Source organism: Pyrus communis, chromosome 2, assembly GCF_963583255.1.
Source record: "Pyrus communis chromosome 2, drPyrComm1.1, whole genome shotgun sequence".
NCBI classification, from domain to species: domain Eukaryota; kingdom Viridiplantae; phylum Streptophyta; class Magnoliopsida; order Rosales; family Rosaceae; genus Pyrus; species Pyrus communis.
Genome location: NC_084804.1, coordinates 18160764 through 18303681, shown reverse-complemented (window position 1 = coordinate 18303681; position 142918 = coordinate 18160764). Strand labels below are relative to the sequence as shown.

General features: G+C 37.4%; 11 protein-coding genes across 19 annotated transcripts; 5 read left to right on the top strand and 6 right to left on the bottom strand.

Moving 5' to 3' along the window:
• Window positions 1–29606: 29606 nt before the first annotated feature.
• LOC137724890 (branched-chain-amino-acid aminotransferase 6-like) lies at window positions 29607–33052 on the top strand. The gene is made up of 9 exons (XM_068463542.1): window positions 29607–29613; window positions 30136–30377; window positions 30489–30665; window positions 30945–31076; window positions 31264–31359; window positions 31515–31631; window positions 32146–32241; window positions 32396–32508; window positions 32938–33052. The coding sequence occupies exons 1-9, from the start codon at window positions 29607–29609 to the stop codon at window positions 33050–33052; spliced, it is 1095 nt and encodes a 364-aa protein (XP_068319643.1).
• Window positions 33053–44683: 11631 nt separating this feature from the next.
• LOC137726157 (putative branched-chain-amino-acid aminotransferase 7) lies at window positions 44684–47390 on the top strand. 2 transcript variants are annotated; one of them, XM_068465036.1, is made up of 9 exons: window positions 44684–44829; window positions 44905–45088; window positions 45228–45404; window positions 45512–45643; window positions 45920–46015; window positions 46110–46226; window positions 46527–46622; window positions 46782–46894; window positions 47109–47390. In XM_068465036.1, the coding sequence occupies exons 1-9, from the start codon at window positions 44804–44806 to the stop codon at window positions 47221–47223; spliced, it is 1056 nt and encodes a 351-aa protein (XP_068321137.1). In that variant the 5' UTR covers window positions 44684–44803; the 3' UTR covers window positions 47224–47390. The 2 variants fall into 2 exon arrangements, with proteins under 2 accessions (XP_068321137.1, XP_068321138.1); XM_068465037.1 differs by having other exon boundaries at window positions 44704–44829; window positions 44916–45088.
• Window positions 47391–50699: 3309 nt separating this feature from the next.
• LOC137726060 (protein trichome birefringence-like 13) lies at window positions 50700–54486 on the bottom strand. The gene is made up of 6 exons (XM_068464920.1): window positions 53984–54486; window positions 53425–53602; window positions 53135–53275; window positions 52371–52491; window positions 52125–52259; window positions 50700–51929 (listed from the first exon to the last, which is right to left on the bottom strand). Exons 1-6 carry the CDS (start codon window positions 54399–54401, stop codon window positions 51666–51668), a joined length of 1257 nt encoding a protein of 418 aa, XP_068321021.1. The 5' UTR covers window positions 54402–54486; the 3' UTR covers window positions 50700–51665.
• A 1024-nt stretch (window positions 54487–55510) lies between these two features.
• On the bottom strand, window positions 55511–58837 carry LOC137725805 (probable pectin methylesterase CGR2). The gene is made up of 7 exons (XM_068464599.1): window positions 58703–58837; window positions 57934–58083; window positions 57664–57703; window positions 57377–57415; window positions 56436–56810; window positions 56118–56173; window positions 55511–55947 (listed from the first exon to the last, which is right to left on the bottom strand). The coding sequence occupies exons 2-7, from the start codon at window positions 58054–58056 to the stop codon at window positions 55795–55797; spliced, it is 786 nt and encodes a 261-aa protein (XP_068320700.1). The 5' UTR covers window positions 58057–58083; window positions 58703–58837; the 3' UTR covers window positions 55511–55794.
• Window positions 58838–75839: 17002 nt separating this feature from the next.
• Window positions 75840–79675, top strand: LOC137725323 (DUF21 domain-containing protein At2g14520-like). The gene is made up of 11 exons (XM_068463970.1): window positions 75840–76254; window positions 76955–77031; window positions 77127–77210; window positions 77544–77657; window positions 77754–77840; window positions 77989–78128; window positions 78223–78310; window positions 78670–78743; window positions 78847–78971; window positions 79129–79397; window positions 79494–79675. The coding sequence occupies exons 1-11, from the start codon at window positions 76077–76079 to the stop codon at window positions 79536–79538; spliced, it is 1281 nt and encodes a 426-aa protein (XP_068320071.1). The 5' UTR covers window positions 75840–76076; the 3' UTR covers window positions 79539–79675.
• Window positions 79676–79897: 222 nt separating this feature from the next.
• On the bottom strand, window positions 79898–83465 carry LOC137725324 (uncharacterized). 3 transcript variants are annotated; one of them, XM_068463973.1, is made up of 5 exons: window positions 83333–83462; window positions 82754–82815; window positions 81215–81400; window positions 80596–80866; window positions 79898–80482 (listed from the first exon to the last, which is right to left on the bottom strand). In XM_068463973.1, the coding sequence occupies exons 3-5, from the start codon at window positions 81381–81383 to the stop codon at window positions 80161–80163; spliced, it is 762 nt and encodes a 253-aa protein (XP_068320074.1). In that variant the 5' UTR covers window positions 81384–81400; window positions 82754–82815; window positions 83333–83462; the 3' UTR covers window positions 79898–80160. The 3 variants fall into 3 exon arrangements, with proteins under 3 accessions (XP_068320074.1, XP_068320072.1, XP_068320073.1); XM_068463971.1 differs by having other exon boundaries at window positions 81215–81404; window positions 83333–83460; XM_068463972.1 differs by lacking the exon at window positions 82754–82815 and having other exon boundaries at window positions 81215–81404; window positions 83333–83465.
• A 723-nt stretch (window positions 83466–84188) lies between these two features.
• On the top strand, window positions 84189–88544 carry LOC137726000 (LL-diaminopimelate aminotransferase, chloroplastic-like). Of its 2 annotated transcripts, XM_068464851.1 has the most exons (11): window positions 84189–84363; window positions 84447–84523; window positions 84617–84684; window positions 85011–85127; window positions 86006–86068; window positions 86191–86295; window positions 86396–86446; window positions 86682–87002; window positions 87274–87480; window positions 87586–87901; window positions 88416–88544. In XM_068464851.1, exons 1-10 carry the CDS (start codon window positions 84278–84280, stop codon window positions 87877–87879), a joined length of 1389 nt encoding a protein of 462 aa, XP_068320952.1. In that variant the 5' UTR covers window positions 84189–84277; the 3' UTR covers window positions 87880–87901; window positions 88416–88544. The 2 variants fall into 2 exon arrangements, with proteins under 2 accessions (XP_068320952.1, XP_068320953.1); XM_068464852.1 differs by lacking the exon at window positions 88416–88544 and having other exon boundaries at window positions 87586–88036.
• Window positions 88545–91688: 3144 nt separating this feature from the next.
• On the top strand, window positions 91689–94951 carry LOC137724562 (adenylosuccinate synthetase 2, chloroplastic-like). The gene is made up of 5 exons (XM_068463326.1): window positions 91689–91872; window positions 92625–92939; window positions 93008–93700; window positions 93974–94285; window positions 94425–94951. The coding sequence occupies exons 2-5, from the start codon at window positions 92634–92636 to the stop codon at window positions 94593–94595; spliced, it is 1482 nt and encodes a 493-aa protein (XP_068319427.1). The 5' UTR covers window positions 91689–91872; window positions 92625–92633; the 3' UTR covers window positions 94596–94951.
• LOC137724561 (uncharacterized) lies at window positions 94917–103388 on the bottom strand. Of its 4 annotated transcripts, none has more exons than XM_068463322.1 (23): window positions 103017–103388; window positions 102690–102900; window positions 102502–102583; window positions 101959–102247; window positions 101489–101591; window positions 101263–101399; window positions 100778–100951; window positions 100379–100578; window positions 100113–100256; window positions 99929–100017; window positions 99473–99620; window positions 99220–99266; window positions 98815–98876; window positions 98529–98692; window positions 97629–97819; window positions 97266–97323; window positions 97104–97176; window positions 96337–96438; window positions 96095–96191; window positions 95913–96008; window positions 95578–95819; window positions 95338–95478; window positions 94917–95248 (listed from the first exon to the last, which is right to left on the bottom strand). In XM_068463322.1, exons 1-23 carry the CDS (start codon window positions 103311–103313, stop codon window positions 95069–95071), a joined length of 3327 nt encoding a protein of 1108 aa, XP_068319423.1. In that variant the 5' UTR covers window positions 103314–103388; the 3' UTR covers window positions 94917–95068. The 4 variants fall into 4 exon arrangements, with proteins under 4 accessions (XP_068319423.1, XP_068319425.1, XP_068319424.1 ...); XM_068463324.1 differs by having other exon boundaries at window positions 98815–98870; XM_068463323.1 differs by having other exon boundaries at window positions 99220–99263.
• Window positions 103389–110305: 6917 nt separating this feature from the next.
• On the bottom strand, window positions 110306–116772 carry LOC137726445 (squalene monooxygenase SE2-like). 2 transcript variants are annotated; one of them, XM_068465378.1, is made up of 10 exons: window positions 116437–116772; window positions 115008–115012; window positions 113035–113098; window positions 112538–112649; window positions 112243–112417; window positions 111674–111845; window positions 111344–111562; window positions 110904–111179; window positions 110510–110788; window positions 110306–110410 (listed from the first exon to the last, which is right to left on the bottom strand). In XM_068465378.1, exons 1-10 carry the CDS (start codon window positions 116764–116766, stop codon window positions 110306–110308), a joined length of 1737 nt encoding a protein of 578 aa, XP_068321479.1. In that variant the 5' UTR covers window positions 116767–116772. The 2 variants fall into 2 exon arrangements, with proteins under 2 accessions (XP_068321479.1, XP_068321480.1); XM_068465379.1 differs by lacking the exon at window positions 115008–115012 and having other exon boundaries at window positions 113035–113225; window positions 116561–116772.
• An 11532-nt stretch (window positions 116773–128304) lies between these two features.
• On the bottom strand, window positions 128305–132235 carry LOC137725420 (squalene monooxygenase SE1-like). The gene is made up of 7 exons (XM_068464090.1): window positions 131861–132235; window positions 130825–130936; window positions 130522–130699; window positions 130039–130426; window positions 129651–129926; window positions 129161–129439; window positions 128305–129041 (listed from the first exon to the last, which is right to left on the bottom strand). The coding sequence occupies exons 1-7, from the start codon at window positions 132101–132103 to the stop codon at window positions 128937–128939; spliced, it is 1581 nt and encodes a 526-aa protein (XP_068320191.1). The 5' UTR covers window positions 132104–132235; the 3' UTR covers window positions 128305–128936.
• Between the last annotated feature and the right edge of the window lie 10683 nt (window positions 132236–142918).

Genomic DNA, 142918 nt, shown 5'->3' with positions numbered 1-142918 from the left:
CTATATTCGGTTAATTTTAGCCATGGGATTCATATTCCCAATCATCACCAACACTTGGTACCCTAGTGAATAAAATAGGGTAGGACCCTTGGACATAGGTAGATTGCACATTTCCCTACCACTTTCATAAATGCTCGGCTAATGTAGAGCTTCTATACCATTAGCTAACCCTTAACCCCAAAAAACTAACGTCTTCAAAGCGGTCGTTCTTCAAAATACTCATCGACTCTTCATCCCTAGAGTGGGCCTGCCGACTAACATATGCGGTCGGATAACATATTATATATCCCGCTTTCATATATCTTCACACTTTTTTCCTCCTTTTTGCAGTCTAAAAGACTTTTCTTAGTGCGTTAAAATCCATGTCAGGTCACTATAAACTCTTCTTTTGATATCTTCTAATAGAAACTCGCCCTTCTGCTTAGGTGTTATCGTCAGTAGATAGGCTGGGGAGAAATCTTGCAGAGTTTGGTGGACAAGTGTTACATGGTGCTCGCAGCAAGTTCTTCTGGACAGAGTCCTTCCTTTCGTACCAACGCGCCCCCTTCCCTGGTAATACTTATAGGGCGACCTTCCCCCTCAGATAAGTGGTTAGGCTGTTCAATAACTACTGGGATTTTAGCGCGAGTGACCCTCCGAGCGTCTGCACGAACCAATCGGTGGTCATTTTAGTATTCAACTTTACTGCTGAAGCATAACATACCATTGCTGACATTGATCTATTCTAACCATTCTTATCCCAGCAGAGGTAAGGAATTTCATCACCAGCGTCTTCTGGTTTATGGTCATGTCCATCTCCGTGAAGAACGGTTGTCCCAATATCACATTATTAGAGGAAAAGCAATCTACGATCGTAAACCCGGTCGTCAGGCTCATCCTCCTAAGATGTAACCCAATTGACAAAGTGAGATCCATTTCCTCGAATGGGTGTATGATATTGTCCCCGAACGGTATAAGGGGCTCCAAATTCCCATTTATCAGATCTCTGTTGACACCTAGTTGGTCAAAATCTAAGAAGAAAATCACATTTATCGAGCTGCCATTGTCGATGAAAACCAAGGTGACCTCGTAGTTGGCTATCTCAACCGAGATGATGAATGGGTCGTCTTAAGGTTGTAGAATTCCAATGCAATCCTCTTCTTTGCACATGGTTAGCTCAGCCGATTGTTTTCCCATTTTTGCAAGTCGGCCGACTATTCCAACTGAGGAAAAATGCGACACTGCCTGACTCGACACTCGGGAATATACCTTCATTACCCTGTTGGAGTCTCCAGACAAAATGTAAACTACCTTTATGCTGGTTAGATCACAATTTGTAGGGTGCCAAGCACCCAAAAAGCGCTTGGCTAGGTCGTGGACCTATCGGCTAAATACTCCGTGAGCCACACCTACCAAACGAGTGCTTTTATGTCATCTTTAAGGTCTGTGCAGTCGTCAAACTAGTGGCTCTAATGCCTTTTTTTTTCTTGGGTGGGCGGTCATACATGACTTCCTGCTTTGCTTAGTAGGCGCACCCAAGCCAATCCTCTTTGCGGTCATGGCGACAATCTACAACCTGGTCTTGTTTAGCTGCTTAATGCGAGAGTAGTTGATGGCCTCACGTAACAAGTCCTTGAATATCTAAAGGGATTCTAAGCCAAGTGGAAGTAAAATAACCTCCAGCAAATCCCCATAAGAGGGTGTGTAGGTTGTCACCTCATCACATCCCTTGCACCTTGCGTACTCATTGTTGAATTGGATATGTAATTCCTCAATGACTCATCCGGGCATTCTTCACTTAAGCGAGATCCACTACAAGGAAAATGAGCTTTGGGTACAAAATAAAGGGCACAATTGAGAATTTTGTGTCAGTTTGACCACCAAAAAGCTTACACAATTCCCATTCCATAGAGGGCACCATCTATTGTGCCCAATGTTAAAAAAAGCAGACACAAAACACTAATGGGCACGGAAATCGTGTCGAGTGGGATCACATGACAACTTTTTTACTGAAAATGGGCACAAAAAATATTTTGTGTCTATAAAAATTATTTGTCAAAGGCACTATATGTTCTCTCTCGTTTGTCTTTACCTCCACCAGCACACCAACAATTAAAATTTATAAAATTGTGGTAAATAATGGTATGAAGCTGTTTATTACCGTGCAATATTTTAGCCTCAAAATAAGTTAGCAATAATGTTGTTCAAATTTGTTTTTCCCGAAAGCTGAACCTCAGATGTCTCACTTACAAGTAAAGAAGAATACCACTACACCATAGTACTAAGTGGCATGTTTTAGATTTACAAAGGATCATTTCCAGGTGCAATGAATGTTTGTTAGATTCGTATCTTTTTGAATTGCTTTTTGGATTGTTATCTTGTTGCAGGTTTGTTTTTTATACTTGGTGATATGGTTTTTGGTTTTAAAGTCCTACCTGCAGTGACACATAACCAACAATTGTGCCCTTAGGGTTGGTCTTTGTGCAAAAGTTAGTTGGTCTTCAGATAGACAAATGAGTTAATAATTGTAGATTCCTTTTTATGACACTAATGATAGAAATTGTGTCCACTAAATATTAATAAATAATAAATCACTCTACTTCTCATTGGGTCTTCAAATAGAGAATATATTTTAATAATTATAAATTCCTCTTTTCTAACACAAATGTTAGAAATTGTGTCCAGTAAATATTAATAAATAATAAATACTCTATAGCAAAAGAATATGTTGGCACAATTATGGATTTGTGCCTTTATTCTACTATAAAACGTCCACACACTCCCTTACTAATTTGTATATGGAAATTAAGAAGGTTGCTTCATACACTTATGTTTCTTTTGAATTTGAGCAAGTTCTACATCATTGAGAATGGCGGACAGGCGACGTCGTGGAGTTAGAATTGGAACTGAATCTCCAGCATCACATTCGTATATTGCTTCCAACATTACAACAGAAAATTCCACAACGAATCCTCCAGTTCAACGTCCACGACAACCTGTTAATGCCAGGCGCATACCTCGTTCTTTTAATAATCAGTACATTCTTACTACTTTTGTTGATGGTCGCCTTGGCTACGCATTACCCTTCAATAACGGATGCGTACGCGCACCTCAAGGACGTGTATTGCCAGCATGGGCAAACCCAGGTAGGACAGAACAATATCCTGTCAATTTGGTTTCTGGTAAAACAACAACTGAACAGTCTACCAGTTCTGTCGTTACTATTGAAGAACCACGCACTTATCAAGCACAAATTCATCCTAGAGGTCTGTCTCTCCCACAGTTGAGCTCACGAAATATGCAGAATGTTACCGTTGAGATTTTAAGCAGCGATGACGAGGACAATTAATATATTTTGTATTATGTTATATTTCACTGGTGTACTATGAAAATATAACTATCTTATGCTATGCTGGACTCCTCTTGGGTCCTTTTATCAACTTATGTAGTATTACAATATAATAATATTTTCTTTCTAATTGGCCCATGATATAGATACTCCCAACATTATATATTTTTTGGTTTATAATTATGTTTCCCGGTTTATACAAAAAAGAAAAAACAAAAGAAAAACGAAAAGAAAAAAAGAAAAAATTAATAAAAGAACAACGCAAGCCTTTTATCATGCTAAACACAATTAACCTTCGATAGAGCTTCAAAATTAAAACAAAATTGGACTATAACTAATAATGGCTTTGTGAAATCCCATCCTCGGAATTTCACTATTAATTACATATCTCGTTATTTAAATTCGTATTTCACGTTTACATTATTTTCATTAGTTAATTTTAATTCCATTCATTTTTGGAATTAAATCGAATAACTATCGGATTTGAATTTTCGTAATCAATCTTTAAAATTCGTTGACCTTTCAAGTTCACAATTGATGTTTTCAAATAGATCTCGAGACCACGAACGCACAGATGAAAACCATTTGCGAATCTGGATTATAACGGCATAGTTACAAACATTTGAAGTCGTTTCACTAAACTATGGATTTAAATGAATATAAACTCCCACCTTGTGGGAAAGAGGCCATTCAGGCCAAAGGGAAGGAACCAATAAGTTATGCTATGCTGGACTCCACTTCGGTCCTTTTATCAACTTATGTCGTATTCCAATATAATAATGTTTTCTTTCTAATTAGCCCTTGTAGATTTACTCCTAGTATATATTTTTTTAGGTTATAATTATGTTTCTCGTCCGCTTCATACCGCAGAATTCAGTGAATTCACAGCGTGGCAACGCAAAGGTTATGAGACATTACCAGTAAACTAAAAGATAGAAGAAATGAAAAAAGAAAATAAAAAAGGAAAAAAAAATGCTTGCTTTCATACTTCCCCAACGCCCATTACCAGTAAACTAAAAGAAAAAACAAACGAGAAACCAAAATAAAAAAGGGAAAAAAAAAAAAAAACTTGCTTTCATACTTCCCCAACATAAGGCTTCATACTTCTGCTTCACCAAATCGCACACCTGGCCAAATGAATCATAACTATAAACACAAAAATATCTTTATCCAAATCCTCGTTTTCCTCCAAATCGCACATCTGGTGTGCCTTTCTTCAGGTAATTTCTGAACGGCCGGTGCCGGAATCGCACTGAACTCCTCGTTTTCCTCCAAATCGCACATCTGGTGTGGGTGTTCTTCAGGTTATTTCTGAACGGCCGGTGCCTAAATCGTACTCAAGTCCTCGTTTTCCTCCAATTTGCCCAGCTGGTGTGGCTTTCTTCAGGTATTTGATTTTTATATATGTTTTTTTTTGTGTTCTTATTTGGTGACTCGCTTGGATAATCGAAAACCATGCGAGACAGATTGAATAGTTTTCTGGTACTCAATTGTTTTTTGTGTTCTTAATTGTTTCGACGATTTGCTGGTACTTAATTGTTTGGTGGAATTTTCTGTGGGGTCTGATATATAATAGGAATAAAACAAGAAGTAATCGAAAAATATGGGAGAGAGATTGAACCATTTTGTTTCTACGATTTGGCTGGTACTCAATTTGTTTGGTGAAATTTTATTTATGGTCTTGAGGTAACATCAGGGACAAGGTTTAGGCCTGTGACCCTTCCCTTAGGCTGCTTATTGATTGGAAGTTCACAATAGAAATTGTTTTGAAGCTAACAGACTTGCATGTTAAGAGGGTTGTAATGCATAAGTGTAAGTCATGAATGTCAGCTTATCATCGTTCCAATGTTGTATCAACTGTAATGGAGCCAGCATGAGAAAAGTAAATTAGTCACCAATATGTGCTCTTTTTTTTTACAGAACTGTGTAATTAGGAAATCTGAGATTGTAACAGAGAAACATGGAGTTTTTAGTTGCGTTTCCTACTAGATTTCTTTTGTAATTTATGTATACTCTGAATCAATTTGTTTGGTGCAATGAATACTTTGTAGTCTGATATATATATTATGAATAAAAGAACAAGTATAAGTCTTTGGCATCATATGTTTGTAGGATTTCAATAGCATGATCAATTAATTCCAAGCACTCCAGCTGTTCCTCTTTCTCTTCCTTTGCTGTAACCGATGAAAGCTTAGCACCAACTTATTCTCGGTCTTGGGCCTCTTCAGTTTACTCACTACGGTATGTCAATGGCTTCTTTCCTGGTCTTTGGGAGACAAAGGCATGACTAATATTTGTATTAGCTGCACTAGAAAGAATAGGGTTGTCCTTCTCATTTTCTTATAAATAGTCACATGACTAATGGGAGGATAAGGGCAAAGCTCTTATGAATGCAATTCCTCTCTCTTTTATCATGTTGCATAAAATTCAAATGATAGAAATGCACTACATAATCCGGTTGCACATGTAACAACTCTCAATATGCCACCAAACAAATGATTTAATAATTAGAGCAAGAGAACAATGACAATCAAAACATTCTCCAAATTCACTTGACTAGCAATTATAGAATTTTAATACGATTTTTTCCATCTCATTAATCTAGCCACAAAACACAAAGAACATGCAATTCCTTTCATTTAAATCAAACATATCACAAGAAAACGTCGTTGTCGGGGTAAAATAGGTAGAATAATTTTACGCTTATCATAGCAAACTTCAAATGGAGTTCATTCAAATGAAACAAAATTCTATTCAAAGTAGCCGTTAATGAATAAGGCACTTTAATGTAGACCACATCTGCTTTTAGTTGGTTTGTGATATTTGGGATATTAAGTTGGATCTTTATGAAAGTTTTTGTTTCATTGTCTCAATTCACTAATCTTATTGTGTAATCAAATGTCTTATAATTTCATACATGCTTGTAGGTAAAGATGAACAAAGAATGGGTGCATCTAAATAGGACAACCAATGAATACTTGATTGGCAGGCGTGCATTCATCAGTAATGCTTTAGATGTTGCTGCCTTCCAATGAATACTTGATTGGCAGGCGTGCATTCATCAGGCGTGCATTCATCAGTAATTCATCAGTAATGCTTTATAGGTAGATAAACACAATTAATATTCGATACAACTTCAAAAATAAAAAAAATAACAATGGAAAGGACAAAGAAACCCAAAAAATAAAAAATAAAAAAGAGGAAGAACCCAAAATACAAGATTGAGTAATGCAAAATAACACATCAAGATAAAGATATTGACAGGGAGAAACAAGATAACAGAACTGAAACAAGAAAAGAGAAATGAACGGTTTGGGTAACGAGAAGAAAAACGGAGATTTAAATCTCTAATCCTATAATTCAGGATAAGATTAACATTAATCACAAATGAAAAAAATAAACAGCAATTACTTAATTAATCGATTTAAGGGTAAATTTGGCAATCTAATACAAATAAGCTTATGCGGATAATTAATCACTGGACCTCACCCGAAAAATAAAACAAATTAAGTTGGACTATAACTAATAATGACTTATAAAATTGAACTTATATTAAGTTTCTCCTTCTCCAAATTGGATTCTCCCTCTATTTTTTAAAATTGGACTTCTCCCTCTATTATATTATGTTCCCACCACCAAATTCAAAAACTTGGTTTGCCACAATCTGATTTAAACCCACCTCATCCCAAAATTGTGCCCACTCACTCTTAAAATATTAATTAAAAAAATTAGTAGCTATATTAAAGGGTTAGAAACTGGAAAGCTTCCAGTCCACCATTTCTCATTCCGTCTCACCTTTACTCTCCCAAAATTATAAGACGCTCATTCCAGCTCCTCCGTCCACTTCGAACCCACTCCTCCGTGGAGTCTATCCACCTCAAGGCTACTCCTCTGTCCAGTTCAAAGGCGCTCCTCTGTCCTCTGGTGACACACACCGACACACAAGAGGCCCAAGATACAGGTAAGGTTTCTGAATTTCAATTTTTCAATGGGTTTCTATTCTTTAGGATTTAAGGTCAAGTAGGCTGTTTATTTTGTCGAATATGGTTTATGGTTTGAGGACAGTGGGTTTCAGAGGACAGTGGGTTTGGGATTAAGAATCTAGGATGGGTGCAGATTTTTGGGATTGCAGGTCTCATTGAAATTATGAGGGATTTCCCTACCAGTACCATCCTAGTTGTCTTTCAAATAAGTATCCCTCATAAGGAACATATAGAATAGAGTGTGCGAGTACATCCATCATCCCTGGATCGATCATACTCCTATTACTACGTGACCCTGTTTTTTTTTTTTGTTTTTTTTTTTTATTTTTACCATCCATAACGTCGGCATGTTAAATAACTATTTACTAAGGGATAGAGAAATCGATGGGGTCAAAGCTTCACCATGGTGCATAAGCATGATTGCTTTACACCACTACAATAAAACTGGATCTGCTCTACGTGACTATTAAGTGTTCAGATTCCACGGTACTCATATTCATGCCTCTTTTCGTATTTGATGTTGTGGTTCATTGAATGAATGCACAATATAAACTATAACTCTTCTAACACACTACACATTGTGATCCAGCCGTCAATCTTTGGTCTTTCTTTGATGATCACCTCGACAAAGATCACTCAACTCAAAAGTCACATGATGGTTACAGTACATGGTGGCATCATATAGTGTGTTCATCTTTTTTCTTCTATCAATAATTGTATGTCTTAATGAAAAGATTTTGTCACTTTTATTTAAGGATAATTTATGCATGATGATAAAATGTAGATAATTTGAATCGTTATAGAACTTGTTGATGTTACCTATATGTTCATTGGTGTAAAAAAATAGTTCTTGTTGGTGTAAATGAATAGTTCTTGTTGATTACACTTCTTTTGCAATTTGCAATGTAGATGGCTAATATGATGCTTGATGATGATGCATTTTTGGCATCTATGGGAACTCAACCACACTTCCAATTTGGTGTAGTCACCGAAAATGAATCATTTGCAACCAACCAACCCCATGAGACATGTAGTCGACATACGCAATCAAGTGGCTCTACTTCTTTGTCACCCACAACTCGAAAGAGGAATAGGGGAGTTAACAAAATACGGTGGGGCAGAGGGAGGTGCGAAAAACTGAATTTTAACAGATTTGGTCAAGCTATTTCTCCTCGTGACAATGTGGCCAGATTTGGGCGCTACATAGCCATGTTGGCTCGTGATGGTGGAATGATCCCAATTGATTCACCTGATTGGCGCCAAATAGAATCTTCGAAACTTGATCGAGTGTGGTCATTGGTCCAGGTATTGATGCTAATTCGTAAAATTTGACTTGTTGGATGCTTACAATCTTGTGTCACAACTTCATTATTGTTTATGTAGGCCACTATAGACTGGACAAATCCAAGAGCTGCTGGCAAAGAGGAGAAAGTCAGGGCTATTGTGGAAACGAAATTGCATGATCGTTTCAGAACATGGAGGGCAAAACTCCGTAAGTTGTATTATGTTCCCTTTAAGAACTCCGAGCAGAGGAAGCATTGCAATGATTCTAGGGTAATCCAGACACAATGGCAAGCCTTGGTAGCTTTTTGGGATAAAATTGAAAATAAGGTTTGTAAAACTTTTCAACACTATAGTTACTATACTTCATTAAACCGTAGTTGAAACGAAATATAAGGTTCGATAACATGAGTATTTTCCTTTGTGGTGTTCTTTATTTGTTGTGATTGATAGGAGCATATTTATGCGACTTAAATGGCTTGTTCTCGTACATTTACGTTATGTTTCTTTAGTTATTTTAGTTCTTTATGCTTCTTTTGTGTGTTTTCAGGTTCTAAGGGCAAAGTATGCAAAAGGATGCCTTTTGGAGCAAATTAGAGATTGGAATGGATATCATATGCTTGGAGCCAAAAGGATGGACGAAATTGAAGACTTGAAGTAAGAAAGTTAAATCCTAAAAAGACCTCATGTTTGAGCATCATTGAAAACTCCTACGCATTTTAGAACACAAAAACAACATTCCTAGCAACCTTAGGACATTGTCGTGTGTTTCCTTGTGTCTCCCTTCCTTGCCATGCAAGGAAGGGCTTTGTTCCCTATTTTAAATACTTAAACACTACCACTTATCATTCACCACATATCATTCACCACTTATCATATCATACATTCATTTATCACTTATCATAATCATTCACTTATCACTTAACATATCATACACTTATCACTTATCACTCATAATCATCTACACATTTCAACCATTTAAACACATGTACTTCACCTACAACATCCACCTACTTCACCTACAACATCCACCTACAACATCCACCTACTTCACCTACAAATGACATAGCCATATGTTCCCTCCACTACTCCTATAAATACCCTTGCATTCATTCATTCATGGATATCTCATTTCATACACAACACACCACAAACACATCCCTTTCTCTCTTAACCGTGAGTCCCCCTTCCACCACTCCTCATCCATTTCCATAATCCCCCAAACCTCACCTTAGATCTTGTGCTACGACAATGAGGAAGATAAGAGGGCCTAAACGTTCATACAATTCAAGTTTGAGTTGTTGGAATGTTTAGGTGTTTCTTTGATTTCAAAGTTTAAATTTAATTCTCTTTGTTTTGTACGTATGAGGAATGGAAGAGAAGAGTGCCTAAACGTTCATACAATTCAACTTTGAGTTGTTGGAATGTTTAGGCGTTTCTTTGATTTCAAAGATATGAGGAACTAAACCCCCTTTAGCTAGGGGGTGATTCGAAATTATGTTTATTACTTGCAATATGAATTGATTAACTTTCGTTGGAATTTCATAAGTTGTGGATTCAATTTGTTTAACCGTTTGATTGATAACTTATTTATGTATGTTTATTAAGAATGCGCGCTTAATTTTCATACATGAATATGACGCTAGAATATAAGTGAGTTTCACCTAATCGTTATGAACTTATATTCACAAGTAGTGGAGGTTGCTTATAAACAATCGCGTTAAATGAATTCTTGGCACTAGTTTCATGCTCATCATAGTAACGAATGCCTCGTCAACACTTATAGTTTTCATAATGCTTAATGATCTTTGATTGTATCTTTATTGTGCTGTTCACGTAAAGGACTTTTGGAGAATGTTGTGAATTGCGTTGCGCTAACCCATCCAATTCATTAACTTAAGGAAAACTTGACGGTTAATTTAAGCGGACCTAATTAACCCGGAGTATTGAGTTTCATAATTTATCGAAAGACCAACTGAGAATCAATCTTGTATGCAAGTGTAACATGTGTGGAGAAGAACCCCTTGGCTATTCCATCATCCATATTTTCATCACATTCATATTTACGTTTTGCCTTTAATTACAATTTGTGCAATTTAGTTAATTTCGTCAAATCAAACCCCCCCCCCTTTACTTTCTTGTTCTTTAGTGCTTAGAAATCAATTTAGTTTGTGTTTTTAAAGCATTTTGAGTCTTTTGGGTTGTCTTAGTGTTTTAACATTTAGTTTCACATTCCTTGAGTCTAGTTTAGTGTTTTATATTGTTTTTACGTTTTTAAGTCAGTTTCCAAGAGATTAACAATCCCTCCTAATCCCCGGTCCAGAACGATCCCTACTTACATACTTCACTACAATTGACAAAAAGAGGGTTTAATTTGTGTGCGTATAAATCACGCATCAGTGATCCAGCGGAGATGTGCAACAAATGTCAAGAATCGAAAGATGTTAAAGACGAGTCACACAACTGGGACAACAACTTTTGCTCAAATACGGAATGATTATGTGAGTGGATTCTTGTACCATATATTATAATTTGATGTTGCCATGAATACTTGTTTTACATAGTACTGAAGATAGTCACTATATCTTATGATTGATAAAGATGAACATAAAGTTACAGGAATAATGCTACAGATAGTGAACATAACTCATGATTAACTCATAATCTTAGTCTTGTTTTCATTCCTGTTATAAGTACATGGTTAAAACTTGACTTAGTTATTGTGATTTGTTCCTCATTTTGTATCATAGGTTAGTTTAGGGATCGTAATGGGATATTTCTTAATTGTGCTTGCACCTGCCTCAAATTGATAATGCATTAACCAAAAAGTAATAATGTCCGAGTAATGGAGTAGTTTTGTCAAAAAGAAGACGTTCAGCAAAAAGAAGACGTTGTCAAAAAGAAAACTGCAGTTATTCAGGTTAATGCTTGAACAAAATGAAATAGAAAACGAAAGCATTAAGTAGTCATCATGTCCCAATCCTATCAATGATAACTGGATTGATATGCATGCATATTTAATGTACGAGATCAATACAAACATCCAAATGTCTCAAAAACTATATCTCACATTTAATTTTAGTTCAAATGAGTATACATTTGACATAAACTAAAGTATTTTCTTTCTTCCAATTTTTCAGGAACAACGGTTTATTACCCTTATTGATGTTTGTGTTTATATATAGTGCACTATAGTTTTAGTCATTGTAACTGTGATTGTTTAATGATTGTGGTTGTTTTTGGGATTATTTTTGTGTCTTAGGCTGAAGAACATGATGGAAATGAACCTGATCGTGTGACTTTTTTTCAAAATGACACACACAAGAGGACCTAAGCAACTCCCAGTTGATGATGAATCTGCTAGAATGATGGTAATTTGTACATTTTCACTTGACCAAATTTATTTCCAGCAACCTTTAATGAAATTTTATGCATTTACGAATGATTAAGGCTTTTTCAAACAGTTGGCGTTTGAAAATCTGGAAGTGGAGGTTCGTGAGCGTGGTGATGAGGTAACAACAGAGGTTCGTAATAAGATTTATGCAGAAGTGATGGGCCCGGAGAAGCGAAATCAAGTGCGAGGCTTTGGCCTTGGAGTTGGTTGGGCAGATGTACCAGGAATTGTTACTGAACAGCGAGGTATTTCTAGGGAAGTGAAGTATCTTCGGGAAGCTTATGAAGCTCAGAAACAAGCCACTGCTGCTGCGGAAGAAAAAATGACTCGTATGATGCATGAGGCAAATGAGAAAGCGGAAAAGATGAAAAGAGAGCAAGAAGAAAGCATACAAAGGCTTAGGGCCGAACAAGAGGAGAATTTGAGGTTAGCAAAGGTGCAAATGGCTGAGCAATTGAAAGCCATGTTGGCACATGTAGGCATCAACATTGGTTCATTTGGAGTGGGTGCTCCACAAAGTACTTCAACTCAGCAGCAAGGGTGTGGAAGCTCACACGCTCAGATTTCAACGCGTTTCGAAGGTGGAAATGACATGAATGTGCAGTGTGGACCTCCAATTTCTAGTGCTATGATGCATGAGGACTGCCAAAGTGAGAATACTGGTTAGTTGTCATCAAGCAGCCCTTGTAGATGTGTATTTTGTTTATATATTGCTAGTTTAACCATTAGTACGTTTGACTTGGGGATACAAGCTTGGATATGTTATATTTTGTTGTATATAGAGAATCCCGGGTATGTCCAGCATAGGATAACATGTATTTTTTGGTTTAACATTTGGATGGGTTGTATTGTTAGGTTGCATGAATCGGTCTTAGCCGAGAACATGGGTTATGTAATATATTAACTTCACTATTTTAGTGCTAATGTTGATTTATGTTTAGTTTGTAATGGATGATTTGTAAGTTTCTAAATTTAGGTGGAAATTAGGTTCTATGAGCAACCTGATGATTTCCATGTTTAAATAAAAATATCCAATTATGCCACAAATTTTTAATTGTGCTGGAGTTTTATTGTATTTATTAAAATATAATAGTGGCACAATTTTAAAGTTGTGCCCTTGCTTTAACATTTATACAGCAATCTAAGCCTTTAAAATAGCAATTATGCCCATCTTACACCATACATTCAGTAGCCTTTATTAGAGGTAAGACACAATAAGGGTTGTATTTGTGCTTAGCTTTGGGCACAAAACATCATATTGTGTGCTATAAGTAATGGTGACGCCCATAGAGGGCACAGATACAAACTTAGTTGCTGCACTGTTGCTATTGGTCTATGAGCACAAATATTGGTGCTTTTTGGCCTCAAAAGGCACATATAATTTTTTTTGTGCAGTGCTCATTTTTTTTGTAGTGATCGGTTAGAATATATTGGATGTTGGAGATAATCTTATAGGTGTTAAAGAAAAACTTCCTTCAGCCCCCCAGACGGCCGTGATAGGTCATGAGGCAATTTTCTTAAACCAATCCCGAGCTGCTCATCTAAAGGTGGATAGAAATAGCATTGTTATTTCCCCAACCCTCAACTATGTGAATCAAACCATTCAGGTGGTTGTATGAGTTAGTGAGACCCTCGTAGCTTTGCATTCTTAGTGCTCGGTTGTCTTTACTCGTTGGCTCATCTAGAAATTCTTTGGAGAATGGCAAGGGTCAAGACTTTTTCCTCAAAGTAATCAAGGTTTTGGGCTTCAACGCTTACTCTATGTCTCTTAGTCGATCCTACACACTCTTCATTTCTTCGCCCATGACCTCCCTCAACGTGCTCCTCAAGTTAGACGGTCAAATAGGGTGCATGTCGAACCTTTTGTTGTGTACTCGGCAGCTTGTTTGTTGGTTCCTGAGTTTTTTCATATGCTCAGAGTCGTTTGTTGATGATTTCACAGACGTCCTCGTCCACACTCCCGACATCGACCAGGGGAAGATGAGGAATATGAGGGAAGGGTTAGTTGACACTCAAAATCTGCGCTCGATCTTCTCGTTGGTCTGGTTGATTTGTTCCAGAAGGTCGTCGTACTTCTCCTAGAGCAAGGTATTTTCGGCATGGATAAGGTTTCCTACCTCATTCATCTTTCCAACGTTGACAAGTATGTCATTCATCTTTTCCTCCAGGCTAGCAAGGTTGACCCTATCTTCTCATTTTCTTCTTTAGAGATTTGGGTCAGGTCTGTCCAGAAGGACTTTGACCCTCATTCTTCTGCAGTCATCCTGCTCAGCTGAGCACGATCATGCAAAGTTCCCAATAATTGGGCTACATCCACTGTTTTTTAAGATTATATTGATTGCAAGACTGAATAAATAATGCTCGACTAATACATGAATACTTTCTCCCTTTGGTTGTCCAACCCCAAAACATGAGAACCTCATCCATTTATATAGGCCTTCAATGAACCCCCAACCTTGGGTTCTTCCCACTTAGCATTTAATGAGCCACCTATGTAAACTAAAGTTTTGACACTTTTTTGCTTATTCTTCCAACATTTGGCAGTGATGTGATAGGTGCCCAACTAAGATGGCACGCCTTTACAAAATAGCGAGAGTTGAGCAGGACCTTAGCCTTGGTTACTCAACTCTGTCTCTCCGAGCATTCTTTTGACCGCTTTTATGTCACATCCAAGCTTCTGCCACTAATTGTAAGTGGTCACGTGGTCTGATTGACACCTAACTAGACCAATATTTAGATACTTACACCATAAATTTACCAGCCTGCCCATGTGCCATATGGCACTCAACAAGAGCTTCATTTACTTTGGTCAGGTAGAGCTTTGAGTCGTTCAATCTTAACGATCAACATTGCCTTGTTTTAAGCTCCCTTGGTCCTTGGGCTCTTTGGTCTCTCTTGGGCTTTTCTTGATCCCACTCCTAGCATGTGCCACTAAATGGGCCTAAAAGTGCCCAACATTAACAAATAAAAGGTACTCATTCAATTCTTAGTTGGCGATTACAATCATAATCTGATAATCAAGTTTATAATTATAGTCACCATTGCATGCAAGGTAAGATCACAATTGCATGCTCCTCTATTGTAAGGTAATTCTATGATTTCTTGTTATCGAGCATGAAGCTCGTATTGAGAAATAAACTCTTCATATTTCTGAAATAACATTACATCCAGTATATATACAAGTGTTGCAACCAATGAGAGTTGCTGAGATATGTTGTATAACAAACAAAAAAAAAACTAACTAATATCTAACAGACTATCCAATATCTAAGTGGGATCTTTTATATCTACATTTACATTTGTACCCTCAATATCCCCCTTCAAACTAATCTGAGGATGCCGAAGAGCAAGTTTGGCCCTGAGAAACAAAAATCTGGATTTGGACAGAGCCTTGGTACAAATGTCAGCTAGTTGATCCTAGGAACAAACAAAATGCAGAGAAAGTTCATGTGCCAAAACTTTTTCCCTAATGTAGTGATAGTCGATTTCGACATGCTTAGTACGAGCATGGAAAACAGGATTCTTGGCAAGGGAGATCGCAGAAAGATTATCACACCACAGCTGGGGATGACAAGGCAGGGAAAAACCAATATCAGCAAAGAGCTGACATATCCAAGTTAACTCGGCAGCAGTATTAGCTAAGGACCTGTATTCAGCTTCTGTGGAGGACCTGGCCACTGTGGATTGCTTCTTAGCACTCCAGCTGATGAGAGAGTGACCGAGAAAAACACAAAAACCACCAGTGGACTTGCGATCAATTGAACATCCCGCCCAATCAGCATCAGAATAGGCAGTGATACTAGGGGTTGATACACTTTTAGAGAACCAGATACCACACTCAATGGAACCTTTGAGATACCTCAGAATTCTTTTGACTGCCTGAAGATGAGATAAGCGAGGACAGTGCATGAACTGACAGACAAGGTTTACTGCAAAAGAGAGGTCCGGCCTAGTCCATGTAAGATACTGAAGGGCGCCAACAAGAGATCGATATTCAGTAGGATCAGCCAAGAGAGGAGAAGAGTGATCGAATTTGGATGTACTCAGTGGAGTAACACAGGGTTTTGCACCATCCATTTTGGCCTTGTGCAACAGGTCCAGAATATACTTTGTCTGAGAAACAAAGATGCCCTTGGAAGATCTCTTAACCTCAAGGCCAAGGAAGTAATGCAGGGAACCAAGGTCCTTAATAGGGAACAGGGCACTGAGTTGACAAATAACAGACTTGCAGGCAGAAGAAGAAGGACCTGTGACAAGAATGTCATCCACATAGACAAGGATAAAGACCATGTGAGGCTCTTTCTTGACAAACAAGGAATGATCAGATTTGGAGCCTACAAATCCCAGAGACAGTAAAGCACCATGTAACTGGTCATACCAAGCTCGAGGAGCTTGCTTGAGACCATACAGAGATTTATGAAGCATGCAAACAGAATTAGGCTGGGCAGGGTCTTGAAATCCTGGAGGTTGTTGCATGAAGACAGAGTCAGAGAGAGTACCGTGCAGAAAGGCATTGCTGACATCAAGCTGGTTGAGAAACCAATCAAATTGAGCTGCCAAGGTAAGTAAGAGTCGAATTGTGACAGGTTTGGCAATAGGACTAAAAGTCTCAGTGTAGTCTAACCCTTCCTGTTGATGAAAGCCCTTGGCAACTAGTCTTGCCTTGTACCTGTCTATAGAACCATCAGGTTTACGTTTAATGCGAAAAACCCACTTGCAGCCTACTAGGTTCTGAGAAGGAGAATGAGGAACTAAAGACCAGGTACCATTTTCTAAAAGGGCATTAAACTCATCTTGCATTGCTTTCCTCCAGTGAGGAGACTTGGAGGCCTGATGATAAGTAGCAGGAACAAAATCAACAGGGAGATGAGAAGGAAGATGATGTTTGGTGGCAAGGAGAGCTTTGGGTTTGAATATGCCAGATTTGGACCGAGTTTGCATAGGGTGAGAATTGAGAGGAGAGGGTGGCAGTGATGGGGAAGAAACAGTTTGAGATGTATTTGCAGGTGGAGATGTATTAGGGGAAGGAACATTTGGAGATGAAGTTGGAAAAGAAGATTAATGAGAAGAAGAAGAGGGATGCACTGAAGTAAGTGTATGACTGGAAAAAGATAGGAGGGGAGATGACTGCTGAGAAGGGTGAACGGAAGTAAAAGTGAGGTGAGATGGAATAGTAGATGAAGACGAGGAAGATATATGCTGAGGAGAGGATGAAGGTAAGGAAGAAGGATTATGAAAGGGAAAATTGTGCTCATCAAAGATGACATGCCGAGAAATGTAAATTTTGTTGGAGAGATGATCCAGACATTTGTACCCTTTGTGATTTAAACTGTACCCCAAGAAGACACAGTGTTTACTCTTTGGTTCTAACTTGGAGGTGGTGTAAGGCTTCAACCAAGGAAAGCAGCTGCAACCAAAAACTTTGAGAGAGGTATACTCTGGAACTTTCTTGAATAAGGATTCCCATGGAGACACATTTGAGGCAAGAGGCATTCTGTTGATGAGATAAATGGCTGTGGAGAAGGCATGAACCCAATATTGATGTGGAACCTTAGAAACTGTCAGTAGAGTCCGAGCAGTTTCAACAAGATGCATGTGCTTGCGCTCAGCACACCCAGTTTGCTCGGGAGTGTGAGGACAGCTGAGTTGATGTGAAATACCATGAGCAAGTAAGAACTTAGAGAACTTGGAGCTCAAGAATTCTCCACCAGAATCTGAACGAATAGAAATAATTTTGGCATCCAACTTGTTCTCAATAAGTGATTTGAATTGAACAAAAATAGAGAAAACATCAGACTTGAACTACAAAGGATAAAACCAAGAGTACTTTGTATAGTCATCAACAATTATCACATAGTATCTAAATCCATGTACAGAGGAAATAGGAGCAGGTCCCTAGACATCCATGTGAAGAAGCTCTAATGGCTTGTGTGTAGTACAAGAAACAGATACAAAAGGAAGTTTAGAACTTTTGTTGACAGCACAATCAGAACAGAAAATGTTATTCATAGGACTAGACATGGAGATACACGAAGTGGAGACCAATTTATTTAAGATCTTGGTAGAGGGGTGGCCAAGTCGCTTGTGCCAAATATCCCGAGAAGCCTTTGTAGTTGCAGCAAACACTTTTTGATGACCACCAGCAGTGGAAGATGCAAGAAATGGGTAGAAACCATCACGAACTGGTCCACTAAAAAGCATCTTCCCCGAAGAAAGATCCTTCACAGTGAAGTGAAAGGGATAAAGATGCATGGAACACCAGTTATCAAGAAGGAATTGATTGGCAAATAAGAGATTTTGCTTTAAATCAGGCACATGAAGAACATTGTTCAATTTAAAACAATGAGTACTGGTATTTAAAATAGAGGAACCTGAGTGATGAATAGGCAAACCTTTGCCATCACCAATGTAGACTTGGTCAGGACCACGATAAGCCTCAGGATTTTGCAGATTGGTAGAGGAGTTTGTCATGTGGGAACTAGCGCCAGAATCAACGAGCCAGGAGGGAGCAGAAGAATGAGAATGAGTTTGAGCAACCATGGCAGAGGGATAAGAAGTGGCAGCATAGCTTGGATTCATGTGTTGGGGACAGTCAGGAGCTTCATGATCATAATGACGACAAATTTGACAAGGATAGCGTTTGCCAGAGAAAGAACGACCACCACGAGGAAAACGATGATTGTTCTGCCGAGAACCATTGCATTGAAAGTTGCCTCTGAAATTACCCCGGCTTTGAAACTGTCTAGGGTTTGAAGAACTGCCACGATTTGGAGAGTAGTTAGGAGAACGTCCTTGAGAGAAATTAGTCTGAGCAGTGTAAGCCTGAGGAGGTAAAGAAGGGGTAGGAAGAAGACGAAGGGAAGAATTAAACGCCTGAAAAGAAGCAGGGGGAGGCGACTTCTTGCGATTATTCAACTGAATTTCTTTGCTTAGAAGAAGGCCATGTAATTCATCAAGTGTAGTGGAGTCGATGCGAAATTGAACAGCATCAACAAAGGAGTCATAGTCGGATGGCAGTCCATGAAGTGTGACAGATATAAGCTCGGAATCAGCGACTGGAGCACCAGCACTCGCAAGAGCATCTGCGATTTCCTCGATCTGTTAAAGAAATTGAGCAGTTGTGGATTCACCCTTGGAAATTGTACGCAGACGAGATCGGAGATCATGAATGTGAGATTGAGAAGCAGCAGCCAATCGTGATTCCAATTTTGCCCAAAGTTCGCGAGAGGAATTAACTCCAACAGTATATGGAATTAGGGTTTCAGACAATGTAGAATTGAGCCAGATGAGTATGTTTTGATCGTTTTCATACCAGGCAACATACTCAGGATTGATGAGAGAAGTACGATTGCCAGAATCGTCCAATAACATTTGAGGTGGTGGAGGTGTTGAGCCGTCGACGATGCCAGTGAGATTGTAGCGACGAAAGATCGGAGCGAACAGAGCACTCCAGGTGAGATAATTGGAAGTGGTGAGCTTGATCGGTACCATGGATCCAATATTCTGAATCGTGATGGAGGAGGTCACCGGAGGAATGGCGGTGACAAAGGTAGTCGTCGAAGGAGACTGACGATCATGAGCAGTAGAGGCAGAAGGAGAAGAGACAGGAGCCGCCATGAATACTCAAGACTTAGGGTTTCAGAGATCAAGATTGGGGAAGAAGAAAGGTCGCCGGCGAAGAAGCGTATTTGGATCAGGTCATGAGACAGAGGGCGATTGATACCATATTGAGAAATAAACTCTTCATATTTCTGAAATAACATTACATCCAGTATATATACAAGTGTTGCAACCAATGAGAGTTGCTGAGATATGCTGTATAACAAACAAAACAAAAACTAACTAATATCTAACAGACTATCCAATATCTAAGTGGGATCTTTTATATCTACATTTACATTTGTACCCTCAATAGCTCGATCCATTATCGTTAGTTCTATTGTAGTTGCATAATTTCATGTGGATATTCTAACCAAGGATTTAAACTTTAGTCGGATTATCAAAAAGTTGAAGCTAAATAACAATCTCGTTATCGTACAATGAGCTCGATCAACATTGATAAGCTAGAAACATTAATGGAAAAGAAAATCACAAAATTTGTATTGCAAATCATATCTGAACAGCCAAAAATTATACCTTCAATTTTCATAGTTTTTATAAATTTTTCTGACGCAATTTCTTAAGGAAATTTAAGGAAAAACAAAGACACGTCATAATAAAACTAGTGATACTTGATCAAGCTTTGAGCTCGACAATAAGAAATTACATAATTACAAATCTTACCAAACAGAGGGAGTTTTCTAGCTTATCAATATTGATCGAGCTCATTGGACAACAACGAGATTGCTATTTAGCTTCAACTTTTTGATAATCTGACAAGAGTTTCAATCCTTGGTTAGAATATTTACAAGAAATTATAGAATTACAATATAACTAAAGATACTAGATCGAGCTTAAGAAATTATAGAATTGCAATGGAGGAGCATGCAATTCAAGGATTGTGATCTCACCTTGCATGCAGTGACGATTATAATTGGAAACTCGACTATTTGATTACAATTGTAATTGCCAACTAAGAATGAGTACTTTTCAATTCATCAACCAAAATTTACAATATAAAATCCTGTAGCCACAAAAACACTGATATAATAAGATTAAACAAACTTAGCCAATTATAAAAGTGATTCAATTATCAAATCCAAACCCATTTATAAAGCCATAATCCCTAATTTCAATTCGAATCTCATTCTCAGCAACCAATGCAAAAAATGGAAATTACACAGAGAATACGAAATGAGCAATCTGACCTTGACAATTTCAATTAAGAATGGATGTGTAAGAGATGAGAGAGAAAGAGACAAGATTGCAGTGGTGATTTTTGGAGTCTAAGAGAAGATGATATTGATAAATTTGCGATTGCGATGGCGATGAAGGTGAAAATGATGGTGGCAACAACGACAAAGTGAGAGAGAGAGAGAGAGAGAGAGAGAGCAATGGTGACAACAATTAAATCCCAACAAAGCTAGGTTAAAGGCATACAAATCCTTGAATCCCAACCCCTCTTTGAATTTAAGCTTACACAGTTGTCTACAGTTGAGCCAATGTATTTTCCTTTTTCCCAAATCACTACACCAAAATTGTGCAATCATAATATTCAACTTTTCACAGAATGATTTGGGAAGAAGAAAACATTGCATGGAATACATAGGGAGCTTTTGCACCATGGTCTTTACAAGCAACTCCCTACCCACACAGCTCAACAGGCCCCCACGCCAACTTTGAAGTTTTTTCCAAAGCCTATCCTTACCATAGGCAAAAGTTTCCTTCTTTGACTCTTGAATAAGGACCAGTAGGCCTAAGTACCTATTGTGGAACTCTACTCTCGTCACTCCCAAATAGTTAGCAAGGAGTTATTTGTCAACAATGGGAAGATTATTACTAAAAGACACAACTTTTCTCAAAGTTCACAGCATGCCCTAACGCTATCTCATACACTCATAGAATCTGCTTGATACTCTGACATTCCTGTAATGTAGCCCGAGCAAACAGAAAGCTATCATCCACAAAAAAGAGATGATGGATACTCGGGGCCTAGTGACAAACCATGATACCCTTTAACACACCATCAGCTTTTGCTGACTTGAGGGGAGCCGACAATCCTTTGACACACATAACAAATGGTAGGGGGAAAATGGATCCCTTTGTCAAACTCTCCTACCAGGCTTCACATACCCAACTGGATCCTCATTCAGTTTGAAAGAATAAGTCACGGTAGACACACACATTATTATCGTATGGATCCAAGTCAAAGAAAACCCCATGCGCTGCATTTTAGCCTCCAAGAAGCTCCATTCCAATCTATCATAAACCTTGCTAATATCCAGTTTTAAAGCCATAAGCCTATTCAACCCTGAAGTCCTTTTATGCATGTAATGAGCAACCTTTGTTGTTACTAAATAATTATCTGAAATCAGCCTTCCTGGAATGAAAGCACTCTTAGTAGGGGAAATGATGTAAAGGAGAATGGTTTTCATTCTATTCGCTAAAACTTTCGCCAAGATTTTATACAACATATTACAAAGGCTGATAGGTTGTAATTGAGCCATCTTAGTCGCCTCCTTGACTTTGGGAATGAGAGTAACATGTGTATAGTTAATTTTCCGAAGGATACATCCCGATGACACCATTTCTCGGATACCATTACACATATTAGCCCCTACAATCACCCAATGCTTTTGATATAAGTGAGGTGACATGCCATCAGGACCCGGAGCCCTTGTGGGATGCATTTGAAAAACATCACACTTTACCTCATCATCCGTGATAGGCCTTCCGAGTTCAGAGTTCATCTCTACTGTAACTGACGGTGCACCCTTGCATAGGATATCTTTAAAATCAACTACCTCCAAAGCCTTAAATAACGTGGTGAAATAAGCAACCACCATACATTTCATACCCCTCAATCCTCATGCCCTAGACCCTCCTCATCCATCAGTCCATGCAACCAATTTCGCTTTTGTCTTCTATTAGCTTTCTAGTAGAAATACTCAGTGTTCTGATCACCAAGCTGGACCCAATTCACCTTCACCCTTTGCACCAAAATAATTCCTCTTGTTCTAACAGGAAGTTCAACCTTCCAATAAGGGATTTCTTATGCTCAATAGAATCTGCCATGAAAGGATAACCCAATAGACTGGTAAGTCTATCTTCAACTTCCCTAATCTCTCGCGGCCCCGTCCTGGCATTACTACTGGCCCAATTTGTCAACATCATCCTTGTTTCTTTGATCTTCTTCGTAACCTAAAAAATAGGGGAACCATCCACATTTAACTCCTACACATTCCTAACCACCTCAGCACAACCCTCATGCATGTTCCAAGCCTCCTCGTCTTGGAAAGATCTCTTCCCTCGGATAAAATTACTTCATTCCCAAGTTAAGAAAACTAGAACATGATCAGAATAAGTCTTATTCAAATATTGCACTCTAAATTATGGGAAAAGGTCAACCCACTCCTGAGCCCCCAATGCACGATCCAACCTTACCTTAATACCACCGCCTCGTGTAGTGAACTACTTATTCCTAGAATAGCCCAAGTCAATGAATCTACACATCCCGAAAACCCTCCATTTTTCCATTACTCCTACGATTTCCCCCTTCATGTTCATGAGATTGGATAATCTTATTAAACCGATACAAAGCCAAGGATGAGACACATTCCCACATAATGTGCCAAGTAACTGCCAAGACTTAGCACGATCACTCACTGCCGGAAAACCATAAAAGCCATTAAACTTCCAATATTTCACAATCTCAGGCACCCCAACAATCTACGTGATTCTGCGAGTAAGGCTGCAAATTCAAGTTGAGATTTTCTTTCCATAGCACACACAGCCCACCGGAGCTACCCCTACTATTTTCAACCGTAGACGTTCCATCTGACGAGCATTGCTTTTAGTCTTGCATAGGAACACTACCATGGGATCTTTACGATGGATTAGGCGTTGAAACGCATAAACTGCACGGAGGTTCCCAAGCCCTCGACAGTTCCAACTCAAGCAACTCATTGCTCCCGGCGGGGTTGATATCCGTCAACCTCTGCCGATAAAATAATAGACTTCATTTTACCTATGAGTTTCTTACACCCTCCAAGGGGACCTTAAACTCCTGACCTTCCATTTGAATACGTTTACCAAGTTCCGGTAATGTCAACCTAATCATAGCCTGGGGATTGGAAACCGAGTTACCCATCAACAGCCCACCCTTTCTACGATGTCTAAGTAAGTTCTTCCTTTTCTTCTGTTGAAGCTACTCAATGATAGGCATAAGATTGAAAAGATCCAAGCCCAGTTTAAAGTGCCCAGCCCCAGAAAAACCCGAACTATCTGCGGACGGGTTGCAATTTACACCAAGGTCCATAGGGGCAGTATTATGACTCAGGCCTGATTTGGAAAAAAGACAAAGCCCACCTAATTCTAAACCACTATCTACCACATCATCGACAGGCCCATACCTTAGCTGAGGTGCCTGATTTGAGGAACCGTCTTCACCAGATGGCACAACATTCAAATCAATACCAAATAAATGTAAGCTCCCAAACTAATGGACGTGTCCCCAGTAATATCCCTCCCAACAGACGCAATCGTAGGGATCTCCTAATAAGGAAAGATGGCTAAGGAATCAATGACCATCTCCTCCGGCTCCAAATCAGAAATCAAATCCGCATTCAAGTCGGGTATGATAACCTCCCTATTAGGATCCCTTAACTCACACTCATGCCCTTGAAAATCGCCAACTAACTCCCCCAACCTGGTCACCACCTCGCCGTCCGTTACCATCCCCGTAATATAACCAGCTAATCTCGGCTCCTCGTCCTCATCCTCCACTGGCACTTTCATAGACCACCCTGGCAAAGGACCCAAACCAAAGTGAGTGCCTTGGGGTCTACGATAACTAGGATTAAGAACATCACTCTAAAACCACCTACTGTAGGGTTTTGAAAGATCATCCTCGTTTTTCCCCTTAAACTAATTTTATTGCTCCTTCATATGCCCAATTATCACATAGATAAAGTAAGTAACTGGTAGCTTCTCATATCGAAGATCAATGCTCACCAAATAACCCTCAATAGATAATAAAAAACTTTCTCATCAAAGGTTTCGAAATATCAAGAGCAACACAGATACGCAAAATCCTCCCCTGAATATTACCCCGTCTGCTCTGATCAATGAGCACATGCTTGCCTATCTGATAGCCAATGAATTGCCCCATGTGGTGGGTCATGTATGCAAAAGGCAAACCCTTGATTTGAATCTAAAATTCCTGAGTATTAAGGGCAATCTGACTGGTATAAGCCAATGGATCGGCCTCGGCCAAAACCAATAATACCCCATCGTACAACCAAGGTCCACCTTTCAATATCATCGCTATCTCTCGTTGGTTATCGAAACCAAACAAAAATAGGTTGTCCTCCAACTCTACAATCGACACTCAAGCCTTAGGTCGACAAAGATGCATTATTTGTTGGAATAATTAGGGTCTAATTGCTATAATAAATCACATAGAAAATCAAGAAATAATTCATGCAATTATATATCACAATAATTCATGCACATGAGTAACCAATGTTAAATGATCATGATATAATGGATTAGAAAAACCTAGAAAATACGGTCGAGACAAGTGTTGGATACTTTGTCCTTAAGATAAGTTTACACCCCACTACGGTGTTCATGGTTGATCGGTGCATGTCTCCCAAGATACAATGACCACGTCCTTGTAATAGTAGCACTCCAAATTACAAGGCTCCATGAACCACGATTGTGTTGAAAACTCTCTCATATGGACTCAATGAGACTCTAATATTTAGTGCACTCTATGTATGATTATGCAAACAATGAAAAGTTATTTTGTGATTATAGGGGGCTTCCCTATTTATAGAATGTAAGATACCTCTTTGGAAAGCATGTGACTATTCATGAAGAGTCAAAAGTTGCAACTCTTCATTTGAGTAGACACATATTTCTACCAAAAGGCCCCGCTTCTAATTTCCATTCAATTAATAAATTTAATATAATATTATTATTATTATTATTAAATTTTCCAACAATCTCCCACATGAATGGAAATTGACTCAATACCATGCAAATGATAATGCAGACACTAGAGAGAGAATTCAGTAGGAAAAGTACTGCATCAGGATAGGTGGCTTTTGCTTTGAACCTTCTGTAGTGAATTACTATTGGATTTACTTGGCTAATCAGTGAACACAATGTCTTGGACTGCTCAGCCATTTGTGTAAACCAAGACAATAGTAATCATACAGTACCTTTTCAGACACCCCGTTGTTGCTCGGTTGTGTTCATTTTGGCCTTGAACAATTCTTGGTTTCTCATGAGTGCTTTTAGAAAACTAAGCCCTTCAAAAAATTCTCACATGAACGTCCACATTCCTCACTCAAGATAGGTGACTTCCCATTAAGAGTATCCTACAATACCCCACTTGTTATTTCCAAGTATAGGAATCATTAAAAGCAAAACTTATCCAAAATACGCTGCAGATAGCACTGTTTCATCTTAGGACATGGGTAAGAGGTAATCTTCGTAGTGCTCCCATTGAATCATCCACAATTCAGTTGTCCCTTTGAACCTAGATCTTGGGATATCCAATCAACTAGGTTGGGTTGCCATTATGGTGATTCTTAAGACGTAGGCTTTTAACCCATTCCCCTAGATGATACAACTTACTCTCTAGTCAAACCTTTAAAAATTGGTACCACAAGGTTGATTACTCATTATATGGCCATCACAAACTTTATATCCATGCATGGAAATTATTTCCTTTGAGAGTAGTTGTTTTCCAATGTAATTCCTCCAAACATGCGTTCGAACTTGATAAGTAATTTGCTAACACTTGAGTAAGCTCCCCCACATTTAAGATATTTATAAGAAGGTCCCCAACCTTGCCATACCTTAAATAATTACTCATTACAAGGGATGACATTTTGATTGTCTTATTCAAATAGCAAATTATATTTCCATTCTTCTTAAATAAATTTCATATCTCAAAAATTGATAAGCTACCCCCACAATTCTTCGATAATTGTGGTTAATTTTAATGTCATCGTTAAATTGATCACCTTTTTTTTTTATTTTAAGAAGTAGGAAACAACTAGGATAGACCTTATATATCTATCTTCTTAGGCCTTCATGCCTCACTAGCCATTATTGGAAAAACACTTCTTGGCTCTTATCCTTTCCTTCTTATGATTAAGATGCATGACCATTCATATGCTTACTTAATAAGCATCATCATGTCTAATACATTTTTTTTTTTCAAATATCCCACGTTTTAATGTCTAGTCTTTTCCTTTCCAAAGACCAAATGTTTTGACTTAAAACGTCACTTTTATTGTCACAACAGAATGTCAAATTGATTTCTTTATGAATAATCATGAGTTGGGGAAAACTCACTTCGCAGTGGCATATCATATAGCACACTGAACTTTGGATAGTCATGTATGTTCATGTTTAAAACAAGAAAGGTTGTGTTCTTAAATCACAATAATTTGTAAAGCAACGAAAACCTGAAGGATCACATCCTCGGCGCCACACTATCTTTATACAGGTTCATGAGGAAATGACAACATTCAGTGATTACCCACTGGGTTGGCAGCCAACCTTTCATTGCAATGCAACTGATGTACATAGCACAACCATTCAAACAGCCAAATGTAATAATAGCATATGTATAAGTCTCAAAGCAATATCCGAGATTGAACAACATACATGAATAAAAGGCCTTTACTGTATATGCAGTCATACCAACGGTAGCACATAACGTTTAACATAATATTCAGTGCCAAAGATAAGTATCTTATGCAAAATGCATGGTAAAACTACCTAGTCTAAAATACGCATCCTTTCAGAAGATCAGTTTTCCTTACATACCAATCTTAAAATCCTTACACACTTGAGACTACTAGAACAAAAGTTGTGAAACAAAACCTTTATCCTTTTGCATGCATATTTCAGAGAATTGAAATTAATGAACTCATTGTCAACAAATACATGAATTTAATTACTGCAATGTCAGGAAATAAAATGCATATATGCAGGTATATATATTAGTATAACTTTTCTGTGCCATCATTACTCGCAAAACAGGAGAAAATCACAATCGATTTCAAAGCAGTGCATGACCAATGTTGTCGAGAATATTAAAACCCACAAGCCAAATTATAATAGCAATAAACCAATAAACTTGTAAAGAATATTTGGTTCAATTAACTATAAACAAACGAACAAAATAATGATGAAAGGTTTTGAGATGGCATCTTTTGAATCAAATTAACTTGCAATATATTTGGAAACAGTTAACATATGTACTGTTTTATGCAAAACTAGAAACCAAAACATTCTACCATGAAAAAGAAAATCCACGCATTAATATACACGATAGAATATTATTCTCAAACAAACATAGCAATCAAACCATAATCTTGTCTTAAGATTGTTGGAATAATTAGGGTCTAATTGCTATAATAAATCACATAGCAAATCAAGAAATAATTCATGCAATTATATATCACAATAATGCATGCACATGAGTAACCAATGTTAAATAAACATGATATAATAGATTAGAAAAACCTAGAAAATATTGTTGAGACAAGTGTTGGACACTTTGTCCTTAAGACAAGTTTACGCTCCACTAAAATGCTCATGTTGATAGGTGCATATCTCCCAAGATACAACGACCACGTGCTTGTAATAGTAGCACTCCAAATCACAAGGCTCCATGAACCGCGACTGTGTTGAAAACTCTCTCATATGAACTCAATGAGACTCTCTAATATGAACTCAATGAGAGTCTCTAATATTTAGTTGTATGATTATATAAACAATCAAAAGTTATTTTGTGATTATAGAGGACTTCCCTATTTATAGAACATGTGACCATTCAACTTTCTAATTTCCATTCAATTAATAAATTTAATATAATAATAATATTATTAAATTTTTCAACATTATTCGCCGCTTGAATCTCTCCTTGACAACTGGCTTACGAGTCAGCACTTTCCCCACTAAGAAGACCTTAGTCGTCTTGAGAAGAGACCCTTCCTTGTCATCAATCACCACTACTCGTTGCTCCTCTCCAGTCAACGCCAGCCGCGCTGCAATCCATAAACCTTTGGACGACTCGCCAACCCCCGTTGGTAGCCCACCAACACTGGTTTCCAACAAACTGGGCAAAACGGCCCAACATCCAAAAAGACACAAACTGGAAGAACACAAATCCCAAGGAACCAATGTGACTACGATGGTACCGCCGAATCAGACTTGCTGTCGCTCTCCTAGCGATACTTAGGAAACCCCAAGAAACCCTAGAGAGCATGATTTTCGTTAGGAGTAGCACGTGGTTTCATAATAGTTCGATAAATTAAACTTTTTTATTAAACGAATTTTTTGTAGGTATATTACTTGAATTATGGAGTAAATTCAAACAAGTCATTAATGCGATGTTAATTTAATGAGTTATTTTCGTGTTTTTAAATTCACCAAGTAATTAAGGGATAAGAAAATTTCATGCTTTAAGAAGTATTTTACACCCCCAATTAAGGAATGCAAATGGCAACACTACTAATCTTTCATAAAAATGTAAGCAATGAATTGTCTTGATGATTAAAGCATTCCTCTTTTACACACTGCATCCCGAATTCAAATCTTCTCCTTCACGGTAGTGTCTCACTTGTACTCAAACAAAAAAAAATTTCTCACAAAATTGTGTACAAACTTCTAGGTGAGTGCAAATAGCGTGTCATTTGAACCCAAAGTCTACGTTCAACTGAAGTTTCTGTCCGTTTTCTTTTTTGGTCAATAACTCACTATATAACGCTCCCAATTAGTCCCACAGGTATTTACTCAAATTTTAGAGAAGTCAGTGTTGTCTAGTTTGTTTCTTATTAACGGCCTAGTGAGTGGCCTGCCTAACTTCCTCCCAAAAAAAAGGGAACGTTTATATTGAAAGTTTAGTTTTTGTAACTAAATTATTAGCAAATAATTTTAAAAATAGTAAAATACACCAAAGCAAGAACAACAAAAGAAACAATTAAATAACAGGATGACCAGTAATTTCAAGTGGCTTCCAGATCACATCTTACATGTTACGCTGTCATTGTGTTGTGGAGTCTTTTTTTATTTTTTTGGTTCAACCTCTTCTCTACATATATATATTTAGGCAAACTTGAGAGTTTTAGACTACCTTCAACACTTGCTTTCTTTTCTTCCAATAGTACTTGTTCTGCGTGATTCACCCTAATTGCAGATTCTCAAAGAGTACATTAATCAAAGCCACCTATGGATACTAGGTTTATTTTTCATCTCCTTTCCTCATAAATGCGATTATTTTCTTTCACTAAATAAGTTCAGGTTTTGATAATTTATCGTTGTTGTATGGTATAATGAAACTTTTGAGACCTTGCATGAGGTAATGTTCTCTTGACAAACACACGGTATATTATTTGCCAGACTTCAAATTCACGGTTTGAAAAATTACGAGAGAACATACCACATATCACGCAACTTAGATTACCCCTTAATATTCATCTTAGTTAATCAACAATTTGACTGTTTTTTGCTTTCAACTTTAGACTTGTATTCATTGTCTTACCTTTTACCTTTTCTTTTCTTTTGTATATGCATTTATTTGAATAGAAATAATGACGAAGCGTATGTCAACTTCAACTGGGACAAGCTAGGGTTTGGCCTCACTCCAACTGACTACATATATATCATGAAAATTTCTGGAAAAGATAACTTCTCAGAAGGATCTCTAAGTCGCTATGGAAACATAGAGATAAGCCCATCTGCTGCAATTTTCAATTATGGGCAGGTAATCTTTCTTGTATCATTACTTGCAACGTAAGCCAATGTTATTAACATCAAAATAGACAGAGATTTGCCAGCGACTAATTAACCATTAATTTGTGGTGTCATTAATTAGGGATTGTTTGAAGGTCTGAAGGCATATCGAAGGCCAGATGGTGGCATTCAACTATTTAGGCCAGAACTGAATGCCCTGCGCATGAAAAATGGAGCAGACAGACTCTGCATGCCATCCCCACCAGTTGATGTATTTGTTGATGCTGTAAAAAGAACTGTCATTGCCAACCAGCGATGGGTATGAAACCTCCAATTTTACCTAGTCAGCAAAAGTAGTTTATTCGTCATTTACTGACAATTTGATGAAATGAAAGAAAATATATATTTATTGAGAACATTGCTGATAACATCCTTCAAAGAAAATCAGAAGTAACTGCATGAATTTTTTTTCTCAGCTTTTGTTAAAATATCTCAAAATCTGTCATATTTAATCATATGTAGCATCAATCCCTGTATATAATTATGACATTGAGTCAATTAATCATGTTTATGAATTCGCTTTTTTGGATTGATGCAGGTGCCTCCACCAGGTAAAGGATCATTATACATTAGGCCTCTGCTTATGGGAAGTGGAGCTGTTCTGGGTATTGGACCAGCCCCTGAATGCACATTCCTCATATTCACCTCTCCCATCGGAAATTGGTACAAGGTAGGCGGGGGCTTCCTTCCTTCTTAAGAATTGTTTCTGGTGCTTATTGATGCAAGTTGAATCCAAGACATACTAGGTTTGAATATATGTAACATGATGCCAAGTTGCATGCCGACGACTTACAAGCTACAATGTCACATTTTTCTGTTCTTTTGCTAAGTGCTTGTTGATTTTGCTCAAATAACAGTGTGGCCCTAGCATGAATTTGTACGTTGAGAATGAGGTTCCTAGGGCTACTCCTGGTGGAACTGGAGCCATTAAAAGCATCACCAATTATTCACCGGTAAGCAAAATTGGCCTACTTCCATAATAAGAAGGATTGGACGATGAGTTGGGATTTTGGGAAAGATATATATGTTTGAGATCTTATTGGTGTCGTTATTGTATTATGTATTTAGGGTTTCTCGTGAATGATTTTCTTGCTCCAATTTCCTGTAGGTTTTTGAAGCAGTAAACAAGGCTAAGGCAAAAGGGTTCACCGATGTCTTATTTCTAGATGCAACCACTGGAAAAAATGTTGAGGAAGTTTCTTCATGCAATGTTTTCATTGTGAAGGTAGTACTGATTAGAATTGTCATTAGCCCTCATAAAATATAATAATTTAGCTAGGGTAACAAATTAATTACGTATTCGATCACAGAAATTATTATACATCCACAAGGCGATCAGGAAAACATTCCGATCAAGAAAATGTTACATTGTTCATATTGCTAGACATTTCGATATAGGGAGTTTTAACGAAAAGCCCGCGGTACTGTTCACTTTAACGAAAAACCACATTTTTACACTAAAAAGTCAATCCTGAAACTATTCATTTTACCCTTTATTTTGTCCTTATCATTAAAACTTAAAATTTTCAAGTTCTTTTCATTAGTTTTCCTTTCGATGTATCATGTTTGCTGAACAGTTAATCCGAATTGCGGATTCAAAAAATAAGTTTCTTTTAAGAAGACACCAACAACATAACAAACCAAATTGCGACATTAATTGTCTGGCAATAGAATTTTCATAATAATATATGTATTGTTGTAATTTGATATGATAAACTCGATTTCATTTTGTGTTGTAGGATAATGTGATTTTAACACCACCAACCAATGGAACTATTCTTCCAGGGGTCACAAGAAAAAGCATCATAGAAATTGCTCTTCATCTGAAGTACAAGGTAATTAAGCAACTTTTTCTTTCCTCATCAACAATTATGGCTAGTAATATTCTACAAATACTGGTAAACAATCTTTTATTAATGAAAAGCAATTCTGCAGTCACTATTTCTCATACAAAATATCTAATTTATTGTTTTTGAAAAATTGATTCAGGTGGAGGAACGTGATGTTCCACTAATGGATGTGCTAACAGCTGATGAAGTGTTCTGCACAGGGACTGCAGTGGGTGTCACTGCTGTTGCTAGTGTAACACATCATGATAAAAGGTATTAATAGTGTTTAAAAGGTGCAGATTTCATAAAAGAGTTTTCTTGAAGTACTTGTTATGCGTGCTTCTTCAAGAAATATGTCCAAGTGGTTTTCTCGTTGATTTTTGAAAAGAATTTTGAAATGTTTATAGAAACACTTCTAGCATAATTGCATATAAGAAGTGTTTTTTATTGAAGCATTACCAAATGAGTCTTTATAATATAACATTTGAATTTCGATTAATAGCTAGTTAATTATTATTTTTATTTTATACAAACGATATATTTACATTTGTGTGGCGGAATAAATTGGTTGCAAACTTGTCATCCATTAAATTTGGATCTAAACCTTTCACTTACAAATAAATAGAAATACTATTGAACTGTAGTACTAAATGACAATAAATTATTATGTTGAATAGCCAAAAATTAATTATGTACGTGCAGGGTTGAATACCGAACTGGAGAAAAATCAATCTCTCAAAAGTTGCGAGTAATGCTTACAGAGATTCAAACAGGCGTGGTCGAGGACAAGATGGGATGGACAATGCAAATTCGTTGAGCTGCTTCTCTCTGTGTTTCATTGCTAACTCTGAACAGTGGTTTTGGACATGTAGTCAAGCCACAAATGCAAAAAAATTATATTTTCTACTGTATTATATAAACTAAAGTATGATAGTTGGGTACTAGGGGTGCTCGTTAAAAGTTGCTTCTCTATCCTTAATGATAATAAAATTTCTATATAAACGTGTGTCAATTTTGTGCTTTTAAATACTATTATATTACTATTTATAGATAACTGAATTAACAAAGATTCTATAACATTTGAGGTGATGATCGATCCAACAAAGTTTATCAAACATTTTCTAAAATGATGTTATTCACACACTCATTTTTATCTTTCACACTCCCTCTTAATTTATGTTATTTGGTCATTATCAATTCATTCGACCCGGTGATTGGATATATAGCCTAAGAAATTATAGTAAGAACTAGAAAGTGTGACCCGCGCGTTGCTGCGGGAAGTGTCACCTGCGTGTTGTTGTGGGATTGAAAATTTTATGACAAATTATGATTAAAACATATAAAAGATAATGCATCCAATGATTGTGGACCTAATAATCATGTAAATGTCATCAAACCAAAGTAAACTTTCATTTAACTAAGTTCTTGGCACTTCAGTTAAATCTCAAGTTTTAAAAAGTAGTTCAATTTGACTAAAATTATACAGAGTGAGGGAAAAAGACAAAACAAACAGTTGCGGAAAGGTGTACATTGACACTAATCCTGCAAGTCAAATATGAAAAATGTTAAGAATGTAGAAGCTTAAATTATCGCTAGCATTAGTATATTAACAATGAAGAAACAAAATTCATATGTTTATATTGATTGTCGCTTGACAATTCAGCATGGGAAAAAATGCAAGAAAAAAATATTGTTAAATATCTTGTGAATAAGTGAATAACAGTGAACATTACATATAGCATAACATGAATATGCATGTGCATAGTAAATACTGCACAATAATATGCATAGGCAAACACTAACTATCAATTAACCATTTTAATTAACACTTTAAAAAAGTTGTTTTAAGTATAAAAAGATCTAATACAAAGAATAGAACACTGAATATTATAAAAAAATAAATCCATATAATATACAGACACAATGATTATGAAAATATATATCATTTGACAATACAAAATCAAGCAATGTCTAAAGATGACAAAAACATCCCAAATAGTGTTTTTGACCCAAAAAATAAAGATCCTAGATAGTGTTTATTACAGAAAGCAAAAACGTTAGATCATATGCATTGAAACAATTAACAAATTTTCAATGAGCAATACTAAGTGTTTATTACTTAAGATCATTAAGTAATGATTGCTCACCTTTTCATCAACCAGTATACGTGCAGACCTGTATATTTATCAGTTGTCATCAGAACAGGCAAACTTTAATTTTTACTGCCTTTTTATACGGTTATCAGTTCTGATCCAAGTAAACTAAAAAAACCAATTATAATTAAAGATTTATTAGTTATAGGCTAAATCAAGCGATGATTGTATCTCAAGAAGTGAAAGATAATTAGTTGTGCCTAGTTTTATGTCAACACTTCATATTACATCCAATTTAACTATTACAACAATATAGTGACATACTTAACATAAAATTCTGCCAACCATATAACAATAGTAAATCAAGTAATTTGCAAAAATTAGAAATGTATCATAAAAAGTAAATATCTTATGTCATACGTGTTAAAATGATTAACAAATTCTTAGTCAATCGTATCTTATTAAGACTCGTGGCTGAGAAAATAAGAAGGGAGAAAGAGAGAAATGAAACATTACCATCTAGTCTCTTTAACTGTGCAAAACTTAAAATTCACATAGTCAACGGCCATACTTGAAACCAATGACTAAAAATTAATAAAACTTCATCAGAGATTCAGAGTAATAGTTAAAATTTTGGAAGACCCAAATAAAAATCATTTAGCTATAAACAGTATGCAAAAACGTGAAGAAAAAAAATAGAGATGCACTAAGACCATAATTCATGACTGTTATCCAAAATCTCCAAAGTAAACATACAATCAAATAGATTCCTCTCTATTTTTCATCTCTCTCCCTGTTATTTAGTATTGTGATAAGGTTATGATAAGCAATTATTTTTCCAAAATTTAATAATAATAAACATCACAATATAGGTTTAACATGAGAGAAAGAGTCAATCTCTATCTTTGATATGTTGATCCTACCATTCCCCTGCATACTTGATCCTTTTTAAGTCCACCTATTGGCAAAAAAATAAAGACAAAACTTGTAACACTATTTAAACAAAAAGAGATTTCTCAATCAGAAAAAGCTTCAATTTCAATTAATTTATTTTGTTATCAATGCAATATTCGAACTTGCATTTGGTTCAAAAAAGTAATGTAAATTGATCAAGCAAAAGAAACTAAAAATAGAATCTATACCAATTGGTTTAAAAGCATTAATCAGTATGACAATGAAAATTTCATACTGAAATCTCACCTTGTGACATTACCTTATATGTGTTCATTTCCTTATTTTCATCTGACGCATTCTCATTCTCTAGTTGTTGAGTTTAATTTTTCTTTCGACTCCCTATGTAGATGGGCTCAACCTCCTTTTGTTTTTCCTAGAAATTTTTCACTGAAATACAAACCTATGTAAGTGTTTGAAAACCTGTATTGGTTATGGATATTAACAAACTGATAGAGAACTTGTTACATAATATACATACCTGCAGCATTAGAACATATGAGAAACGGTGGGTATCATCAATAGTACTTGTCATCAACATCAACTTATCATCCAAACCGGCATTTGATTTCTTTTATTCTTCATCATCTATGATATACTACATATGCATGCCGCTGTCTACTTAAGGTGAGCAATTTGAAGATTCTATACCTCAAGCATTTGGAACCGTACATACAAAAGAGGCAAAAACGATGGCCACTGCTTCCTGAAAATAAAAAAACCAAATCATATACCCACACTAAAAATCCATATACAACACAACCCCAAAATTAATTATCACCAATTTTCTGTACCAAAATTAATTATCACCAATTTTTTTTACAGAAAATAGATCCGCAAACTAAACACGACCCAAAAAAATTTTAAATTTTGTTCAACAAAAGATATAAGAGGAGGAACATAAATTATATACCTTAATCAGAAGGGGCCTGCAAACTTCTATACAAAAACCATAAAATTCGAACGGCAATGTTTCCTGAAATAAAAACCAACCAAATCATACACCCACATTAAAAATCCAAACTCATAAACCATGAACACTTCTCCCTGGAAATAAAAAAACAACCAAATCACAACCCATACTAAAAACCCAAACAGACAAAGGAAACCCCAATAATTATCACTACACAAGATTTAATTTCTCTCTCTTGTTTTCTCTCACTTGTTCCTTAGCTTTTCTTCCTGTTCTTATGGGTTTTTCCGTACTCTAGCAGAACTGTTATCATGGTATCAGAGCCAAGGGTTTCGATCTTCGGGGCTCCTTCCGTTGTGATCCTTAAGGGTTTCTTTTGATTCGTTGGGGTTTTCTGGTAGCTGGTGATTTGTTGGAGTTTCTGGGATGGGGTTTTCCGATCATGAACTCAAGTCTCAGGTTTTGTTCCTAAATTATGTCCTCCATCTGTTTGCTTAAATGTTTCAGTGAAAATTTGCTTCTTCGATGGGATTTCTTGTATGCAAGTTTCTCTAATAAGGCCGATAGCCATTTTCTACGAGATTGTTGAAGGAATACAAAGGCCGATAGCCATTCTTTTCTGTTGTTTGATTAGTTCTTGATTGTTTGCGATTTATGCACTCGAAAAAGGCCGATTGCCAAGAGTGTTGAGTGCATTGTTGAAGGAATACAAAGGCCAATAGCCATTCCTTTTTGTTGAATAGTTTGTTCTTGATTGATTAAGACTTTTGCACTTCATAAGGCCGATTGCGAAGAAATGTATTGATGACAACAAACCAAAGGTTAATACTTGCTTGAAGTGTCAAGATTCTGTGTTCTTAAGATATGGCATTGAGTACTGTCAAGATTGAGAGTCTTTTGGGTATGATTACTGTGAGTCTACAAGATGATAATTTTGTCAAATGGAATTATCAGTTCCAATCTGTTCTTCGAGGTTATGATCTTTTTGATTTCTTTGATGGGGAATCACAATGTCCACCTTAGTTTTGTATCACTGCTGAAGCTGGAGTGACAGAGGAAGTTTCCACGGATTACAAAAAAGAGGTTAAGACTGATGTATCTCTGTTGAGTTTGCTCATTGCCGCTCTTTCGGATAGAGCCATAGACTATGTTATTGGCTGCAAATTGTCTCATGAAGCATGGAAATGTCTCCAGGAACGTTATGCATATATGTCTGTAGTCAAGATTAATTAGCTTAAGACTGAATTTCACATGACACAGAAGGAATCTGACTCTGTGGATAAATATTTTTTACGATTGAAGGGTATTACAGATCAGTTAATGGTTGCAGGGGAAAAGGTCACTGAGAATGATTTGGTCATTGCTACTTTATCTGGATTACCATCAGAATTTGAAATGATAAGAACAGTAATTCTTGCTCAAGAAACACCAATATCACTGATAGATTTTAGAGCACAACTTCTCGGGGCTGAAGCAAGCATTGAGTCTAGAGTACATAGTTTGTCTCAGTCTATTTCTGCAATGTCTATTCAAGGGCATTCTTCACATTCACAGGGGTAATTCCAAAGCTATGAGAAGGGTGAAAGCTCGGATTCAAAGAGGTCACAAGGAAATAATTTCAATGATGGCTATGGAGATGGGAGTTTTAATGGAGGATCTGGTTATGGAAGTAATGGGGGCAAGAATTTTCATCAAAGGCCAAGTTATAACAATTTTAACAATAGAAGAAACAATGGAGGAGGTACCAACTTCAGGTCTAACTCTAAAAACAGATTTGGTTCTAACTTTTCTCATGATAATGGGAAAGGTTCTCAATTCAATAAGTCTCAAAATTACTCCAGTGGAAGCAAGCAAGTTAACTATGGGACTGGAAATACTAATTACAAGTCTGCTATATCTCCAGAGTGCCAGATATGTTCAAGAAGGGGTCACACAGCACCTATTTGCTATTTCAGAACTGATAGTGGTCAACCTTCTGGAGGATTCGTGGTTTGTCAAATCTATAGCAAGAAGGGACATATTGCTTTAGAATGCTTTCACAGGAATAATTTTTCGTATCAAGGTGCTCCACCTTCTGCTTCAATTACTGCAATGACTGCTCAGAGTTCTACTACTGCAAATGGAGTCCAGAATATTCATGATTTTGCATCAGTTGATACATAGGTGGTTGATACAGGTGCAACTCACCATATGACATCAAATCTTGATGTCTTAAACAATATTACTCCTTATAATGGTGATACAAAGATAAATGTTGGTAGTGGAGAAGGTTTGCCAGTTTCAAATATTGGCTCATCTATACTTAAAACACCTCAGCATACTTTAGTTTTACATAATGTTTTGCACGTTCCAAAGATTGCCATGAATTTATTATATGTCAAGAAATTGTGCAAAGATAATGGATGCTGGTTCATTTGTGATGATTTGTTTTTCTTTATACAGGACAAGGCAACTCAAATGGTGTTGTACCATGGAAAGAGTGATTATGGGGAGTTATTCCAAATTTTGGCTAATGTGTTTTCAAGGTCTTTTGCTACAAAGCTTGGGAGTAGTACTGCTTTTGTTGGAAAGAAGATAAAGAGCTCCGTATGGCATAGCGGTTGGGTCATCCTTATGAGGAAATATTAAATAGAATGTTGAATGTTGCTCAGTTGTCTGTTACTTCAAATTCTAGTCAATCCACATGTACTACATGTATTCAGGGCAAGATGAGTAGGTTACCTTTCCCTGTAAAACAAGATAGATCACATGCAGTATTTGAGAAAATACATTTAGATGTGTGGGGACCTACACCTGTGAAGTCTGTTGAGGGTTTTAGATATTACATAAGCTTTGTTGATGACTATTCCAGATTTGTATGGATTTTCCCAATGTTGAATAAATCAAAAGCTTTCCAATATTTTGCAAATTCTATGCATTTATTGTTACTCAATTCAATGTACATGTCAAGTACTTTCAATCAGATGGTAGTGGTGAGTATATAAGCAACATGTTTCATAATTTTTAAGAAAACAAAGGAATTGTACCTCATACTTCTTGTCCACACACACCTCAACAGAATGGTCTAGCTCAAAGAAAGCATAGACATGTTGTGGAAATAGCAATTAGTTTGATGTCAGATGCCAAGTTACCAACTCAGTTTTGGTACCATAGTTGTTCATATGCAACTTTTCTGATAAATAGAATGCCCTGCAAGAATTTGGATATGAGGTCTCCTTATCAAGTGTTGTTTCAGTGTAATCCTAATATTACTTCTCTTAAGGTTTTTGGAACTGCTGTATATCCTTTCCTCATACCTTTTAATGAAAATAAGCTTCAACCACGATCAGTTTAGTGTGTTTTTCTGGGTTTTTCCAGCGGATACAAAGGAGTGTTGTGTTATAATATCCATACAAAGAAATTTGTCATTTCCAGAAGTGTAATTCATGATGAAGATGTCTATTCTTTCAAGCAATTCTGTGATACCAATGGTTCTAATAATGCGCATAAGAGGTCATCTTCTTTTGTGATAGTGCATATTAATATACCAAGTGCAGGGTCTCAACAACTGTCTAATTTTCAGAATGTGATTCAAGAAGGGAGTAATGTAGCACTATCTAAAAGAAATCAGTCTTCAGGATCAAATGAAAGAGAAGTTCAATTTTTTGGTTCCAATGTTAGTCATAATTCTGCAACTTCAGACAGTAATGGGATTATTCATCAGAACAGTGATTCACAGTTGATTGTATCAGGTTGTAACAATGTCCAAGCTACTTCTCCAAGTCATCACTCCTCCCCAAGTCATCACTCTGGTACAACATCCATGTTGCATGTCCACTCATCTTATCAGCTTGAGGTAATCATTCCTATCTCACCTAATTGTGAATCAACTAAGTGTGATACAGGAATCAATACACATTCTATGACTACCAGGCTAAAAAGTGGAGTGATTGAGAAAAAGAACTATGCTGCTTTAGTAGCTTCATTTCATGAGCTTCATTCTTTACACATTACTGAAGAAGATCCATTCACGGGTGGTTATTCATTCATTTTTGAGATAGCTGATGTACAAAAGCCTTCTTCATTTAGAAAAGCATCTACAATTCCACAATGGCAGGCAGCTATGCAGGACGAATATGACTCATTGAGGGCTCAAGGCACTTGGGTTTTAGTACGTTTACCAGAAGATAGAGTTATAGTTAGTAGTAAGTGGGTATATAAAGTATAAAAAAAAATCCAGATGGTACAATCTCAAGGTATAAAGCAAGGCTCGTTACTCAGGGTTTTTCTCAAGAACATGGCATTGATTATATGGACACATTTAGCCCGGTTGTTAGACACACTACAGTTAGAATTGTCTTAGCCTTGGCTGCTATTAATCACTGGAATTTGAGATAATTAGACATTAAAAATGCCTTTTCTTCATGGAGATCTACAAGATGAGGTATACATGAAGCAACCTCAGGGTTTTGTTGATGTTTCTCATCTCACATATGTCTGGAAACTTGTTAAATCATTGTATGGTTTAAAACAAGCTCCAAAAGCTTGGAATTCGAAATTTACTGCCTATCTGGGAGCTTTGGGATTCTGTGCTTCTGCATCTGATACTAGTTTATTTGTGAAACAAGATGGGTCTGATATAATCATTTTGTTGTTGTATGTTGATGACATAATCCTAACTAGTTCCAATTCTGTGAAGATACAAGGTGTGATACAAGAGTTGTCTGAAGTCTTTGATTTAAAAGACATGGGTAAGCTCATATATTTCTTAGGGCTACAGATACAGTATAAGGATAATGGGGACATCTTTGTCAATCAATCAAAATACATCAAAGATTTGATACATAAAGCTAGTATAGAGACATGTAAACCAGCTCCAACTCCCTGCAAGCCTCATCATCAACTGTTAACTTCAGAAGGCACATTGTTGACAGACCCAACTTTGTATAGGAGTATAGTAGGTTCATTGCAATATTTGACCTTTACTAGGCCAGACAATGCTTATGCAGTCAATACAATTTGTCAATTCATGTCATCACTAACTGAGATTCATTTTGGGGCTATGAAAAGAAGTTTGCGATACTTGCAAGGGACAATAACTACTGGAATCATGTATTCTGCAGATATAATTCACCAGTTAAATGCCTTCTCAAATTCTGATTAGGCAGCTGATTTGAATACAAGGAGATCAGTCACTGGTTATGTCCTATTTTAAGGCAATAATCATATCTCATGGTAGTCTAAAAAGCAAACATCAATGTCTCATAGTTCAACAGAAGCCGAGTATAAAACCTTAGCTCATACTGCAACTAATATAGCTTGGGTCAAAAACATACTGAAGGATCTGGGAACGTTCTTATGTCATCCACCAAGTATTCACTATGATAACATGTCAGCTATTGCACTTAGTGCCAATCCAGTTTTCCATTCACGTATCAAACACCTTGACACAAATTTTCACTTTGTCAGGGAACGAGTACAACAAGGAGATTTGGAGGTATCGTATGTTCCCACAGAAGATCAAATCGCGGATATATTGACAAAGGGGTTACATAGTCCTTCTTTTGTTACACATTTTCACAATCTCAAACTAGGAAATCCTAGTTGAGATTGAGGGGGGATGTTAAATGTAATTCAGCAATGGTGAGTGTCATGTCAACATAAGTGGATAGTGATTGGAGTGCCATGTCATCAAGGTTGTTAGATAGGTTTGTTAGAAGTCGGTTATATAGTTAGAATAGTAGCTTGGCTGCTAAGTCTTGAGGGAATATATATAACAACCTCAGCTATGCAACTATATTCATTCAAAATTATCAATACACAAGATTTCATTTCTCTCTCTTGTTTTCTCTCATTTGTTCATTAGCTTTTCTTCCTGTTCTTCTGGATTTTCTGTACTCTAGCAAAACTATTATCATAAATGAGCTATGAAGCTTCCTAACATATTGCTTCTCTCTTACGGCAGTTACAAATCAGGGTAAATGAGGCATTTCACCAATGCAAAATATCTAACAATAATAATAGGTTACTGATACAATGACAGTTAAGAGCATATTCAAAAGAGATATCAAATACAAAACGTCAAATTTAAATTTGAGTGGCTTATGTGGAAATTTGGAATCATGCAAAACTTCTTACTTACAAGTTCATACGTTATGCGCCTATTTTGTGTGTAGCCTCTATATGTCAAAATGTTTCATTTTATATTAGGAAATTGTTATTAACAGTCCCAAAATCTCATTCTACACTCTTTACAAAATGTTTTTTTTTTCTAATTATAAAAAGTTTAGAATGCAAACTGAGATTTTTTTAGTACCAATAACAATTCTCTTATATTATTTTCTTTTGCAATATTTATTAGTTATTTATTAAAGAAGGTTGAAAGTAACAATTTCACATAAACAAAATAAGTTGTTTTCATTGTGGGTCCTACCATTAATCAAATTAAAAATAATTTGGCATCAATCTCTCTTCTTGTCATTTTTTACGCTGGGAGCACCTTCTTCAATCCAAATTAGCATTTGGCTCCACAGTTGAAGCCACTACTGCTATTAAAACTATCCATTTTTATCCACCTAGCATTTTTTACATTTTCATTAGAGATGCTCTAAAGGTTAAAACAAAAGGTTAAACACATTTATCCTAACATGAGACTATGACATGTGAAATGCAAATGCAAATTTATAGTCTAGACATAAATTTATCTTGTAGTCTAGACATAGAAGTCCAAAAGTCTTCATGCTCAGGTCATCCAAATTTATAACAATAAACCAGAGCCAGCCTTCAGGTATGCAAAAAAGTGTCACTGCATAGGGCCTCAAAAGAGCCCCCAAATTTTCTTTACATGTACACAGACACATGTGTAAATATATTAAAATATGCAATATCCTCCGTTCTCAGCCAACTGATCCAGTCTCGGCGACTCAGTCAGTCAGCCTTTCAAAACCTAATTTCTCATGGTAATGCTAGGACACGTGTTCGGCAGTTAGAGCCCCTCCATGACCATAAAAGCCAATTTGCCTTTTGAGTGGGAATCCCAGCCCGGTCAACAATATTAATTATCATTTTGTCCCATTGAATTTTGAAGAGCCAAATGAATTCTGAATGCGACCAGTTCCCTTTGAAGTAGATGTCACATTTTGGATGAAAATGTTTCATATTCTGAACGCGGCTAGTGGCTTAGGGTTTTTACCTTTTTTAGGCTTTGAGCATGAGCTAGGTTCGACTGTGTGGCTTTGCCTTGCTGATTTCAAAAACATGCAATTGTTTTGAACTCATGACCTATTGAAGATAGAAAACACTCTTGTCCACAAAAACAAACTTATTTTTTATTCACTAACCTGCAATACTTCAATTTTATAGAAAAAGAAAATTAAAAATAGAAAATAATAAAAGGCCTCCTTGTAAGTTTTGCACAAAGCACCCAAATGCTTAGGGCCACCCATGCACTAAACTAACAAGACTTCTTGACAAAAAAAAAATATATATATATATATATATATATTATACCAAGACTTCGTGGAAAAAGTACTCTCAGCCAGACATCAAATTTGACGCCAGAAACTACAAACCACCGATATAGTATTTTGGTTCGAATTTTTTTGATGAAATTGGTGCTATTTCAATTTGAAAAATCAAAGTCATGTTTTTTATTTTTCCTATACAAAACTTTCTCACTTTCACTTTTATAATAAAGTGATGTTATCTAAATCTAAACTACATATTAATAAAACTCTGTTTGTCAATTAAAAATCATCTAAACTACATATTAATAGAACCCTATTTGTCACCACTTAGTACTACAATCTAGTGGTATTTCTCTTCACTTATAAGTGAGAAGTCTTAGATATGTTTGATTCTCGCCAAAGGCGAATTTAAAATCACATTATTGATAGCCTATTGTGAGGCTCACCCCATCCCCTTCCCTTAGTGTAGATAATATCGTTTGTTTTTGTTTGTCAACTAAAAATCAATGAAATTACTATTATACCCTTTTATACATAGATAAAATAAATAAATTAGACATTATAATAATTTCACACAAACAAATTTTTGTTTTTTTTTTTTTTCTGAACCTCATAACCATGTCATCCTATCAATACCTAAATTCACACTTTGTTTCTCTCTCTCTCTCATTTGCACCGACCCACGTCTACTTTTTTCCTACTTTTGCTAACTTCCCCAATCCACTAATATTTAATTCTTTATAAATTTTAAATCACACACAAGGGGTGTCCACTGCATTTAGTTATATATCAAGTCAAGGGAACAGCGTTCAAAAAAAAAAAAAAAAAAAAAAAGTCAAGGGAACAGGTACTAATCACCCTTTATTTTTCATAAAAAAAATTTGGATTAAAATATGTCATGATAGGAAACAAAACGAAGATAAAAACGAAATTCGCTTTCAAATGATGTGTAAAGATGAAAGAAAAAAAAAAACCTGCTTTTATGTAACACAAGGGAACACTAGTTTGAAACGAAACCCTTTTATATTATAAAATCGAAGATTATTACCAGCTTTCTAAATTAATATCTCACCAAAATGCGGTTATGTTATAAATTGCTCACTCAAAGGTGTTTTGTTTCTTTGTTGCGGCTGTTTTTAGACTTTATTCTACATTGACTTGCAGCCATGACTTCTGAATCCATAGTTCACAGGTGATTTGCTTCATCTTATCAGCTTTCTTAATTTTATCTCTTATACTTAATTTCTGTAAGAATTTCTCAAAGCAGTCATGAAGCAGACGAAAAACACGTTGATGCCATGAACTGGGATAAACTGGAATTTGGGGTAATTCCAACCGATTACATGTACATTATGATATGTTCCGATGGAGAGAATTTTTCACAAGGCCATCTCGCTCCCTATAGAAAGATTGAGCTCAGCCCATTTGCTGGAATCTTGAATTATGGACAGGTAATTACACTTAGCTGCCCTTATGTTTGTTTCACAATGACGCCGAACATAATCGGATCCATGCTAATTAATAGATGAGTATCGATCCGAGGGCTTGTAATTCTAGTAGTTAACAGTATGTACGTGATGGTGTCATCAGGGAATATTAGAAGGTCTCAAGGCAATCAGGACGAAAGATGGTCGCATTCAGCTCTTTCGTCCAGAAGAGAACGCTCTAAGAATGAAGATGGGTGCAGAGAGATTGTGCATGCCATGTCCATCTACTGAGCAATTTCTTGCTGCTTTAAAACAAGCAGTCCTTGCCAACAAGCGTTGGGTATTTTCACTTTAGACCCTATAGTTCTAAAGTTTACAAACGTAAAAACTGACGTTTTAATTTTTATATGTATGTATGTATGTATGTGTGTACGTATGCATGTATAGGTACCACCTTCAGGGAAAGGAGTATTGTATATTAGGCCATTGCTCATTGGAAGTGGTCCTGTTCTTGGCTTGGGGTCAGCAACAGAGTACACATTCCTAATATTTGCTACACCAATTGGTAGTTATCACAAGGTAACTTATTTGCCAATGCAATTCATGTTAATTACCAATTGGTTTTAGATTGGATACTTTAACTTTGATATAGTTTCAAAGTCGAGAATTTTATTGCTAATCGATTGGGATTCGATCACGAAGAAAAATACTTGGTTTTGTGGTAATTTCGTTCACATAAATTATGTTTTTCTCAAATTAAATTTAGATTTTTCCTAGTTACTCTCTATTTTTCAGACTTTTTTTTTTTTCTTGGGAACTTTATTTTTCCAACTTTGATTTTTTTTTATACAACAGAGTGGCAGCACCATGAATTTGTACATTGAGAATGAGGTTCGTAGGGCCACTCCTGGTGGAACTGGAGGCATCAAAAGCATCACCAACTATTCACCAGTAATTTACTTGGCCAACTTATATATATAATTAGGTTGAAGATATTGGGATCTTCTAAATAATTTTTATTTTTTGCTCCATTTCAATGCTACAGATTTTTAGAACGGTACAAAAGGCTAGGGCCAAAGGGTTCACTGACGTCCTCTTTCTGGATGCAGCCACTGGAAAAAATATTGAGGAGTGTTCTTCATCTAATATTTTCATTGTGAAGGTATTAGTAATTACAATTTGCATATACGGTTTCAATATTACAATTCACCAACATTCTGAGCATGTTACGTGACCGGATTGTTAAACCCTAAACCCTAATTACCCCGTAACATGTTACATAACGGAATTGTTAAGCTACACAATCAAATAAGAATTATTTTAATCTACAACAAACAAAACGTGCATTATTGAGCTTGAAATGTTGTTCTAAAAATTAAATAACAAAAATAACAATGCTATCGAAGGTTTCTATGTGAAATGCCCATTCAAGTTTGGCCTAACAATTATTTTACTGGTGTAGGATAATGTGATTTTAACTCCACCAACCAATGGAACTGTCCTTCCAGGGATCACAAGGAAAAGCATCATAGAAATTGCTCTCCATCTCAATTACGTGGTAATTAACGACCGCTTTTTACCTTAATTAATCATTAACTACTACTTGTACATCTTGTTAATTATATTTCACAAGTCTAAAATGTAAATTTTACTTATGAGAAGTGATTTTCTAGCTAATTGCAACCTCTAAAACAATGTTTTGGAAAATGAATATCAGGTGGAGGAACGTGACGTTTCACTAGAGGATGTGTTGGCTGCTGATGAAGTTTTCTGTACTGGGACTGCTGTGGATGTCATTGCCGTTTCTAGCATAACATATCGTGACAAAAGGTACAAGTATTTGAGGAAAATTCTTAAGGAAAAGCACTTTTGGTACTTCTATGCCTTGAATTTTTAATTTAAATTTTTTTACGTGCTTTTTAAACCAAATGCACTTCATACAAAAGCAGTTTAGAACAGACCCTCAAAATCGTGGCAATTTTTTTTTTTTTAAAATATCATAACCCTGGAATTTAGTAGTTAAAAATGGATTATGTTAATGCAGGGTTGAATACAGAAGAGGGAAAGAAACTGTGTTTTGCAAACTGCGTGAAATGCTTACTGAGATTCAAACAGGTTTGATTGAGGACAAAATGGGGTGGACCTTGCTCATTGATTGAGCTGCTGCTTGATCCCCGTTTCATTTACAATGAAGCATGTGCGTTCATAATATGAACTTCGTATGGATACCAAATAAATTAAGATGTTTTTCATATTGTTCTTCATTGCTAGACCCGAAACCAGGTTCTTGGATTTTTTTTTTTTTTTTTTTTTTGGTTGAATTTGTGGGACAATATATGCAATCTTATGTTTAAATTGAAATTAAACTTTTTTTTGTTTTTTTGTTTTTGTTTTATAAATATTGCTTCTCTACCCTTTACTATATGAACAATTTTTTTTTTTTAAGAAACGATATTATCTATACTAAGAGAAGGGGGTGGGCTTAGCCTCCAATAGGCTAGAATAATGTGGTTCAAAAATTCGCCTTTTGCGAGAATTGAACCTAAAAACTCTCACTTACCAGTGAAGATGAATATCAATCAACCATAGTACTAAGTGTCTATATGAACATATTATTAAACACTACTCGTCATGAGCAAAGCCATAAAAGTTTTTTTTTTTTTTCATATAGTGTAAACTTGTAACTAAGATATTAATGTAATTGGATGTTTTATAAGTTTTAACATAATTTTTCTCCCGTCTGTGATTTATTGTGGGTAATTAAAGAGGGTAGCCGCTAATTAGCATTCTAACATTTTCATTTTTCAACATGGTTATGGCCATACACTTTTTTATTTTTTTATTTTTTTTGGTCAAATGATAATATACACCATTAGTTTGTTGTATTTAAACACAAAAATAAACCAAAAAATAAATCAAAGAGATAAGAAGCTTTCGTGGGTTACACAAAATACATATCGGATATAACCATCAAGAGGGTTACAAGTACCCACACATGGGCTTGATTAATGAAAATTAAGAAGAAATTAAAGCAAGAGATTTGAGGAAAATAAGCTTATCTAAATTACTTATTAACATCACAAAATAAAATTATGACCATTAATTCAATTTCTCATAAACCCAATTTTGCTTTTTTTTTTTCCAAACCTCTCAAATATCATCATAAAATCTCTAATTTTAAAAATAAAATAAAAAAACCTTACTTTTTTACTCTCTCTTTCTATGTCTCGCATTTGTCTCGAACTTCTCTCTTTTTCATATATCTTTTCTTTTAAAAGTTTTTATATTTACATACACATAGTATATGGGCTTCATCTAGTAGTATTTATAGATGTTTAATTAGCATCTATATATATGGTTGTTTCTAAGGTGCAGACCTTGCGTGTGGACTAGAATCTAACTTTTGTGATTTGACGAGCTCACACGTGGAACTGGGTTGTTGTGACCTGGTGTAATTCAATATGTTTTTGTTGGAGAGAAAGTGAGAGTGAGAGATTATTCGTACATTCAAGAGGGAAAGAATGGCAAAGAGAGGGAGCTGGTGTGAGGAATCGATTTCAGGTGGATTGAAGCTCTGTTTTGATTGTGACCCAGTAATCCTATACCTTTAAATTTTATTTTATTTTTTGTTCACTGGGTGTGTTTTTGTTGGAGAGAGAGGGAAAGACTCTGGTTTTCTTCGCAAGGAAAAAGAGGCAAAGAGAGGGAGCTGGTAGGTGGGAGTGTTCAATTTCAGGTGGTTTGAAGATGAGTCTCGATTGTGACCCTGTAAATCCTATACCTTTATTTTTATTTTTATTTTTTTTGTTCACTGGTGTGTTTTTGTCGGAGATAGGGGGATACCTGATGGTTATATTCGCAAGGAAAAAGAGGCAGAGAAAGGGAGCTAGTGAAGGGTGCTCGATTTCATATGGATTGAAGCTCTGCTTAGATTGGAGTTGACAAGGGTGGTTTGTCCAGAACCTCTGAAGAAACTCATATTGTGAAGTTTGGTTTTATGCCGTCTTTTGATCCATTTCAGTTCCATTTTGGTTCTGAAAACCAACTTTGGGTACGTGTGTACGATATTTATAATTTTGGGATTTGAATCCATAATGCTGGGTGGTTACCACTAGACTTGGTTGAGATCCTGAAATTGGATTTTAGATATATAGGTGTAAAATTTATGCTAGTTTGTGATAAGTTGTGTTGTAGTTGTGTACATTTGTAGCAGGTAGATATTGAACTGTAATTTGATAAGGAGTGAGTTAGAAATAGAAGAAGAAATGATGTAGATGTAGGAGATCGATTTGGTGCAGGGAAGGTTGAATTTGTTGTACCAACGTTAGACAATGAGTTGAAACCCAAATTGAAAATGGAGTTTGGTTCGTTGGATGAAGGGTATACTTTTTACAAAACTTTGATCTTCATTGTATTCGAATTCTCAGTCTGATTATTAATTATTTGTATAATTTGATCCTTCTCTTCTGATTTTGTTGGTCGATGTTGATGCTATTTAGGTAACTGGGCATAATCCTACAGTTTGTAAGGCATTTTTCAAAAGACTTAGTCAGTTATTTTCAATTAAAGACTTCGGTGCATTACCCTACTCCTTGGGTTTAGAGGTTCACAGTTTTTCAGAAGGTATTTTTCTTTCTCAAGGTAAATATGCATTGGACCTATTCATCAAAACACATATGGAAAGGTGTAAACCTTGTGCTACACCTCTTGGTACTCACAAGTTAGATCACATTGGTACTCTATTACCTAATCCTCATGAATACATATCAATGGTCGGGCATTGCAATATTTGACATGAACAAGACCTGATCTCTCATATGCAGTGAATCAAGTTTGTCAGTTTCTTCGTTGTCCTGGAGGTACTCACTTTCAAGCTGTCAAAGGACTACTAAGGTTTTTAAAAGGCTCTATTGATCATGGTTTGTGGTTCAAGAAAAGCTCTTTGGATCTCACTGCCTTCTCCAATGCAAATTGGGTAGGCTATGTATTTAACAGAAGATCTACAAGTGATTAATGTGTTTATCTGGGTAGTAATCTCATTAGTTTGAGTGAAAAGAAGCAAGGAACAGTTGCTCTTTCCTGAGGCTGGATATAGATACTGGGCTCATACTGTAGCAGAACTACCTGAGTTTGCAAAATATTTAAGGACTATTTTTTTCCTGTCTAAAGTTCCAGTTTTGTGGTGTGACAATGTATCTGCCATTTCTCTGGCTTCCAATCCAGTGTTCCATGCTAGTAACAAACAAGTGGAAATAGATTATCATTAAATCAAAAAACTGGTTCTTGCTCATCTCCTCAAATTCAGTATGTCAACAGCCAAAATAAGAATGTTAATATTCAGGCCAGTTTCACTATCTTCAGTCCAAGCTTTACCCTCCGTTCAACTTGACCGGGTGTAAAGACACAACTCATACTCGCAGTACAGTCAGCAGTGTCATAGTCTAGTCATTGTCCATATCCTTACCTATTGCAACAGTTATGTAACTAATTGTAGTGTTAGTGTGATTAGTTAGGCTTGATTAGCTGCTAATCATTATTGGCAAATGTATATAACTCCAGTGTCAATCTTATTCATTCGATAGGTAACATTGGTAATTTTGCATGCTTTGCCGCTAGCTAGGTAGCTTATTCAGTCAAATTCTTTTATTATTGTGAAGAAATGTTATCATGTCTAACAGAGAATATCGACCATTATTTAAGTAGATTCTTGCCAAGACGTCTCATTCAGATTCACCCTGCACAACATAATATCATTATGTTATGCTATCAAACTTTTGGTGATATAAATATGCCCGTTGCGGGTTTTGCCAGGGTATATTTGAAGGTCTTATGGCGCACAGGACAGAAGATGATCGATTTCTGCTCTTTAGGCCTGGACAGAATGCTTTAAGAATGCAAATGGGAGCAGACAGCATGCAATATTTTCATCTTGAAGGCAAAACCAATTAGCATTACTAAGCTTTTGGTCCACTCAATTCGTAAGCGTAAAACTAGAGCATGCATGCTTTCCTTCAGGTCGAGGAACGTGCATTTCCAATGAAGGATTTGCTTGAAGCCGACGATCTGTATAGGAACTGCCGTTGCTGTCACCCGAATTGGTGCTGTAATTTATCAAGGCGAAAGGTAGAGAATTCAACTTCATTTTTTCTTGTTTTTGGCTTTTCAGGATGCCGTGACATTGCATTTGCAGGGTTGAGTACGGCACAGGAAAAGGAGCACTGTTTAATGGGTGCGTACAGAACTATCCTTTGCTCATCCTACCCCTATTTCAATAAAATTCTGGAAAAACTAGCTTTTTTATGATCATATCTTAGTAATCGGGCAAATGGGGGGTCATTCGGGGCGATTAGGAAAACTCCTTAAAACAAAATATATAAGACAAGCAAATATAACATTACCATTTACTCTCGTTGTCGTGGCTCGGGTGTCCAAAGCCAGGCCGGAATTTTCCTTGTGTTCTAACCACAGTTGCCTCCTCTGGATGCAGCATTATGTGGATTTCAAAACGGCAGCATTCAGAACAAGATGGGATGGGATTGTGCTGCGAAGTTCACTACATTTCAGATGGAAAAATGAAAAATCTCAACATGAAAATAATTCATCAATTTCTACTTTTAATAACATTTAGCTGCTTTATAAATAAGTCATTCCAAGTATCTGTTAATCCTGGCAAGCACCAGTGCATGCAGTCGTCGTGCTTCTTCCCACCGGCTGTGGATGGATGGGCATCTGCTCTGAACTCGCTCATGTGGGTTATGTTCAAAATCTGGAAACTTGATCCTTTAAGGGACTTGTAGAGGTGTTGATTCACCAGGCGTGCCTCCACGTTTGTACCATTATTCTTCACTGAGAAGAGATCTTCGACCTGGAAAGCAAACCGTAACATTATACAAGAGCTTAATTGAAACAACACAAAGTAGAAGGGGTTTGTGCTTGGGTACAAATCATTGCTTCATAACATGTATATGTAGCTCAATTAACTAAACATAACATTCATTTTGCTCAAAAGTAAAAACAGACATGACATCCATTCGGGTCATTATAGCATCACACAACTGACCTGCTCTACCAATAAAGGATTTAGCCGATTACAAGAGCCACCTTGGTCCCAGTCACCCCCTTCAAAATGTCTAGGTGACTGAGTACGAAAAAATTTGATTGCACCTGCTTTCGTTCTGTTCTCCATGAGCATTACCTACAATGAACGAATCCACTAAAAACATGAACACCAGAATACTACCTCTTAATTTCTTATGAAACATTAAATTAAACAAATTATGAAGCTTTTATCTTAAAAAATTGGTACCATGTGCTTCAAAACCATATCAAGGCCGACATCAGGGAGTACTGGAGGAACCACTGGACGACCCTTTTCAAAGAAAAGCATGGGTGACTTTGTCGGGTCAAACTTTGAAGGAGCCCACCACCTGTTTATTCATAAGAACCGAAAAAACAAAATGAATAGTCAGCAAACTTAATGAGAGGTGAAATTTCCAACTCGTCACATTTAGAAGTTTACTAATTCTGGTATTTATCTTAGAAACGTTCTCCTACCTTCTACATACTGATTTAAGCCTATCTATATGGCTGCTTTATAGCGCTCTTGAAAACAGATATTTGTTGGTTTGTATTCCTATTGTACTGGTATTTACTATAGTTCCTGATCGTCTCGTGGGAAAATCAACAAGCTCCGCGGCAGATTTCAAATTGCTTAACCTTTTCTATCTCAACTAAATTGTTTTCCTACATCAAAATTCTTCTCACTCACCACTTATATGAGTAAACTGCATCACGATTATCGATACTAGGCTACTATAGTGCTTAAACACCAGTACAATAAATACTGATTTGCAACTATTGTACTGGTTTGTATTCCTATTGTACTGGTATTTACTATAGCGCTCTTGGCACGTTCTCCTACCTTCTACATACTGATTTTTTTATAAACAGAATTTATTTGATCACATCACGAAATTAAAAGAAGACTAATACTAAACCAAGTAACAAATGTATCTGCTACGTGTACAAGAATCTTGAGCAAGCATAACAAATAAGAATGAAAATACATACCAGTGCCCTGTGTTAAAGATCAGAATGTCATGAAAGCTTAGAGCTTCTGCCCATGTGCCGTCTGGAATGTCAACATCCACTCTATAACCCTCCTTATATCCAAGAGATTCCAGCACCCCACCATTAGCATCGGCTGACCACCTGCATCGAATAAAAGCATAAAAAGCCTAAGTGTACAAACAAACAGACGAACATCAAAGCTTAACATGTGCAAGATGTAATTCAGTTCCCCATCAATTTATCTAACAAAACTAGTGCTTAACCATCACATAGTTGCAAGCATAGCTTACCTACCATAACGTGCCAAAAGATTTGTTCGATGATATGCAAGGGTGAGATTAGACTGAAGAAATGTAAACCCGCGATCAGCACCAGCTGGTCGCCACTTCTTCACTTCACTTGACACTCGTTTTAGAGAACAGAAAAGCGAAACAAACATATTTCTGTTCAATGAATCACCAACGAACCCTGCACTGTAGAACACCCATAAGGTTTCCATACATACAACCCAGGATTCAATACATATCACTCTACCACAAAGCCTTTCAAATCATCCTATTTATTGCATTTGATGCGACGTTTAAACTAAATACCAAATGCTGGTTTATCAGATATCCGAAAAAAACTTAAACTTTACGTCAATTAGAATTAAGTAGCTAAGAAAACAAAGGCCTGCATTCAATCAAGTAATATAAAGTTCAAAATTCCGGATTTCAGTTTGTTTATCTCTTGCCATAGCATCAAATGCAAGATTTTCTCACTCTTTCTCAGCAACCAAACAGACAATAACTTCACATCACAACTAAATAACTTCAAAACCAACACGCAAAGATAAGCAAGAGAGAATACCAATGCTGGTGTCTCTGTACATCTTCAGAAACCTAATCGGATGGAACGGCGGTAGATCACAACCCTTGGGCTTCCATCTCCACTTGAGTAGTTCCCAACCGTTGGATTTGCCGCTGGAAATGCAATTCCATCCCTTGAATATTTCCTTGCAGGTATTGTCGTACCTCGGAGGATCATCCGGAGACCGGATCCAGCTTCCGTCGGAGTAGTCGCACGACCCGCCCCGGAGACTCGGGTTGGATCCTTCAGTCTTTTGGAATTCGAAGCTGGCGTTATGAGGCCGCGGAGGAACGGAGGTCTTCCGAATGGAGGAGATGAGGAGGAAGATGGAGACGAAGCAGACGAGGGAGAGGAGAGGGAAGAGTGGGACTTTCCTCGTCTGGTTTTGCTGTTGAGAGTGTTGGTCTCTGGAGGCCATGCCTTCACCGTCGTCGATGATTTTTGGCGCAGGTCAGCCTTAACTGCCAACTCCAACTCATAAAAGCACTTCTCCAGCAAAAAATAAGGGTTATAAGAGCACTTTCCTGCGAGAAATTTTTCCCACGTCATGACACATGGTGTTCCCTCACCCATTAGGATTTAATTTTATTTATTTATTGAAATATAAAATTGAAGGATATCCAAGATGTCAAATCCTAATGTGTGAGGGAACACCATGTGTCATGGTGTTCCCGGCACTTGGAAAAATTTCTCCTTTCCTGCTCAGTTTTTTTAATTTTTTTTTCTTGGACTTCTTCTTGTAAAAGCACTTTAGCTTAAACTTAGAAGCACTTCTATTAAAATGCTTGAAGTGCTTCCGAAAAAATGTACATAAATACATCTTGGTATATTGTTGCAAGCAATTGTGAGCAGTATGAACTTATGTGATAATTTTGAGTTTCAAAGGGTTGTAGGGAAAACCTAAAAGCTTTTATGAACTTAAGTGACAATTTTGAGTTTCAAAAGGTAAAGTACAACTTTAGTTTTATTTTAGACAGTAAATGAATAACCAAGGTCCTGTACACTAGTAAGCTATATTCACCAAATGATGTGGTAGTTTCTCAAAACGAAATCATTTTCACACCCTTTCTCAACCCCTGAATGCTCCTCTTAGTTTCCATCCCTTAATTATTCTTTGATTTATTCAATCCAAAAGCCCTTCATTATCCTTTGATTTATTCAATCCAAAAGCCAAAAATGATGAGGGGTGTGTCGAGAAATAATCTCGGAGAGTAAATACCATGCCCTTTTAAAAATTTAATGGAGTCTGGATGTGGTAAATCTGGCAATTTGTTTTGGAAAATCATTGGATCGTCATTTCCTTTTAACCATAAGGGACAAGATGCCATCCATTCATGAGATATTATAGTGATCACTAAGAAATTATTTTGTGTTTTATAAAGCCAACAAGCGGGGAGGGCGGAGTCTATCATCTGCAGCCATACCCTTACTTTGCAAAGAGGTTGTTTCCATGACTCGAATCTGTGATCTTTCGGTCACAAAAGAACAACCTTTGTGTTTTATAAATATAATAAACAAAAATAGATGTAGAGAGTACTAACAAATCTATTACAGCAACAACAAGAAGAAGCAAGAATGTTGAGGAAAAACAAATACATCATGCCAAAGAATACATAGTGAGGATGAAAGCCAACACATGAGAACTCACTTTTGCCTACAAAGATCGATCGGAAGGTCATGCATCAAACCCAAGCGCACAATTTGGCTCTGTATTCCCATTAAATATAAACTTACCCTTCGGGTGCTGAAAACGTTTTGTACTCGGTGTTTTCACCAAGAGGCTGATAGAGTAAAGATGCAAATTTGTGATTTTAGTGGTATGACTTGAGGTGGAAAACTTGGCAGGTAGGTGTGTAAGATTTCTTTAGTGCAGCCTGTTCAAACTTCTTTGAGGCCACTTCGTTCTCTTCTAGTCTTGTTTGAACAAAGTACCTTATCCACCAAGATGAGCTTCGCAATTTCGCCTTCAAAAAAAAATCATTGCGTCATTCTTCCAGATTTAACTTTTGTGAAGTTAATAGGAAGTTAAACTTGCCACATCCATACAATCAAAGCAAGAAAATGAAATTGAGAAGCAAAAATAGTATTGCACCAGCAATTGTCATCGATGTGTTATTAAACATTAATAACTTACTGGACGGCCAAATTTGGATAACTCCGCAACGTTAGCTCTATGCTGACCTGGATAACCTATAAAAGGAAACGACAAGTACGTAAAAATTCAAAGAGAACAATAACTGTCATGTATGATTTGTATAATCAATCACAGGCATGACCAACTAAAAGATTGTGTTTAGATTTTGATCAGTAAGGCAGTACGCCTGCACCTCCACCATTTAAGTTGAAGTATTAGCTTCTGCTAACCGATTTTGAATAGAGATGCAGACAAATACCATCAGTAAATCTCATTTGGACAGGGGGTGGGGTGGTGTGTTTACTGAGAAAATTTTACCAGTAAAGATAACAACACCATCAGCAGATACCCGCGCCAACTCTGGAAGAGTTCTGTTGAGGTACTTTGGAGACAAGTAATCTAATGCATCCGATGTTATTACGAGAGAAAAAGATTTTGCCCGGTATGGCAGTGGAAACTTTATATCAGCCGCCCGCACAATGCCTTTGCTAACAAGACTCTTGCAACTTGCGTCAGCATCTTCCAAGTCATATGGTTCCACACCCCATGCTTCAGTATCCTCTTCTTTTAGTAATTTAGATACCACTGAGCAGGTTTCAGGGCCCACGTGCAACACCTTACGCATGCTATCACCATATGCTTTCTTTAGTATAGGTATTACTCTTTGAACTTCAAATGTACACGAAAAACCACCTACATGTACAAATTAGAGATTTTCAAACTCTAAAATAGTTTTTGTACCTGGAAAAACCTACATGCTAAAATACAACACAAAAATACAGAAAAAAAATTCTCTCACAGCAAAGAGTTTCTAATTCTTAAAAAAGTAGATTAAAATAAAAGGAAACGGAGACTTTATAATGATATTTACATATTTTGAAACAACTAAGATCAGTTTGCCTGAACTGTTCAACAGAATAATTCCGTACAGCCTTGTTCCTCTAGGACAATCAGTTTGCCTGAACTGTTCAACAGAATAATTTTGTACAGCCTTGTTCCTCTAGGACAAAAAACAATTACACCAACTCCTGATGGAATCTATACAATTCTACCGAGAATCCAACAGAATTGGATAGGCTCGCTAAATAAAACATATATAGATAACTAGTGAGTTCAAGGATGCAATGTAAGAAATTTATGATAGACAATATGGAATTCTAGCATCCCATTTTGGTAAGTATGTGTGCTATTGTATTCGATAACCCAAAACTTTTTAAGAGTTATGGACACTAGACAATAGAATAGATCATGAAATATACCTTCAAGTTTAATTACAGCCTCTTTAGTGCTCTGGCCACCTGTAATACAAACCATAATAATTGAGAACAAAATGGAATGTAGAAAGGACAGTGTTGGTTGCTGTCAGAGTTGCATAGCTTGCCTAAACACTTTTCTTGAAAGGTGGATGAAAAGATATATGCCCCCGTCAACGTTTTTTGTTAAGAGTTGGGATGACATTAGAATCACACTTCTTCATACCATAATTTTAGGAAATATTGTTTTTGATAAACCTCACTTGCAAGTAGAAGTCAAAACAACTACTAACCTGACCCGCTAAAAGCGTAGAAGACGAGAAGAACTGCACCCTGAAATTTAAAAGTTAATAGTCAGTATTTTCCTAAAGAAACTAGACCTGCTCGTGTAATTGGGTTCGGTGACGGTATTACTACTAGGATTGAATTTATAGTGGACACATTTTAGTCATCTGTTTGTGCTCAACTTTGTCAGGACTGTTTGTTTCTGGATATGTTAGGATTACACCATGATCTCAAAAAAAAATAATGATGCACCGGAAGAAAATGGTGATAGAAAGTACCACAAGCACAAGTCCTATGGACAGTAGAGGTGATGAGCGTGCTTTGGATTGCACCGCACCCACAAATGGGATACTTCCACCATCACCAATGCGTCTGGAAGGATTTACTGGCCTCCTCGACATGACTATAAATTCTGCAAACTAGAAATCCTGCCAGAAGTAGCATAAGTTGAAGAAAAAAACTTCCATTAGCAGTGTTTCCAAATGCCTTCTGCCGAAACATTTTTCTAACTGTTTTCTACTCACTGATCTCAAGTTATTCACATCATCCCAATTAAACCGGCACAAACATCTATGAAAAAGCCGCAGAGAGATCTTTCAGCATCCACATCAAACACAAAATTCGCATTCCAAACATCAATTCAAACCCAAACAGATATACTGCACTCTGCCAGCTACTCCATATTATACACAATATTGCTTCTCACATATATCTACCCACAAACCATCAACGAATGCAGCAATATCAATCTAAAAGTTGCGAAATTGAGGAAGATTCCACTGAAACATGCAAGTTTCAGCTCAAAAATCTTGCAAATAAAACCAACCCATATATCCAATCGACTACGAAATTAGCAAGAACTCAAAAAACACATGCATAATAATGCAATCTTCGCCCAAATCAATACAGAATTCAAATTATGATCGATTAAGCAGTAAATTAAGCTAATTTGCGGATAAAATCGGTCGATTGAATTCACATAAACGGATCTGGAATCCGAAAAGGCAAAGCAAAAAGCAATGATGCGAGAAGTAAATGGGGAGAAACCTGAGGAAAATGCAGCGGGAAAAGCTGGATTAGGAGATCTAGGGCGCGATTCAGATCTGAGCTGGTGCTTTCTTACTCTCTTTAGCTCGCAGAGTGTTTGGAATCTATTTAATTTGTAGTTGTAGGAGGAGCTTCATACAACAGCAGGTCCTACCCACTGCAAAGTCTACATCTCCATTAAACAATCGGTAATGCTACTGGTGCTAGGTAGATTAAATTTGTACAATAAATTAGCAAATTAAATAAGAAGTCATTAATAAAAAATTAACACTTTTATTAATAATTAAGTAATAATACAATCAACAATCTTCATATTTAATTTACAAATTTAATCTCTCTAACATTAATCTTAAATAAATTTAGTACATTTAATAGACTAAAATAAAAGTAATATAATAAACACCGACCCTTTTTTGTGCAAGTGGAGTTGCATCTTATTCTCAATATTCCTTTAATATTTGCCACAACAAAGTGAAATTTATTTGTGCAAATGCTAATATAATAGTCTAGTTTTTATTAAGGAATTGTTATTGATACTGCAAATTTTTCATTCTCCACTCCAAATTTTTGATATTTAGAAAGAAAAATACATTTATGAGGAGTATAGAATGAGATTTTTGAAATATCAATAATATTTTCCTTTTATTATTGAATTTCAAAGAAGAATGAAAAGGGTCTTACGAAATCAATATAAGCATTTTGTATTGTAGACAGGTTTCCAACAATGTTAACTTAAAGCGCGGTGTTATTCACATACTCATGTTTATATTTTACACACTTTTTGTTAATTTATATTTTTTTATTATCTTCAATTCATTTGATTTAATGGTTAAAATTAAGAAGGGTGTGGAAGGTAAAAATGAATATGTTGATAGTATCATCCTAACTTAATCGAAACTAGTGATATTTTACCAACAAATGCATTGAGTGACTGAAAATACATGTGTTTGTGATATCACTTATCATGTCATGTAAGATTTTAGTACGCATAATAATCTCTATCTCGCGAATTTTGAATTATTCTAGCTTAGCGTATCTCTAAAGGCTAAATCACGGCTAGTCCTTCTTATTAATTTTAATTCATTTTCCTTTTTCACATTAATTTTAATTCTTTTTTCTTTTTCTTTTTTTCTTTTTTTGATTTTTCATAATAATGTGAATAAAAATTGACAACTAATGAGGGCAAAGTTAAATATTTTAGAGAAACTAATAAAAAGAATGATTGTCGCACTGTTATTTTTGTTATCACAAACTATTGTGGCCAATTGACCAAAAGAAGAGAGAAGGTGCGGCAAGAGAGAGAGAGAAAGTGGAGAGAATTAGTCAAAGGAAAATTGTAGGATGTATTTTTCTTGTGCCAGGGCATTTATTTATAATAAATCATCAGAAGAGAGAAATTTTTTCTCCAGGTAATACAAACTTACAAAGTTTAATAGGAAAAAAATCACAAGAATAAAGAGTAATCGTAAACCCAATTTATCTTGGATTTACATAATCACACATGTACTAAATATTAATTACAACACTCCACCTTGAATATCTAAATACTCAAGTAGTTATCACATCATATCTTACAAAGATGGTTGATGAAGTGGTCTCGTCGACAATGATAAAGTAGCATGCTAAACTGAAACAAGGAACTTGCATATAAAAACAAGTCTAACAAAGCTGGCTTTGTAAACCCCAATATGGGAAAAAAAACTATAGTCTAAAGAAAAAGGTGAGTAATGCAAAGTCAAGTTTAAGTGTCTACTTGACATACACAAGGGCATGACTATTCTAGGTTAAATGCCTCGTTAAAACCTAGTCAGTGTATGACTATTTTTTGGGTCTTCATTCATAGATCATCCTTGTAAAAAATCATTTCAATCCGAAATCATTTACCCATTTGATTGTCATGATGAAATTTCATTGTTTCTTAAAGCACAGTGTTCGTTATTTTCTTTAAACTCAATTGAGCTAATATTTTGCAATGATGATCTATAAGTACAACTTGAAAAATAAACGATTCAAATCGTTGAAATTCAATATGGAGTAAGCTCCACAAGTAGTCCCCATTTTTATCAAAAAAATTAAAGATCCATTTGCATAAAAGACACGTGTATATATAGTATATTGTTGACAAGAAAGTTATAAAACCAATGTAAGCAAAAACGAGCATTGTAAGAGCAACTCCACCCCTAAACAATCCCCTAGGGCTATAGACAACTCAATCCCCCAAAATGAACATTAATTGCCTTTAGTGAACAGTAATTGTCCAAGTGTATCTCTACTCCTAAACTGAATAGCTTAGGCTATTGGTATTAAAATATTTTTTTATAAAATAATAAAAGATGATTTTATTTTTAGTTTTGGGTATAATTTTTAAGCAATCTTATCATGTCACGTGTTATTATCTAAACGTACAATTTTTGTGGATAGATTTTCGAGTAGATTTTTAACAAATTCCATGGCACCACGTGTCATGATTATGTAAGAATTTTGTAGATAGATTTCTGATAAGTTTTATAGAAAAAAAGATTATAATTTATTTTATAGTTTTTGTAATTTTATTAACTTAATTAATCTAGATCATTGGATTACAAAAAAATTGAAATCCAACAGCCCAATGGTGACACATAGCCAACGGTAACATTTCTCTTTTTTTTTTTAAGCCAAAAAACCTGGACCGCTTATTGGAAAATCAAATGGTCCAGATTGCGACACGTTGTCTAGCCGTTGGGGTTAGATTTTAAATTTTTTTACCGTTTGAAATCTAACGGTCCAACTTTCCCCATGTAATGTTGTCAAAGACAAGCGTCCACCCGTGCATGTTTTCCACACTCTTGGTGCAAAAAAAATTTCAACTGTGGCTGACATCACATTACCTCAGTTGTTGGGCATGTCGATTCGAGCCTGGGGGAAAAGTCCGGCTCCCCTGGAGCCCCGTGGATTGGTATGAACCGGAGGGTTTTTTGGGGGAGGGGAAGGGAATTTGAGTTTCTCTTACCATCAGTCGGCGGCTCGCAACGTCCACAAAGGCATAGGAGTTTCAGACTAACAACGTTGTTGTCAACAACACAACCACCTGCCTAGCAGGGCATAATTTCAAGCCAAGAATGGTGAGAAGAAACATGCAACAAGTTGCAGGCACGGATATTCCCACACCTTCCGCCATCAGTGGTCAAAATTTTTCTTTGATATCTAATTCAACTCGAAACCACCAACCATAAAGTATGTGTAACCTAACTCCCACTGAAATTGTTAAGCCATTAATATTAATCTATTTGAAGACACCTTTGTTTGTTTGTTTTTTTATTGAGAAAATAAATATTATTTACTCTCTTATCGCTACTATAAAAAATGCGATGGCTAGCCGACATCTATAAATCATCTTTGTTGTGTTTTTAGATGGACAAATTTTGTATTCTCCAAGTTCGTTGTTGATTTATTAAGACTTTGACTTTGTCTATAGTGCTCCGTAGCATTGTATATTATAATCTAATTCACAATGTAGTTAGCATTATATTAATCTACCATCAACTCTTATCACTACTACAAAATACATGATAGAGAATAACTAAAAACATCTTTTTCTTTTTTCTGTAAGGAAAAAAAAAAGAGTATAAATTATACATGTCATGCCACTATATTTTGAAAAGTATTTGCCTTTAGTTTTATTTTAATGTTTGGTTTTTTTTGAGCCTAGCATGCTAAAATTAGGGTTTCGTTTCCTTACCTATTAGAGTTATGTTAGTTCTATAGAATAATAAGTTAGTCACAAATGTAGTCTTCTTGAGTTATGTAGTTGTCTTAGGGAGTTCTAGTGTTTCTTCATTTCCAATACTATTCCTAATTTAGTAATCCATTTATTCGTCTATTCATTGTGTGTACTTTGATTTTCAACTTTGTATACGAGGCACGCATAGAAAAGTGGCATTCGCATTGACGCTAATAATATTAAATAGTATGATCAGTTCTTCGTCTCCTGGTTAATTATTTTTTTAGTTAATTAATTAAGCTTAAAGTTTGAAAGGTTGACGATTGCCAAAAGGTAATCAGGGTTTTTATCATTGTCCCAGGAATAAAAGGGTGTCTTAGCACCCCCACGTAGTTCGGATTATATTACTTGCATGCCACACATTCCATCTGATTTGCAACTTATTTTTTTCACCTTCCGATTTATAATTACAAATCTCAAATAATGATATTAAATCGGATTATTCATTCAATATGAGCTGAATATGCCGATATTAGGTTAATTTGATTCGAATTAAATTAATTATTATATAATAATTTTACATGAATAAATTTTTTGTTATTGTCGTGAGAATAATGTTCTCTTATTAGATAGTTAGAAGACAAACGTTGGGTATATGATTCCAAATCAAAGCTTCATGTTGGATCATCGTTCTCCTTCATGAATGATAGTGCATGTTTATCATTATTTGTTAGTTGGTCCCAACATTAATTGAGTATTTCTTTAAAGTGAAAGACAAAATGTTTGATTAAATTTCTCCTAGAGTTTTTCTTTACGGATGCCTTTTTATCTAATACCCTAATTATCACATATTTCTGCCTCTGTTGTAAAATAAAACAAAATTTGGAAAATTTTCATTATAAAATAGCGAGGTTGGCGTGTCACATCCCGATCTGGGGCGGATCACTTCCCGGGCCCGCTCCACCACCATAGCACGATATTGTCCGCTTTGGGCCCCGACTACGCCCTCACGGTTTTGTTTTTGAGAACTCACGAGCAACTTCCCAGTGGGTCACCTATCATGGGATTGCTCTAGCCCCCTTCTCGCTTAACTTCGGAGTTCCTACGGAACCCGAAGCTAGTGAGCTCCCAAAAGGCCTCGTGCTAGGTAGGGATGGAAATATACATTTAAGGATCACTCCCCTGGGCGATGTGGGATGTCACAATCCACCCCCTTAGGGGCCCGACGTCCTCGTCGGCACACCACGGCTAGGGTTAGGCTCTGATACCAAATTGTCACATCCCGGCCCCGGGCGGATTACTTCCCGGGCCCGCTCCACCACCGTAGCACGATATTGTCCGCTTTGGGCTTACCATTTTCTCACGGTTTTGTTTTTGGGAACACACGAGCAACTTCCCAGTGGGTCACCCATCATGGGATTGCTCAAGCCCCCTTCTCGCTTAACTTCGGAGTTCCTACGGAACCTGAAGCCAGTGAGCTCCCAAAAGGCCTCGTGCTAGGTAGGGATAAGAATATACATTTAAGGATCACTCCCCTGGGTGATGTGGGATGTCACATGGCGTTTTTACAAGAAACATAAAGCCGAATTTTTGTGGAATATTCTCATTATCTAAGATCGTCTCCAATCTTTGGGTTAAACTTAAAAATTTTTATTCAGAAAAAATTTAGGTTTTAACCCAAAAGCAGTTTTTTCCTCTAATGATCCTAAGTTAAAATTTTTACCCGAGATTATTAAGTAATGAATTTAGGAGGAAAAAAATTTTGGTAACTTTATTTAAAATAAAATTTATGTAGATTATCTAAAAGTTGAAAATTCACTAAACCAACCTCATGAAACATGTATTTATAGAATTTTTGGGCGAATTTTGATTTATATTTTTTTTAAATTGTTAGCTGTTGAATTTAATTTTGAGCTGTAAGATCTTTTTTTACCGTGAGATTTGACCATATTCGATCTTAGTTGTTAGATTTAATGTATTGAAAGATTTAAAATTAAATAGGTTTGAGTCTGGATCGTTGGATCGAAAAAGAGTTGTTGGGCTCGTTTTGGGTAGCCGACATTCTAGTCAGGGGCGAGCCCCACTTCTTGTCAGCCCTCACGCCTCTGGTGCGTTAGGCGCGTCACTTTGCTGCAACCTCCATTTTTTTGGGCACGTCCACATGCATAAGATGTGCCAACCTTTTACCCTAGCCGGAATTCTAGGTTAAATTTGCCTAAATTTTAAGTTTTAATTCAAAACATATTTTAGCTCAACCATTAGACAAGACAAGGATTGGGTTAGTTTATAACCTGAATTTTAGATTATGTTGTATTACATAAAGTTGTACTCATCTTGTAAATATTTACTATTTAATATAAAACTAAATCACAACAAATTGGAAAGGGATGGGAGAGCGAATCACGTTTGGGTTGTCTCATTAATAATTTAATCCTCATTAATCTATTATTAGTCAGCAACATCGAGAAATCATGTGATTAGGGTAAGACACCAAACACAGTGACAATGCTCTCTCTCTCTCTCTCTCTCTCTCAGCCAGCAGCTAGCTTGCATCTGCACGCCCGTTTAACTATCGTGGACCCGCCAAATAGATGACGAAGAAATGAAGATTATAACGACGCAAGTTTGATGAGGAGTTGAGATCAAAGTTATTCGCTTCTCCAAATCGACCACTAGCTCATCCCACCTTTGTACCACACGTCAACCCCCACACAGTGCCAACCCATTTCCAACTATACATATAAATATATATACACATACGTTATTATTATTATCAACCCCTTTCCACCCCTTCACTTTGATTTTAACAACACTCCTATTTCCTCGAATTAGTAGCGTATTTGTTATTTATAAAATTTGAATATAAATTTTTTTACTTACAAACAAACAAATATTATTAAATTGTAATACTAAGTAATATGTACTTATATATTTTAATGAAAATAGGGTAAAAGTATTCAATATCCTTTGCATATTATATATATATATATATATATATATATATATATCATTTTTATGTAATAGTGTAGTGGGTAGGGTACATGGTCAAGTGACACACCCCGACCGAGATCGGAGCGTGCTGGCCGTCACACAAAGGTGACGTAGCCATGTGCACGTGCGGAAGCTAGTAAGTAGTAATATAAGAGTACGAATAATTAAAAACTAGCATACAAGTACTAGAATAAGTGCTAGTTAGTGCGATACAAATTCAGAGCAGATCTATAGCAGTCCAAATAAAACGACAACAGCAGTACGCCCGAAGGCGACCCTACAATGTGGAGTGTCTGTCAGAACGCCGAAAAGCTCCCAAGGGAAACCACCGCAACGGCTAAGCAACTAGAACCTGGAGGGGCGCAAAACAAAAGCGTGAGTGGGCAAAAACAAAGCTCTTTGAAAACCATTTAGCAAAATACAATCTAACCCCTCGCCGTAAAACCTGTATACTTCCCAGAAAATAAACATATAAACGTATGTATAGATATACCAAACATGCTTAAGGGTATGCCAGTCATGCTCAATCTATGCCATGTCAAAATCTCATAATGATATGCAAGTGCTCAGGTATGAGTCATATCAATCACATAATCCTCTGGCAGCCGGAGTCACCTAACGTGACCTGTACGGCTGCATATAGAGCTCAAATCTCAACTCAATATCTAAACCTGCCCACGAGTCGGAACCACCTAAAGGGGTCTGTACGACAGGCCTGGGTGTAACATGTATATACGCTCTAGTGCTACGATCACGTGAAGGCTGTGCGAATAATCGCGGGTCACCTACGAGTCGGAACCACCTACTGTGGTCTGTACGACAAGCCTATGCACCTAGCTTGGATCCAAGCTGAGCGTATGGTGCGGGAGGTGAACAACACGTGAAGGACTGTGCCCTACTCTGGGCGGAAGCACTAACACCGGGGGTGCAGGTTATGAGCTCTCTAAGCATCTCTAACCACTATTTAATGCAATCGTTAAATAACGCTTACCTGGCACTTACCTATGCCTCCACAGCACCCACATATAAATATATATGACATATGCATAATTGAATATATAATTAAACGTATATGCCACTACTCATGCATAACCACCAATTATATATAAAAGAAATGGCATATAACGAAGCATTTATACTAATTTCTGGGAATTAATATGTATATAGGTATATACGGAAAACAAAAGCCCACTCACTGGTATGTAGAAGGGTCGTAGCCCCCCTGTCTCGCGTGTGCACGCTCGTCCTCTGGGTACGTGTCACCTAGATGCGAAACAACTATAAAAACGTTAACTTTAAAGCACATAACCCGTTTCTCGTAATAACTTCTCATACATTGCTCAAAATGGACAAATGAATATACCAACGCGATCTACACAACCTCAGGATCATGCCCATATTTTTAGAAAAAATTTTGGACCACGCATGCGCCCCCACGCGCCGGCCAAGGCACGGCCCTACGCGCCCCCACGCGCGGCCACGTGCATTGCACACTGACGGCGTCAGTTGACGCCGTCAGGAATATTCCGTCAACTAACGGAATATTCCGTTAGACTTAACCCCTGCCGTCAGGAATATTCCGTTAAACTTAACGGAATATTCCTGCTTCTTCTCCGGCCAGTCCCCGACGCCGGCGCTGTCGCCGTCGCCGGCACCGTCGCCGGAAAACCTGCAAATCGCTATAACTCTCTCGTTTTTCCACCTTTTTCCACGTTTCTTGCACCAAATTAAAGCCCTAAACTAGTAGAACACAACCATACACATTTTAAGGTCTAAAACTCACTAGATTATACCTGTGCAAGCTTCCCAAAATCGGCCAACTCCACAACCAAGGATCCTGACGTCCAAATTCGACCAACGAGCTACTCCCAAGCTCCTGGGAACCTCACAAACACAACCACAAGCTCAGAAATCCCTAAAACTCAAAGCATAACTATTGCATGAACAGTACTCAAATCGGCCATCGTCGAAACGACGTGAAAACGATGTGTTTCTCACCTGAAAAGGGTATGGCTGAGCTTGCCTCGACCTCACGAGCTCATATGTGTCCTTGGTTTCCTCGATCTGTGAGGATTTGGGTGGTTTTGATGTTCGTCCGTACGTCGAAGGAAGAAGAAGAAGGATAGAGGACTCGGGGAAGAGGAAGAAGACAGAAGGAGAGAGAGACAGAGGGAAAGGGAAGGACAGAGAGTGTGCAGGTGTGTGTGTGTGGCCCAACACATGCCACCACACACAAAACAACCCCACAACTTGACGAAAAACACACTAGGGGTAAAATTGTAATTTCACACGTACGTTTTAATAATCCCGGGACGGGATGTCACAACCTTCCCACCTTAATAGAATTTCGTCCCGAAATTCAAAACAACCAAGTAACAGCCCGTAGTGGTCAAAGAACAAACGAGGATACAAATCCCTCATTCGATGTTCTGTCTCCCACGTCGCTTCCTCAACTGAATGGTTCCTCCACAAAACCTTCACTAAATTCACTGTCTTGTTCCTCAGAACCTTCTCTTTCCAATCTAGTATCGTCACCGGCTCCTCGTCGTACGTCAAATCTGGGTTAATCTCAAGCGGTTGAGGAGGTATCACGTGAGATGGATTAGCAACATAGTGTCGGAGCATAGACACGTGAAAAACATTATGCACTCTAGCCAACTCCGGAGGCAACTCCAACCTGTAAGCTACCTCACCAACTCGTTCTGTGACCACGTATGGTCCGATGTACCTGGGACTCAACTTCCCTTTCTTTCCGAACCGCACAACACCTCTCCACGGTGAAAGCTTCAAAAATACCCAATCTCCGACCTCATATGTTCTGTCCGTAGCACGCCGATCCGCTAGACTCTTCTGCCTGTCCTGAGCTGCTTTCAGGTTAGACTTAATCACCTGAACATTCTGAGTAGTCTCCTCGACAATCTCTGGACCCACTAAAACTCTTTCGCCAACCTCTGACCAACACAACGGTGTACGACAAGCTCTGCCATACAAGGCCTCAAATGGCGCCATGCCAATGCTCGAATGAAAACTGTTGTTGTAAGCAAATTCCATCAAATCCAACCTTTGGTGCCAAGCGTCACCAAACTGCAACACCAAAGCTCGCAGCATATCCTCCAAGGTCTGAATAGTTCTCTCTGACTGTCCGTCTGTCTGTGGATGATACGCCGTGCTGTAAAGTAATCTCGTGCCCAAAGCTTCCTGGAAAGCTACCCAAAACTTCGATGTAAATCGTGGATCTCGATCCGAAATAATGCTCACAGGGACACCGTGGTACTTCACAACCTTCGAGATAAACAACTCCGCTAAACGGCTCAAAGAATACTTCTCTCTCACTGGAATAAAATGAGCCGACTTAGTGAGTCGATCAACGATCACCCAAATGCCGTCGAAGCCGTTTTGTGTACGCGGCAACTTGTACACAAAATCCATGGTGATATTTTCCCATTTCCACTCGGGAACGGGAAGCGGCTGCAACAACCCAAACGGCTTCTTCCTTTCTGCTTTAACTTGCTGACAAACAGCACATCGGCTCACATACTCGGCTATCTCCCTCTTCATACCCGGCCAATAATAAAATGGTCGAATGGTATGATACATTTTCGTAGCTCCTGGATGCATGGCATAAGCCGAGATATGTGCTTCATCGAGAATTTCTTTCTTCAACTCCACACTCTTAGGCACGAACATCCTACCTTCTAGCATCAACATGCCATCCGAATCACCAACTCTGAGGTCTCGCCTCCTTCCTTGCTCTCGAGCTTGAATCAGTTCTTGAGTCTCCTGATCAGCTACTTGGGCTTCAAGCACCCGATCAACAAGTATCGGCCTAACTTGGAAATTAGCAAGTAATGCCACATCTCGATCTTCGGCTTCTAGCCTTACTCCCGTAGTACGCAAGTCCATCAAAAGAGGAGCACGACTAGCGTACAACGCATTAATACGGCCCTGTGACTTCCTGCTAAGTGCATCAGCCACTACGTTCGCACGACCAGGATGATAATCAATCGTGCAATCGTAATCGCTGAGCAACTCCAACCACCTCCGCTGACGAAGATTAAGTTCCTTCTGAGTAAAGAGATACTGGAGACTCTTGTGATCTGTAAAGATCCTGCACTTTTCTCCGTAAAGATAGTGCCTCCACAACTTCAACGCAAAAATGATAGCAGCCAACTCCAAATCATGTGTAGGGTAATTCGACTCATGAGGTTTCAACTGCCACGAAGCATAAGCAATCACCCTACCATGCTGCATCAATACACATCCCAAACCATTCAAGGAAGCATCGCTGTAAACCTCGAAATCACCGCTATCGTCTGGGAGTGCCAAAACAGGTGCATGAGTGAGACAATGCTTCAACCGCTGGAAACTCTGCTCACACCTATCATCCCACTCAAATTTAACATCCTTCCTCGTTAACCTCGTCAACGGCAAGGCAATCACCGAAAAATCCTTAACGAATCTCCGATAATACCCTGCCAAACCAAGGAAACTTCTCACCTCGGTGACGGTTCGCGGCTGCTCCCAACTCTCCACAGCTGCAACCTTCTGAGGATCAACCAAAATACCCTGAGCAGAAATGACGTGCCCCAAGAACGCAACTTGGTCTAACCAGAACTGGCACTTGCTAAACTTAGCATATAACTGGTGTTCCCTCAATCTTTTCAACACCAAAGTAAGATGTCGAACATGCTCCGCTTTCGACTTAGAATACACCAGAATATCGTCAATGAAGACAATGACAAATCTATCCAAGTAAGGCTGGAATACTCGGTTCATCAAATCCATAAAGGCGGCTAGTGCATTCGTCAACCCAAATGGCATAACCAGAAACTCGTAATGACCGTAACGAGTCCTGAACGCCGTCTTAGGGACATCATCCCTACTGATCTTCAGCTGATAATAACCAGACCTCAGGTCAATCTTAGAGAATACACAAGCACCTCTCAGTTGATCGAACAAATCATCGATACGAGGCAATGGATAACGGTTTTTAATCGTCACCCGATTGAGTTGCCTGTAGTCGATGCACAGCCTCAAGGTTCCATCCTTCTTCCTCACAAACAACACTGGAGCGCCCCAAGGCGAAGTACTAGGCTGGATAAATCCCTTATCCACCAACTCTTGCAGCTGAACTTTCAATTCCCTCAACTCCGCGGGAGCCATACGATAAGGAGTTAAAGAAATAGGATTTGTACCTGGAATCAACTCAATGGTGAACTCTACGTCTCGATCTGGGGGTAACCCCGGTAAATCCTCAGGAAATACATCAGGGAAGTGTCTGACCACTCTCACATCCTCTACTCTGCTAGTAACAGTCTCATCCAATACCACATGAGCCAGATACCCCTGACAACCCTTAGTTAACAACTTTTTCGCTCGAAGCGCCGAAATAACGCCATGTCTCACCCCACTCTGCTCACCCACGAAAGTAACCACAGGTAGTCCAGGTCGGTGAAACGTAACTACTTTCCCGTAACAGTCAATGTTGGCACGATAGAAGTGCAACCAATCCGTGCCCAGAATCACATCAAAGTCCACAATATCTAACGGGATAAGATCGGCTGACAAAGCAACTCCCTCTACGATCACTGGACATCCTGGGTACACACAATTCACGACACAACTTTCTCCTCTAGGCATAACAAACTCTAAATCATACCCTAGAGGTGTGGGGCGAGGTTGCGTTACTTGAGCAAAAGTATGAGAAATTACGGAATGTGTAGCTCCACAATCAATTAAGACTCTAGCAAAACAACCAAGAATGTTTAACGTACCCATAATCAAGTCTGGGTTGTTCTGAGCGTCCTGCAGAGAAATATTGTGAAGGCGCCCCTGTCCCTGCTGACGCCCGCCGCGGCCTCGGCTCGCCTGAACGCCGCGTCCCTGAGCACCACGCCCCTGACTGGGCTGGCCTGATTGTCTCGAAGACCCTGCACTGCTAGTGGCGATCTCCCCCTGCTGATACTGTCCTCCCTGATACCACTGAGAACCACCCGCTGGAGCTGGAGGATACGGCATATAGCCGCCTGAATACTGGGGATAGCCACCCTGGGAATAGGGATCCTGGGGATACTGATACTGCCCCGGAGCATAAGGAACAGCATCACCCTGATAATGGTAAGCACCACCTCGACTCGTCTGGCCGTAGCTACTAGTACCCTGAATCTGCTGGAGCGGTGCAGGTGGTGGCATAAAGGTCTGCTGCGGTTTCTGCTGCTGCTGACTCTGGGGACAATTTGCCGCTCTATGTCCCACCTGTCCACACGTGAAGCAACCACTGCTACCACGTCTACACTCGCCGAAATGCCGGTTGTTACACCTGCGGCAAATAGGGGCTCTACCTCGACCACCATCGCCCTGCCTCTGGCCTCTAGCGCCACCAGAAAATCTACCTCCACGACCCTGTCCAGTGGCACTGAAGCCACCACTCGAAGAACTAGAACTAGCTCCACCTCTCTTGAAGCTCTGAGTCTGGCGAGTCCCGAGCGATGCCTGACCTTTGCCTTTGTCATCTTTCTTCTGGTTGCCGTCCTTCTCTTCATCAGTATCGCTCGACATATTCTCGGAGTCCTCGATCCTCAACAGTATCTCATAGAAGTCCCGATAAGTCTCGCTGTGGACAGTAGACGCCATAGAACGCCACTTCTTCCTGGTGCCCAGACGGAAAAGACGAAGCATCTCCGCCGGATTACCAGCGACATCAGGGTGATAACGGGACAAGTCCGTAAACTTACGGTAGTACTCATTCGCTGACATCTTCCGCTATTTCATTTCGGAAAACTCCTGTTTCTTACGGTCAATATACTCAGGGGGCACATACCTTCTCCTAAACAACCCCGTAAAAACATTCCAATCAATCCTCTGATCCGGAGTCAACCTACGAAGCTCCTGCTCCCACCAAGCTGCCGACTCCGTATCCAGAAACCAAGCGGTCGTCTCGACCCACCTCTCCATAGGCAAGTTCCCCTGATTATGCAGCACCCGGAAAGTCTTCTCTATGTGTTCTAGCCAGCGCTCTGCGCTCTCGGGCCCCTCACTGCCCTTAAACTTATCCAACTTCAGATTGTACATGGTCTCCAGAGGAGTCCTCTGGGGAGGGCGCATCACTGCCTGAAGGGCTGTAGCAAAAGCTTCCCCCAATTAAGTAATATCGGGGAACATAGGCTCAGAAGAGCGACGGGGTTCCCGACGAGGCGGCATAGTTCTGACAGAAGACACCAAAGTTATTAGAATACTCACAAGGACACAGGACTGCCAAACCTAGGCTCTGATACCAAACTGACACACCCCGACCGAGATCGGAGCGTGCTGGCCGTCACACAAAGGTGACATAGCCATGTGCACGTGCGGAAGCTAGTAAGTAGTAATATAAGAGTACGAATAATTAAAAACTAGCATACAAGTACTAGAATAAGTGCTAGTTAGTGCGATACAAATTCAGAGCAAATCTACAGCAGTCCAAATAAAACGACAACAGCAGTACGCCCGAAGGCGACCCTACAATGTGGAGTGTCTGTCAGAACGCCGAAAAGCTCCCAAGGGAAACCACCGCAACGGCTAAGCAACTAGAACCTGGAGGGGCGCAAAACAAAAGCGTGAGTGGGCAAAAACAAAGCTCTTTGAAAACCATTTAGCAAAATACAATCTAACCCCTCGCCGTAAAACCTGTATACTTCCCAGAAAATAAACATATAAACGTATGTATAGATATACCAAACATGCTTAAGGGTATGCCAGTCATGCTCAATCTATGCCATGTCAAAATCTCATAATGATATGCAAGTGCTCAGGTATGAGTCATATCAATCACATAATCCTCTGGCAGCCGGAGTCACCTAACGTGACCTGTACGGCTGCATATAGAGCTCAAATCTCAACTCAATATCTAAACCTGCCCATGAGTCGGAACCACCTAAAGGGGTCTGTACGACAGGCCTGGGTGTAACATGTATATACGCTCTAGTGCTACGATCACGTGAAGGCTGTGCGAATAATCGCGGGTCACCTACGAGTCGGAACCACCTACTGTGGTCTGTACGACAAGCCTATGCACCTAGCTTGGATCCAAGCTGAGCGTATGGTGCGGGAGGTGAACAACACGTGAAGGACTGTGCCCTACTCTGGGCGGAAGCACTAACACCGGGGGTGCAGGTTATGAGCTCTCTAAGCATCTCTAACCACTATTTAATGCAATCGTTAAATAACGCTTACCTGGCACTTACCTATGCCTCCACAGCACCCACATATAAATATATATGACATATGCATAATTGAATATATAATTAAACGTATATGCCACTACTCATGCATAACCACCAATTATATATAAAAGAAATGGCATATAACGAAGCATTTATACTAATTTCTGGGAATTAATATGTATATAGGTATATACGGAAAACAAAAGCCCACTCACTGGTATGTAGAAGGGTCGTAGCCCCCCTGTCTCGCGTGTGCACGCTCGTCCTCTGGGTACGTGTCACCTAGATGCGAAACAACTATAAAAACGTTAACTTTAAAGCACATAACCCGTTTCTCGTAATAACTTCTCATACATTGCTCAAAATGGACAAATGAATATACCAACGCGATCTACACAACCTCAGGATCACGCCCATATTTTTAGAAAAAATTTTGGACCACGCACGCGCCCCCACGCGCGGCCACGTGCATTGCACACTGACGGCGTCAGTTGACGCCGTCAGGAATATTCCGTCAACTAACGGAATATTCCGTTAGACTTAACCCCTGCCGTCAGGAATATTCCGTTAAACTTAACGGAATATTCCTGCTTCTTCTCCGGCCAATCCCCGACGCCGGCGCCGTCGCCGTCGCCGACACCGTCGCCGGAAAACCTGCAAATCGCTATAACTCTCTCGTTTTTCCACCTTTTTCCACGTTTCTTGCACCAAATTAAAGCCCTAAACTAGTAGAACACAACCATACACATTTTAAGGTCTAAAACTCACTAGATTATACCTGTGCAAGCTTCCCAAAACCGGCCAACTCCACAACCAAGGATCCTGACGTCTAAATTCGACCAACGAGCTACTCCCAAGCTCCTGGGAACCTCACAAACACAACCACAAGCTCAGAAATCCCTAAAACTCAAAGCATAACTATTGCATGAACAGTACTCAAATCGGCCATCGTCGAAACGACATGAAAACGATGTGTTTCTCGCCTGAAAAGGGTATGGCTGAGCTTGCCTCGACCTCACGAGCTCATATGTGTCCTTGGTTTCCTCGATCTGTGAGGATTTGGGTGGTTTTGATGTTCGTCCGTACGTCGAAGGAAGAAGAAGAAGGATAGAGGACTCGGGGAAGAGGAAGAAGACAGAAGGAGAGAGAGACAGAGGGAAAGGGAAGGACAGAGAGTGTGCAGGTGTGTGTGTGTGGCCCAACACATGCCACCACACACAAAACAACCCCACAACTTGACGAAAAACACACTAGGGGTAAAATTGTAATTTCACACGTACGTTTTAATAATCCCGGGACGGGATGTCACATCAAGAGTCAAAGCAAATTCCCATTCTAATCATATCTATCTTTCTCCCCACATTTTCTCGGACCCGGCTTCTCTGCCCTCCCAATTCTCATACATTCTTATCCTTTCCTATTTTGTACGATTACGGTTAAGCCACGTTAATATTTTATATTGATTTTTTTTATAGAGATAATAAGACAAAAAACAATAGTGATATAAAATGTTGACGTGCTTTAACTGTGACCGCACAAATAAAAAGAGATGAGAGTGTATGGGAACTGGGAGGGTAGAGAAGCCAGGTCCCACTTTCTCACTATTTTACGTTATAACATTTCGTGAATGATAACCTAAATTTGGTTATATTTTTCTTTGAGTCTCATTTGTCAAGCTTTCCATTTTTTCTACATATTTTGTACATACACAAAAAAATATCTATATATATATATATATATATCTCTTATTTAATAGAAATACCTTTATGTAATGAGTCCACGTTAAATATAACGGTATGTTTCTTTTGCACAAAGTAATCTAAATAAAAAAAAGTTTGAGTCGAACTTTGACATCAAATAAAGAAGTAAAACGCTTTCAACTGTCATAGCTACAAGCCTACAAGCCACCACCTGAAAAACCATTATCATCAATTTCTTGTTAAAACTGTTTTTTATCATTTTAGGATGGATTTGACAAATTGGTTTTTGTTTTATTTTCTGGTATTTGTTAAAAAAAAAAGGAAAACTAAATGTAAGAAAAGAGAAGAAGAAATAAGAACAAGACATATAACAGAAATGAATAATAAAACTAAAAAAGTTTATTTTCAGACAACAAAAAACGTTGTGAAAGCTGTTTATTTATTTTTAATAATTTGATAAAGTAAAAAAACTAAAACGTGAAAAAAAAAAAACTAAATTATCAGAGTGGATGAAAAAGGTGATTCCAAACGCTGTAGTGCTATAAATTCCCAGTTCCCACCATGCCCTGGAAATTCCTCTCTCTCTCTCTCTCTCTCTCTCTCTCTCTAAATTCTTGAGTCGGCGTTCTGTTGAAGAAGCTCGAGCAATCAGCAATGGAGGTTCTTCTCTGAGAGGGAGCGATATCGGAGCTCTGGTTTTTCCAAATTCGGAAGCTTTGGGGAGGAGGTAGCTGCTTAATCAGTTGATTGCGAGCTGAGGAAGAAGAAAGGTTGCAGCTTCAATGGCGGTGGAGTACGAGTGCTGCACCAGTGGATTCTTCATTCACATAGTGGTCATCGTGCTGCTGGTGCTGTTCGCGGGGCTAATGTCCGGGCTCACCTTGGGCCTCATGTCCATGAGCCTCGTCGATCTCGAAGTCCTCGCCAAGTCCGGGACGCCGAAGGATCGCAAGCACGCCGGTACGGCTTCTGATTTTGATTTGGGTTCTAAATTTTTGTTTTGTTTCGTTTTGTATTCTCTGTTCTGTTTGGCTGCTGGGAAAATGCGAGAAAAGGTGGACAGAAAATGGTGTGGGACCCTATTTGATGTTTATTTCTACTATTTTTAGTATAATCTGGATTGTTGTTTTTGTATGGATTTCGATTCGAGGTTAGTTGATTATAAGGAGATGGATATGATTGTTTGGAATTGGATTGTTCAGCTGTGGAAATATTTTGCCCAATTATATTGATAATTTAACTTACCCTTGTTAAAACATGAAACTTTAGTTCTCCATTGGCATGAAAATTGGTGTTTTGAGAGGAGAAAGGGTGTGTCAGTGTTGGAATTAAAGAATGAAAAGTGATTTCGTGAGAATTAGAGCCCGTTTGGGATTGCTTCTCGCAGGGCTAAAAGCGCTTTCTGGCAGCCGAAAGTGACATCTTCCATGAGGATTAATACTGGGTTTCTTCTTTGTTTAATGTCTTGGGTTATAAGGAATCTGTAAATTTACTTGAAAGATATAGCATAAAGGTTCCCATGGAAAAAGAATGTTTTTGTGCAAGGGTTTTTAGCTTTGTAAAGATAGATTTGGTTGTACTAGCTTCGTTTGATATTGATTTGGACATTGCAGTTTAGCTAATCATTTCGCCTGTCTCTGTATCTTGTTTCTAATTGCAGCGAAGATATTACCAGTTGTCAAAAACCAGCATCTGTTGCTTTGCACCCTGCTGATTTGCAATGCTGCTGCAATGGAGGTACATGTTATTAATGCTTGTTGGAAAAGATACTAACTTCAATAAAATAATAATAAAAGGAAAGACGATATTGAAATCTCTGTTCCTTCTCTCAGACACTCCCAATTTTTCTTGATGGTTTGTTGAAAGCTTGGGGTGCAATCCTCATTTCGGTGACACTGATTCTTCTGTTTGGCGAGGTAAGTGATATATCATTTTGTTTGTATTGTAGGATGGCCTAGAACATCGATAGTTGAAGTTTGTAAGTCTGACTTCTGCAAGGATGTTTTCATTTTGTTAGTTATTTATGATCTGAACTAACTGGCTCTTTGAGGCAACACTGAGAGGGCATATCCACAACCCAACCCTATGTTGATGTTTGTTGGTTTGCTTGAGAAAAATTACTTTGAGAACGTAAAGTTAGTTTTAGCATCACAATGTTGATATACCATTCTTACATGTATATTTGAAGTCATTGACGATATAAAATATGCCATGTGCGTGCCACTAACTTCTGTTTCACCTGTGTGCAGATTATACCACAATCTGTTTGTTCCCGATATGGTTTAGCTATAGGCGCAACAGTGGCTCCAGTTGTCCGTGTTCTTGTTTGGGTCTGCTTTCCTGTTGCATATCCTATTAGTAAGGTATGATAGTTTTAGCAGTTACTTTTTTCTTTGCAATTTTTTATGCTAGTGGAATGAGGTCAACTCTCTGACTGTTACGCTCTACGTGGTTTCCAGCTATTAGACTTTCTGTTGGGCCATGGACATGTAGCTCTCTTTCGCAGAGCTGAGTTGAAAACGCTCGTAGATATGCATGGCAATGAGGTACGTCTGACAGCTCTCTTAAATTTAATTGTCAACTGTCATATCAGCTTCATCATTCTTCTGTAATTCTTTCGTTGGGTCTTTTTCTCACTTCTGTTTTTAGAGTACTTACGACCTGCCTCATAACCATATGTCTGTCTTGTTCTAGGCCGGAAAAGGTGGAGAGTTGACACATGATGAAACAACCATTATTGCCGGAGCACTTGAACTCTCCGAGAAAACAGCTCGTGATGCCATGACTCCTATAGCTGAAACTTTTGCAATCGATATCAATGCCAAGCTTAACAGGTTTATTATACTTTACGCATTATAGCAGAAAATACTTTTGTTGACTGTATAATAATGTTTTGATTTGCAACCCTAAATGCTGCTTATCACACAGGAATTTGATGATTCGAATATTGGAGAAAGGGCATAGCAGAGTACCGGTTTATTATGAGGAGCCAACAAATATTATTGGACTCATCCTGGTAAATTTTTAACAATGCCCTTTTCTATACCTCCCAAGTTCCCAACATGCAGGTTAAAACCAATGTAAATCAGAGTTCACTTGGGTTAAATATCTCTATCAACTTTGAGTCTGAAAATATCTGCGCATAGGCAATTTATTTGACATGTTGAAACGCTATGCTATGAAACTTAAACAGGTTACTAAAATAATTGTAATCCAAAGTCATGTTGAGTTAATTGGTGCTTAAATTTCGAGCATGGTCGACAAGTTAATGTATCTTGTTTCCTTCTTTCATTCCATTTGATTTATTTTGATTTTAGTTTGCAATATTTTTCTTTGTGACATACTTCTCTCAACTACTTAAAATTCAAAATTTAGGTAAAAAATTTGTTAACGGTGAACCCAGAAGAAGAAGTACCTGTAAAGAATGTCACAATACGCAAGATTCCAAGGTATTTTGCGTTGATTTAAGTTCATGTTTATTGTAGGATTAATTTCAGTACAAATTGAAGATGATTTACATAAAATGATGTTGTACTCTCATTTGTTTGATAGGGTTCCAGAAATGTTGCCTTTATATGACATATTGAATGAGTTTCAAAAGGGTCACAGTCACATGGCTATTGTTGTGAGAAGGTGCAATAAGAATGCGGAGCAGACTAATGGCATTCCGGGTGACAGTAAGTACCTGCTTCCTACTGTAGAATGCCTTGACAATTTCCTTAGCTAGAAATTTTCCATCCGCCCCTTCAAACTCTACAATCGGACTTTTTTGTTTTTTGTTTTTTGTTTTTGTGATAGACTGATTGTAACTGTTCTCTATATCTCCCTTAATAGGTCCAGTGAAAGAAGTGAAAGTCGACATTGACGGTGAAAAGCCTCTTCACGAGAAGTTGAAGAGCAAAAGATCACTGCAGAAGTGGAAGAGCTTTCCGAATTCAAACAGTGCGAATAATTCATACAGGACCGGGTCCAGAAGCAAGAAATGGACGAAGGAGATGTACTCAGACATCCTGCAGACTGATGGTGAGCTCCCCAAACTACCTGAAGAGGAAGAGGCTGTTGGCATCATAACAATGGAAGATGTTATCGAAGAACTTTTACAGGTACTAGATCTCATTTGAAGCACTATTTCTATTTTTCGATGCATCGTAATTTTGCTAACGGGCCTTGTATCCTGACCTCAAATATTCGTATTGCAGGAGGAGATTTTTGACGAGACTGATCATCAGTTCGATGACTCATAACACTGGCATTTCTCGGAAGCAGAGTGTCTTGTGTCTGTAAGTGCCGAAATAGCTTTGTCAGAAAACTCTACTAAAACTGTATTAAATAGTCATACGGTTGAGAAGTTAATAGATTTATGGAATTACGTTCTCTAGTATTGGTATCTGCGTATGTCCGAGATGAATATCAACTTTTCTCCACCCAATATTGTGAATATTTTGGATTTATGGTAAATTGTTACAGTGCTTTGAGAAAAATATACCTCTACATGTCTGCTGAATATGAACCAGGAATTGGGTCTTGCGTGTAAAAGCTTTTCGTACTCAGCAGTTGCCCAAGTTTTTTCTTCCGTAAAAACCGGGATTAAAAAGATAGAGCCAAAAAGGAAGAGCTGAGCTACTTGAATATAATTTTCCAACTTGAAGACGAACAAGAAGAATCTGATTCAATGATACAACTGAAATACAACCCCGTCTTCGTTTTCGGTTTCGATAACAGTGGTTGCGTTGCGCATCAACTCCGTACAAGGCTACAAGCATGAAACATTGCGATTCAAGTTCTGATATGTTTCAGATCTTGTCTACAACTGTGAACGATCAAATATCGCCACAAACTAGGATGACCCCTCCTATAAAGCGCCTCTTAAGCATGGTATTTACTTCTTTTCGCGTCCTTCCTCCTCTTCTTCTCGTCCTTCCTCTTTTTCTTCTTCTCTTTAGATTTTTCCTTGGACTTGTGCTTGTTAGAACTACCAGGCTTCACCATTTTATATTTCTTCCTCTCATTGTCAAGCTCCTCTTCAGAAGAATAACATAATTTATGTGAAGGCCTCTCTGGTCCATACACACGGCGTTCTTGTACACTGGGGCTCTGTGGCAGCGCTTCCTTGGAGTCTGAAGAACGGGGAAGATAAGGGCCTGTTTCGTCCATCCTTGACCCAACAGCACCTCTGCCACGCTTGATTCTGTCATACAAGGAAATTCACGCTAATTAGTCATATATTCTCTCCCACGCGGGAGGTGGGGAGGAAGAGAGAGAGAGAGAGAGAGAGAGAGAGAGAGAGAGAGAGATAGATACCTTGAATGTAAAAATTCTTCAAGTTCTTCATCCCTTAAACCATTCTCTTGCCTTGAATGACAGCTCTCATATTCTCTTTTCCTTGACGAGCAAGAAGGACCAGCACTATCATCTGGGACAGCACGTCCCTTACCGCTGCTTCTTGGAGAGTTACTGTCTCTGTGACTCCTGTCATTTCTGCTCTCATCCTTCTTCCCCTTAAGCCTATTGTCCAATTCTCTCTCTTTTTGCCGGAGTCGCCACATCTCATTCACTTCAACAACTCGATTTGCTGGAGGAAACAAACGAAAATAAAAACTTTAGCTGCATGACACAGCAGTCACCAAACAAATAAAACATGGTGTGTATGAAAATTCTGATTGTACTTTTAACATAAAAGCAATAGAACCTCATACATGCTAACAAAAACATACTAGGCGCATCATAGATTTCTAGTTACACAATTTGATGCAAGCTAGGGAAGGCAACAGTGCATGATCCAAGACCTTTTCAGAAACCGGTAAAGTGTCTACTTTTTAAAAAAGAAATGTCTACACTCATAAGTATCGTTTTTACTCCAAAACGGAATTATGAAGTCCTATTACAACTAAATTATAAATACAGCAGTATAGGAACCGACCTTGTTGCACGCCACGGACAGTAGCACTGAGGAACCGTGAATTTGGCCGAAATCTTGTTTTAGGTTGTTGAAGATAAGCATGCACACCTTCCTTCTCAGCTTGACGCCGCAATTCAGCGGCTTCTCTCATAAGAATTGAAGCTATTCTGTTCTCTGTTTCAAGATCCATCTAACCCTTATAAGCAACTTCCTGGAAAAAAATAAATGCAGTAAATAGTCTTGATGAGTTTGGAATCACAGACAACTTAATATGAATGTGGAAAAAGTGTAGACACATGTCAACAAGCTATTAGTTGTTAAAACTTTAGAAAGAAAAAAAGGGAAAGAGATCCTCTCCGGATCTCTTCCACCAAGGCCACAAGATCAAGTGATCTGGGCCTTCCAAATTTCATCCAACGGCCCACCTGTTTTGACCCCTTAAAAAGCGTGGACCATTGGATGAAATTTGGAAGGCCTGGATCACCTGATCTGGTGGCCTTGGTGGAAGAGATCCTAAGAGGATCTCTTTCCAAAAAGAAGTACACTTTATACAGAAGCAATATACACTCATGTCAACAAGCTATGCATGTTTGCTACATAATTAAGGTACCAAAGCATTTTTGGGAACAAAATTTCGAAACAGCTAGAAAACGTAACTAAATTCCAGTCCCCTTTTCTGCCTTTTTTTATTTTATTTTTTATTTTTTTTATGTGGTGGGGGGGACAGCGGTGGAGGTGGATGAGTTGACATTAAGTATATATACATCATCTTCCACAGGAAGAAAAATTGAAACGAGATACAATTGATAAAAAATTGCAGGCAGACTGATAAACACGATCTTTTCTAGTTACATTAAGAAGTTCGTATAATTCTCCTGGTCACTACTCTACTTCCTTAGAGGGAACCATATGGTAAAACCATACAAGAAAAAAAAAAATCTTTTAGATTTACCACGATAGAAACTAATTTAAAAGCTCCGAATTCCACACATTTTTTTACAAAATTACAATCAAGAAAAATTTATAAACAAAAGTAAAGATTTCATATTAAACGATATTGGATCTGATTTCTACTTGCAAAGTTCAAAAACAAATTGACAGTGTAGTGTGCACTGATGAAAACCCTTCTACTCTCCTTACATAAGGTATGCCATCATAAAAGTTTGTAGCATTCTTACGGTAACCCCTCTACTTGCATAAGGCCACCAAATTGGTGACATCTTGAGAAAAATAAACAAATTGATCTCCTGGACTTAATAGAGTTACAAACTAATTCAAAAACTTAGTTCTGTACGCATCTCTCCTATATCCTAATGACCACATAGTACATGCACAATTTGCAAGACGCTATTTCAGAACTTCGTAATACACAGATTAACTAAAGGAAAACCAGGCAATTTCTGGGAACATGAGCTGGGATTTTGCAGAGGGTAAACAACAAGCGTACCAAATGAAAGTATTAATCTTGAACTACGCTTTCTAATACGCCAAAACAGCCTAGTCACACTTTGGCAAGTTATCTCTATAATGTAAAGTGAATGCATAGATGAAGCAAATTACCGTATGGAAACCTCAACTTTATTAGCTTCTCAAACTTTCTTATGCAACTCTCAAGTCACAACCTGATACAAAAACTCTTCATTTAATGCAGGGGACGTTATAATACTCAAGTTGATTTGAACTAAAAATTATGCAGAACCATGCAAACAGCTAAACCCACGCGAAAACTAGCATGGAAACAGCCACAGACCAATCAGAATTACAAATTTCATACGAAACCAATACAATTACAGATAATCAAGACAACCCAATACGGAGATTTGAAAATATAAACAATGAAAAATTTAACTAATTACGAAACAGGCAATCAGAATCGCAAAATTAAACACAAAATCAAGTAAAAAAAAAAAGAGGGCTTTTGAAAGATGCACATGGAAAAATCTGGGCTTGATGTTCTTGATCAAAGTGGTGGCCATCAGAAATCAAACTCAATCGAAATTCCAAACTCAAATTTGTGTTAACGAAAACCTAGAATCTCATTCCTACTCTTTCAAATAATTTAGCTCTCAAGAATCTCAACCAAACAAACCACAAAGAAAATTATTAAAAATAAATAAATAAATAGCGGCGGTGGCTCACCCGGTGACGGCGTTTCCTCCGCCGTTAGCAGCGTCGCTGTTTGCTTCTTTTGGAGGTGATGAGAATCGAAGTCAGATCACAGAGAGAGGAGAGAGGAGTCTTTTTACTCAAAACGCAAAACTTGAACGAAAATTAATGTTCGTTCGGACCAAAATACCCTTACATTTTCACAAACGAGAAAGGCAAGTTAGGGCCGTTCGAAATCTCTACTAATTAATAAAATATTCATTATCAACTAAAATCTTATTAAATTATCAGCTTAATCTTTTAATTAAGACAGAATATAAATAAGAAATATAGAGTAGAAATGTAATTTCATATAACTAAATTTTGCTATTTTTCAAAGCTATGCGTACATGTAATCATAACATATTTCTAATTAAAAAAAAAAAATCTCTCACTCCCACATTCTCTATCACTCTCTTCTCTCTCCTTCTATTTCAAAAACAAAATTTTTTTTTCACACATTTTGTATGTGCCGTATGCTAGTTACATTTAAAATAACTAAAGGTGTTTTTTGTGAAAATATTTTTAAAACCAATTTTTAGTAAAAATACAATGAATTCCAGAGAAATACACTAATTACTTTCTGCAACAAACACGTGCTAATACTTTTCGCAAAAGCATTATAAGTGCTTTTAAATGCTTATTTAAAAGGAAAACTAATAAAAATGGTTTGAAAATTTTGAATTTTAACGATAAGTACAAGATAAAAGGTAAAATAAATAGTATCTTGAATGATTTTTTTTAGTATAAAAATATAATTTTTCGTTATAATAAATAGTACAAAGGGTTTTTTCTTTTTTTTGGTTAAAAGTGGCTTGTTTTTAAAAGCACTGCCAAATTATTAGGCAACGCCTTTACCTCTTCTGCTTTTTAGCGCCGCCGAGAGCTAACCAGTACAGTAGTATCCAACACTTCTCTGCGATTCTTCAAAATCCAAAAATGTCTTCTTTTTCGCTGCTGCAGACCTCTATCTCGTCGTCTTCCTCCGCTTTCTTCGCCAACCACAAATTCACATTCAATTCCAGGTACTAATTTTCCCACTCACAAACTCGTTTTTCCTTCCAATTTTCTCAGCCTCCAAACACATTTTAACACTCAATGTTTTCAGAGCTAATAATGCATCGCTTCCAGCAAAACCCATCAGCATCTGCAAATGCGTCGCCACTCCGCAGGCAGAGAAGACCGGTCTCTCTCTCAGTCTCTCCCCTCCCCCCCTTTTCTCTGAATCTATTCATTTAATGTGAAAAAGTCTAATTTTTTTGAATTTTTAATGTGAAGAGTACAAGACCCAGGTGTCCCGGAATGGGAACATAGCCAAACTTCAAGCTGGGTATCTTTTTCCAGAGGTTTGTGATGAATTTCACTTGCTGTGTTTGGGGCTTAGTGTTGGGTTTCTCAACTGGGTCTCTCAAATGTGGCATTGCCCTTTTGATTTACTTGTTCAATTGCTACTGCATCGATATATCTAACCTGCGTCTGTAATATGTTTATGAATAAAATGTTGGGTTTGCACACTTAAGAAAGACTAGTCGTTAAATTTTACTCTAGATGCTAAATGTTATTGCTTTGTGTGGGTTTTTTTATATTTTTTGACTGATTGCTGTACTATATTCATATATTGATTGCTGTTTCCCGGTTTGTTTGTGATTTTACATTACATCGAATTGTATAGGTTGCTAGAAGAAGGGCTGCACACTTGCAGAAGTACCCTGATGCACAAGTGATTAGCCTTGGGATTGGTGACACTACTGAGCCCATTCCAGAAGTTATAACCTCTGCCATGGCTAAGGTATCTTTTATTGTCACTTTTAATATTGTGTTATCCTAGACATGATTGAATCAAATGAAAAAGCCAATTTCGTTTTTTGGTTGATTGCATGTATGAATGTGTTGGGTTACAATTTTTTGGAAAAATTGTCTCTCAACAGAATGCAACAGAGGCAGCATACATGTCTGTACATGTGTAAAGTTATTCAAATGGCGATCAAGGAATGTAGCCATTTCCTCCTTAAATGGTTCTTGATGTTGCTTTGTTTCTGTCTCCAATGTGTTTCTATTTCTATGTGAAGCCCGCCTGTTTACATGTGTTTCTTTGAGGCGGTTAACGTCAACCTAACCAGCCTGAGCGTTAATGTGAAAGTACTCAAACAATAAACATGGGTTGCCTTTTTTAAGATTCTTGATCTCTTGTTATATGATTCATTTATCTTTACCTCTGCTAGCCAACTAAGTCAAGTTCATTGTTAGAGTAAACTGAGCTTGATTTTGGCTGAGTTGGAAGTGTTGAGACAGTCAAGTAGCCAACCTTTTGATTGAGCCAAACCAGGTAATCTAATCTAGTGACTGCCAATTATTCTCAGACCACATACAGTAGATGATCTTGGTCTCATATGTTATCCTTCGAAAATATAGGCTCTTTATCCAAACCAAGAAAAGTTCTTTTTCTACGAAAAGTGAAAATATTTATTTTAGTGGTACAGTAGCCATGCATTATGAGCAGCTTTATGTCAAGGATTTATACACATTCTAACACATCATTATATGTGTATTTACCTTACAAAAATAAAAAATAAAAAAATAAAAAATTTAAAAAAATAAAACAACAAAGTGTAACATATCGTTGTTTGGTATTTGTCTTTCTAAATCCATATTGTTTCTGATTTGCAGAGGGCACATGCTTTGTCTACCCTAGAGGGTTACAGTGGTTATGGAGCTGAACAAGGTGAAAAGGTATTTGGCCTTCTCTATAAGTTAGCTAGTTGACGAGTTTTTAAGTTATTCTATGCAATTATATCCTCCCATATATAATATTAGTAGTACTGAAGACTAAGCCAGATTGTTAATCTGTACAGCCACTAAGAGCTGCAATTGCTTCAACATTTTATGACAACCTTGGCATAGAGGAAGATGACATCTTTGTTTCTGATGGCGCAAAATGTGACATATCCCGCCTTCAGGTTTCATGCTTTCTATGTATCATGATTTTATGTTTTCATGTTAACTGATTCAGACTATAACCATGCTTATACGGGGTTTGCCTTGTTTCTAACATGGTAGGTTGTTTTTGGGTCTAATGTCACAATAGCAGTGCAAGATCCATCGTATCCGGTAAATTTTCATACTTATTCTTTAGTTGCCTGTTCATCTTGTCATGTCTCGTCTCTCTTGCTATTATTGTCATGTTAGGTAGGATTATTTTGCTATTTTTAATGTACACGATTACATTCTGAATAAAGATTTTTTGACAGAGATTGGGAAAAAGAAAGATCTATCATTCTTCTGTTAATGTTTAGTGTTCAAGTACTGTTTAAAACTTAGGAGAGTTTACTTTTCTTATTTGCAGGCTTATGTAGACTCAAGTGTTATTATGGGCCAGACTGGACAGTATCAGAAAGATGTTGAGAAGTTCGGAAATATTGAGTACATGAGGTGTACTCCTGAGAATGGATTCTTTCCTGATTTACGCACTGTTGCTCGAACAGATATCATATTTTTCTGCTCACCAAACAACCCGACTGGTTCTGCTGCAACAAGGGAGCAACTGACACAGCTGGTACAGTTTGCTAAGGATAATGGGTCAATCATAGTATACGATTCAGCATATGCCATGTATATGTCAGATGACAATCCACGCTCGATTTTTGAAATCCCTGGAGCCAAAGAGGTAATCTATAATTTGCATATTTGCAGGGCTCTTGATTCTTTGTTTTATTGACAATTTCTCTTTACCTGCTGAAAGTTTTGATAATATGGTAGAGAATAATGCTGTACACAGTTTTGTTTCTTGAAGTACGTCTCCACTATAAAAATTAGTCAGACTTGGCCCAGATTGGTTGGCTAAGCATATGTGCATTGTACTTTAGAAAATTCCTTCGTCTGTCATTTCACTTTTCATAATCTAATTTATGTATTATGTTTCTGTGTGGCCATTGCAGGTTGCGCTTGAGACATCATCGTTCAGTAAGTATGCTGGATTCACAGGAGTTCGTCTGGGGTGGACTGTTGTTCCAAAGCAGTTGCTCTTTTCAGATGGATTCCCTGTCGCCAAGGACTTCAACCGCATCGTTTGTACTTGCTTCAATGGTGCATCCAATATATCCCAAGCTGGTGGTCTTGCTTGCCTTTCACCAGAAGGCCTTAAGGTGTGTTCTTATGTGTTGTGATTCGATGGTAAAGTTTCAAATTTGAAATCCGCCTGCATTTGTTACAAGCTTTGGTTATATTTGTTTGATTTCTACTCCTTGTAGGCTATGCGTGAGGTGATTGGTTTCTACAAAGAAAATACAGAAATAATAGTGGAGACATTTGAATCTCTTGGCTTTAAGGTGTACGGTGGGAAGAATGCACCCTATGTGTGGGTGCACTTCCCTGGCCGAAGCTCATGGGATGTATTCAGCGAGATTCTTGAGAAGACTCATGTGGTCACCACACCTGGGAGTGGTTTCGGATTTGGAGGTGAAGGCTTCGTCAGGGTTAGCGCATTTGGTCACCGGAAAAATGTATTAGAAGCTTGCAAAAGGTTCAAGCAATTATACAAGTGAGCCAGAGTTTCTGCCTCGCGAGGCTAGTATCTGCTTCGCGAGGCTAGTATCTGCTGTCTGGTATATTTGATTCGAAGATAAAATCGACAGTTGCTCCGTTTATGTTCAATGTTGTGGATTCTATTTCTATATCTTAGGAAATGCAAATCATTTTTCAGATGCTGCAGAAATTGATTTATTTAGCATCATATACTTAAATTCGTTTCGATAATTAGCACAAGTAATTAACTTGTAATTAACACAACTAATAAACCGCACATTCCAAAATGTATCATTCGATTTCGAGCTTTTCAAGAAAGCCCCTAAGAAAATAACACTAGTGTTGTAAATACAAGATATTGGGCCGGCAACACTGAGAAACGACCCTGATATCTTTGTATCATATATTACCTTGATCTCCACTGCAAGAAAATGTGATGAAATAGTTAGTGGTGTAACCCAAAAAAACAAAAACAAAAGAAAACCAATGTTTCAGATCACACGAGTTTGCTTCTCAACCCCTCTTTGCTAAATTCTCACCTTATTGTTCAATTCAGCGGGAGCAGCACTCTTGTGCCTTTGTGGACATTATTGGTCATGGGTTGAGTTAGATGGCCGAAAATCGGCTTCTTTCCGTTTGTTATTCGAGGGACCAATGGTAGTAGAATTTTAGTTGAGAGATTATTACTCCAATTTAATTAAAGTTGAGAGACCATTGCTATAATTTACTCTTGTAAAAAAAATATACACTAATATGCATTTTTACACATGTGGTGAATTGCCTTAGTGGTTTCAATCCATTACGTTCCAGATTCAAACACTATCTCGTCTTTTAGTCTAGATTATTGTTGTAATAAAAAAGCAAAATAAAAAATGCATTTTTACGTATTATTAAAGAAATGAAAATAAATATTGAAATTTTGTAATGGCCTCACTCATTTTATTATCATAAGAAAATTAACGTTTTGATAACCCATATATTTTCACACTATATCCGTTTTTTTTTAAATGTGGTTCAAATTGGTTTCTAGCAAGAATCAGAAATGAATATTTCTAAACTGTAGTACTAAATGACACTGTATCTATTCTTTGTTGTTCTTTGTGTTTACTAATATGGTTAAACGAGACACATGAATGCTCTCCTAAAGTCCTCCTTTTAAGGACATGTGAGGTCTTCTTTCATATACATCCTTAGATTAACAGTTGATTAATCAATAACCTTATATTATCCCCATTACACCCTAACAAAATAATAATCTCAATTAAAAAAGAAATAGAAAAAAGAATTCACACGTGAAACCTCCTATGTCAAGCCGTCTTCTTCCCCTTCCAGTCTCTCTCCCCTCCATTCCTTATCTCTCCCTCATCTCCATGGCAGCGACAACATCTCTTCAACCAAGCCCAAAACATGGGCCCTCGCCGTTGAAAAGCAGGAAGCCAAATTGGAACATCAAGTCAAATACCATGAAGCCTCCTTTCATTGAGTTCCCAACTCTCTGCAACCGCTGCCACCATGGCCTAGAATAAGACATTGACCACCTCTACCGATTTGAATTGAATAGCCCAACCTTGCAGAGTAGCCCATGTGCCTGGTCCACAAGGACCAAGTGCTTTTGTAGACCATTTAGTGCAAGTGAACAACTGAGGAGCTTGATTGGAATTGGCTCGGCAACATGGAAGCAATTGGAAGGAACAAACCCCCCAGATGGGCATTTGAAGGCAGACGTGATTGTTCATTGGAGGAAGATGCGGTTGATTCACCTCTCCAGAGGTTTGTTCGGGGTGTAACAAGAAGAATTTAAGGTTATTGATTATTTCACTGTCAAATTAATCTAAGGGTTTTATGACAAAAGACCTCACATGTCCTCAAAATGGGGACCTTAGGCCATCTCCAATTGACCCGACCAAAGGATCATAGGGCTAAAAATAGCTCGAAATGACATGAAAACCGTCTCCAACCGAAGGCTAGGCCAAAGGGATTGTGGGGTCCACAGGCCAAAACCCCTAAATTAGGCGAGCAGGCTGGCCATTTCCAGCCAGCCAGCCCATTTGCCCTTTAACAGCTAACTGGCGTCAGAATGTCAAGCATGGATTTTTGGTAGGTGCAAGAATACCACGCTTTCTTCGTTATTGTGCTTTCTTTATGCCAAAGGGTGTTTCAATAGACCATTTTCTAACTCAAAACGAATTGCAATGGAAGATCAAAACAAGAAAGATGAAGGAGAAAAAGAAGTAATATGGAAAGTTACTATTTTAATATGGTAGTTTAATTTAATTAACCATATTAATTCAATTAAAATAATAAATTATTGAGGGGGTTATGTTTGGCCTATAGCTTTTTGGCCCCCTCGGTTGGAGATGAGTTTTTTGTCAAAGGACTATGTTTGGCCTATGACCTTTTGGTCCCCTCGGTTGGAGATGATATAAAATATAGCATGACATTGTTTATTACAATATATTTTTTTACAAGACTATAGAACTAAACATGACCATTTGATCCTCCTTTGATTGGAGATTACCTTAGAAGAGCATTACTGAACGAGACAAACCATTGCGATTTCGGGCCGGAAACAGAGTTGCACGCACCAAAAGTTTTGTTTGAAAATAGGGTTTTTATCACCAATGGTCCTTGAGATTGACCAAACTCATCATTTTGGTCCCTCACTTTCAAAAGCAATCAATGTCGTCCCTGACATTCACTACCACACATCAATTTAGCCCTTCTATTTAGATTCCGTCAATTATTCTGTTAGGTTGCATGTGGGACCCAGAAATCCAATAAAATGGTGACACATGGATTATATAAAAGAAGGATTTTTATCGCAAATGGTCCCTGACATTGATCAAACTCCTCATTTTGGTCCCTGACTTTCGCTATCGCACATCAATAAAGTCATTCCATTAAATTTTCGTCAATATTTTTTGTTAGTGTGCTATTGTAGTCCCACTAATCCAATCATATGGCACCAAGTGCATGAACTATAAGAAACTATTTTTTTTTAGAGTGAACCACGTGGCAGGCGGGGAGTTGGGGACCGGGGGACACAAAAACAGAGGTGGGCCCCTTAGGCACACCATTTAACATCAAAAACAATATTTTAACAAATATCCCCCTTTTTCGTGAAATTACAGAAATGTCCTCCCAATTCAAAATCCGTCAAAACATCGGGACGAGTTGGTACACAAGAGCTTTAGTGGTGGCATGGTGCCTTCATTTTCTTTTTGAGCATACCTAGATGAAGACGATGATGTCTTTTTTTTTTTTTTTTTTTTTTTTTTTAATAATTTCTTATGGTACTTTTAGTTTTAAATCTTAAAAAAAAAAAAAAATTTATAGTTAATCCATGTGGCATCATATGATTGGACCAATGAGACCATATTATTATACTAACAAAAAGTATTGATGAAATTTTAACGAAATGATTAATTGATGTGCGGTAGTGAAAGTTAAGGACTAAATTTATTGATTTTTGAAACTCAGGGACCAAAATGAGGAGTTTGATCAATGTTAGGGACCATTTGTGATAAAAACCCTTCTTTTGTGTAATCTATATGTCATCATTTTATTGGATTTGTGGGTCTCACATGCAAACTAACATAAATAGTTGACGGAATCTAAACAAAAGGACCAAATTGATGTGTGGTGGTGAATGTCAGGAACGACATTGATTGATTTTAAAAATGAGGAACCAAAATGATGAGTTTAGCCAATTTCAAGGATTATTGGTGATAAAAACCCTTGAAAATAGAATTGCCACGTGCCAAACTTCAGTGGTTGTGATTGATGCTGACCTGGTGTCCCAGGGTATGAAAAGTTATTCTCCAACAAGCAGCCCGCCTCCCTCTTTTCCCCCTTCTTTCCTCTTCCTCTGGTTCCCTGCCTCACCATCTCTTTTGCTGCTGCCTTTCTTCTTCTTCCCTCTTCAGCTCTTCACTTCCAAATCCCACAGCAGTCTTGGAGTTTGAGGCTTTTTCTCTGTTGGGTTTTCTTCCAGTAGCTCAAAGCTCCAAAAGGTATTCCCTTTTCAGATTCTTCTCTCCCAATTTCTTTCGGGTTAATGTCGATTTTCTTATGCTGTTTGCAGTGGTGCTGTTTAGGGTTGAACTATTTAGTTTCAGCGATTCATTACACGTACAGTTAATAGTTGCGTTTTATATTCGTTTTTTGATAATTTGGTTGTTTAATTCCTAAATTCGATTTCGTTACAAAATAAATCAAAATTTTGTACTACTATCTGATTGATTAATACACCATGATTAATTGGGCAATATCGTGCGGCTTAAAGACTTTCGGATGTGTTTGCCGGCATTGTTGTACTCTGAATAAATCTGATCACATTTCAGTGGTCCTAAGCTAGAAGGTCATAGTTCGTAGCATATAATGGAAAGGTTCGCAGATACTTGTCAATTATCCGAAGCTGGATATTTTGGTCTTTAAGCTTAGTGTCTTTTTGTTTGTGTAGCATCTGCTTCGAAGGCTTCAACTTTAATGTCTGATAATATCTGTATGTGTTATTATTCGTCACCGATTGACAAGAACTGAGATTAAAGAAACCATCCTTCAAACTGTAGAGATGGGGCAGGTTATAAATTCAGGCGAAATGAAACTTAGAAATATATAGTCTCGTGATTTGTGTCTAAAAACATAATAAAAGGGTATTAGATCGATCCATGATAATAATAAGATTGTTACTGATGTGGTTATTTGTTATCTCATTTCTCAAAGTTTTAAGTCTCTTTGATGAAACATTGTCTTTCTCACTCAGGGGTTCACCATGAACAACCTCTCCGCTTTCAAAGCCCTGGACTCCAGTCCACTCTCCAGCCCTCGCTCCTTTGGGCCCCACAACCACATACCTATTCTCCTCCAGCGCCCGAGGAATGCTGTCTTATGCTCAGTGAAACAATCAATTGCCACCCCTTCACCTCTAAGTGTTGATAGTTCCCCTAACCAGGGGCTTAATCGAATTGAATCACTAACCCAGGTTTCGGGGGTGTTGGGCTGCCAATGGGGTGATGAAGGTAAAGGAAAACTTGTTGACATCTTGGCCCAGCACTTTGACATCGTTGCTCGTTGTCAGGTAACAGAAAACTCGCACTGCCATAGCCAAATTTTGCAGTTTTCTCATGGGTTTTATTATCTTTACAGGGTGGAGCTAATGCTGGACACACCATTTACAATGCAGAGGGAAAGAAGTTTGCACTTCACCTTGTTCCGTCGGGTATTCTTAATGAAGAAACTCTTTGTGTTATTGGGAATGGAGTTGTGGTGCATCTTCCAGGGCTCTTTAAAGAGATTGATGGCCTTGAATCTAATGGAGTCTCCTGCAAGGGAAGGATATTGGTCTCTGATCGTGCTCACCTGTTATTTGATTTCCACCAAGTAGTGGATGGACTTCGAGAATCTGAGCTTGCTAAATCATTCATTGGCACTACCAAGAGGGGCATTGGACCATGTTACTCTAACAAGGTTAACCGAAATGGTATTCGAGTGAGTGACTTGAGGTACATGGATACTTTTCCTCAGAAGCTAGATCTTCTATTATCAGATGCTGCATCAAGATTCCAAGGTTTTGAGTATGGCCCCCATGTGCTCAAAGAAGAAGTCGAAAATTACAAGAGATTTGCTGAGAGATTGGAACCCTTCATTGCGGATACTGTGCTTGTCGTGAATGAAGCCATCTCTGAGCAGAAAAAGATTTTGGTCGAAGGTGGTCAGGCAACAATGTTGGATATTGACTTTGGAACTTACCCCTTTGTAACATCCTCTAGCCCATCAGCCGGTGGGATTTGCACTGGTCTCGGAATTGCTCCCAGAGTTTTAGGTGATCTGGTTGGAGTGGTAAGTAGATGTTAATCTTTTAGTTGCAGAATTGATTTTCATTTGATAGTGTGGGAGTGGCTTGTACCCATCAGTGTGGGTTTCTCTCAAACTAATTCTATTTTTGTATATAGTTTTATTTTTTTCGGGTGACGGTATACAGGTTTTTTACATTATTGTTTCTAGTTTTTGTTTTTTTTTTTCTTGCCTATATATTTGCTTCACCAATGAAATAGTACAATGGCCAATCGAGATGGTGAGGTAGAGTTGCTAACTTGAATTTCGCCTGTGCAGGTGAAAGCGTACACTACAAGAGTTGGTTCTGGTCCCTTTCCCACAGAAATCTTGGGTCAAGGGGGTGATCTTCTTAGGTTTGCTGGTCAGGAGTTTGGCACAACAACTGGCCGCCCTCGTCGTTGTGGTTGGCTTGATATAGCAGCTCTGAAGTATTGCTGTCAGATTAATGGCTTTTCTTCTCTCAATCTCACCAAACTTGATGTTTTGTCTGATCTTCCTGAAATTCAGTTGGGTGTTGCCTACAAACAGATTGATGGTACACCAGTCAAATCATTCCCTGCAGACCTTCTTGATCTGGAGCAAATAAAGGCATGCCGCCGCCACTCGTCTCTATTTGGATGTTATGTTTTTACTGAATTTTCAGTTGGATAGTTGATGCTGATTTTGTTTTTGATACCTAATGTTCATGGTTAACTCCTGTTGAACTTTATTGCTTTTCTATGTTCAGGTGGACTACGAAGTATTGCCCGGATGGAAGTCAGATATTTCTTCAGTCAGAAACTACTCTGACCTTCCGAAGGCTGCACGTCAGTACGTGGAAAGGGTAGAAGAACTTGTTGGTGTACCCGTCCATTACATTGGTGTCGGGCCTGGACGCGATGCACTCATTTACAAATGATGTCCATGGTATTTCCTTGAGATTCCAGATGATTTTCAGACCGTCACAAGTACTACGAAGCTGCAAGTGCTGGAGGAATTTACCTTCTATGTTGGGAGATTTTCACTTTTACTTTTCGGATTAGAACTAATATTTCAAGGTTGTGAGCTTGATTAACACATTATCCACCCGAGGCGACGTGAAGTCTACGTTGTGTTTAGCCATTGGGAGAATTTTGTTTCAGTACCATTGCTGCTTGTAATGGCATCGGGTAGGAAGTTCTTACCAATAATTTGAAGTTTGAAGAGTACTGGGGTTTGTCTTTGTTTTCGTTTGGATCCGTTTCGATGAAATACAATATTTCAAATTGCAACATATTTTCCAATCCTATAAGTACCATTTGCGATACCTTGAATTCAAATACAACAAAGCCAACTGTACAGCCATATACAGGGTACGGCAACCCAAACTGGAAGATGAAGCAGACACAATGTTCATGGAGTAAGGCAAGCTAGCAACTTTCCGCAGACTTGCCGTAGCTCGGCCGAAGCATCTGTCAAAGCTATACTCGACAGTATAGATCTTGCTTCTATTAATCTTGCTGATATACTTACTACGATTGCATCATCACTGGCCATTAGAGACCCCATTAGCTTTGCACCTGCCATCTTTTCCTGAAGAACATAGGTTTCCGATCGGTATTCGAAGATCATTAATACTCAGACAAAGACAGTAACTAAAAAATTAAAACTGTGTCCAATACCTTCTCCGACCCTTTTCTAAGTGCTTTTAATGAGACTTCAAGAAGATCAGTTGAGTAAGGAAGAATTGCAGATTTCAAATGGTACACCGATGAAAAGAGAACCTCAACGCATGCAGCTCGGATCTCCGGGTTCGTCATCACCTGAAGTATTTGACACCACATGCAAGAATGAAGTCAGGCAGAGCACGATATTAAGAGCCACATACTCACAAATCTGAAAGCAGTGAATAATCAAAATACCTTAACAGAATGGATGAGACATGGAATAGTTTTTCGAGCAAAAGGTTTTCTTCCAGAGTCCAGTATCTTTTGGCAAGCACTAATGAGAACATTTGCCATGCACATATAGAACGAGAGTGGAGCTGGCCCCTCACTTGTGCATTTCACATCATCCAAGTCAGATGATACGGCAGGTTGGTTGCTATCTTGTATAAGTTTATTGATAACATAGGTGAGGGAAGAGTCTCTTGATGCAGCATCTCCTGTATATAAAAGTCACATGTGCCCAACTCAGAAAAATTTAAGCTCAGACTGAGGATAACATAGCAACCAAAATTACGCAATAGCAAAGTTACCTTTCTTCCCAACGATGCTAAATGAATCTGGATCTTGCAGTTCAGCACATATCATAAGTGCGAGGCAATCAATGCAACCATGCTGTGCTTTGGAAACTGCCGGAAAACGAACCTTACCCCAATCAATTTTAACAAATGGAAACAAAATTTCTTAGTGTTTGAAATCTTTACTTGTTACACACCTTCATCCCCATCACCAGAAGACCATAATAGCATTGTCTCCAATGTCTGTCTGATTTTGAGCATAACAGGATGAGAAAGTGAATCCCTGCCTCTGACCTGTCAACGATAAGAACCTTAATTAGCTCAATCGCGATGTGAATAAAAACAGTTGATGCCTAGGATTGTGGCAGAAGAATAAAGCACAAACTCTTAAAGGCATGAGATAATGGCAACCGAGATGTTGGTCTTGAAGGATAATTACCACAAGAGAAGTACAAACTGAAAATAAGCACGCCTTAATCTTTAGTATATCCCGAGAACTTGCAGCAATTTCTAGCTGGGAGCTGACAATTGGAATTAGCACCTACAGTTTCAAATGGTAGGTACAGATTAAAATGATTGGTATTTTGTCTAGTACAGCATATATATAGAAGCACAATCAACAAAAAATTAGAAAGCAATAACCCATTATGACACACAACTGGTTCATGTTCATACACAAAGTTTCATAAGAAATCAACTTCGCAACTTCCACGATGAATGGGGGTAGGTTTTAATTTGTAACTGCTACCACAAAAAAGATGCGGAGGTATTGGTGAAATCTTTATGGAAAATAAAATGCAAGCTGATGAGCAAGCACTTTGGAATAATTCTTCAGCAATGAAAATGGATATAACCCAAATTACACATCAATGATGAAAATTCAGAGGATCCAAAATCATAGAACCTTTTTTTTCATAAAAGAACATGGATATTGGATACTTAAATGGATCTAAAACTGGGCACATCCAACTATGTGCATAACCAAAGTTACTTCCTAGTTAAAGTGACATAAGTTCCCAAACTTTGACTAATTACAAGAAACAACAATAAGCTTCTTTTATGGTCAGTATGGAAGTCAAACATGCACATCATCACATAACCAAGTTCCAAGCATTAAAAAAATAAAATTCCATGAAGGACAAATCAGTCTCCAATAAGGAAAGATGCAGTTATAAGAAAGATACGGTAAAAGTCACTATTGTATACTTCGGGATGAATACGCCCACAGAGCTCAGCCGCAAGTTTCCGTACATCATTGAATTCAAACTCACAAAATGTCCTGAAATAAAAATAAAATAACCAGAAAAAAAGCCATCAGATTCCATTTGTACAACTGAATATTTATGATGGTCATGTTGACAGATTTACCTTTTCAGAAGAAGAGCAGTCACACAATCCTGATTGATAGTATTGATATCTCCACAGTCTGAAATCAAACAGAAACCAGAAATAGGTTAAAACTAGAAGTGCAGTTCCTCTAGAGAATTTTTAAAGATGTCTGACAAAAATCATGCAGTTATTGGAGAAATAGTGATTATTTTTTTGACATAACTGAATATTGAAATGTAGTCATGGGTAAACAGATCCCTAGTGAATACCGACTAGCACATCCTCTCCTTATTATCATGAGAAGAGTGGGCTAATACAAAATTGAGTTTCACTTCCAGTCATGAGAGAGAGAGACAGAGAGAGAGAGAGAGAGAGAGAGAGAGAGAGAGAGAGAGAGAGTACCGTGAAAATTGCCTTGATTGAAAAGTTGTCCATAAATGATAGGTGAATTAAGGTCATTAAATACCCTCAGTGGAAGCATCCTAATTATGAGTAGCGGGCAAAGGTGTTCAAAAAGGGTCTGCTGCATGTTTTCAGAGTCATCACTTTTATAGGTCTGGCACTCCCGTCCAGAAAAGCTGTTTCCATCAAACCTGAAAGAGGAAACGGGCAGAAAATTAAAAAAGTTTAACCACAGCATAGAAAGCCAAATAAAAGTCTTGGATATGCTGAAAATAAAGAGAGAGACGGGGATAATCCAGGAAACCTCCAATTCATACAATCAGACAACTTCTTTGCTTTAAGGTAAAAAAAGAACATGTTTTTAATTTTTGAATGAAGAACATGTTCATTTTGCCATCCTGTACTTTTCTGGACTATGCTTAATCGTAAAATGATAGATATGACACGGAAATGACGGACATGCTGGCCCAGGAAGAGACATTAAGAACACCCTGGCAAATGTCAGAGACAACTTTACCAGTGTTTTTCAGGGAATATGTTCTTTGAAAAAAAAAAAAAAAAAACAGTGGAAACCCAAAATTACCCTCCAAATGCCCAAATGCCCAAATGCCATAGAAAAGTATGGAATGGCAACTAATAAACTCACAACATTATGTAATTTTCCTGCAACTACTGGCCATTTATCTCATAGAACTATAAAAGGGGGATTGTTACCAGCCAGTAACATGAATCTAGATTAGGATTATTCCCACTACCTAGCTCACAATGACAGTTGGTTGAATGAAACAGGCTCATACATATCATCATTAGGTACTAGTATAAACTACTGCGGGTCAACTATTAACAAGGATATGGGACTGCTATAGATTTGATATACGTTGTATAACATAATGTACTTACTCTTTCCGTTGTTTAGCATGCAATAGAACACAAGAGAGAACGGCATCAGCAGCTTCTGCCAAGTGCTCACTTATAAAACTCAAAAACTTCACCATTGTTGCATTTGATGGCTCTGCAAACATCTTCTCAATCAATGGACCAATCAAGAGGTCCCAGCTTTGAACCTTTGGTAATGAAATTGTAAACAAAAAGATCATCAAGTCAAAAAAAACATCAAGAAGCAAGCCAGAGTTTAATTTTGAAAACCTTGAAAAGACAAAAGTTTACTATGAAAAATTCATCTTACACTTTTAGACCACTCTGGGATCAGCCTAAGCACTCGTTCACTCTCCAGTTTTGATCCTGAAACTTGCAAAATGAAGAGCCCAAATTGGAAATGTTAGCATATAACAGTTACATTAATCAAGTGTAATACGTTTCATGTTTCTATGTCAACAAATATAATTGTATTAGCGTCAATGTGGGTAGACTACAACTACATAATAGAAGAATGATATTGTTGCTTGTCATGTTGTAATGCATTTGAGCATTACTGTTTGATATCAAGTTATCAACACATACATAATTAAAGAACGGTGGGTAAAAGACAAATGAAAAAATTTTGGTCATGCATTTCAAGGGAAAAATACAAAAACAACTTCGGCATAGAATAGAATATCTGCCAAGTGGTCACATTGAAACAGATCCTCACCTACATCCCCTGCAGTGTTCTGAAGATTTACGTTTTGGCTGAGGCTGCTGCAAGCAAGAATAATTAATAAAAGTGTTCAGAAGTAGAAGCTTTAACTCAATACACGTTTCTCTGTATATAAAAAACTCAAAAGACATTCTCTAACCCAAACCCAAAGAGCAAAAAAGTTTCTAACAAACATTTTCATAACAAGATAAACATCTTAAACTTTGAGAACATGAGGGAAACAACAATGAATGGGAAAGGAAAATACCTAAGACAGTCGAGCAGTAAACATATAACCTCAGCATTCTGGCTATGATATTTTAGTACCCCAACACAGGCATCACTTGCAGTTGATTGCAATCTTTCATCCGATGAATAAACTAGATGAACTAAAGCAGGCAAAACTAATGAAGGGTCTGCAACAAAAGGCAGGTATATTTCATCAATGAAAAGTACTAAATCAAATTTCAATCTTAAGATTCTTAACTGAAAATAATATTTGCCCAAAGAAGATGACCATATACAATCCTTTGCAAGATCTTATTGTTTTTACTCAAAGACTGAAGCATAACCGGCTTGTATGTAACATGTTTCTGGTCTTATGATCCTAACGATTAAAATTGTTACTAATTATTAAATTCTGAAACACCAAAATTTACATAAAGATAATCTGGAGAATTTCAAACAAGATTTGGCATAAAACAATTCAAACTGTCAAACGAACCAATCATTGTAAGCAAAGTAGATGCTTGTTTTCGAATGGCAATTTCTTCATCTTCAAGTCGCTCAATCAAGTGGTTTGCAATATCTTGCCTGCAAATATCACAGGGAAAAGATACGGAAAGGTGGAATGGTGAAAACACCATAATATTACAAAACAATAAATGCTACTGGAGCATTTTGTATACCATGATAACTGGGGAAGTATGTCATTTGAATCTGATGACATGCGAATGAGTTCTGACACAACATCAAGGGCATTCCCCCTCTGTTGAACATTTCCACAAGCAAGGCGTTCTAGAACTTCTTTAATGCAACGGTTGTCTCTGCTCCTGTTGGGCCATTAATGCCAAGTTAACAACAGGTACAAAACAAAACTAAAAAAAATACAGATCATAAATTTGATTTACATTTCCAAGAAACAAAAGAAACTTAATTGAAGGAAGAAAAATACATCAAACAGTATTCAGCTATCAGCATAACAACAGCTCTAGCTGTGCCGTCCCGTTCATCTAAAAGATGAATCAGCAATGGTAGCATAGCATCCACCTCACCAGAGTCAGTGAGACTACTTCCAGATAGTTTTGGCTTAAAAATGACTGCTTTGAATATACAAACAACCCCATCTATCACATCATCATCAGCAGAATGAAGCTTCAAAGAAGAATAAATGTTGATGTCAGTAAGATGACAGAAGAACAATGGCCTTCCAAAAAGAACTCTAATACTGTGGCTAGACACAAATTGATTTAAAAAATAAGTGATGATTAAGTCACCTAACTGTACCAATAATGCCAAGATTGGATGCAACCATAAGACCATTAATATCAAGATTGGATGCAAGCATTAGTACCTGTGGTAGAAGAACCTGTGATATCCTCATCCCATATTCTGACACTATGCTCTCAAATTTCTTGCTGTCAAGACGCCCCAATAGAAGGCATAGACAATTCAGGAAAAACTTTCTGGTCTCTGCACCACCATCCTTATTCTCACTGGGCCCTCCTGAATAATTATCTGTATAAAACTGCATATATATTTTGTATAAAAAACTAAATGATTCCATCAAGTACAAGCAAATAAAAAGTTGCATAAAAAAAATTGTTCAACACCCAAAAGTGGAAGAAATCATGGTCCAGAATCAGAATTTAAAGATATAGAGTTAAGTTACAAGATTTATTATTATTTACTATTTAGCAATTTAAAAATGATCACATAGTCCAAGATCAACCTGTATGCCGTCCAGAATCAGAATTTACAGATATACAGTTAAGTTACGAGATTTATTATTATTTACTATTTAGCAATTTAAAAATGATCATATAGTCCAAGATCAACCTGTATGCCTGCTAAGTATTGGTCCAACAATTCTTTGTAATGCTGAGAAAACTTCTGATCTTCCAAGTGCATTAACATGCCATAATGCTTCCAACAAGAATACAGTAGCAATGCTCCAGTTTTGACAACCTTCGAACCTGTCTTTCATGTTACAAACAAGTAAAGCACGACCTTTGGAAATTAGAAACCATAATGTGTGATATTTAATAAAGAATGGGTAAAGGACCTGCCTCAACTTCCAAGTGACGATAATGTCCTTTTATCTCCTGCAACCACTTAAGAACTTGCTCCAATCCTTTGGCATGTAATGGTCGGCTTTTTCTGCTCCACTGCAGAGTAGGGTCACAAAGTAATAAGGTTCATGTTTGAAGCAAGTGACATACAATACAGAAATAGACATGAATATGTGAGTTTTCTTTCTAGATTGAACGATAAGATTCGATATTAGATTATATGAACTGCTGATAGAAATGTCTTCTAGTTATTAACTTTTACAACTAACGGTTATATAGAGATGGAGATGCTAATTATTTGACTTATTTTGGAAAATAGCATCACAACCACAAGGCTCCCACCTGACCTGTCCAACATCCCAATAATTACCTACTACAAACACTCCTGCACAAGTCCATGGGCAACCATTTTAAAATAAACATAGGACAGGTTAAACCCAAAATGCAGTTGAGAGGAACTTACAGCGAGGAGTTTCTGCACTAGCCGAATAAGTTCCTCTAAATGATCCCATAGGATATTCTCCATTTCCATGTTTGAAGCTACTATAGATTCGGAAGCTGGTTTTGATTTCTTTTTGCCGCTATCACTGGACACTAAAGTAACAGGTCGCTTTGGTGCATTTGAATCCGACAATTTCGGTCTGTTACTTGGAATCTGAGCTTTTTTGGTCAATGCTTCTGTGAGAGCTAAAAAACAATCAGCAGCAGACACAGCAAGGCGAGATGGCAGTTCATATCCATCCTGCAAAGTGCTACCAAAACAAGAGGTCGAAAATACGACCAAATATAATCAATACATAAGCATTGTATTTATTGTCATTTGTCACCTAAAGTATAAAAATTGTATTCCTAATCTTGTTATACAAGACATTGCAATAATTTTGAACACACTGTGCATTTTATTCCAAACCTTATAAATCTGAATATGACAAGTAATTCCAATTATAAGCATAAAGCAAACACCACATAAACACTGCATCCAATTGGCTTCAACTTTATCACGTACCTGCCCTTGCGTACAACATGCGAGAGATGCGGAATACACGAAGAGAGTATCTTTACCAAATCACCGTACCGCTCCCTTATACCTGTCATTCGAAGCAGTAAATACTCAAATTTCCGTTATTAAAGATAATTAAAGCAACGGCTTTCTAACTATTTTCACTTCAACAACTTCACATTTGGCTTTGTTACCATTCATGGGAAATTGGGTCACTGCGGTCTCGTAGTCCAGAAGAGCACGCACAAGAGTACACCAGCCAAGCACCATAAAGCGATCATCTTTCGTCGAAACAATTTTCGCCAGTCCTGCCACAATAGCTTGGAAGATAAAATCGTCCTGAAATAGCCAATTCAAAAGCACCATAGCTTGCCTGCCGCGCTTCGTGTCCTTGCAGCTCAATGACTGAATTTAGAAAATAACACCAATAATTTAAAGAAATTTGAAAAGAAAAACAAAACCCAGAAACAATTGCATTGTGATCGAATGAAAAAATGCAAAGAAAAAGTGAAATTGCGTACATTTTCGAGCATGGGGACTAGAATTTCATGGAGGGGCTCGTTCCTCTGAGCAGCGTCGTTTAGGTACTTGTGCAGGAAGCGGAGGGCGTCGTCGAGAGAGACCGAAACGGAGATGTGAGGGGCTGAGCTGAGGGGCGGATGGGAGAGTCGAGAAACGGCGTCGTGGAGCTTTCTGGGGCGGGCAGAGAGCAGAGCGGTCATTGCTCTGCCGAGCGTCACTGACATCATTGACGCCGAGAGAGATTCCGACGAGTCCGAGGAGTCGGATTTCCATAGCAACTGTTGCGTTTGTTCCATTTGGATTGGTTGGATTGAGAAATTGGAGAAATTGAGTTTTGTAGGCTTTTTGGTGTTGCTGTTTCAAAAACCTAACTTTTGAGTTTAAGAAAACTGAATTGGAATTACACCTGGTTTGGTGCTGAGCTAATTCTGAAAAAAATTGGTATAAAAAAAGTTGGGAGCTATTTTTGTGTTTGGTAAATATTCAGTTTCAGCTTTTTTTTATACACTATGTTTGGGTGAAGAAATTTAAGATTACTAAGGAATTTAAAAATGACGGAAATTGAAATGACGAGATTTTATTTTCTATAATTTGTAAATTTTCTTGTTTGGTTAACCTAAAAGAACAATGGAATTGAATACGGAATTTGTTAATTTTAAACTCTCAATCATAGAAATTGAGAAATAACACCTATTTACATGGAATTTGAACTTAGGATTTGGAGGTCCCAAATTCCAAGTTTTTTTTCCATGCGAAAATTCTAAATTTCTATGTTTATGAATCCAAACAAGAGAATTGGTGCCTGTCAATTTATAAATTCTTACTTTTACCAAAATTCCATGTTTATTTTCCTCATCCAAACATAGTGTAGTTTTGGATGAAAAAAAGTCAAAAACAAGAAGCTGCAAAACTCAGCTTTGAAAAATCGGTTTTTTTCCACATCTGTTTTACATAAAAGTTTATCAAACATTATAATACTATTTTTTTTTCAAAAGCACTTTTACAAAAAAGTTTACCAAATACTCTGCTGCTTTATTTCACAGCTGCTTATTCTCACAGCACAATAGAATCAGTATTTTTTCAAAGCACATCAATACCAAACCAACCCTTAGAAACTTTGAGTATTAATATATAAAGGCGTTACAAATAAATAGTATTAGGATTCATTTTTTAGAGTAAAAATATCTTTAACCTTAAAAATAAACAGTACATGAGTGTTTTATTAAGACTTCTTGGGTTTAAGATCCTGCTAAGTGCCAATGGGTGCAATTGAGTTCTAATTTTTGGAAAAAGCAAGGTGCTCTATCCACACACCATTTTTTACTTTTCACACAGTTTTTTGTTAATTTTGATTATTTGATCGTCTTTAATTCAGTTGATCCAACGGTAACAAATTAATAAGGTATGTATGAAGCTATCCACACACCTAAAGCAAATGTAGATTTGGTTTAATCTAATTACATATTAATAGAACTTCTTTGTTAACAAAAAAAAAAACCAATGAAATTACAATTATAACATTTCACGCAAATAAGTTTTTGCTTTTTGTTTAGAACCTCACCCTATCATTGCACTCTAAACTCATTCCCTCTTTCTCCTTAACTCCCAACCCTGTTAAAAACAAATAACTTCTCCCATCAAAAAGTTAAAAAACAATATTTGAGAAAATCAAAATATATTCACACATTCAATGTGTGAGAACTGTTTTTTTTATTTATAAGAGTAGTGATTTGTTTTTAACGAGCTAGAAGTTAAGGAGAGTAGAAAGAGCAGTGGGAGAAAAATGTGAAAGAGAGAGGGAGGTGGGAGTAAATTGGAGATCACTTGGCTGTGAGGGTGAGAAAAAAATACATCAAAATTGTTTAGTGTAGGGCTAGGCAAATGGGTCTAGGACTTGTGGGGCGAGGCGCGTCTTGCCGGTTCGGGGCGTGTCTAGATTTTGTAAACTCGAAACGAGGCAAGGCAGGGAGGGTGCGAATTTTTGAAAAGAAAAGGGCCCTGGCCCGGACCATTTCCACCATCCATTATATGGAGATTACATCTCCATCGTCCATTTCTAACACACATCTACTCTCTCTCTCTCTCTCTCGAATTGTCAGTTCACTCTCTTATCTCTTGAATTCCCAACTCGAGCCTTGAGGTCTCCCTCTCTCGACTCGACCACCATCTTTTATGTCGTGACTTCGTTTTCTTCGTCAGTTTGTACGTTATGTTTACCGCAAGACTCCAGCAGGGCTCTGGTAAAGATGACCAAGAAGGACGAGGACATTATCGCCTCTCTCAATGACCTCATACAGAAGGATATCAGCATCCTCGCCAACTAGGAGAAGAAGTTCGAAGGGTCAAAACTTACCAGTTGTTGGTCGCGCTGTGGTATGTGATTTAAGGCTTAAATTTATGTAATTTGAAGCAAAATAAGTGCTTTTAGGAAATTTGCTTATGGGTATGTATGATTTTGTTTTAATTCATCAATTGGTGTAATTTGTAATGGCAAAGGTGGAGGTCTTGGATCCATGAGGAAGACAACGTCTTTCTGGTTCGATAAACGGGTCAGGTTAGGTCTGATTCCAAATTTATAAATTTCATTACTCGCCCTGCTTTACTCCGTTTCATTTTAAAACGGGTTCAGTCCGGTCCTTCGAAATTTGGGCCCAGCTTTGCCTGTGCCCAACCTTTGCTTAGTGTGTCATTTACTATATTGTTCATAATTTTATTTTAGTTAGGGGTATGATATTCGCACATCCTTTTTTACTTCTTACACACCCTTTATTTATTTCTGTCATTTTATATTCTTCAATTCATATGATCCAATGATTGGAAATTAAAAGGGTGTATGAAAAGTAAAAAGGGGTGTGTAAGAAGTAAAAAGGGGTGTGTGAGAAGTAAAAATGATTGTTCTTTAGTTTTGTTTATAGGGCTAAAATGATCTTCTTACCCTTGACAAAGAGGGTTATATTACATAGTAGAAATTTTGTTTTTGTTATAAATATAGGTGTCCATTATTTAACTTGAGTGGATGACATCATGTATGTACAAGTAATGACATCATGCCCATGTAAGCAATGATGTCATGACCTATTCATTTGCCTATATAATGAAGGCCAAGGCCACTAACAAATAAGAGAAACATACCGAGGAAAGGAAAGAAAAGAGGAAAGAAAGAGAGAAAAGAAATAAGAGATATGCATGAGAAAATACCAGTGAGCCTAGCTAGAGAGAAAAGGGAAAATAATGAAAATTATTTTGTACTCCTATTATTTCAAATAATGAAAGAAAATACTACTGGCACCCGGAGGATATAGACACACTTGCCGAACCTCATAAATATTGTGTCTTATTTACTATATCCCACTGCACACATATCCTCAATTTCACAACAGTTTTTGGTTTTTTATTTTATTTCTTTTTGTCAAATTACCTTCCTTTTTTTTTTTTTTTTTTTTTTTTAATTTGAAACTTGTTTCAATTTTCAGTTTTAAAAATGTGAAAACTGAAAGTAAAAAAGTAATCCTAGTAAGTAAATTACTTATAGGATTCTATAATATATTTTATTGTAATTGCATTCCTTGGGGAGTAAGATTTTTTCTCCCTTATCACTATAAATAAAGGCATAACAAGGTTAAACACCACACTACAAAATCACCAAATTCTCTCTTCTCTTTACCCTTGCCGTCGCCAATCTCCCTCTTGTTGGGCCATAATTGTCCAGGACGGGAGTGAGGCAGATCAAAATATGCATACCTTAGAAGTCCGGCCATGGACTCGACATCCTCCAATGTAAAGCTGAATAAACAGAGCAGGGATGCCACCGTCATCCTATTCTGGAATCAATGGACAAAGTCCGACGACTTTGCTGAGATTTATCATGCTTATTCTGCAAGATATGAAAACTTAATCTAGCAAGGAATCAGCAGGTTTCGTATTATCTTGGAGTCCTTACAATTTAAGGATTGACATGCGCTGCAAGTAATCATAGTCGTAAAATGATGCAATATCTACTTCTTAAATATCTTCTGTGATTCTCCCGGTTTGATAATGATTATATTATCCTAAGAGATGCATCTTTGCTCCCGCAATTATCGCATACTTATTATATTGCTTATTGCTTGAGTCTTATATTGCAAGCAGTACTTTGTTCTTTTACAGTTTAGTTGGATTTGTGCATCTTTACCGCTTACAGCAGTGTACGAATTTGGTTCCAACAATTGGTGTTTTCATTGAGAGTGAAAATCATATTCCTCCTGACCAACTTAATCTATCACAGACATGAACACATAAGAAAGCTCTATTAACGCCAACATTAACAAGGCGATCGATGACAACCTTGCTCTTGATGTCTCAATCGCATCTGTTGAGAATAATCTTGTTGTTGACACCACCAACACTCTAAGGGCAAGCAATCAAACCCTTCATGCTCTAGCCACCCCAAAAGGTGGTGAGGCTCTGCCTATTGGACCCCCTCCCATTATGAGGCATGCATGAGATACTTTACCAAAGATCAACACTTTTGTTGATAAGTTCTAGCATGCCTATACTGCTTTTCGAGTGATGTCATGTAAACTTTGTGGACGTCGAGAAGAGAATGAAGGCTCTCAAAAGATCCAGCAGGACCATCCCGTATGACCATCTCGCAAACTCAAATTCTTATTTTCGATTATAGCAACATAAGTACCATAACCCCAGATGAATAACTCATCGAGCCAACTTCTATTCCAACTTTAGCAGACATCACTAATCCGAGTACAAACCCATTTCACAATGATCAAACTACCAATAACACCGCTCCAACGGGACACAGGTTCTACACAACCCTGGTCCCTTGGTCGTTGCAAAAGTGTCCTGAATGGAACCACAACACTGAGCTTTAACGACCTAACGTCTTCAGAAGAACCAAAAAGACGTCGACTCGATAACGACGACATGACTAGAGATGCCTCAAGGGAAACTCCATTTCGTGTCCCTGGTCGTACTGTAGTGAAAGTGAAAAGCACACTCTCTTTAACAATCGAATATGCGCCTCCGCCTTATAAGTTTTCTCAACCTCGATTTAAGTATTTCTGCGGCGACACTGATCCGGATTACCACATCATGCGCTATATGAGCGTCATGGCTTTATACAGCAACAATGACATTTGGATGTAAAAGATGTTATCCTCTATCTTAAAGGGGACCGTCATAAGGTGGTTCTCAGAGTTATCAACTCGTTTGATTGATTGCTTCAAAAATTTGGTCAACATCTTCACCAACACTTATTTGGTGTACCATGATTTCCAAAAGCGACACAAAGCCATATTCATCATGGTAGGTCAAGGCAAAGACAAAATTCTTACGGTTTACTTGAAGAGTTCCACGCGAAATTGGCTAAGGTAGAAAGGCTTGACAACATACTTACTACTATGGCTTACAAGCAGGGACTTTATGTTAATTCGCCATTCTCTCAGAAGCTGAACGAGAAGAAGTACAACTATGCCACCCTAGCAAAATGTTTGACCTCACTAATTGGGACAACAAAACCAAAAGAAAGGTTCCTTATCAAGACTGCGGTAGGAAGCCCAAACGAAAAAGAGAAAACTGGAGCAATCCGCCTCCGTCTTCCTGTCGAAATGACATAAGGGGACGAAAAGATAAATCAGCTCCACTTAGATTGAGGCAATATACAGACCTGCAAACTATCATCAACAACATTCTTCACAGCATCAAGGACAAACCCTTTCTCAAACGGTCGAAACCTCTTCCTGAACATCTGGTAAAGAAAAGCCAAAAAAGTATTGCTCATTTCACCAGTGCATAAGCCATACCATTTAAAATTGACAAACGCTCAGAGACCACATCGAGGAAATCATCAACCAATGGCACTGTTGGGAGTTTGTAAGAAGCAAGGCAAGGAAAGAAAAAGCCTCCCTGAAGAAAGGGACAAAGGTAAATTCGACAAGTACGAGTTGACTGATGATGAGGACAACAAGCGGTCTTCAAAGAAGCTCACTCTTAACATCAATTGCATCTATGGAAGGCAGAAGCTATAATAAAGAAAGGGAGAGCCTGGTCCGTGGAAATGAGCATCGATGACTTTGAGGTGGACTGTCTTCAAAGATTGTTTGATCGATAAAAAAAAAAAAAAAACTCTCCAAACTAAACATGGTTTGATTCTTCAATGATACGAGGAAATATGTAGGCCACCACATCGAATTTAACCACAAATAATATCAACGTTGTAGTCTGTGCGAAGACAAGTCCATGGAGATCTCATCTCCTGATCGGCTCACCATGTGCTATCGCCAAAAATGATCCCTTATGTAAAACTTACATTGTATCGTCTTTTAATTAGAACTACACCAATGATTTGATTCTCTTCTAGGAGATTTGTGGGTAGGCATTTATGGATTCAGTCGCATCTCCTATCAAATTCACCATTCTCTTTTGAATAAGAATTTCAGTGTTTGATAATGCAGAGACTTCCATCTTGTTTATTCGTTCTTTTCTTTTTGGCAGTAGTGCGAATACCCTAAAATCCCAAAATAACACACAACTTTGAAACTTTGCATAATTGCAAGTCTAAAACTTTAAAATGGTAGTGTCTAAGGAGTCTCATTTAGCCTACTCCATAGTGTTTGGTTAGCAGCTTGGAAGGCTTTAGTTGTATTAAGCACGGTTACGATAGGCGGGCTATGGGCATGGGGACATGGCCCCTTGACCCAGAAGTCCAATGCACCATCTGGCTTCCAAAAAATTTATACAACCAAAAGGTTGTGGGTTATAACATTCAAATCCGAACTCTACGCCATTCGAAGGAATAATCACAAGAGCTTCGGAATCATCTGAGGGGCGGCTTAGAGTCCCGACCCTGGGTACGATTACTCCCTTGGTCTACTCCTGGATTATGATATTATCCTTTTATTTGGCAAAACCAATCCGCAATTAGGTCTCGGCAGAATCACCTCTATTAGTACTCGGCCAAATTTCATTTTGGGCTGGATATCTAGATATTATTTGGCTTGAAAGGTTACCAGTGAGCCGAGAATTAAATCTTAATACAAACTACCCACCTTCGGCCCAAGTCTAGTATTTCAAGCCCAAAAAAGATTATGAGCATGATGTTTGTTGACTTAACGATGCATCATCTGTTGCCATGACCTAATGGTGCATCATCATCGAATTGAAAAAAAAAGACACAAAGGTATTGAATTAAGATTTTATTTAATTTTTTCGGAAGTATTTTGTTTACACGGAATGGAATGGAAGAACATGTGCTAAAGCTAAACACATCTTTTTTCAAATTTCATCATGTTAATTAATTAATAGGAGGAGTTCTGTAGTATGATGCCACTGTCACAGGAAAGAACATTTGCCTCACTCCTTCAGAGTTGATTATGGGGAATATGATTCCTGAAGCACCCTACAAAAAACAAAAGGTGGAAAAATCAAAACAACTGAGAAGAGGATCACACCAGATACAACTGAATATCTCAACAAATGGAGATAGAGAGATACACACCAAAACCAATCTGGCTCCAATCCACATGCGTTTTGGGCAAGGGAATGGAAGTAGCAAGCGCCCAATGGCGTAGACAGCCACGGCAAAAAAGTGGAGAACCAAGCTCAATGGTTGCGGGTTTAGGCCGGAAAGAAGTGCTAGAGGTCCATTCGAGAACACGCCTCCAAGGCTCAAGTAATCGAAACATGCTTGGCGCATTTCCATCCTTGCCGGATCAGGTGATGCACAAAATACCCTGTATAGTGCACCTGCCAATGTGTTTATGGTTGAGGCCACAGGCTGCACCAAAACCAAGCATTAGAATTTTTTTAATTTACCATTAAACTCGATTTGAAATAAGAACTTTACTATTGTAAAAGTATTGAATATGTGTGTAATAACTTAGGCTGCTTACCTTGCGCAGCGTATAGAAGGATTCGAGGTATTTACAAAGGGCAGGTGCATCATTCAGATTGTGCAGAGGTCTTAGAAGATTTCTAAGAACAACAATGTCTGAAAGAGCCACAGTCATGCCTCCTCCAGTTAGAGGATGCCTCATGTTGACAGCGTCCCCCATCAGAAGGACACCAGGAGTTGGACGAGGAGCAGCAGGCATGCTCCTGTTTGGCATTGATTTTATGTTTCCTTTATCCGCGGCAGCCATAAAAGCAGCGTACAGCTCAGGGGGAACCTGCAATAAACAATTTGCAAACCCCTTGATTAGGCCAAAGAGTCAAATACGTAAAGTAAAACAGAGATGGTTTTTATCTAGAGAGGTAAATAACAAAGTGATCGGTTTATTTGTTCGAAGTAGTTTTATTCCGAAACAAACTATTTGAAGCACAATAGACATACTTGGGGTGCCACTTTTGTTTTCAAGTAGTGAGACATTTCACCACCAGAAATAGAAGGTACTTTTTGGCCGGGTACATCAACAAGGCAACGAATCTCGGTGCTGCTTATAGGATAAAACAATATCGGCGAAGGATCTGCCAATATTACATGCCCGTGATTTGCATATGGAAGCTGGCATTTCTCCAGAACCAAACCAACAAAACAAGAAGGTATATCAACCTACAAAAAGAAAAATAAAACATGATTTTATATTCTAGTATTCATGTATATTTCAATCAATTATCCTTTCTTGTTTTTGTTTATTTTACAAGATTTGCAGTTTATCTTCACCTTAGGATTGCAGAGAGAGTGCCGTAGGTTTGAATAGCATCCATCGCATACTATTGTGAGAGGCGCGTGTGCATTGAGTTCTAGATCACTACCTTTGGATTTATACTGCACCCCCTTGACAGTACCTTTTTCTTCCAGTAGAGATGTCACCGTTCCTTGTTCCAATCTTACACTGATGTCAAAATTTAAGAAATGACACACAAATGAGACTCCAGCAGAGTATGCAAATCTCCTTCATAATGAATCTCACATACCATGTATTATCTGATATCGTATAGATTCTTGTTAAATACATGGTTAAGTTTTGACAGTCTGACAACACAGCATGACAAACTTTCAAGCAAAGAGAATATATTAAAGATACATTGCAATATGTAATCAAAGGATCTATCTTTGTATAGCAAAAACATACCGAACGTCAAATTATAACAGATACTCGAAATAGATGACTGAAGCAGAGGGAAAACTTTGTGTTTTCCAGACCTCTAAAACTTTGAATTATACAACACATGGCGAGCCTACTGAAAAAAGAATACTATGAAATATATTTGAAGGGAAAGGAAGAGTACTTGGGAAGAGATGAAGCTTTTTCCCGCATCCTTTGAATGAAACGTCCATGGTGAAAGCTTCTCCCAGCCACATCAGGATGGAAGTTTTCCAAAGGATATGGCAGCTTGGTACTTTTTCCATCCTTGTAAAGAGCATATCCGAAAACCCGTTGAGCATCAATCTCATTTACACAATCTTCAACCAAACAGAAATATTAACAATTGTCATATGTAGTTGTCTAACTCAAAGTGGAAATAAATGAGGACAGTTATGGACCATTCACACAAGTCCTCAGGTTTATACTTCTTTGCTTACCCTCAAGGCCTAACTCAACTAATCTGAGATATCCCCCTGGTTGCAGCAGCTCGCCGACGATTCTATCTGGCTCACTCAAGTCCCTTTCAATCACATGCACTCGGCGCCCATCCTGCGGTATGCAGACATTGTAAACAAAACATAGCAATAGGAAGAAGACAAGACATGATAACTTAGATTTGTGCAAATTGTAAATATTATGATCCTGATGTTACTATATACATTCTAACAAAAATATATGAAAAGATTTTCCTAATGATCCAAAACGCAGATGATCTTGGAGACCCCAAACAGATCTCAAGGCGTTATCTTTAAGTTTTCTTCCCACCGAAGCAGAAATATAATCTCAGATAAAAGGAAACAATTACATATTTTAATGAACAGATAAATAAAGAGTGATAAACCATTAAATTTCGAAAACCTTAAACCTCGTCAAGTTATATATCGCACAAATAGAGAAAGAGGCATAGAATCCTTAGAGAGTGAGAGAATGTCACCTTCCCAAGAGTGTAAGCGAGCGCCGAACCAACAACCCCAGCACCAACAACGATAATGTCTGCACTTTCAACCATCTTTGCATCGTCGCACGTTCCATTTTCACAGCTCTTCAAACAATTCCCATTTTGATGAGCTCTGGCCTTCTTCTGTCGTCTTAGACTGCACAAGAAAACAAAACCGAGCAGCGAGGCTATAACAGCACACACTATATTCAGGTAAACCATCTTCAAAGATCGTGAATTCGGTTAGAGAAGATTATGGTGGAGCTCTCTGAATTTTAGTTCTTTTCAAGTGTTTGAGTTCGTTCTGACTTAAGTTGGCGCCTATATATAGTGAGCCAACTTTTTTTAAAAACTATTTTTTGGTTTTGGGATAGAAACGTGGACAAGTTATGCGCCTACCACGGCAAATTATTTACCAGGCCAAATTGGAAGACCTGAAAGCAAGTCATTGTGTACAAGACTGCGTAATTTAGTAAATTTCCCACCCCCCGGCCCCCCGGGGAAGATTTAGTGGAATCATTTGCAACTAAAATATAGGTACTGTTTTGGCAAATGGGAGTTAAGGCCAGTCGGCTAAGAGAATATACCATTCCTCTTACATATGAGTTTGAGTTTCATTTTTCGTAAATTAGAATATAGTTTTGAATGGAAATAACAATGTAATCGAAACTAAAAAGATGTTTGGAGGTTCTTGAACAATAATGTAATTTACTTCACAAATATAATTTTTATTTCGCAACTGTTATGATATTTATATGTTACAAGACAACAAAGTTACGCGCTACAGTGATGCTAGCCACAACTCAATCTCTAACTCATTACAAATGTATATCATTAACATATTCACGCGAGGCTGATTATAACCCTTTTCTCTTACATTTTGGAATTATTAGTGATCCTATAACAGAACCAGAAAATTTAAATGGTCAACGAGTAAGTGAATTGGAATGGCTGTCCAAGTAAGACTTGATTTAGTCAGAGAGGGGTTGGTAAGCGTGGAAGTGGATCATATATTATTATACATAGTACAAAATATTAATATTCTGCCATGCAAATGTCAAAAAAAACAAAATTTTTCTCTAGGTTTTAAAAACCATGGGTGCCAAACAGGGGGTGACAACTGGAAATGTAAAACTAAAGCATAAAAAGACGAGAGATGAAAAAAAACAAACTTCCCTAATCCTCCTGTAAACTAAGTATAGCATATAATCATGACTGTTAGAATAATTCTCTGTCAAAAATATGGGATTATGGATCAAGCCAGTATGAAATTTGTTTATTTTATTTGAATATAATTGCAATTGGACAATGATACGATGAGGGCGCGTAAGTGATACAATAATGACTGATTCATAACTATTGATGCATGCAAGACTCGCCTGCATCTACGGTCAAGAATCACCCACGTTAGTAACTGACCTAGCAGTCCTTGCAATTATATAATACAAAGTGAGTATACTGCATGAGCTGAAGAGAGCATGTAGCAATAGTTACATGGAAGAATCCAGGATTTGAAATTGTTACATGGAAGAATCTGTAATTATACAAACGAGCTTATCTTAAAAGGTTGAGAAAGTGTGCTACGAGCCTACGACATTCTTTATTTTCGGTTTTCTGAGTATCTTGTTTATACCGGAAGAAATCTGCGTGCAGGGAAGAACATTTGTCTTACTCCTTCAGTGTTGATTATGGGGAGAATGATTCTTAAAGCTTCCTGCAAAATTATAATAATAAATAGCTTTCCCAAAAAAAAAAAAAATTATAATAATAAATACATATAAGGCTGTTCATCTATCTATACATATATAAAGCCAGAAGACAATAAAATGGGAAACATTCAAAATTCCCAAACTACCCTTCCTTAACTATGATTTCAAAATCAATTTAATTTAAAAAAAAAATCCAAACAAACAAATTTTCGTTAAAGCGAATTTAAATTACATTATTACTAGTATATTATGAGGCTTAACCCACTCTTCCACCCCTAGTGTAGATCGTATCGTTTGTTAAAAGAAAAAAAAAATCTCATGTGGTGGAGAGTTTTTTTCCCTCTTTATTTCTTTAATTTTTAAAACAGAAATAAAAAAATAAAAAGCACAAGTAAAAGAAAAATATAAAAGAAGCATGTGGCAAGATGCTAGTTTATTTAAAAATTTTGAAATGAAATGGCGGTTAATTGTGAAAACTAGTCACAAGATATTACTAATTTACAACCCAATTTTTTTTTACTCTCTCTGCGTAAGATCATAATGTTGTTTTTTATTTAATTTTTCTTGTTGTCAAAGTAATGTTGTTTTGATTCGGTTGGAATCATAGAATTGTGGGACTCGTTAATTAGGACTCGAATGATCATCATGTGTGTTGCGAAAAAAATTTGGAACAAGAGTCGGGTTTTGCAGCATCTTACTTTCTTAGATGGTTTAGACAAGTGAAACAAGATTTATAGACGCTTCGGTTAGGAGATGTAATTATGAGACAAAGTTAGAGCTAAAGGGATATAGGAAGACCTGGGAAGACTTGAAAAGAGATTCTAAGAAAACACTTAGACTACTTGGATTCAAGGTCGTCTCTAACATTTTAGGGGTCCTATGCGAATTCAATGAAAAAGCCTTCCTTAATTAAAAAAAAAAAAAAGGACAATATATTCATACAGGACTCAACAATCGATATTTAAACTTAATTGGAATCAACATCTCACTCTTACTAAATGAATAATCTTTAATTGCCATAAAAGCATGATTTAGGCTTCGTCCATAAAATATAGAGCATGAAATCATGATTTTGTGTATTTTTGGAAAAAAGTAATATACAAGTTAGTTTTTTATTGCTAAAGAAAAATGGAACAAATTAAGCAATACACAAGCTGTAGAGAAAGACAATATTCCAAACTCCAGAGTATTGCTTCTCAGTTAGTGCAGACTCCACACTAGCCCAAGACTTACAACCAACAGTAAAGAGAAAGAATGGAACTCAACGAAGATGAATCAACTTTCACTAACAAGGAAATAAGCTTACAAGTTACAACACTTTCACCAAGAGCATGAACAATACAACCAAAAGGAAAGATGAAAAACTAAACTCAAAAGGATAAGCAGCAATTGAAAGCTATTGTCTGGAAAGAAAACCAAAACATATAGGAGTGCCTCTGCACCATGAAAACATGTGGGTTCCCAAGAAAGCCACAATTAAGGAATTAATATAAGTTGTTGGGTATGTGGGAAGTCATTCTAGGAAAACCACTTTAATTTTAACACAAGCTTCTATATTGCTAGAGAAAAGTGGAAAATTAATTTAATATATATAGCTAGAAAATTAATATAATATATATAGCTAGAAAATTTATACTCATATGTAATACATGGGAGGGTAAAATATTTTTGGGCTCCTCTGTGCCATTGCACCTATGTCTTTCTGCAGACACATTCCATTTTCAGAGCTCCTCCAACCATTCACATTCCGATCCTTTACTGAAGCTCTGTCCTTTTTCTTCCGTCTGAAACTGTACGAGGAAACAAACCCCAACAGAAAAGCCACGACAGCAACCAACATAAGCTGGAAAACCATGATTTTAGAGTTTCTGCCATGATTAAACTTTGGCGCCATTATATAGAGTGAGCCAACGGTCAAAAAACTGCTATTTTTGCTCTGGAGCAAAGGCGTATACATCCCCCCCACAATCAGTTGGACATGAGCATTGCGTGATGGGTAGATGGCAGAAGAAAGACGCATATTTAGCTTACATTTGTTACACACTCATATCTTGTCTACTCCAAGTTTCGTGCCCTTTAACATGCAAACTGCCCGGAATTATGCAAGGGTTGTTTTATTGACACCCTACAAATTGTTGACTACACCCCATTTAAAATTTTTAACGTAAATGACCTATCTGCTATAATATAAAACGACTATGTAGGCTGTAGATGTGTTTTTTTTTTTTTATAAAACTTTGATTTCTAAACACACCCCTTGAATTAAATGTGAGACAATCTAATATTTTCTTCTATTGTATTGCGGGAAAAAATAATACAGTGAAAGCACTAAACAAGATGATGTTTCTCGAATGGTTCGGATGACATTTTCCCATTTCTTGCTCGAAACCACCAAGAAATATTTGGTGGCACTAGAGTAACTAATTGCTGAATTCACTTTTAATGATTAGATATTGAGTTTTATTACCATGTTCTTATAGTGCAAACTAGCGAACGATGATCAGTTAGACATTTCCATCCATCCGTTGATCAGAAATAGATGATCATCTCTTGACCTAAAGCCCCCAATTTGATTAAACCTAAAACCTCAAATTGTCTTTTCATACGAACGATCTGAAACCCACCCAAATTGAAAGAATGTGCAGAAAAGATAAACTTGTGAAGACAAGAATGATGAGTTTGTGAAACTCTTTGACAATCTTGAACGAGGCTTTTTTTAAGCGATGAAGAGAGCTTTCAAGTTTACACTAGAGATGTCATTAAAACAAAACCTAATGCAAACCTAACTACAAAATCCAAAACTTTTTAAAAGTAACAAATGAAAAGAAGAGTTATAAATATTGAAGGGTAATGCTATCGAGATCAAAATTTTTAAACTAAATGATGTGTCACTAATAATAAACAAGTGCATTAATCAATACTTATCCATGTGTGTTTATTAAGAAGTCACACTCCGAATTTTCAATTGTTGCAGTTTATGTCGACGACATGAATCTTATTGGGACTTCGGAAGAGCTTGAGAAAATTGCCGCTCAGTTGAAATCAGAATTCGAGATGAAAGATCTTGAGAAAACTCAGATTGAGCACTCTTCGGATGAAATCCTATCACATCAAACAAACTACACCCAGAAGGGGTTGCGACGTTTTAATGAGGATAAAGCGAAGCCTTTGAGTACTCTTATGGTCGTTCGTACTCTAGATGCTAAACGAGATCCTTTACGTCCTAAGAAGGATGAGGAAGAGATTTTGGAGCCCGAAGTTCCATACTTAAGTGCAATTGGTGCTTTATTGTACTTGACTCAATGCACTAGACTCGACACCTTCTTCGCTGTGAATCTTTTGGCAAGATATAGTAATGTGCGTACATGCAGACACTGAAATGGTTTTAAAGACATCTTCTGCTACCTCAAGGGTACGACAGATTTGGGTTTGTTCTTTCCTTATGAATCCTCGAGAGAAGTCGCCGCCCTCCTCGGTCATCGGGTTGATTCTTGCCTTATTGGTTATGCTGACACATGTTATTTATTTGACATGCACAAGACACGTTCTCAAATAGGTTACGTCTTTACCATAGGAAAAACTGCAACTTCTTGTAGGTTTACCAAACAATCATTAGTTGTGACTTCTTCAAACCATGTTGAAATTCTCGCCTTGCATGAAGCTACGCATGAATGCTTTTAGCTGAGAGCAATTATAGAACATATTTGAAGTACTAGTGGTCTTTCTACCGTCGTTGACGTCCCTACAACAAATTTTGACAACAACACTGCTTGTATCAACCAACTGAAGAAATGATACATCTGTTGGATAGTGGCCAAATTAGGCTAGGAAACAAAACAAAATTGATGAGGGAACATCATGATGAGGATTATGTTTCCTTGTTTTGTGGCTTAATTTGCTCCTTGTTTTGTGGTTTTTTCAAAGCCCTAATTATTTGGCTAGGATGAAGAAAAGCATAAAAAGAGATGGTGAGAGCATTTGGCAAAAAAAGGGGGCACGGGTGAGAAAAAATCTAGAGAGCTAGAGTGAAAAATCTCTTGTGAAAGAACTCTTGGGGTAGAGTGAGGCTCTTGGGAAAATTCTGTGAGTGGGTGTACAAGGGATATGGGATTGGGTTATGTCAATTTAACTCATGTGTAACTTGTACTGTTTTTCTCATAGTGAAGAGCAATATCTCTCCGAGGACGTAGGCAGGTTTTTGCCGAACCTCGTAAATTTCTTGGTGTCTTTATTTCTTGTATTTTAAACTATTCAACTGTGGGTTTGTATGTTGGTGAAGATAATCAGCCAATGCACAACAATTGGTATCAGAGCTTTGTTGGAAGCTTTGGTTCATTGAAGGTTCAGATTTATTATTCACCATGATGACTACAAACATGTCGTTTTCAGTTGAAAAGTTTAATGGGAAGGGCAGTTTTACTCTCTGGCAGATGAGAGTACAAGATGTCTTGACTCAACAAGGCTTGGTTAGAGCTTTGAAGGGAAAAGATGGGAAGCCTAAAGAGATGACAGATGACCAGTGGGAGGAGCTGGAGTCGCGTTGTGTTAGCACGACTCGACACTGCATAGCTGATAACATTATCAACAATGTTATGGATGAAGATTCTGCGCCTGCACTGTGGGAGAAGTTGGAAAAACTCTATATTGCTAAGAGTTTGACCAACAAGTTACATCTGAAGAGGAAGCTGTACAAGCTGAAGATGGATGAAGGCGGGAATCTCATGGACCACATGAATGTGTTCAATGGATACTTGGATCAATTGAGGAAAGTTGATGTTAAGGTTGAGGAAGAAGATAAAGCCCTCTTACTTCTTACCTCACTTCCAGATTCGTATGAGAATCTTGTGACAACCTTATTGCATGGAAAAGATACAGTAAGTTTGGAGCAGGTGCAGGCTTCTTTGGTGTCTTATGATACACAAAAGTGGAAGACCATTGTTGATGGTGGGCACGAGACTGCTTTAGCTGTTCAAGGTTGGAATCATAGAAGAAAATTGGGAGGAGGATTTGAGAGAGACAGCAGGTTCAAATCAAGCTCCAAAGGCAAGGGACCACAATGCTATGACTGCAAAGAATTCGGGCATAAAAAGATAAATTGTCCTTTGAGAAAAAGAAAGGATGATCTTGGTCCAGGTAGCAGCAATTTTGTGGCGGAAGACTTCGAGTATGCCCTCTAGGTACTCGAAGCAACACATCTCCTGGTGATGTATAGTCTCAAGTGTTGCAGGGGTTTTGCAGCAGGTGGAGCTATGGGATTCACAGGTGATGAGATGGTCCCGAAGAATGAGAAATGTGAGGAATGTTTGTCTGGCTCGACGGGTGTTACTGGAAATGGGTGCACTGACAAGTTTCCAAGTTGCAGACAATGAAGAGGAGGAAAACCTGCTGGAGGAGACGAGGATGTGTCGAGATCCTGTCTGAAGCTAAATGTTTTTTTTTTTGCTTGCAACAGCTGCACATGCATTGGCAGTGACTGAATCGGAACAGGACCAACGAGGTTGATTCAGAGTGTGCATGCTGGTACGTAAGGCCAATGGACTTTGGTACAATTTGGCCAAGGTGGAGATTGTTGGATAGTGGCCAAATTAGGCTAGGAAACAAAACAAAATTGATGAGAGAACATCATGATGAGGATTATGTTTCCTTGTTTTGTGGCTTATTTTGTGGCTTAATTTGCTCCTTGTTTTGTGGCTTTTTCAAAGCCATAATTATTTGGCTAGGATGAAGAAAAGCATAAAAAGAGATGGTGAGAGCATTTGGCAAAAAAAGGGGGCATGGGTGAGAAAAAATCTAGAGAGTTAGAGTGAAAAATCTCTTGTGAAAGAACTCTTAGGGTAGAGTGAGGCTCTTGGGAAAATTCTGTGAGTGGGTGTACAAGGGATATGGGATTGGGTTATGTCAATTTAACTCATGTGTAACTTGTACTGTTTTTCTCATAGTGAAGAGCAATATCTCTCCAAGGACGTAGGCAGGTTTTTGCCGAACCTCGTAAATTTCTCGGTGTCTTTATTTCTTGTATTTTAAACTATTCAACTGTGGGTTTGTATGTTGGTGAAGATAATCAGCCAAGGCACAACAACATCAAGGGAGACAACACCAAGCCGACAAATTTATTTTATTCTCATCAGCAACAACAATATTAGAACATTGAAGTCAAGCAAATCCATTCCCAAGACAACCTGGCCAATCTCTTTACGAAGTCATTGCCCAAGTTTACTTTTCAAAAGCTTGTTCAAGGAATCGGTATGTGCAAATTTTCTGACCTGAATAACTTGTAGTTATCTTATTTTGGAGGTTTTGTCAAACTCAGGGAAAGTATCCAAAAGTATACTTACTTGATTTTAATGTACTATTTTTTCTACGATTAGGAGCATTTTTCCTATTGGGTTTTGCTACCTACTGAGGTTTTGATGAGGCAACCATCCTCAGATGGTCATAACCTTATGAGGTATACTACTTTCGTCTCGTATGACATTTGTTTTTGATATTATGCATACTTCTCACGTTTCTCCTTAGCCTATGGGGTTTTCACCTATTTTTACCATAGTAAGATTTTGTGAGTTTTACTACAATGCATACTACTCACAATGCATGCTTTCGTTAGTTTGAGACTCGCATTCACCCGTTGTGGCGACAACGTTACCAACTGATATACTTCATCCGCTAAAGACCTAATGCAATGTTTTGTTTGAGTATTTACACACTCAAGGGAAATGTTGCAATCCTATTAGATTATGAATGTGATTCTGTAAATCCTATCATATCTTGGGGTACCCTTGTATAATTCTACCATATCTTTTTAGATTATATATTATCCTATTAGGGTTGTAATCCTGTTGGAGTAAGGAATTTACCTTCCCTACTACTATAAACAAAGGTACAATGGGGTGAGATAAAACATACCTCAGAATCTCGCTCTCTTTGTCCTTTATACTGTTCTAACATGCTATATATTTTTATTTTTCTAGTTCATTGACCCACCCTAAATTTCAATACGCAAGCCAATAATCAATTCAAATTCAACATCCTCATTTAGTTATTAGATAACAGAAGCACTACATGTGTAAATAAATTAGTATAAAAACAAACATGTACGTGATCAGTCTTGTTTGGTTTAGTGTCTTTTACAAAACTCAAAATTGTAACCAAATCAATTTGTTACGGTTTGGGTTTGGTTGCAGGCTGGTTGGCTTTGTTTACGGTCAAAATTACACCTAATCGATCATTGCACAGTTGTATTGACACCCACCCTTATCGACATACTAGTAACTAAATCGTTCAATTATGAATTATATTTAATACTTATATAGTAATTCATTATTGGTGTTTTTTTTTTTTTTTTTTTTTAATAATAAAAACAATATTCTACACTAATCTAGCATTTCTACACCGTCAAATTGCCCCACTGGGTGATTGAATCCCTCAATCTCTCCAAAATCTGCTCCAGCCCATGCCATCATTACGGCAATCCAGTGGGCCTATCTCCCACAGACCGAGCAATCGGGCGAGAATGTAATGTTCGTAAATTTTTGCCTTAGGCGTGTGGAGTTCACACGTGATTTTAGGCGTTTGAGCTGACAACATGCAGGCCTGAGCCCATGTGGCACAACTTGGGTTGTTGGTTTGCAAAAAAATGTAATCCAACTGTCTATATTATTCATTTAGAAGAGTTTTTAAAAGAGAATACAGAAAAAATGAAAAAAAAAAGCTAAGAGAATTTGAAATTAAACATAATATTATTAAAAAAAAAAAACTTAATGCCAATTGCCCTATAATTCATTTACAGGCTGGAAATGCCCTCGGGCAATTGCTATTCACTAACGCAATAATTGTTAATTGCCCAATAACCCCGAAAATTATCGCCATTTAGTCAATTTAGATGCAAGAGGATTTTAATAGATTTTTTTAAGTGATAGATTTTCAAAGGATTTTAATAGACTTTACAATTCTCTATAGATTCTAACAGATTTATATAGATTTCAATGAATTTATATGAAATCTTTCTTGGATTTCTTAGGATTTTGAAAAAAAATGATGACCACACACAGAGCTGAGGGATCATTTTTAATGAAATCCTGGGCTGAGATTAACCTCCCTCATCACCTACTTGAGCACCAAATAACACCAAAAGACACACATAGAAGCACTTGCCTCTCGTGAAGAAGGAAAGCACGACACTGGAAGCCAAAAACCAAAAGATCAATCGACCCCAATAGCCAATGCAAGAAGAATCGGGGACCCGTGCATGTTCAGTTATGGGTCTCTTCTCCCTTGATAAATTTGGGCCAAATAGAATATGGGTTGAAAGATATTTTTTTTCCTTTTCAGATTTTGTTGGTGCGAATGAAAAGCCAGGTCGAATGTGCGTAGTCGGTCATCGTTCCTTCTTTTCAAAGTTGAGATGGTCATCGAGGATCGACAGCGACATCATCGGGAAAGAAGAGTGTGAATCCCCATCACATACTCTCAGATATCATCATACGATTTGATTTTGTGTCTCTATATTGTTATGTGTACTCTATAATTCTACTTTTCCTTTTCACTATCCCAAATAATAAAAAATAAAGAAAATAAAAATGTGATTGTGATCAACTCAATTCAATCGGACGCAGAACAAAAGAAGAAAGGTTGCAACTCACAAGTACAGACGCATACGCAAAGAAATGACATTAGGATTTTTTTTTTCTTTCAAGTTATGAAAAGGGAAAAACCTGAAATGAAAAGGGAAAACTCCAGAAATTCAAACCTGCAATTCTTCATAATCCAATATCCATGATGGATGACGACGAAGAAGATGAAGTCGAAGAGAAGATACGTCCCAAAGATGAGGAAGGTATAGACGAAGAAAAAGAGGTTGGCATTTGGCAGGTTCTCTTCTGTTTGAGCTTATGGGGCGTGAAAGAAATCAGAGAGGGAGGGTTGGAATATTGATGGCATTTGGTACACTCACCTTGAGATCCATCTAAATCCCCAATCATCTTAGCAGACACTAGCGAAAAATCCCTAGTCACTTCGTCGCTTCAAAGTCTTTTGGCAAACTCTAAAACATGACTTATAAAAAAAAATGTTTTAAATGAGAGATTTTTTTTTTCCTTTTTCTTTTCTCACCTCTCAATATATACTATTAGATTGCGTTTAAAATCCTAGCAAATTCTTGGTACTCTCGCTACACCTAAGCTGGACTATCTCGAACTAGGCTAGCTTGAGGGACTAAACTGGATTAGTTTGACATGAATCAAGTAGTAATAAAATAAGAGTGCATTTTTGCTCACCATCATTTAGTACGGTGTATGCTCACAACCCTGTTTATCATCGTTAAATATGTTTGAATTTTGAGATTTGTACTTATCCACTACACGAATTTTGAAATTTAAACTCATCTAACGGTGAATGCTCCCAATAGAATAATGAAATGTTTAGTACATTATCAGACTACATTACGGATTAAATTATTTTTTATTCAAATATTTTTTGTCATTTTTAATTCATTTTATAATGTTTTATTATTAACTTCATTTTTTTTATTTGACTCATTCACTTTCCCATGTCTCTTTACCTTCCTTTCTCTTCTTTTTATTTTCTCTTTCTTCTTCGTGCACTGTCACTGTACCTCAACCCAGAAGCAAAGATTGAACCAAGAAAATATCCAAACTTTTTTTTTCTTTTTTTTTTTTTCAATTTGTAGAGGCTTAGTTGAATGGTGCAGAGGTTTTGTCGGATCGCCGATTGTGCAGAGGCTTCGTCGGATAGCCGATTGTGCAAAAGCTTCATTGGATCGCCAGTTGCGCAAAGGCTTTGTTGCCCACTTTCATATCATAACTCTCTCTATCTGTTTCTTGCGCCTAATTTGATTTTCTTGGAAAATCTTGGAATCTAGGAAAAAGGGAGAATTTTTCTATTGAGAGTGCTGTTGTTTCTTTTCTCTTGCAAATCGCCATAACATGTTGTTGACGGTGGGTGGGGATGATAGGACCAGACATGATCAAAAGGGAAATTGCAGGAAAGTAAATGCAGAAAATGGAAAAGAAATCAAAGTAAATTTATATCTTCATTCATGCCATATTCAGATGAACATAATTGTTTAAATACATAAAAGGATAGCTAGAATTTGGTGGTTTTAATGGGCTTAACATTAATATGGGGCCTAATAACTACCAGTAAACTATAGGGTGCGTTTGTTGCACGGAACTGTCTCGGACTGGACTAGCTTCTTGAAAAATCTTGGAATCTAGGAAAAAGGGAGAATTTTTCTATTGGGATTGCTGTTGTTTCTTTTCTCTTGCAAATCGCCATAACATGTTGTTGTTGACGGTGGGTGGGGATGATAGGACCAGACATGATAAAAAGGGAAATTGCAGGAAAGTAAATGCAGAAAATGGAAAAGAAATCAAAGTAAATTTATATCTTCATTCATGCCATATTCAGATGAACATAATTGTTTAAATACATAAAAGGATAGCTAGAATTTGGTGGTTTTAATGGGCTTAACATTAATATGGAGCCTAATAACTACTAGTAACCTATAGGGTGCGTTTGTTGCACGGGACTGTCTCGGACTGGACTAGCTGTATGGACTAAGCTGGACTGGTTTAGACTAGACTAAGCTGGACTAGCTTAGTGAAGCGTTTGGTGCAGTGTCGGATTAAAAAGCATGATTATGAAAACCCATCCACAACAAAGCAACCCATCACAATTTTTCCCAAAAGAAATTAAATTCACACAAAAATAATCAATGTGGATTTTGCGAATAAGGATAGAAAATGTACCAACAAGAACAAATAATGCTAAAGTTGTATACCAAATCAAGCAAAAATATACACATATATACAAACTCAGCCAAATATGTATATGTGTGTGTGTGTGTATGCAAACCCAGTATACCGAACGATGCAATTGATCATTTCATCTTAAATTAGAAAGAACCCACCATTTTAAACACCATCACACCAAACAAAACATTTTCAAAAATCTGAAATTTCATATTATATTTACCAAAAAATAAGTAAATCTGAGAAAAATTAGGGAGGAGATCTGATGCATACAATTGTTGCGTCTCTTGAAGATGCGTCTTTTTATCAATTTTTGTTGCCTAGATGGCCTTGGCGGCCAACATCATTTGAACGTCAGACTCATTCTGAGACAGCTGAGTCGGTGATGCGGCGGCGGTAGCCATCGTTGAGACTTCGACAAAGAAAGCGGGAGATAACCTTCATAAACGAGTGGGTGGCACCGACAGCAAATTCAGCCTTGGATTGAGCAGACCCATCTGTGGGTGGTAATCGAATTTTGGAATTCAGGTGGTGGGTAGGGCTGTCAGTGCAAATATAAAGCAAGGAAGAGAGAGGAAGATCCATCCGGGGAAGGATTGTGAGGATTTGACGACAAGGTTGTGGAGCAGGAAGAGGACACGATGCGAACAGATGAAGCAGACGACGCGAAGAGCGAAGGTCTTAGCAGTCTGCTTCATTTTGGGGGTTCTCGCTAAGACCCTTTAGCGAGCTCTCTAGTCGAGATAAGTCCCCTTTAGTCCCACTTAACTTAGTCCCAACACCTATCAAACGTGGGACTGTAGTCCAGTCCTGTCCTGTCCCATTTAATGAGGCCAAACAAACGCACCCATAGTGCTCAAAGGATCCTAACAGGGGATGGGTTTCCGATATGGGCATGGTTGGGAGTGTTGCAGACACACTGCGCAGGCGTGCAAACGAGCAGGTTTGGAGATGGGATTAACAATCTTATACATTTTGATGGTCGCGCTTCCGAACGCATACCAATAACTCTAATTAAGCTAGTTCAGTTCAGTGAAACTTAGTGAGTGCAAACAAATGCACTCTTAATTGATTACCTTTGAATTTAGATGTATTCTTTTAATCATCTTAAATTTTAATTTGACTACACATTGATTTCAAAGTCTTTTAAAATTCTCTTTTTAAATCCTAATTGATTACACTCTTATTTTAAAATCCCCCTAAGTGATATTCTACACTAATCTGCACTAGTTAATGTTCAATTATTGATTTTTTTTTTGTAGTAGAAGCAATATTCTACTAATCTACACTAAGTGAAGGGGTTTGAACCCGAGATGCAATTGGTTGACTACGAATGCCTTAAGTATTAGAACAATCTACCACATATAATTCATTATTGACTCTTTGTTTTTGTTTTTGTTTTTATTTTTTTTATTTTTATTTTTATTTTTTTTAGTACATCGGTATTTTTACACTAGGGGAATGGGGAGTTCGACTAAACCATACAATGAGCAACCTAATTTGGTATTGAATTTACCATCCTTACATGAAGAGAGTTGAAGTTGCACTCCAAAACCCATTGAAAATAGAAGAGTGACCCAACTTCTCATAGTACAAGATTTAACTTTCCAATGTTAGACAACACCTCACAACATTTTTCCCCTTCTAAATCACAACCTCAAAAAAACTTACATCACATGCATTCTGTCATGTCCTTTAAAATAAAAAAGAAAAAAAAACTATTATTAAGTATTTGGGGTGGGGTGGGGTGGGGTGAGGGGGGGGGGGGCGGAATTCGGCACTATTACATTAATTGAGGAAATGGGGGGTTTTGAATTGGGACACATGGGTACAGTGGTTGAGTTAGCATAGGTCATTGGTTATCCTTGACTCCAAAATTTCAACAACCCCATGTATATTTGTTTAGTATATTGTATTTAACCCCTATAAACACCTAAGACAAACTAAATTACAACTTCCTCCTCCGATTTCTTCTATTTTTTTTATATCATATTTGTCTTTATTTTCTCTCTTCTTATGAAATACTTTAGTTGAAAAGCATTGTTAGTCTTCAACATTACTCTACAGTATTCTGCATCCACCATTGACAAGCCTTTACAAATAATAGTAGTTGTTGACATATGTCGGCATAAACTTTCGGCATATGTTGATAGAAATTGGTAGGTGTCTACTAGGTGCTTGATGAAATGGTTCAATAATTTTTTTTTAGTTGATATTATGACCCAATTATCTGAAAATTTTGACTACACCACTTAACCTTAACACTTACCCACAAAAAATTAGTAATTTAGATTTGAGGTTAGGTATCTAATTGCGAGTTGAATTAAGTTAGGACAAGTTCAGACTTGACCTACCAAAATTGTACCATATACAGCTAGTATTGTAGTATAAGTGTTAAGGTTATATGGTCTTCTCTTCCCATGGACCCTTCGCCTATGAATTATTCTCAAATGTCACATATCACCGTATATATTGATATCTTTCTTTTTCACAGCACGCCAAAATTGATAATAAAAAATATGCCTTAATGGCCAAATTTGTGACACATGAACAATTATCCACAAGAAAAAAAAATATAGGAGACGAAAAGGAGTGGACAAAATAAGAACAGAAATATATTTTATATAAAGAAAGGCAACTACCAATTCAGCCCCATTATATTTATGCGGTCCTTTCAAATATAATATCCTCTCACGTCAAAGATGTGACTTTGTCATGCATATTTCACAAGAAAACTTGTCGGTAATAGACGGTGACGGAGCTAACGACGTTTTTTTGCAGACCATGAGATGAAGCTTGAGTACCACTGTGGCTAGCTGTTTTTGGCTATCTACTCTGATCGAGCCACTTTGGCTAGTTGTTTTTGGCTATCTACTCTGATCGAGCCGCTTTGAGTCTTTTTTTTGTTAGGTATCTTGCCATATATATACGTATGTGGATTGCTAGTGCCAATGGAGACAAAGTTGTGTTAGTTGGAATTTTAAAAGCCAGAAGCAGCTGACCGCAAAAGCATACTCGTGTGTAGTAACTATGAAAATCCAAAAGCTAGGGTAAGTTGAAACTATAAAACTTGAAAAAAGGCTGGAAAACTTGCAAGAGTTGGAGATCTTTAACGTGTAGAAGTTAATTAAGCCGAAAATTAAGTGTGAATTATTTACGAACTGCTAGAGCTTGATACAAGTTTCTTGTGGGAATCTTGTTTCCTATTTGCAGATCAACAAATGCTGAAAAGAATTAAAAGCATATATAATTGCTTTCTCTCCTAATTACAGCATTAACCCTCACCATGATTTTATTTTTTGGGAAAGTTGATGCTGATTTGATACAAATTAGTTCCTCGTAGCAATTAAAAGCCATTACGGTACCAAGTTTTTGGTTCTTCATTTTTTTATCCTTTTCATGTATGCTTGTTTCCAATTCTTCATTGAAGAGGAGGAGCCCTGTAATATGCCGGGACTGATGCAGGAAAGAACATTTGTCTAACTCCTTCACCCTTAATAATGGGGAATATAATTCCCGACGCACCCTAAAAACAAAAAATCATAAAATTTAGTTTAAGTGAAAGTTAGAATATGTATGAATTTGTAATTGACAAACATGCTGATGTGAGAAAGTACTGGGATATGTAGTATGTAGTGAACGTACCAAGAGCAATCTAGTCCCAAGCCATACGCGTTTAGGCGTAGGGAACGGAATCATTAAGCGGCCTACTCCATAGACAGCCACAGAAAAGAAATGGAAAAACAGGTGGATCGGGCGAGGGTTAAGGCCAGAGAGCAAAGATATTGGTCCCCTTGCACATAAGCCTCCAAGGCTCAAATAGTCAAAACAAGCTTCCCTCATTTCTTGTCTTGCCGGGTCAGGTGATGCACAAAACACCTTGTACAAGGCACCGGCCAATGTGTTTATGGTAGATGACACAGGCTGCAATTCAAAATTAACCACAATTATCAGCAAAGAAGAAATTGCAAACATTTCATATACAAGATAAGATATGCTTGTTTGCCAAGATATTTGACGTGTCATGTTGTCAAACATTGAGTCAAACATTGAATTACGGCCAGATATGATAAAATAAAATATCAAACTATCTAATATGAGAAAATCAATTGCATATAAGAATTCTGATTTAAACCTTGCGAAGTGTGTAGAATGATTCTAGATATTCGCACAAAGCTGGTGCGTCGTTGAGATCAGTTAGGGGTCGAAGAAGATCTCTTAGAAGAACAATGTCAGAAAGAGCCACGGTCATTCCTCCTCCGGTTAAAGGATGTCTCATGTTGAATGCATCCCCTAATAAAATTGCACCGGGAGTGGGTTGAGGATGAGCAGGCATGCTTTTGTTTTGCATTGTTCTGATGTTTCCTTTCTCAACTGCTGCTAGAAAAGCCTTCGAGAGCTGAGGGGGAACCTGAAATACCCAAGTCCGCGAATTAGTCCCTTTTGGTCATTGAATATTTGTCAGATTGATATCAAAATGACTGGAAATTAAAAGTTCTAAATGTGAAGCATATAATAGATACCTGAGGAGCAACCACATTTGTCAAGTACTTGGCCATTTCACCATTAGCCACCGAAGGTACTTTTGTGCCGGGAACATCTACCAAACAACGAACTTCGGTACCGCTAATGGGGTAAAATAAGATAGGTGAAGGGTCTCCTAGAATCACATGTCCGTGGTTTGCATGAGGAAGGTCACAATTCTCCAAGATCAAACCAACGAAGCAAGAAGGATTTTCAACGTTTGGAGTACAGAGATTGCGGCGGAGATTTGAAAAGCACCCATCACATACTATTGTTAGTGGAGCGTATGATCTCATCTCCTCTCCAGCCTTGTTCTTGTACATCACACCCTTGATGGTGCCCTTTTCTTCAATTAGGGTTGTCACAGTTCCTTGTTCTAGTGTCACGCTGTTGAGAAAATTTGAGGGACATGAGTAACAATTTAAAAAATATTATATAAAAAAAATCGAAACACCATGAATACAGGGATAAATGCGAATTACTTTTTAAGAGTTGCAATCCTTTCACGCATTTTTTGGATAAAACGCCCGTTATGAAAACTTCTCCCGGCGATATCTGATGTATAGTTTTCCAAGGGATAAGACAGTTTTGTGGCATTTCCATTTTTGTAAAGAGCATAACCAAACACTTTCTGAGCATCAATGGACTCATTTGCACAGTCTGCATGTAACACATATAACTTGTTGATCAAAATCGATGCAAATAATTTTGTACTAATTAATCATTTAGAGTGGAAACTATGAAAAGCGATTAAACCAATTAAACAATTTTAAGCAATTGCTTACCCTCAAGACCCAACTCAATCAATTTGAGATAGCCTCCAGGCTGCAACAGCTCACCAACAATTCTGTCTGGCTCACTCAAGTCTCTCTCGATCACATGTACGCGGCGTCCTTCCTGTAACAGTGAAGAGAAACATATGTTCAGACGCAAAAGCTCACATGATTATCCAAGAAATTAGAGAAGATCTGAACTAGCCTTCTCAGTTTTTATACTAAAAATGGCTTGGACTGCACTATTGAAATCATCACCTCAAAAAGGAGAAAAAGAAATTTATGTAAAATTTATAGAATATTTCAATTAAGAATTTGAGAGATTTTAATGGATTTATAAATCTATGAATTTTTATGAAGATTAATTGATTTGTAGAGATTCCATATAAAATTTTGATCAAATTCCCTCGAAATCTCATGGGGAGAGGTGAGATTTGTGGATGCTTAAAATACACTATGAAATCTCTCCAATTTCCTCTAATTCCTCAACTTTCTCAAATTCTTTAAAATCAATTTCTAATTAAATACATCTGAAATGTTATAAACTTCTTTAAAATCTTAATTGAATACATCCGGATTTCTAAGGATTTTAATAAACCATCTTAAAATTCTAATTGAATACATTTTGAATTTCAGATAATTACTTAAAATTCTGATTGAATACCCCTTGATTCTTTAAAAGAATTAAAATCCCAATTGAATACATCTCCTTAAATTTAAGTCTGTATTCGCTAAAACTAGAGAGAAAAATAAAAAGAAAAATGTCAGAAAACACGGATTTGAAGCTTTGACTTCTTAGCCGAGCTTTAGCTGGGTTGTTTGAGGAAAATAAATTTTAAAAAGTAAAACATTTTAGTGATTAAACGACTAAACGTCTTCAAACAGCAAGGAAATACAATTTTTCTTTAATTTTCTCTGTCACCAAACTGGAATCCCAATAATAATCACTTCTTATTCATTGACCATCAAAATTCTAAATTTATAAAACTTGGGAATTGTTTAAAAACCATAGTATTCATTTTATACGTATAGAGAATTATTTAGTCACCTTTCCAAGAGTGTAAGCAAGGGCAGCACCGGCAACTCCGGCACCGACAATGACAACGTCCGTTCCCCTGGCAATATCCGGTACAAAACTGCCGTTCTGGGACGGCATCCACACGTACCCATTTCCGTTAACGCCGTTGGAAACTTTCTTCTTCTCGCCGCTGAGAGTGGTGTTGATGATCATGAAGAAAACCGACCCCAGCAGAGAAACCAACACCCCACCAAGAACATACTGGTAATCCATCTTTGATATCAAAATAAATATATATACCGCTAAAATTGAAAATTTGGAAGAATGGGGATTTTGGTTTTGGCTGTTCACAATCTGTAAACTTACGTGGTGGTTTTTGGTTGTGAATGTGAAGAGGAGAGAAAGTGCTTATGGTTGTGAGACAGCAATGGGAACTTGAAGGCGTTTATATAGAGAGTCGTTGGGCAAAAGCTTTGAGGGTTGAGTTTTTACTACAAAACGTGTTGGCGCCTACCGGTGAGTTTTGAGCCCATTTTTTAATATTGTGGGGAGTTATGGTAGGATGTAGGTGAGCCTAGGGTAGAATTGTGTGGGATAGAGAGGACAAAGTTAGAGTCACGTGTGGACAATTTAATGGTCTCAATTGCAACACTCCTTGCCAACGGTTAGTTATCTCGAAAATTCTAAAATTTTACTAGAGTATAACATTTTGACTTTGAAGTATGACTTTGTAACTTTTCATTTTTAATTTTTTTTTTTTTAAATTTCAAATTACTATAGAATTTTTTTCGACAAAAGAAAAAGTACCATAGAAATTTCTAACTTTGTTAAACACTACTATGATAGTCAATACCCACGCAACCCTCGCGGTTGTAATCATCATCATTATATTATTGTAGATTCAGCATGATTTTCGTTAAACATGGCATTTGGATGGGAGTTTTTATACGCTCAATCTTTTCAATCAATTGATTTGTAGATATTGTTGTACGCACATATAGCAATTGATATTCGTGTACATGTTTGAACTGACCTTGATATTCGTGTGTTAAGCATTTGCCAAAAAAAAAAAAAAAAAAAAAATCCATGCTGGCATTTGCTCATTTAGTTGGACGATGTTCTTCAATCCAATCTTATATGAAGGCGAGGTGATAAATACAAAAAGATGAATAATTGTTGTAAAATCGATATTGAGTCGTAGATGGATAATTGTTGTGATAATCTTTTTGGATCCAGCATGGTCTGCTATTAACATTGTTGATATTGTTTCAACTTTACTATCTCTTCTTAGGTATTGAGTTTGTTTACAAAAGGCCTCAGAAACATAGAAGTGGAACTCCCATATATAAGTTGTGTATTATTTTGTTAGCTTTAATTAATATTAGAATGCCAAATTCAGCCAGAAGACTACTTTAGTGTCTCAAAGCTTCACCAAAAATATTTGGATGTAAATGCCCCTCAAACAATCAAAACTGACAAAATAAATACATATAAAAACCCCAAGGGTAATGCTGTCAGAAAACAAAAATTTATAATTCATTTTATTAGAAAAAAAAAACGAGATAAAAAAGGGGCTGTGACCAACTCCACTCCTCCATTTTTGAAGAGAGAGGGATTAATATCTTATAGAAATTAAAATAAGATTTTGTTTTTTGGATAGAAAAGCATTCATTAAAGAGAAAAGCCTCTAGTACAACCATTACCAATACAATCAAAATGGAAAGCACGTAAAACACTCGATGGCAAATAATGGTTCCAAATGTGGGGCAAAGTAAGAGTAAACCCAAAATGCACCAAAGCATCCGCGACAAAGTTGGCTTCACGGAAGGCATGCCTCCAATCAACCCGCCGGAATGAAGCATCAATAAACCGAGCCTCCTTAATGAGAGTTTTAATCTTCCAAGGAACATCCCAATTACCTATCACTGATTCGATCACCACTTTGGAATCTCCCTCCACGATTAACTTCCGAATGCCCTTGGCCTTAGCAAGCTTGAGACCTTCCTTTAAGCCCATTGCATCCGCAAAAGTAATAGTAGCTCCATCAAGGTTGAAGGATCTTGCTCCCACCACCTGACCACCACAATCTCTAAGAACAAAAGCTGCCGCCACTTTGTCATTGCACACTGAGCCATCAAAGTTTAGCTTAATCGTATTAGGCTTCTCAGGAGACATCTATTTGATGCAACTATTAGCATGACTCAAATCCACTCTAGACATCTTATTGTTGGCGTTCCAAAAGGCCTTCCCAATACTGCAGGCAATGGTAGCCCCCCTCAGATGGTTCGGAGGAACTCCCCTAAAAACAAGATTATTCCTTTCAGACCAAATTTGCCAACAAAACATAATAGCTTTATTTAAATTAGATAAACAATCCTCCTCATTATAATTAAGAGTTTCCAACCAATCTTGGAACTGATTATGCCTGTTACTAAATAGGTCCATAACCTGAAGGGTGTCTTTTGACCATATTACTTTCGCAAACTGACATTTAGTAAAATGATGGGAAGTATTCTCATCATCTCCCTTGCATAGGGCAAATTTTATCAATATTATTTACAAACCTACTTAGCCGCAATTTAGTTTGAAGTCTATCATTAATCAAAAGCCAAGCAAAAATTTTAACTTTCGGAGGTAAGGTAAGTTTCCACATACACTTTAAAACAGAACTTCTTGTATATAGGTTATTTATTTCGTTTTGAAGCCAAGTAGCAGATTTCACTAAGAACTTACCATTATTAATAATTCCCCAAATTAACTTATCTTCGATATCCCTATTATGAAGAGGGATTAAAAGAATCTTCCTAACAATGTCATGATGAAATGTCTCATTGAGTCTGGTTACATCCCAACAATTATTAGTAATAAAATCACTAACTTTAAGATCCCAATTAATGTTAACTCTCGCATTCTCTGGAATAAGGTGAGATAAAGGGTAAAGAAAACCCTAATGATAGGACCAGAACAATATGTTCTTGCCATTACCCACAATCCACCTCATCCCATTCTTCAGAATGTCTCTGGAATTCATAATACCTTTCCAAGAAAGAGAGTGATTTTGCTCAATCTTACTACTTAAAAAAAAATCATTTTTGAGGTATTTATTCTTTACTATTTGGACCCACTAGCTATCCTTATTGGTTAACACCTTCCACCCGAGTTTAGCTAAACACACATTATTAAAGTGGTCAATGCGCCTGATTCCCAGACCTCCCATTTCTTTTGGGGTACATAAACTATTCCAGGCCATGGGGTAAATTTTCTTATTTCTGCCCAGAAGAAATCCCTACACTCATTATTAATCTTTTTTGTAAGTCTATTTGGGTATTTAAAGCAAGACATAACATGATTAGGCATACATGTAAGGTTTGAATGAATAAGAGTCAATCTTCGGATTTTTGAGAGGGTATTAACCTTCCATCCAGCCAGTTTTTGTTTAACCCGCTTTAGTAACTCATTTTCATTTACAAGATCTTTCCAAAATACAATATTATGTATTCCTAAGTACTTACCAATAATAGTTTTGTGTTAAATTTGAAGAATATTTACTATGTCAATTCTAGTTTGGTTAACCGTATTGTAGAAGAAATAAAGAGATGATTTGTGAAAATTTACCTGCTGGCTTGCAGCATCAACAAACCAATTAAGAAGCTGTAGAACGTTCTTAGCTCCCTTAGTAGTAGCTTTAGCAAACAGAAGGCAATCATCCGCAAAAACAAGATTAGAAATTCTCAGACCTCTCGGGGAAGAAAGGATGTCCACATGAGATTTATGATTGTCTTCCAACAAATTAAAATAGCGAATGAGTGGCTCCATACAAAGGATAAATATGTAAGGCAACAAAGGGTCACCTTGTCGAATGCCTCTTTTAGGATAAAAATACCCATGCAGAGTACCATTTACCAAAATTGAAAACGAGGCAGAGCTAATACACTCCATGACTAAATAATCCACTTATTTTCAAACCCAAATTTAAGGAGTATATGTCTAATGTAATCCCAATTAAGGAAGTCATAACCTTTTTCGAGGTCCAATTTAACACCCATTGTCCCTACACGTCCTTTCTTGTTTTTAAAATTAGCAAATAACTCATGAGCAATGAGAATATTATCTTGAATAGACCTACATGGGGGCAAAAGTGCACTGATTTTTGGAAATGCATAAATCGAGGAGCGGCTTAAGCCTATTAATGATTATCTTTGTTATTATCTTATAACTAACATTGCAAAGACTAATGGGTCTATAATTACTAACTGTTTCAGGGTTCTCGGCCTTAGGAATCAAAGCTATATTTGTATGGTTTATAAGTTTAAGACTAGAGTTGTTTTGGAAGAAATCATTGACCATAGGAATTACATTACCTTTAACCACTTCCCAACAATCTTGATAGAAGGCAGCTCCAATACCATCAGACCCTGGGGCCTTTAAAATCTTATAGAAATAAAAAGAATAAATTACACTTTACCACCTCAGGTTTGAGGTATATTACAATCGAATACAACATCTTTAAAACATTTCAGTTTCATACCTCACCTACTATTTTATTTCAATATAGTACCTCCGTTACATTTTCCATCCATAGATCCGTTAAGAGCTGACGTGGCTGCCATAGTTGTGCCATGTGGCAAAATTTTTTTTATTCATTTAAAAATAATTAATTAAAGAAAAGTTTATTTTTTATTTTTTTTAATTTTTTTAAAAAAGAAAAACCTAAAACCCATCTTCTTCCCCCACCCCTTCCCTGCAATCTAAACACCCCATCCCACCCCACCCCCACCTCCACCGCAAACCCCCCCCAGCCCACCCAAAACCCATCTTCTTCCCCACATTTTTGATGATGGGCATGGTAGATTGGCACTATTGGGTTCTTCGGTGGGCTTGAACGGCGTTGCACGGCGGAGCGCCAGTGCTTCAGCAATGGAGGGCATGGCAGGTGCTGGTACTGGGAAAGCAGCGGCTGCAGGTTCGATAGGCTTGGGTTCTGTCTCGTTCCAGTCAAAAGAGGTTAAGGCTCTCCTGGAGACGCGAGCTATGGCTGCCATTGGAAAAGTGCAGAGCGAGAGAATTGCGGTGGGCTCACGGTGGAGAGTCTGAGAGAGGAGCGGTGCTGCCTTGGACAAAGGAGGTTGCTGTTGCGGTCAAGGGAGGGAGGGTTGTGGGGGAGGTGGGGGTGGGGTGGGATGGGGTGGGATGGGGTGTTTAGGTTGCAGGGAGGGGGGGTCGGGGAAGAAGATGGGTTTTGGGTTGTTTTTTGTTGTTGTTTTTTATTTTATATATATAACTTTTCTTTAATTAAATATTTTTAAATGAATAAAAAATTAATTTTTTTGCCACGTGGCACAATTTGGCAGCCACGTCAACTCTTAATGGATCAATGGATGTAAAATGTAACGGATGTATTATATTGAAATAAAATAGTAGGTGAGGTATGAAATTGAAATGTTTTAAAGATGTTGTATGCGATTGGAATAGACCCCAAACCTGAGGTGGTAAAATGTAATTTACCCAAATAAAAATAAGAAAATACAAAATTAAATGCAGTGACAATATTGTTAAAAAAAAACATAAACTTAAAATTCGTTTTATTGAAAAAATGAAAAAAAAATAAAGGGAACATGTGGAACCCCTCAAAATAAATTAGAAGTGAGTCAAAATAAAGGAGTTTCTTCAAATTGAACTGCCAATATATCTTTCCATAAATATTCTCCTTGAACTTTTGTAAATTCTAAATTTCTAATTTATTTTATGATCGAATTTTCGGAATTCACCTCATTTATCAATCTTCATTGGAGATCAATGTTACAAAAAATATCAAATTTTGAATCAAAGATCGTTGGCCTTCCAAATTGTTGGACCATGAATTTTCTTCAGCAAGAGTAAGGCAAATCGAAATATAAACACCTTCATAATCCGGTCATTGGTTAAACAACTTTGATTAGGCTGCACCGCGCAAACGGAACAATGGTGCCACCACACCCTGTCGGGCTCCAGAATAGTAGGCAAGGCCTGTTGGTCTTGTTGAGAATGACTATGCTTGACTTGAGCCACAAGTAATCACACTCTTAAAAAAAAAAAAAAAAAAAAAAAAATCTAATGCTAGATATTATTTAGGATTGTCCTAGCTTTATATGGATTCACTATCCTAAAATGACTATCTCATGACTAGTATATATACACTCATCTAGGGTTCATCAAAGATATTTTGATATTGTGCACTCTGCATACGTATCGCTTTCTAGTATATTGTTTGAGTCTAAGACCTTTAATAACTTAACAGTCAGAGAACCTTTGGTTGGTAGCACATCGGTACCTTAGGAATTTCATAGTCTTTTGCAGGTGACCGTTCTTGTTCACCTCCATCCATGGTGACGCCAAAATTTGGTCCTAACACAAATGTATTCAACAAATTGACAATGTAAGTACAAAGTAATAATGTATTCCTGATTAACCTTTTATTTATTTGTTATATTTGGATGATTAAACAATCTCTAATTCAAATATAAATTGTAGGGATGATTTTCAAATAAAGATTAAGAAATTAAACGTTTATGATAATGAAATTTATACTGTTAATTTACATTATTCGCAAAAGATAAGATATGTACAATTTTTATTTTTTTTTTGGTATAAAAAAGTTATGGATAGGGGAGGCTACCCCATCTCAGGGCCATGTTATACAACAATTCTCTTTGAGAACTTATTGAGTTTTCTTAGCCCTTTTTTGGATTTCACATATTGCCCACCAAGAAGAATTGCCTTAATCTAGCAAAGATAACAATCTTTATAAACTCAACTAACCTTACGCACGGTTTTCAATAGAGGACGCAAGTATTATCCTTAATAATTTAGTAACGCTGAATAAATGGGTGGATGCCTAAAGATCAAGAATGAGGATCCTCTTTGAATCCCCTTTGTGAGAATCCTAAGGATCCTCAAATCATGTTCGTTTATCGTACATCGTGTGGTCAGAAATCAATTTCAATACTTTTATTTTAAATTAAATATGAATAATACCTGACGAAAACTGATTTCACGATATACAATGAACGGATATGATTTGAGGATTTCCAGAATCCTGATAAAGAGGATTCGGATAGGATAGGATCCTCTTGGAAATATCAGTTACCGAGACAGTAGAGTACAGTGAAACACTAGCGAGTTTATTTTGAAAACTTAGTCAAAGAATGGCACCGCCACGAAGCTTTGCTGGCTCTCCAATTGAGACCAAGTTTGGTCAAAAACAGCTTTGTTGCATGGTACATGCGTGGGCATTGGATGTGCACAAAATAATTTACAAATCCAATTAGGCAGCGTTGTATTTTCACAGGTTTTTTCAAAACTGTGGGAAACAAACTAGGAGCTGCTGATACAGTTATCATATAATTAATTACATATGACAAAAGAAATCATTAGTTAATTAAGTAGTCTTTCGTTCTTTTACAAAAACTTTTCTAATAGTCTATTGATATTAGAAGTTAACAAACAAATGATCAAACATTAAGAGAGGTTTAGTAAAACTAATATCAATCATTATCATTACAGAACTAACAATTTTTTTTTAGTCTAATCAGCCAAGTTTATTTATAAAAACTTAAAACACTTCGTTAAGACATGTATAAGACACAAATCTCAATAGGATTATAAATAAACTAAAATACTGGAAATTTGATTAATATAATGTGTTTCTTAAAAACATTGATCACATATGATATGATACACCTTTTTTCTTAATGCATCTAAATGATATAAGAATCATGAAGAGATGATGGCTATGATTTTTTTTTTTTTTTTTTTTTTTTGAAAATCCTTTATGAATTTCACTATGACTACTCAAAATCATGAAATTTTCAGGCCCCTGTATGCAACATATTTGATTAATCAACAATAGTTTCTTGAGCCACTTAGTACTACGGTCTAATAGTATTCATCTTTACTTGTAAGTTCTTAGTCTTAGGTTTGATTTTCTCCAAAAGAGAATTCAAACCATATTCTTGCTAACTCATTGTGAGGCTAAACCCACCCCGTCCCCCTTTATGTAGTTAATATCGTTTGTTCAAAAAAAAAAAACAAAAAAATTTCTTTAACTTCAGTGAAACCAAAATTGTCATATTAAATAGTACATACAGCCAATAATATTGTCACAAACCTGAATTTTTTTGGAATAAATAATTAGCATGGCTTCACAAAAGGGATACAATGGAACAAAAAATAAGAGAAATTAACACCACCTTCACCTCATTTATGAGAAAATCTAAATCACACAAGCCTAAGTTCTGAAAAACATTAAGTTAATATTTTTTCTCTTTTTCAAAAGCAGCTTTCAAAATAATTATAAATAAAAGATACATTATAAAACAAAGTTAGAGTCTTAATTAAAAATAAAGTCATGTATGCCACAATTACCATCACCAATGCCGCTGCCACTATCACCACCACATTCTCCAACGTCTTACCATCATCACCATTATGGCCACCATTTTTGACACCACCACATTCCACTACCATATCCTCCACTACCATCACCCTTGCCACCATGATCACCACCACCTCAACCATCTCACCAACGCCACAAACGATATTACCGCCCCCATCTCACCATGACCACCACCACTTGTACTACCGCCACCGCCACCACTACCATCACGACCATGTTATCTATTGCCATCACCCCGGTGGGCATCATTACCTTCACCGTCTCACCGTTGTGGCCACCACCAATGCCACCATCTCGCACCACCATTGCCACCACCACCATCATCACATTTTCCATCTCATTATCATTACAATGATCCCCACCTATTGGCCACCATTTTCACAACCATCCCTCATAACCAATGTTAACAACCGTTTTCTACCACAATCGCATTAACCACCACTATCACCACCATCACTTCCTTCACTATTGCCCTCTACCCTGCTATTACCACCACCTCTATCCTACCACTAATAAAAACTTTATCGTCACCACTATTGTCACTACTCCAACCACCATTGCTACCAACACGACTCTTGTCTCAACCACCATCCTTACCACCACTGCCACCAATATTAGGAAACACAAAGGTATTCAATGTTTTCATTCTCCAAAATTATTCTCGGAATAAGCTACTGACAAGCTCTTATTTATATAAATTTTACATCAAATTCACTTGTCTTTTCTTAGTTAGTTCCTTATATTTTTGAGCTATTTAGTTTTTTTTTGTGTTTTGTAGGATTTGTCAAGTAAAGAAAAGAAAAATAGCACAAGTGGAATTTTAAGTAACAAATTCGTCAAAACTGCCTGTGCAGGTCAGCTGACTTTGGAAGCAAGTTGCGGACAGCTTAGAATGAATTAGAGAATGAGCCTTATATGCTTGGAAAGCTACGGATGTCTACTTTCTGGACCATTTCGCGGATTGTTAATATCATTTTTCTAGAAGAAGTTATAGCTGTTTTAACACTGAAAGGTTCCAAGGAGGCTGAGCAGTTTGTAACCGATAAGAAAGCATTAAAAGCAATAAATCCAATAAAACTAACAGCCAAAACTAATGCAGCCAAGAACAAGCCAGCTAACACCTATTCAAATATCAGAGGAAATGGAAAATTAAGTGAGAGTAATGGGCATAAAGGTTGCCCAAAGAGTTACAATTGTTTGAGCATTTCCTCTCACTTATTGTCATCACTAAATGGCTGTTAGTGGGGTGAGTTATGGAGAAAAAACTGTGGCTGCAGAAAAGAAGAAAAGACCTACAGGTTGCAGAGCAAAGGGGGAGAAAAAGTGTGAAAAAAAAAGATAGAAAAAAAAAGAAGGAAAGCAAGGAAAAAAGGCAAGGCTACTGCGTTGGGGAAGGAAGGAAATGAAGGAGGAAATCTTGGCATTCTCTTCTCTCGGTTTTATCTTCTCAAACTCATGTCTTTCTTTTGGTTTAATTTGAGAATTATGGGTAACTAATTTTTAGTAGTTAGGGGCTGTTTTGAAGCCCCGAATATGATTGCAAGTTTGTTATGACATTTCATTTGAATTACTTTTACGAATGGATGAAAATTGGTTCACTACTTGTCTCATTGATGAATTCTTTATGTGTTTTCTATGGATGCATACTTAGTAAGCATATCTAGGATTCTAATGCTATGAATATGTGTGTGTCTGCCCTTGTCGAATGAGGACCTACATATGTTCTAGAGTAGTGCTTGTTAATTGCGATTAACATGTGTATCAATTTCTAGGATAAGTAAGACAACGCTAGTACTTACGATGCCTTGTGATGACTCAAACTCTTTTCGTTCTTAATGATTTCTACTTGTTAAATCTATGAACACACCATTCTAGATTGCATGTTAAGGACTAAGTTACGTTGAAAAGCGTCATTCTCTTAACATACTACATAAGAAAGAGTAATAGGTTAAGTTCTAACATTGAGCCAACTTGAGCATCTTCATCCAAAAATGAAAGGAATTTGAATGAAACATAACATGTTTGCATGATTATTTGGTGGTGGATAGCAATTCCCCTAACTCGTTTTTCTTAACTTGTGAACTACAATCTATTTTTATTATTTAAAATCTGTCTCTGTCTTGGTTTTGTTCGATTTAATTTAAATATCAAATCAACTCCAAAAATCCCAAAAATATGTGTGAGTGTAGCTCTGTGTGTCTAGTGTCTTCATATAAAATTTCGTAGACTTTAGATAAGTGTAAGTCGGTCTAATAATTATTTTTCGGTGACTGGTCAGTAGGGACAGCAACATAGTTTTTGTGACATTTTAAGTAGTTAGATAAAACAATCTTCTGCGGGAAAGACCCTTATTTTCATATGCTACAATTGAAAAATCTTAATGTTAATAAGGAAAATCAATAGGACATTTGTGTGCTACTTTGTGGTGTGCTTTTAATCCTATCAGCTACCTACCAGGTGTATTCTCAAATCATAAAAATACAAAATCCTATTTTCTGTTTTCTTTTTACAAAAATTATTTTGTAAAACTTTACCGGATAGACCGTTATTTATCTTTTGCATTAAGAAGGTTAATCATATATTATATCTATATATGAAGGATGTTTCTTGTACCATTCGTACAGATAGAGAGGTTTTTGCACCATGTTAAAGTT

Bases quoted from the DNA above. Each gene is read 5' to 3' on its own strand.
- LOC137724890 (XM_068463542.1), top strand. The intron at 30,378-30,488 runs GTAATCTTTCTT...GTCATTAATTAG, and splicing joins CAATTTTCAATTATGGGCAG to GGATTGTTTGAAGGTCTGAA. The intron at 31,077-31,263 runs GTAGGCGGGGGC...CTCAAATAACAG, and splicing joins CCATCGGAAATTGGTACAAG to TGTGGCCCTAGCATGAATTT.
- LOC137726157 (XM_068465036.1), top strand. From the start codon at position 44,804: ATGACTTCTGAATCCATAGTTCACAG. The intron at 45,089-45,227 runs GTAATTACACTT...TGGTGTCATCAG, and splicing joins GAATCTTGAATTATGGACAG to GGAATATTAGAAGGTCTCAA. The intron at 46,227-46,526 runs GTATTAGTAATT...TTACTGGTGTAG, and splicing joins CTAATATTTTCATTGTGAAG to GATAATGTGATTTTAACTCC.
- LOC137726060 (XM_068464920.1), bottom strand. From the start codon at position 54,401: ATGGCCTCCAGAGACCAACACTCTCAACAGCAAAACCAGACGAGGAAA. The intron at 53,603-53,983 runs GTATTCTCTCTT...TCTACAGTGCAG, and splicing joins GTACAGAGACACCAGCATTG to GGTTCGTTGGTGATTCATTG. The intron at 51,930-52,124 runs GTCAGTTGTGTG...TTTGCTTTCCAG, and splicing joins ATCCTTTATTGGTAGAGCAG to GTCGAAGATCTCTTCTCAGT.
- LOC137725805 (XM_068464599.1), bottom strand. From the start codon at position 58,056: ATGTCGAGGAGGCCAGTAAATCCTTCCAGACGCATTGGTGATGGTGGA. The intron at 57,704-57,933 runs GTACTTTCTATC...TTTAAATTTCAG, and splicing joins CCATAGGACTTGTGCTTGTG to GGTGCAGTTCTTCTCGTCTT. The intron at 57,416-57,663 runs GTTAGTAGTTGT...TTTGTATTACAG, and splicing joins CTACGCTTTTAGCGGGTCAG to GTGGCCAGAGCACTAAAGAG.
- LOC137725323 (XM_068463970.1), top strand. From the start codon at position 76,077: ATGGCGGTGGAGTACGAGTGCTGCACCAGTGGATTCTTCATTCACATA. The intron at 77,658-77,753 runs GTATGATAGTTT...CGTGGTTTCCAG, and splicing joins TTGCATATCCTATTAGTAAG to CTATTAGACTTTCTGTTGGG. The intron at 78,972-79,128 runs GTAAGTACCTGC...CTCCCTTAATAG, and splicing joins TAATGGCATTCCGGGTGACA to GTCCAGTGAAAGAAGTGAAA.
- LOC137725324 (XM_068463972.1), bottom strand. From the start codon at position 81,383: ATGGATCTTGAAACAGAGAACAGAATAGCTTCAATTCTTATGAGAGAA. The intron at 80,867-81,214 runs GTCGGTTCCTAT...TGTTTCCTCCAG, and splicing joins TGTCCGTGGCGTGCAACAAG to CAAATCGAGTTGTTGAAGTG. The intron at 80,483-80,595 runs GTATCTATCTCT...CTTGTATGACAG, and splicing joins GAAGAATTTTTACATTCAAG to AATCAAGCGTGGCAGAGGTG.
- LOC137726000 (XM_068464851.1), top strand. From the start codon at position 84,278: ATGTCTTCTTTTTCGCTGCTGCAGACCTCTATCTCGTCGTCTTCCTCC. The intron at 86,296-86,395 runs GTTTCATGCTTT...CTAACATGGTAG, and splicing joins GTGACATATCCCGCCTTCAG to GTTGTTTTTGGGTCTAATGT. The intron at 87,003-87,273 runs GTAATCTATAAT...TGGCCATTGCAG, and splicing joins AAATCCCTGGAGCCAAAGAG to GTTGCGCTTGAGACATCATC.
- LOC137724562 (XM_068463326.1), top strand. From the start codon at position 92,634: ATGAACAACCTCTCCGCTTTCAAAGCCCTGGACTCCAGTCCACTCTCC. The intron at 93,701-93,973 runs GTAAGTAGATGT...TCGCCTGTGCAG, and splicing joins TAGGTGATCTGGTTGGAGTG to GTGAAAGCGTACACTACAAG. The intron at 94,286-94,424 runs GCATGCCGCCGC...TTCTATGTTCAG, and splicing joins TTGATCTGGAGCAAATAAAG to GTGGACTACGAAGTATTGCC.
- LOC137724561 (XM_068463322.1), bottom strand. From the start codon at position 103,313: ATGGAACAAACGCAACAGTTGCTATGGAAATCCGACTCCTCGGACTCG. The intron at 100,018-100,112 runs GTATACAAAATG...TGATATTTGCAG, and splicing joins ATACTTCCCCAGTTATCATG to GCAAGATATTGCAAACCACT. The intron at 95,249-95,337 runs GTATTGGACACA...TATGTTCTTCAG, and splicing joins TTAGAAAAGGGTCGGAGAAG to GAAAAGATGGCAGGTGCAAA.
- LOC137726445 (XM_068465378.1), bottom strand. From the start codon at position 116,766: ATGCGTCTTTCTTCTGCCATCTACCCATCACGCAATGCTCATGTCCAA. The intron at 112,418-112,537 runs GTAAGCAAAGAA...GTTTGGTTGAAG, and splicing joins AGTTGAGTTAGGCCTTGAGG to ATTGTGTAAATGAGATTGAT. The intron at 111,846-112,242 runs GTACTCTTCCTT...TTTTGACATCAG, and splicing joins AAAGCTTCATCTCTTCCCAA to TGTAAGATTGGAACAAGGAA.
- LOC137725420 (XM_068464090.1), bottom strand. From the start codon at position 132,103: ATGGATTACCAGTATGTTCTTGGTGGGGTGTTGGTTTCTCTGCTGGGG. The intron at 129,927-130,038 runs GTATCTATTATA...TGGGTATTTCAG, and splicing joins CAAATGTGGTTGCTCCTCAG to GTTCCCCCTCAGCTCTCGAA. The intron at 129,042-129,160 runs GTACGTTCACTA...TTTTGTTTTTAG, and splicing joins TTGGGACTAGATTGCTCTTG to GGTGCGTCGGGAATTATATT.